The sequence below is a fragment of the Cheilinus undulatus genome, linkage group 4 (genome assembly GCF_018320785.1).
Source record: "Cheilinus undulatus linkage group 4, ASM1832078v1, whole genome shotgun sequence".
NCBI classification, from domain to species: domain Eukaryota; kingdom Metazoa; phylum Chordata; class Actinopteri; order Labriformes; family Labridae; genus Cheilinus; species Cheilinus undulatus.
Window position 1 is genome coordinate 56,404,421 of NC_054868.1, and position 121,896 is coordinate 56,526,316.

The 121,896-nt window shown below is 40.2% G+C and overlaps 3 protein-coding genes across 3 annotated transcripts; 2 read left to right on the plus strand and 1 right to left on the minus strand.

The window, feature by feature from the left end:
* Positions 1–16,241: 16,241 nt before the first annotated feature.
* LOC121507876 (homeobox protein Nkx-2.5-like) lies at positions 16,242–31,141 on the plus strand. Its single transcript, XM_041784246.1, has 2 exons — positions 16,242–16,902; positions 30,151–31,141. The coding sequence occupies exons 1-2, from the start codon at positions 16,476–16,478 to the stop codon at positions 30,792–30,794; spliced, it is 1,071 nt and encodes a 356-aa protein (XP_041640180.1). The 5' UTR covers positions 16,242–16,475; the 3' UTR covers positions 30,795–31,141.
* A 22,569-nt stretch (positions 31,142–53,710) lies between these two features.
* Positions 53,711–76,044, minus strand: LOC121508025 (mitoferrin-2-like). Its single transcript, XM_041784489.1, has 4 exons — positions 75,595–76,044; positions 59,555–59,783; positions 57,707–57,763; positions 53,711–57,221 (listed from the first exon to the last, which is right to left on the minus strand). The coding sequence occupies exons 1-4, from the start codon at positions 75,922–75,924 to the stop codon at positions 56,650–56,652; spliced, it is 1,188 nt and encodes a 395-aa protein (XP_041640423.1). The 5' UTR covers positions 75,925–76,044; the 3' UTR covers positions 53,711–56,649.
* A 7,578-nt stretch (positions 76,045–83,622) lies between these two features.
* LOC121508280 (ectonucleoside triphosphate diphosphohydrolase 7-like) lies at positions 83,623–116,695 on the plus strand. Its single transcript, XM_041785022.1, has 14 exons — positions 83,623–83,761; positions 90,025–90,125; positions 91,841–92,023; positions 95,748–95,953; positions 98,207–98,357; positions 100,583–100,686; positions 100,837–100,896; positions 101,038–101,186; positions 101,419–101,585; positions 107,901–108,102; positions 108,447–108,566; positions 108,661–108,746; positions 109,061–109,222; positions 109,682–116,695. Exons 2-14 carry the CDS (start codon positions 90,118–90,120, stop codon positions 109,896–109,898), a joined length of 1,815 nt encoding a protein of 604 aa, XP_041640956.1. The 5' UTR covers positions 83,623–83,761; positions 90,025–90,117; the 3' UTR covers positions 109,899–116,695.
* The last annotated feature ends 5,201 nt before the right edge of the window (positions 116,696–121,896 follow it).

The window sequence follows — 121,896 nt, forward strand, 5'->3', positions numbered from 1 at the left end:
TTATCATTATTAGTATAGTTATCATCAGGAGTGTTTATGATAATTATCATTATTAGTATAGTTATCATCAGGAGTGTTTATGATAATTATCATTATTAGTATAGTTATCATCAGGAGTGTTTATGATAATTATCATTATTAGTATAGTTATCATCAGGAGTGTTTATGATAATTATCATTATTAGTATAGTTATCATCAGGAGCATTTATGATAATTATCATTATTAGTATAGTTATCATCAGGAGCATTTATGATAATTATCATTATTAGTATAGTTATCATCAGGAGCATTTATGATAATTATCATTATTAGTATAGTTATCATCAGGAGCATTTATGATAATTATCATTATTAGTATAGTTATCATCAGGAGTGTTTATGATAATTATCATTATTAGTATAGTTATCATCAGGAGTGTTTATGATAATTATCATTATTAGTATAGTTATCATCAGGAGCATTTATGATAATTATCATTATTAGTATAGTTATCATCAGGAGTGTTTATGATAATTATCATTATTAGTATAGTTATCATCAGGAGTGTTTATGATAATTATCATTATTAGTATAGTTATCATCAGGAGCATTTATGATAATTATCATTATTAGTATAGTTATCATCAGGAGTGTTTATGATAATTATCATTATTAGTATAGTTATCATCAGGAGTGTTTATGATAATTATCATTATTAGTATAGTTATCATCAGGAGCATTTATGATAATTATCATTATTAGTATAGTTATCATCAGGAGTATTTAGAAGGTCGGGTCAAAGGTCAGACTCTGAGGATGACAGCTCTGGGTGTGTTTCTGCTCTTCCAGACTTTTTCCTTGACAGGTGCTGTCTACTCTCTTCTTTGCGTCTTCTGGAGCTGCAGCCTGATTGGTCAAACCTTAGTGACGTTTTCTCTATCTGATCAGAACCTGAATTATTGGACCCCAGGGACACAACGGTGACACGATTTAAACACAACATTATTGTTAAACATCCCAAAATACCCACCGTTCATTTCTGAGATCCTCTAACATCCTCAGAAAGTTCCTGTTGAGTCCCATCATGCATCACAACTTTTAAACATGGACTAAACTTTCCTCGTGAACGCGCATGTACGTGCACAAGCGCACAGGCCGGCGCGCTAGGCTGAGATTATCTCCATCCATCCAGAGCCTCCTGGCGCCTCCATGGGCTGAAAATGACAGCAGAGGAGAGGTGTAGCGTTTCCTATTGTTCCCTGGAACACAGAGACGTTTCCAGAAAGAGACAGGGAGAAAAACCACAGCTGAACCCGTCCTAACCTGCGCTGTCCTCAGCAATGGAACTGGAAAATCATCAACTCTAGATTTAAGCTGCAGACGCTCTCACACATGCCTGTGGAACCTGAAAGACCTGAAACATGTTCTATTGTGGAGAAAAGGCTCAAAAGCTCCAACAAAGAGAGAGAGCTAGGTCATCATTTTATCTGATGAACACTAAAACATCTCAGACCAGAGCCAGAACAGAGGAGGACTTCTGTCCTATTAAAGGACCTTTGTTCAGGTTCTAGTTTTCGCACATTTTTTTTTTGAGCTTTAAAATGATGAAAATCTTCACTGAACACTGTTTTGCAGGCACACGCTTTTATTAGACCATTATTAGAAGGAGAATCACAGACTCACGTGTAACTAACCATGCATCATTATTAAGATGCCACTCAGAGGTTACATTTAAAAAAATGTTTTTATTTGACAACTAAAAAGCTCCATTAGACAGACCATAAGGGGGGGGTCTGATTACCCAGGCCCACAGTGGGAGGCTCATACGTTTGTGTCATTATTGAATCAAAAGAGACTGGATGAATCAGTCAGCAGATCAAAACGAGTTAAATACACTAGTGGGCCCTGCTCCTCCCTTAAAAATGTCCTAATGGTGTCCATCCATCCATCTTCTATACCGCTTATCCCTTTGGGGTCACCGCAGTGCTGGAGCCTATCCCAGCTGTCATTGGGCGAGAGGCGGGGTTCACCCTGGACTGGTTGCCAGCCAATCACATACAGAGACAGACAACCAGGCGCGCTCACACTCACACCTACAGGCGATTTAGAGTCACCAATTAACCTAATGAGCATGTTTTTGGTGGTGGGAGGAGTTTTCAGAGAGAACCCACGCGTGCATGGGGAGACCATGAAGACTCTGCACAGAAAGGGAACCTTCTTGCTGTGAGGCAACAGCGCCAACCCCTGCACCACCGTGCAGCCCGTCCAAATGGTGTAGTAGAGCAAAGTTTAACTTAACCATAGCAAAAATATGCTCATAAATGGGGACATTAAGCTTGGAAAAACATTCAAATGCAGAGATATTTAGTGCCTGGCTAGCGGGCTAAGGGGGGCCCTGTGCAGTATCCTCTCCTTAGCTCCGCCCCTGTATGTCAGCAGGTTCTCTAAAGTCACGTGATCCTGATGAGGCACTGGGGGACAGGAAGTGGAGGTCAGTCATGAGGAAGGGATGAGAACAGAGGAGAGTTAGTACTCTAAATCGGTGGTTCCCAAAGTGGGGGTCAGGACCCCCAGGGGGGGCGTGAGACAGTGAAGGGGGGTCAGGGATGCTTTCCGAAAAATAAAGAGAACTTTAATATGATTTATAATCATACATTTGATATATATTTTTGTAAAAAGAATTCCATTTAAAATAAAAACATAGTTTTTAAGAAATATTTGTGCTAAATGTAAGTAAACGTTAAAAAAAACTAGCTAAAATGTAAGTTTTACACATGATGCTTCATGCAGCATGGTGCCCTCTATCCCCCTCCAGGGAAAGTGGGGGTCCTCTATCTCTGATGCTGTTATTTGGGGGTCACAGGCTGAAGAGTTTGGGAACCCCTGCTCTAAATGGATCTACACTGCAGTTATTGTTGAGACAATCTAGGGACATTCTGATTTTATGTTTATGTCATGGTTAATTTATTTGGCAGTCATTTATGTCTTTCCTGCTAAAGAGTGGCTGCAGGATCAAACCAGACTCCTGTGCAGGTATAGAGGGGGAGGGGTAGAGCTGAGGTGATAAGAAGGCTCAGAATCAGGTGTGTCACCCTTTTGCCACACAGACACAGAGTGTGTTGGAATCACTGCATGGAGACCTCAGAGACGCCAGTGGTGAGGAAAACTTTAATTTAATCACACTAAACACTATAATAACTTTAATTTAGTGACTGAAAGGCTAACATGATTTGTGTACTGGTAATTTAAGCCCTGCTATTTCAAATGTAGAGTTAAACACTGGCATAGTGACACTGGTGATTTGAGGTCTGATTTATCTTAGGATTTATCTTTAATTCTATTTCGTTGTTTAAACTTATAAAGGCAATCTGATTGAGATTGAGATCATTTGATCTGATTTGATTTGATTTGGTTTAAGTATTGACCATTTATTGATTGATTGATTTGAAAATAGACCACTAAAACATTAACATCAAGTCAATATATTTTAATCATTAAAGTAGTTACAATAGTTCACATGTATAATTTTGAGTTAAATTTATGAAGTAATTTAAATATTGAAGCATAAAGAATGAACTTGAATGAATTGGTCAAATAATTTAAGTTTAAAAACTGTTCAAGACTTATCGGGGCTAGGTTAAAGTGATTGAAATAATTTAAAGAATTTAAAGAATTAAGAAAGTCAATTGATATATTTGCAGTTGATCCTTTGTTTAAAATGTATTTAAAATGGACATTAATAAGGCCATTGCTTTGAATCCTTTTAATGACAGCCTGATTCTTTATCTATTTTTTTGAGGTTATCAACCTGCTGCTGCCACTGCTACTTCAGCTGTTGTGACCAATAAATGGAGAAACATGAAGCAAGCTGAGTTGTGTCCAGCGTTCTCTGTTGATCTCCAGGCTTCAAGCGAGTAGGGGCAGGCAATGATACCAGGAAAAAGGGAAAATTAACTCGACAGTTATCACCAGAACATTTCTACAGACAATAAATAAGATCCCTAAACTTCACACAGTCAGTATCACAGGTGACTGAGTCCTGCAGACCTGCTAGTGTCGTCAGATGGAGGCAGAGAAGATCTAGGACTAACTCTTCCTCCATAAACCTGGACGTTCATGTTTTTGCTGTTGTTTCAGCTCCGTTTGTTCAGTAGCAGCATTTTTCTGCATATCTACGACATATATGTCACTTCCTGTAAAACATTAAATTCATTCACAAATGACCTAAAAGCTCCTCTTTGAAGGATGAAGACCACACAGGCAGAGAAGGAAACTGCTCCCTCAGGAAAGCTTCAGAGCTTCTGTTCTTCAGGAGAATAAAGACAGCGTGACAGCAGCCGCTGCCACAGAGGGACAGGAGCCTCACTAACACGATGACTCAGCACATCATCAGTCATTTCATACTCTCTGCTGGCATCTAGCTCCTTTAACCATGCACCAACCTCATGACTGAATCCTCTCCATCCCACCTTTTCTACATCATGTGTTTCATATTTGATCTTTAATTGCTATTATTTATTTCACCGTGCTGGCAGAGAGCAGGAATGCTTTTAAAAACCAGAGTCCTCATGTGTGTAGACCTGGTTGATGATGCTGAAGGTAAACCTATCCCAACACCAACAGCCGCATGATAAAATACACTGAATGGTGTTTTATCATCAAAATGCATCATTATGATGTATTCCCAGAGACAAAGTATGTGGACAAAAGTATTTGGTCACACCTGTTAATGATCAAATCTAGGTGTTTTGATCCACAGGTGTATAAAATCATCACTATCCATGCAGCCTCAAACATCTGTGATCCTGAAGAGCTCAGACCTCCAGCGTGGTTCTGAGATGATGACACCTCTGCAATACGACAGTTGGTGAAATTTCATCCCTGCTGGATATTCCAGGGTCAACTGTAGGTGATAGTGGAAGAGTTTAGGAACAACAGCAGCTCAGCCAGGAAGCAGAGGACCAGGTCAATCACAGAGCGGGGTCAAGGTCTGCTGAGGAGCATAACAGTCTCCATCTCTGCTGATTCCAGAGCTGAAGAGTTCTGGCATTAATGTAGGCACTAAACCTGCAGCAGGAGCTTTATGAACGGTTTCCATGGCAACAGCTGCATGCAAACCTCACATCACCGAGTCCAAAGCCAAGCATCAGATGGAGTGGAGTAAAACACACCAACACTGGACTGTGGAGCAGTGGAAATGTGCCATGTGGAGTGACCAATCATCTTCTCTGTTTACAGTCAGATGGTGAGTCTGGGTCTGGAGGATGCTGGGAGAACGTTACCTGTCTGACTGTGAAGTTTGGTGGAGGAGGGATCATGGTATGGGGCTGGTTTTAATGGTCTGGTCTAGACCCCTTATCTCCAGTGAAGGCCGATCTTAATGCTCCAGCAGACCAAGACATTCTGGACAATGCTATGCTTCCAACAGTCTGGGGAAGGCCCTTTTCTATTCCAGCGGGACTGTAGCCCAGAGACCAGAGAAGGACTAGAAAGACCTGGTCTGATGGGTCCAGAGTCCTGACCTCAACCCCATCCAGCACCTTTGGGATGAACTGGAACAGAGATTGTGGTCCAGGCCTTCTGGTCCAACATCAGAGCCTGACCTCAGAAATGTTCATCAGGTGTAAGCACCTGTTATGGTCCAGTATTTTAATTCATTTATGCAGCACATTAACAGGGTTTCTCTCAGTTGTCATTTATGCAGCACATTAACAGGGTTTCTCTCTGTTTTGGGTGTTTAGATACCAGGAGGTAATCCTCAATGCTTTGTGTAGATGACCATCAATACATCTGGGATGGATTCATCTGGACTGGAATGGTTGTGGCAGGCACTGAAGACCCAGCCAGCTGATGTGATCTGCTAAAGCATGGCTGTATTTATGTCTGTTTCTAGTTTTATCAAAGTCAGTCTATAACACATCACTGATGGGCATTTAGAGCCTCCTTTAGTAGCCAAAAGGCTGACATCACTCAGACTTCATCCTCTACTACCTTTTATGACCTTTCACCTTCTGCCCAGTGAGCTATGATTGGTTCACTTTCTCTGCTGGTCCTCGTCCTCACCATAAAAGGAGAAGATGTGACACATTTCTGTCCATTTCATTGGGGAAACTTCTGGAAATCTCTCCAAAGTCTTTCCTCTCCTGAAAACGTCTCATGAATGTCACCAGGAGTTCTGTACACCTGTGAAAGCACCAAACCACTCCCGGAGATCCAGAACCTCTAGTTGGAGCCCATCTTGACCCAGAAGAACCAGTCGACCCAAACCTAACATCTGGTCGCTGACTCTTAGACTACAACAGCTTTCATTCCTGCTGCAGACAGTGGCTGAAGCTCAGCGCTCATCCTGGCGTCTTTGGATTTAATGTTATTTAAAGTAAACGGAGGCGTCGGCGTGCCAGTCTAAACACTATCCCGCCTTGTTTGGCACATTTTTACGAGGAAGTGCTGATGATGATATAATGTGAATAAGAGAGAGTCGCCGGGGAGTCTGCAGGAACGCCCAGGCATACATCTGTCTGTGAGGAGCTTCAGTAGAGAGAGATGCATGCTGGGATATTAACCATCAGCCGGACCCGGTCTCACACAGGAGGGTTCTATAAGTTTACAGCAGAAACTTCCATGGAACTGTGACTTCATGGTACTGCAGGCGGGTGAGCCTATGAGCAACAAAACTGCAAAAAAACAAAAAAACTATACTGCAAAATGAAAATAAACTATACTGCAATATCATAAACTATACTGCAATATCATAAGAAACTATACTGCAATATCATAAACTATACTGCAATATCATAATAAACTATACTGCAATATCATAATAAACTATACTGCAATATCATAAACTATACTGCAATATCATAATAAACTATACTGCAATATCATAAACTATACTGCAATATCATAATAAACTATACTGCAATATCATAAACTATACTGCAATATCATAAACTATACTGCAATATCATAAACTATACTGCAATATCATAATAAACTATACTGCAATATCATAAACTATACTGCAATATCATAAGAAACTATACTGCAATATCAAAATAAACTATACTGCAATATCATAAACTATACTGCAATATCATAAACTATACTGCAATATCATAAACTATACTGCAATATCATAAGAAACTATACTGCAATATCATAAACTATACTGCAATATCATAAACTATACTGCAATATCATAAACTATACTGCAATATCATAATAAACTATACTGCAATATCATAAACTATACTGCAATATCATAATAAACTATACTGCAATATCATAAACTATACTGCAATATCATAATAAACTATACTGCAATATCATAAGAAACTATACTGCAATATCATAAACTATACTGCAATATCATAAACTATACTGCAATATCATAAACTATACTGCAATATCATAAACTATACTGCAATATCATAAGAAACTATACTGCAATATCATAAACTATACTGCAATATCATAATAAACTATACTGCAATATCATAAACTATACTGCAATATCATAAACTATACTGCAATATCATAAACTATACTGCAATATCATAAGAAACTATACTGCAATATCAAAATAAACTATACTGCAATATCATAAACTATACTGCAATATCATAATAAACTATACTGCAATATCATAATAAACTATACTGCAATATCATAAACTATACTGCAATATCATAATAAACTATACTGCAATATCATAAACTATACTGCAATATCATAATAAACTATACTGCAATATCATAATAAACTATACTGCAATATCATAAGAAACTATACTGCAATATCATAAACTATACTGCAATATCATAAACTATACTGCAATATCATAAACTATACTGCAATATCATAAGAAACTATACTGCAATATCATAAACTATACTGCAATATCATAATAAACTATACTGCAATATCATAAACTATACTGCAATATCATAAACTATACTGCAATATCATAATAAACTATACTGCAATATCATAAACTATACTGCAATATCATAAACTATACTGCAATATCATAATAAACTATACTGCAATATCATAATAAACTATACTGCAATATCATAATAAACTATACTGCAATATCATAAACTATACTGCAATATCATAATAAACTATACTGCAATATCATAAACTATACTGCAATATCATAAACTATACTGCAATATCATAATAAACTATACTGCAATATCATAATAAACTATACTGCAATATCATAATAAACTATACTGCAATATCATAAACTATACTGCAATATCATAATAAACTATACTGCAATATCATAATAAACTATACTGCAATATCATAAACTATACTGCAATATCATAATAAACTATACTGCAATATCATAAACTATACTGCAATATCATAATAAACTATACTGCAATATCATAAACTATTCTGCAATATCATAAACTATACTGCAATATCATAATAAACTATACTGCAATATCATAATAAACTATACTGCAATATCATAAACTATACTGCAATATCATAATAAACTATACTGCAATATCAGAAATAAACTATACTGCAATATCATAATAAACTATACTGCAATATCATAAACTATACTGCAATATCATAAACTATACTGCAATATCATAATAAACTATACTGCAATATCATAAACTATACTGCAATATCATAAACTATACTGCAATATCATAATAAACTATACTGCAATATCATAATAAACTATACTGCAATATCATAAACTATACTGCAATATCATAATAAACTATACTGGAATATCATAATAAACTATACTGCAATATCATAAACTATACTGCAATATCATAAACTATACTGCAATATCATAATAAACTATACTGGAATATCATAATAAACTATACTGCAATATCATAAACTATACTGCAATATCATAAACTATACTGCAATATCATAATAAACTATACTGGAATATCATAATAAACTATACTGCAATATCATAAACTATACTGCAATATCATAATAAACTATACTGCAATATCATAAACTATACTGCAATATCATAAACTATATTGCAATATCATAATAAACTATACTGCAATATCATAAACTATACTGCAAAATGAAAATAAACTATACTGCAATATCATAATAAACTATACTGCAATATCATAATAAACTATACTGCAATATCATAATAAACTATACTGCAATATCATAATAAACTATACTGCAATATCATAAACTATACTGCAATATCATAAACTATACTGCAATATCATAATAAACTATACTGCAATATCATAAACTATACTGCAATATCATAAACTATATTGCAATATCATAATAAACTATACTGCAATATCATAAACTATACTGCAATATCATAAACTATACTGCAATATCATAAACTATACTGCAATATCATAAACTATACTGCAATATCATAATAAACTATACTGCAATATCATAAACTATACTGCAATATCATAATAAACTATACTGCAATATCATAAACTATACTGCAATATCATAAACTATATTGCAATATCATAATAAACTATACTGCAATATCATAAACTATACTGCAATATCATAAACTATATTGCAATATCATAAACTATACTGCAATATCATAAACTATACTGCAATATCATAAACTATACTGCAATATCATAATAAACTATACTGCAATATCACAAACTATACTGCAATATCATAATAAACTATACTGCAATATCATAAACTATACTGCAATATCATAAACTATACTGCAATATCATAATAAACTATACTGCAATATCATAATAAACTATACTGCAATATCATAAACTATACTGCAATATCATAATAAACTATACTGCAATATCATAAACTATACTGCAATATCATAATAAACTATACTGCAATATCATAATAAACTATACTGCAATATCATAATAAACTATACTGCAATATCATAATAAACTATACTGCAATATCATAAACTATACTGCAATATCATAAACTATACTGCAATATCATAATAAACTGTACAGCAAAATGAAAAAGAAACTAATTATTTATTTTGCCCCCTTTCATACCTGACCTTCCATAGTTTTGTATTTGGGTTTCTAGTTTTAAAAAATGAGCTAAGCCAGACAAAGAGGACCAAAAATGGGTGAGAAAAAAAGGGAAAAGCGGTTAAAAAGGGGCAATGATGGGCAAAAGTAGCAACAAATACAAGTCAGTAGTTGATAAAAACCCAAGAGCCAATCAGTAAACTAACTAGAAAGACATTACAGTGATTTCTTCTTTGCTCCCTCTGGCTATTTCATAATGCTGGAGCCAAAACCTTGTATCTCCAAAGTCACAGCATTTCAGGGAATGGAAAAAAAAGTTGTATTTTTCAGAGATTTTAACACGGAAAGTCATCTTTTACTGATTTAAATTTTGTTAAATCCCACTGACAGACGTGAAGGGTGACCAGTACAACTGATTTATTAAAAAAAAATATATATATATTAAAATAGTGAAAAATGGAGACACGAGGTTTTGGCCCAATGCCAAGAATATGCAGCTTAAATGCAACGTCTGGTCGTTACACCGGGGCCAGCTTGACTATTGTTAATATGAGGTAAACAGATGGAGACTTGTACTTCATTACTGGTGCTGACAACGCTCACTTTTTCATTTTTATATTTTTGAAGCTCTTTAGACTCAAAAGACTTTAAGACTTTATCTCTTTGTACAGCCCTTTGACTGAAAGCGCTTTAGAAATACATTTATTATTATTATTATTTTTATCATTATTATTATTATTATTATTATTATTAAACACATTTTTGGAGAATTTCTTTGAATAACTTAGTGAATTTGCTTGAGAACTTTTGTGTATTTTCGAGGAAATTTTGGGGCTATGTCTGTATATTTTTAGAGATTCACTGGGAGTTTGGGGGAAAAATTGAGTTGGAATTTCTTTTGGCATTTTCATGAGACTTTGGGAGTTTTTTTTTTTTTTTTTTGCAAATTTTCAGGCATTTTCATCAAATCTGGGAAATAAATTTGTAATTTTCTAAATTTTATCTGGATTTTTGAGGGAATTAACTTTAAAATTGTAGTTTTTTTAATGGATTTTTTTTCCAATTAAATTCTCTGATGAAATTTTGAAGGATTTTCATGAAAAATTCAGGCAGTTTTCTTGGATGTTTGGGTCATTTTCATGAAATGTTAGGAAATGTATTTATACATGTGCAGGAATGTTATGGGGGAATTTGCTTGTAAATTTTCAGGTATTCCCATAGAAATCTGGGAAATGTATTTGTATATTTTTTTACATTTTCATCTAAATTTTCTGGGGAATTAGCTTTGAAATGTTGAGTATTTTAATGGGCATTTTAGAAATCTCTTAGTTCTTCTTGGAAAGGGTGGGATCTTTGATATTCTGAAGGATTTTCATGGAAATTTCAGAACATTTGTGGATGTTTGGGGTATTTTTCATGAAATGAGTGTGAATGTATTTGTAAATGGGTAGGAATGTGAAACTACATTTTCTGGGGAATTTGCTTGAACATTTTCAGAAACGTGCATGGAATTCTGGGGAAATTTTAAATAGAATTTTTATGCTTCATGACGAAATGTTTCTTTAAAATTTTAGGGAATATTTTTAGAGTTTGGAACAGAAAATTTCCATGAAAGTCATAAATGTTGGAGTAAATGTTGTTGAGGTGACTGCCCCATCCCTCCCTCAGTGACTGACACCACTTCTCTCTGAAGATCCCAACGACTGACCAAGACTCACCCCAAACATCTGCTCTAGACCTGATCCAGGTCTGGATTTCTGCAGAAACAGGACCTTCAGGAGATGTGAGGACACTGTTTTCGGTCATGGCTACTTCCTGTACAAATAAAAGGCTGAGCTTCCAAACTTATCAGGTCTTCCTGATCCAGAATAGAGGGGAGAAACTAAAACTGCATTCAGAACTAAAGCCCAGGTCTCAGAGGTCTAAAACCAGACCATCACTCTTTAGATTGCAGGTATAAAATAATAAATGTGTTCTTTAATCCACCTGTACAGAGGGAATGTAGTGTGTTTGTGTTGTGTGAGTGTGTGAATAAAAATCTTACCTTTCCTGATGACACTGCGGGCTGGTGGTTGTCAGAATGACCCTCAGGAGGAGCCCAGGCTGCAGGGCCACAGAGGCCACGGGTCCCGCTGGAAAACGGAAAGCTGAGCTGATAGGAGCAGATTAGATGGAGCTAAAAACGTCAGCCAGTTTTCCTGGAGGAATCTTAATTACCCCGGGGGGCCCTGCTTATCGGCCCGGGGCGGTTATTAATACAACACCCCAGATAAAGAGGACGAGGAGGCCAGCCGGTTACCTCTGCTGAGGGAGAGAAGAGAGAGAGGCTAGACCTGAGCTTAGACTGATGGAGGTTCAGCAGAGAGGAGTTAAACCTGAGCTTAGACTGATGGAGGTTCAGCAGAGAGGAGTTAAACCTGAGCTTAGACTGATGGAGGTTCAGCAGAGAGGAGTTAAACCTGAGCTTAGACTGATGGAGGTTCAGCAGAGAGGAGTTAAACCTGAGCTTAGACTGATGGAGTTTCTATAGAGAGGAGTTAAACCTGAGCTTAGACTGATGGAGTTTCTATAGAGAGGAGTTAAACCTGAGCTTAGACTGATGGAGTTTCAGCAGAGAGGAGTTAAACCTGAGCTTAGACTGATGGAGTTTCTATAAAGAGGAGTTAAACCTGAGCTTAGACTGATGGAGTTTCTATAAAGAGGAGTTAAACCTGAGCTTAGACTGATGGAGGTTCTATAAAGAGGAGCTAAACCTGAGCTTAGACTGATGGAGGTTCTATAAAGAGGAGTTAAACCTGAGCTTAGACTGATGGAGTTTCAGCAGAGAGGAGTTAAACCTGAGCTTAGACTGATGGAGTTTCTATAAAGAGGAGTTAAACCTGAGCTTAGACTGATGGAGTTTCAGCAGAGAGGAGTTAAACCTGAGCTTAGACTGATGGAGTTTCTATAAAGAGGAGTTAAACCTGAGCTTAGACTGATGGAGTTTCTATAAAGAGGAGTTAAACCTGAGCTTAGACTGATGGAGGTTCTATAAAGAGGAGTTAAACCTGAGCTTAGACTGATGGAGTTTCAGCAGAGAGGAGTTAAACCTGAGCTTAGACTGATGGAGTTTCTATAAAGAGGAGTTAAACCTGAGCTTAGACTGATGGAGTTTCAGCAGAGAGGAGTTAAACCTGAGCTTAGACTGATGGAGTTTCTATAAAGAGGAGTTAAACCTGAGCTTAGACTGATGGAGTTTCTATAAAGAGGAGTTAAACCTGAGCTTAGACTGATGGAGTTTCTATAAAGAGGAGTTAAACCTGAGCTTAGACTGATGGAGTTTCAGCAGAGAGGAGTTAAACCTGAGCTTAGACTGATGGAGTTTCTATAAAGAGGAGTTGAACCTGAGCTTAGACTGATGGAGTTTCAGCAGAGAGGAGTTAAACCTGAGCTTAGACTGATGGAGTTTCAGCAGAGAGGAGTTAAACCTGAGCTTAGACTGATGGAGTTTCTATAAAGAGGAGTTAAACCTGAGCTTAGACTGATGGAGTTTCTATAAAGAGGAGTTAAACCTGAGCTTAGACTGATGGAGTTTCTATAAAGAGGAGTTAAACCTGAGCTTAGACTGATGGAGTTTCTATAGAGAGGAGTTAAACCTGAGCTTAGACTGATGGAGGTTCTATAAAGAGGAGCTAAACCTGAGCTTAGACTGATGGAGTTTCTATAGAGAGGAGTTAAACCTGAGCTTAGACTGATGGAGTTTCTATAAAGAGGAGTTAAACCTGAGCTTAGACTGATGGAGTTTCAGCAGTTTATGGGAATGAACAGAAGGATGTCCTCGACGCTCTTTAACCCTGTCTTAAAACTGTCAGTACTGATTTTAATGATCAGCTGATTTTCATTTTTTCTGCCTGTCAACAATCCCAGAGTCAACCATGAAAACATCCCTCTAAAACTGGTTTTAACTGGTTTAACTACTGGGTAAAGAGGACAGAATCAGGCACTACTGAGAAAGTAAACCTGCCTTTTTTAACACAGGGGTACCTCAGGGATCCGTCCTGGGGCCACTTCTGTTTTCATTGTATATTAATGCCATCAGTGACATGATGACAAACATGTACCATTCATGTCTGTGCTGATGATGTCTGACTGGAATATAAAGATATTCAGATTGTCCTCCAGGATTTTCCTCTATTTTGCAGAAACAGTCTCCTTCTCGCCCTCTCAGTTAGTGAGGACGGTCTGATCCAGGCAGATTTACACATGTGACATATCTGGATTTAACTGAACTCTGGGGATGTTCAGAGACTTGGAGATGATTCTGTCTCCATCCTCTGACTTAGACTTTCAATAACCTTTATTCTGAGTTGTTCTTTTGTCTTTATGGTGTAATGGTAGCCAGGAATACTGGCTAACCAGTGCCTGGAGCTTCCAGACTCTGGTGTGTTTATTCTACAGTCACTGACAGACTAGCACCAGCTGGCTGGACCTCTGCTGAATCAGGTCAGTCCCTGTAAAGAGGCTGAATATTTATGCAGTGGATTATTTTACATCACAGATTTTTACTTCATTGAAAATATTTTGTAGAATTCTATTTTCACTTTGATATCTAAGAGGGGTTTTTGTATTTTTTTGGTCTAAAAAGTGAAATTGTATTGGCCATGATTCATTTTTGAAATGGACAAAAAAGTTAAAAATCCAAGGACCGAGCCGATCCAGGACCAGAGGGTGTATCGGTCCTTTCACTGTCGTAGGACAGAAAAGGAGAATCCACCTCGTCTGTAGATAAAATGATCCTGTTTGAACAGCGTTCCAGTTCAGCTCTCAGCAGTTTTAGAGTTTCAGTGAGACGTTTCCTGAAGCAGCAACCCTCTCAGAGCAGCGTGTTTGATACAGCATTAAACAGGACTCACCACTTTCTCTGGGAATATTTTTGAGTCCACCAGAGGAAGAACCCTGAACTGTTCACCTAAGAATCTTCTAGATGAACCAGATGTAGGGCGTGTTTCAGGTGTAAGCTCCTGTTTAAATTCAGTTTTTCTCCCCTCTTGATGAAGAGCTTCTTTTTCGGTGAGTCTACATCAAACAGAAGTTTTTCCTGCAGCTCTCTGACAGAAGCGCCTCGTCCTCATTAGAGAATTATCAATATCTCTTTGTTGTTTCTGTCCTCTGATATTTTTATTCATCGATTCCACAATCAGACCATTTCACAGTTTTGCTGGACTAGTACTAGTTCTTCTTTTTCACCAGGGTTTCTAGTCCCTTATGAAGAGCCCAGACCCCTCAGGTCCTCTGGTCTGGGTTTACTCTCTGGTCCAAGAACCAGAGGGTTGAATTCCATTAATATTCATTATTTAAATGATCGAATATTTCAATCGACTTCTCAAATGAGACGTTTTTGCTCTCTTAACAAATTTTGACAAAGAATTTCTGCAAAATTGGAGGATGTGTTGATATATTTTGTGATTTTGATCTTTAATGTAAATATTTGATCGTATCTGTGCTCATGGTTTTATCCAGGAGCGTTTTTGGAGCACTCTGAATTTTGTGTTTGGGTTTTACCTCTAAACAAAGTTCTCTTTGCGACCAACGTGTTTGATTTTTCTGTTTAAACGTGGTGGGCCCCGCTGAGGTGAAAACAAACGCAGAGTTCAGGTGTCAGAGCAGCAGGGTGTGTTGGTCCTGGAGAGAAAAAGGAGCAAAAATCAGGATTTTTGTTTGGCGTAAAGATAAAATTTGTTGCAGTAAACCTGTAAAAGAAGGAGACTCCCCACCCTGCTACCCTCACTAACCTCCTTCTCTCTCTATCATCCCTGACCTGACCTTTGACCTTGACGTGCCACTGTTAATGGAGGAAGTGTGCCGCTTGGTGCTCATCGTTCAAAGCTTTACGCACAAAATTACGCACGGATAAAACGCCATAGAATTCCAAGAGTGGAGCCAGGAAAACCTGAAGTAGCATGTTCAGAAGCATACCTGAATCACGGAGATGGGGAGGCAGAAATCTGCGGCCACGACGCAGCGCTTTAGCGCCACTTTGTGCGTAAAAGATTCAAACTGACGTGAATTCAGCACCGAGGGATCAACACTGGCCACTGGAGGAGCAGCGTGTCAGGGAAACTGTGTGTCCTCCATTTCCACAAAAGTCCACAAACAAAACCAGAACGGGAACCCACGTCACGCACGCCCCACCTTCCCTCGCTCTCCCTTCAGGCCCGCACGGACTTTTCATTTCACACCCCTCCCCCCGAGAGCAGAGGAGGCTCAGGCGCGTCTTTGCCCCGGTCCAAACTCCACTCACAAAGCCTGACATTACATCTGTCAGGAGGAGACCTGCATGGACAAAAACAGGACTACTGCTCACGTTTTCCTGCGATTTATGGCGATGAGGGATTCCAGCGGCTTAACGCACCTCCACTTACCAAAGAAGGGGCTTTAAGCTCAATTATTTGTTAGGAAAACAGTGGAGAGGGAAAGGGGGAGTGCATGTTACTCGGCGGGATTCACTTCCTCGGTGCTGCAGAGCAGGAGCTGGATGACATGATGCTGCAGAGCCCGCTCACCTCCACGCCGTTTTCTGTCAAGGATATCCTGAAGCTGGAGCAGCAGCAGCAGCAGGCCGGCTCCCTGGAGCTCCAGCACCGAGTTCACAGCACCCAGCAGCACCTGGCCGGCTCTCCTCCTCCTCCACAGCAGCAGCAGCATTTCCAAACCCCGCCGTCCTGCATGCTCGCCGGCGCTCGGGACAGTCCCTCCTTCTCGGACGGGGAGGACAACCTGGCGTACCTCAGCGCGCTGGCTGTGCGGGGGGAGGAGGACCGCGGGGAGACGAGCCTGTCCCCGGACATGTACGTCCATCCCGGGCTGCAGGGAGCCAAGCTGGAGGCTGCCGAGCTGGACGAGCAGGAGAACAGTGAGTTTACGCGCAGGCTGCAGCTGTTCAGGGCGAACAGGAGACAACAAAAGGACCCTAACCCTAACCCACGTAGCAAAGAATAAAAGAGGGAAATTAACCAGAGTACCAACAGGAATCATGGTTTAAAAACCCGCTAAAACGAGGAGGCGTTTAGGCTGAAGTCTCAAATTTCAGTGGCTGGAAAATCATTTGCGTGATGCCTAACAGAAAGCAATAATCCGGCTACCTGACGCAGAATCCCCGGACTTCTCTCTCCGTTACGCACAAACCAGTTCCGCTTTGTACATTTAAAACAAAAGACAACTATTTTTAAAACCTCAGTCCTCATGTCCCTGACAATTTAGTCCCTTTAGGAAACAAGCTGGTCCAGGTGGAAAAGGCGGACTTACTCTGGTACATGTCCAACAGTTTTTCTACCAAATGATTTCACTAAATTTAATTATTTTCCCGCGTTTTTGTCAATTTTTTTGGTTCAAGTTTAAAAAATCCAGAGCCTAGAAAACTGTGCTCAACTAAACCAGAGCGTCCTTTAAATTTATCCAGTATCTTTGGCGCCAAACGTCCTTAAGAGTAGATTCTTTGTTGTTCTTCATACTCCCCAAAAACAGGCCTCTGGTTAGCACTCCTGCTATAAATAAATCATTTTAATGAGTACAGAGCTTCACAGATGTATCAGCCCACCCTAACCCTGACCACAGTCAGGTTTCTGCCCTGCTGCCCTAAATTAACAGCATTGGTAATTACCTAAACCATTTTGATGTTTCTGCAATGGTTAATACACCAATATGTAGAAACTCTTTAACCCAAATGAGATTTTAATGCTGAAATAGAATTATTATTGTTATCCATGAATTTTCACATTGACTGATTTACAAAAAACTGAAAAAATAGTAAAGCACATGAATATTTCTGATATGTCAGATTATAGTTATTTACTGTCATTCCTGAACAGAAAAATGAGTTTTAGTGCTTGAATGTTATGCTTGATTCATTTCTGACTTCTCAGAGAAGCCCAGTGAGCCGGCTCACATTTGGGTGAATTCAGTTTGAAATTCCTCATTCCTGTTCAAAATGGTAAAACGTGGAGAGCTGACTGAAAATGAAAGAGTCTGCATTAAAGCATTTCATGATGCTGGATGGTCTCTGAGACAGAGATGACAGCTGGTCTCATACATTTGTTAGGGACTGTATATTACTAGGTAAGCTCATTAAACGCGCTGTAGTGGAGTATTTATCCAGAATATATTCATTTAAATTCATTTAAAGTTCCATTTAGTTCAATCTTATACGTGTATAACCTTCATTTTCACTGTCATTAACTTCTTCATATTTTTAATAGACAGCTATTATAAACGAGGGTCTTTTTGGAAAAGAATCCAATCACGATACTGACGGCACTCTTGGAGTATAATCGGCACACTAATGCGCTGACACCCATCGGAGGGATGCAGAAAACATTTAAGGACTCGAGAAAAGTCCTGAAGCCATCTGCAAACGTGCATTTAAATGTTATTTAGCATTAGTATCATAAATATGATTGTAAATATGACAGCAGGACGCTCAGAGTGAACTTGGTACAGTCAAAGTTGATTTTTCATTTAAAGTTAGGAACCAGATTAAAACCAGTATAAAACCATTTAGCTAGAAATTCATCCTAAAGAGAGAAAAATCATCTCTTTCCTGCTGACATACCCACAGTCCTTCATCCTCATCCTCATCCTCATACCTGGACATGACTCTGGTCCAGGTGGAACTAAGAAAATCAAAATAGATGCTCTATCAGCGGTCTATCCATTCTCCTGACACTAATCTGACATTGGTACACAGTCCTCCACCAGTCCAGAGTCTCAGTGTCTGAGGTCTGAGGTCTGCCCTTCCATCATCAGCTCCTTAGAGACTTTTTAGGAGCTTGGACCTCACTGCTGGGGCCAGGGGTCCTCTTTGGGTCTATTTTGGATAATCTAACTCTATTTTGATGCAGTTTCACTGACTCTTACCCCTAATTAACGCTGAAATCCATACCTCGTTAGTCAGAGTCCTAGTATGAGGATATTTTAGAGGCTTCTAGGAGGTCCCGGCTGATTGCCCACTGTGGCCCCTAGGAGCCCCTGAGTGCAGGTCTACTTCTCTGTGACCAGAGGAGGGAGCAGAATAAAGAAAAGACCGCTAAAGATTCAAACCTCAGTCTGTCAGAGCTCTCTGGACAACATCCAATAAAGAGCCATCAAATGGTCAGGGTCGGTACGGAGGCCCGAGACGGCTCCGGGGAAGTCTGTAAATGTCAAACACTTTCTAGTGGCTGAGCGCCGCCGCCACGTCTGTTATGATGTGTGGACCATAAACCCACAATTAGTCTAAAGAGGCCTGAGAAGGAGCGCCAGTAAGCACGCCGTCAGAGCCAAACAGAGACATCCAAATACTCAGAGTTCAGGGAGTCTCCAGAGTCCAGCCTAAAACCAAACCAGGACCATGTTCATCTGAATCAGAGGGGTCTGGATTATTCTAGGGCTGGGCAGAGGAACAGAGTGTTGAACAGATAGCAGGCCTAAAGCTCAGAGAAGATCCACCACAGCACAGGTTAGAGCTTTTAGAAATGTTAGAGGGCCGCCATGACCCTGGAGGGGGACAGGGATTAGTCTGATATTAGCTCTAAATACCCAGTAATCAGCTGGCATTTTACCAACTGAGGTATATACAGGCAGTATTTACTCAGATAATTATAATAGTAATTATCAGATAATTATCAGAGTAATAACCTCATAATTATCAGAGTAATAACCTCATAATTATCAGAGTAATAACCTCATAATTATCAGTAATAATAACCTCATAATTATCAGAGTAATAACCTCATAATTATCAGAGTAATAACCTCATAATTATCAGTAATAATAACCTCATAATTATCAGAGTAATAACCTCATAATTATCAGAGTAATAACCTCATAATTATCAGTAAGAATAACCTCATAATTATCAGAGTAATAACCTCATAATTATCAGTAATAATAACCTCATAATTATCAGAGTAATAACCTCATAATTATCAGAGTAATAACCTCATAATTATCAGAGTAATAACCTCATAATTATCAGAGTAATAACCTCATAATTATCAGTAATAATAACCTCATAATTATCAGTAATAATAACCTCATAATTATCAGTAATAATAACCTCATAATTATCAGAGTAATAACCTCATAATTATCAGTAATAATAACCTCATAATTATCAGAGTAATAACCTCATAATTATCAGTAATAATAACCTCATAATTATCAGAGTAATAACCTCATAATTATCAGAGTAATAACCTCATAATTATCAGTAATAATAACCTCATAATTATCAGTAATAATAACCTCGTAATTATCAGAGTAAGAACCTCATAATTATCAGTAATAATAACCTCATAATTATCAGTAATTATAACCTCGTATTTATCAGAGTAATAACCTCATAATTATCAGAGTAAGAACCTCATAATTATCAGTAATAATAACCTCATAATTATCAGTAATTATAACCTCATAATTATCAGTAATTATAACCTCGTAATTATCAGAGTAATAACCTCATAATTATCAGTTATAATAACCTCATAATTATCAGTTATAATAACCTCATAATTATCAGTAATAATAACCTCATAATTATCAGTTATAATAACCTCATAATTATCAGTTATAATAACCTCATAATTATCAGAGTAAGAACCTCATAATTATCAGTTATAATAACCTCATAATTATCAGTAATAATAACCTCATAATTATCAGTTATAATAACCTCATAATTATCAGTAATAATAACCTCATAATTATCAGTTATAATAACCTCATAATTATCAGAGTAATAACCTCGTAATTATCAGTAATTATAACCTCGTAATTATCAGAGTAATAACCTCATAATTATCAGAGTAAGAACCTCATAATTATCAGTAATAATAACCTCATAATTATCAGTTATAATAATCTCATAATTATCAGTAATAATAACCTCATAATTATCAGTAATAATAACCTCATAATTATCGGTTATAATAACCTCATAATTATCAGAGTAATAACCTCGTAATTATCAGAGTAAGAACCTCATAATTATCAGTAATAATAACCTCATAATTATCAGTAATAATAACCTCATAATTATCAGTTATAATAACCTCGTAATTATCAGTAATAATAACCTCATAATTATCAGAGTAATAACCTCATAATTATCAGAGTAATAACCTCATAATTATCAGAGTAATAATAATCTCATAATTATCAGTAATAATAACCTCATAATTATCAGAGTAAGAACCTCATAATTATCAGTAATAATAACCTCATAATTATCAGTTATAATAACCTCATAATTATCAGTAATAATAACCTCATAATTATCAGTAATAATAACCTCATAATTATCGGTTATAATAACCTCATAATTATCAGAGTAATAACCTCGTAATTATCAGAGTAAGAACCTCATAATTATCAGTAATAATAACCTCATAATTATCAGTAATAATAACCTCATAATTATCAGTTATAATAACCTCGTAATTATCAGTAATAATAACCTCATAATTATCAGAGTAATAACCTCATAATTATCAGAGTAATAACCTCATAATTATCAGAGTAATAATAATCTCATAATTATCAGTAATAATAACCTCATAATTATCAGTAATAGTAACCTCATAATTATCAGAGTAATAACCTCATAATTATCAGAGTAATAATAATCTCATAATTATCAGTAATAATAACCTCATAATTATCAGTAATAATAACCTCATAATTATCAGTAATAATAACCTCGTAATTATCAGAGTAAGAACCTCATAATTATCAGTAATAATAACCTCATAATTATCAGTTATAATAACCTCATAATTATCAGTAATAATAACCTCATAATTATCAGTAATAATAACCTCGTAATTATCAGAGTAATAACCTCATAATTATCAGTAATAATAACCTCATAATTATCAGAGTAATAACCTCATAATTATCAGAGTAATAATAATCTCATAATTATCAGTAATAATAACCTCATAATTATCAGAGTAATAACCTCATAATTATCAGTAATAATAACCTCATAATTATCAGTAATAATAACCTCATAATTATCAGAGTAATAATCTCATAATTATCAGAGTAATAATCTCATAATTATCAGAGTAATAATAACCTCATAATTATCAGTTATAATAACCTCATAATTATCAGTAATAATAACCTCGTAATTATCAGAGTAATAACCTCATAATTATCAGTAATAATAACCTCATAATTATCAGAGTAATAACCTCATAATTATCAGAGTAATAACCTCATAATTATCAGTAATAATAACCTCATAATTATCAGTAATAAAACCTCATAATTATAAGAGTAATAACCTCATAATTATCAGAGTAATAACCTCATAATTATCAGTAATAATAACCTCATAATTATCAGAGTAATAACCTCATAATTATCAGTAATAATAACCTCATAATTATCAGAGTTATAACCTCATAATTATCAGTAATAATAACCTCATAATTATCAGAGTAATAACCTCATAATTATCAGAGTAATAACCTCATAATTATCAGAGTAATAACCTCATAATTATCAGAGTAATAACCTCATAATTATCAGTAATAATAACCTCATAATTATCAGTAATAATAACCTCATAATTATCAGAGTAATAACCTCATAATTATCAGTAATAATAACCTCATAATTATCAGAGTAATAACCTCATAATTATCAGTAATAATAACCTCATAATTATCAGAGTAATAACCTCATAATTATCAGAGTAATAACCTCATAATTATCAGAGTAAAAACCTCATAATTATCAGTAATAATAACCTCATGATTATCAGAGTAAAAACCTCATAATTATCAGAGAAATAACCTCATAATTATCAGAGAAATAACCTCATAATTATCAGAGAAATAACCTCATAATTATCAGTAATAATAATCTCATAATTATCAGAGTAATAACCTCATAATTATCAGAGTAATAACCTCATAATTATCAGAGTAAAAACCTCATAATTATCAGTAATAATAACCTCATAATTATCAGAGTAAAAACCTCATAATTATCAGAGTAATAATCTCATAATTATCAGAGTAATAACCTCATAATTATCAGAGTAATAACCTCATAATTATCAGAGTAAAAACCTCATAATTATCAGTAATAATAACCTCATAATTATCAGAGTAATAACCTCATAATTATCAGAGTAAAAACCTCATAATTATCAGTAATAATAACCTCATAATTATCAGTAATAATAACCTACTAACAATATTAATAATTATCAAGTTTTCCTAACAACACTGTGGCAGTTCTCTGGTAATTATCTGGTATTCTTATTCTTATTATCATCATCATCATCATCATTATTATTATTATTATTATTATTATTATTATTATCATTGTTATTCTTCTTCTTCTTATAATTTTTTAGAAATCAGACAACCATTTTCTATTGAATTAATTTTTCTATTGAAGTTTCTGGAATATTCCAGCTGTTTTCTTTAGTTTGTCTCTTAAATTAAGGCGAGTCCTGCCTGACTCATCTTCAGGTTCGGGTAAAAAAGCCCCTAATCACCAGAGAACTGCTTTGTTGTTAGAAGGCTTCCTCAATGATTAAACCTTTAAAGTCACTGTTTTGTGAGACCTCTGTCTAAACAACATGATTAATATTCGCTTTAAACCCTTGAGGATCAAAACTCCCTCCAGTGGATTGTCAAGAAAAGCCTAATGCATCATGGGAAATTCTAAGGAATACTTTCTTTTATTTAGATTTCAGTAGGAGGTTAAAATAAATGTCTCAGTTCCAAATAAACCGAATTTTCTGTCTTTTATTTGAGTATCAGGCTTTAAAGGGTTAATGCACCATTATAATGTAAATACTTCCTTCATTTTACCGCGCAAGTTCTCGCTAAACGCCATCTTACTGCAGATGCAGCCAGCCCTAGATTCAGCCAGCCTAAGATTCCTCCAGCCCTAGATTCACCCAGCCCTAGATTCCTCCGGACTTGATTCAGCAAGCCCTAGATTCCTCCGGCCCTAGATTCAGCCAGCCCTAGATTCCTCGAGCCCTAGAATCAGCCAGCTCTTGATTCACCCAGCCCGAGATTCACCCAGCCCTAGATTCACCAAGCCTTAGATTCCTCCAGCCTTGGATTCAGCCGGCTCTAGATTCGGCCAACCCTAGATTCAGGCAGTCCTAGATTCATCCGGCCCTAGATTCAGCCAGCTCTGGATTAAGCCAACCCTAGATTCAGCCAGCCCTAGATTCAGCCAGCCCTAGATTCCTCCGGCCCTAGATTCAGCCAGCCCTAGATTCCTCCGGCCCTAGATTCAGCCAGCCCTAGATTCAGCCAGCCCTAGATTCCTCCGGCCCTAGATTCCTCCAATCCTAGATTCCTCCGGCCCTAGATTCAGCCAGCCCTAGATTCCTCCAGACCTAGATTCAGCCGGCTCTAGATTCGGCCAACCCTAGATTCAGGCAGTCCTAGATTCATCCGGCCCTAGATTCAGCCAGCTCTGGATTAAGCCAACCCTAGATTCGGCCAGCCCTAGATTCAGCCAGCCCTAAAATGACCCAGCCCGAGATTCACCCAGTCTGAGATTCACCCAGCCCTAGATCCAGCCTGCCCTAGATTCAGCCAGCCCTTAAATCACCTAGCCCTAGATTCAGTCATCCTGGGATCCAGCCAGCCCTAGATTCACCTAGTCTGAGATTCACCCAGCCCTAGATTCACCCAGTACGAGATTCAGCTAGCCACAGATTCACCCTGCCGTAGATTTAGCCAGCCCTAGTTTCACCGGGCCCTAGATTCAGCCGGCTCTAGATTCAACCAGCCCTAGATTCACCCGACCCTAGATTCACCCAGCTCCAGATTCAGCCAAAACGAGATTCGGCCAACCCTAGATTCACCCGGCCCTAGATTCAGCCGGCTCTAGATTCAGCCAACCCTAGATTCAGGCAGTCCTAGATTCATCCGGCCCTAGATTCAGCCGGCTCTGGATTTAGCCAACCCTAGATTCGGCCAGCCCTAGATTCAGCCAGCCCTACATTCACCCGACCCTAGATTCCTCCAGTTCGAGATTCAGCCAAAACGAGATTCGGCCAACCCTAGATTCATCCGGCCCTAGATTCACCCAGCCCTAGATTCAGCCAGCCCTAGATTCCTCCAGCCCTAGATTCAGCCAGCCCTAGATTCCTCCGGCCCTAGATTCAGCCAGCCCTAGATTCCTCGAGCCCTAGAATCAGCCAGCTCTTGATTCACCCAGCCCGAGATTCACCCAGCTCTAGATTCACCAAGCCTTAGATTCCTCCAGCCTTGGATTCAGCCGGCTCTAGATTCGGCCAACCCTAGATTCAGGCAGTCCTAGATTCATCCGGCCCTAGATTCAGCCAGCTCTGGATTAAGCCAACCCTAGATTCGGCCAGCCCTAGATTCAGCCAGCCCTACATTCACCCGACCCTAGATTCCTCCAGTTCGAGATTCAGCCAAAACGAGATTCGGCCAACCCTAGATTCATCCGGCCCTAGATTCACCCAGCCCTAGATTCAGCCGGCTCTAGATTCGGCCAACCCTAGATTCAGGCAGTCCTAGATTCATCCGGCCCTAGATTCAGCCAGCTCTGGATTAAGCCAACCCTAGATTCGGCCAGCCCTAGATTCAGCCAGCCCTACTTTCACCCGACCCTAGATTCCTCCAATTCGAGATTCAGCCAAAACGAGATTCGGCCAACCCTAGATTCATCCGGCCCTGGATCCAGCCAGCCCTAGATTAAGCCGGCCCTAGATTCCTCGAGCCCTAGATTCAGCCTGCCCGAGATTCACCCAGCCCTATATTCACCAAGCCTTAGATTCCTCCAGCCTTGGATTCACCCAGCCCTAGATTCAGCCATCCCTAGAATCACCCAGCCCTAGATTCGGCCAGCCCGAGATTCAGCCAGCCCTAGATTCAGCCAGCCCTAGATCCAGCCATCCCCTAGATCCAGCCAGCGCTAGATTCACCCAGCCCGAGATTCACCCAGCCCTAGATTCACCTAGCCTTAGATTCCTCTAGCCTTGGATTCACCCAGCCCTATATTCACCAAGCCTTAGATTCCTCCAGCCTTGGATTCACCCAGCCCTAGATTCAGCCATCCCTAGAATCACCCAGCCCTAGATTCGGCCAGCCCGAGATTCAGCCAGCCCTAGATTCAGCCAGCCCTAGATCCAGCCATCCCCTAGATCCAGCCAGCGCTAGATTCACCCAGCCCGAGATTCACCCAGCCCTAGATTCACCTAGCCTTAGATTCCTCTAGCCTTGGATTCACCCAGCCCTAGATTCAGCCATCCCTAAATTCACCCAACCCTAGATTCACCCAGCCCTTAAATAACCCAGCCCGAGATTCACCCAGTCTGAGATTCAGCCATCCCTAGAATCACCCAGCCCTAGATTCAGCCAGCCCTAAAATAACCCAGCCTGAGATTCAGCCAGCCCTAGATTCTTCCTGCCCTAGATTCACCCAGCCTGAGTTTGAGCCAGCCCTAGATCCAGCCAGCCCCCAATTCATCCAGCCCTAGATTCAGCCAGCCCTAGATTCCTCGAGCCCTAGTGTCAGCCAGCACGAGATTCACCCAGTCTGAGATTCAGCCAGCCCTAGATTCCTCCAACCCTAGATTTACCCAGCCCTAGATGGAGCCATCCCAAGATTCACCCAGCCCTAGATAAATTCAGCCCTGGATTCATCCAGCCCAGGATTCAGCCAGCCTGAGATTCCTCCAGCCCTAGATTCCTCCAGGCCTAGATCCAGCAAGCCCTAGAATCACACAGCCCTAGATTCAGCCAGCCCAAGAATCTGTCAGCATGAGATTCCTCCAGCCCTAGATTCAGCCGGCCCTAGATTCAGCCGGCCCTAGATTCACCCAGCCCTAGATTCACCAAGCCCTAGATTCACCGAGCCCTAGTTTCAGTCTGCACGAGATTCAGCCAGCCCTAGATTCATCTATGCCAAGATTCACCCAGCCTGAGATTCCTCCAGCCCGAATTCCTCCAGCCCTAGATTCACCCAGCCCTAGATTCACCCAGCCCGAGATTCTGCCAGCCCGAGATTCCTCCAGCCCTAGATTCACGCAGCCCTAGATTCAGTCAGCCCTAGATTCCTCCGGCCTTAAATTCCTCCAGCCCTAGATTCACACAGCCCTAGATTCAGCCAGCCCTAGATTCCTCCGGCCCTAGATTCAGCCAGCCCTGGATTCCTCGAGCCCTAGAGTCAGCCAGCCCTAGATTCACCCAGCCCTAGATTCACCCAGCCCTAGATAAATTCAGCCCTGGATTCATCCAGCCCAGGATTCAGCCAGCCTGAGATTCCTCCAGCCCTAGATTCAGCCAGCCCTAGAATCACCCAGCCCTAGATTCCTCCAGCCTTAGATTCCTCCAGCCCTAGATTCAGCCAGCCCAAGAATCAGTCAGCCCTAGATTCCTCCAGCCCTAGATTCACCTATGCCAAGATTCACCCAGCCCGAGATTCAGCCAGCCCTAGATTCCTCCAGCCTTAGATTCAGGCAGCCCGAGATTCAGCCAGCCCTAGATTCCTCTGGCCCTAGATTAAGCCAGCCCTAGATTCCTCCAACCCTAGATTCACCCAGCACTAGATGAAGCTAGCCCTAGATTCACCCAGCCCTAGATTCAGTCAGCCCTAGATTCACCCAGCCCAAGATACAGCCAGCCTGAGATTCCTCCAGCCCTAGATTTCTCCAGCCCTAGATTCAGCCAGCCCTAGAATCACCCAGCCCTAGATTCACCCAGCCCTGGATTCAGCCAGCCCTGGATTCCTCCGGCCCTAGATTCAGCCAGCCCTAGATTCCTCGAACCCTAGTGTCAGCCAGCACGAGATTCACCCAGTCTGAGATTCAGCCAGCCCAGATTCCTCCAACCCTAGATTTATCCAGCCCTAGATGGAGCTATCCAAAGATTCACCCAGCCCTAGATTCAGTCATCCCTAGATACACCCAGCCCAAGATTCAGCCTGCCTGAGATTCCTCCAGCCCTAGATTCAGCCAGCCCTAGATTCCTCCGGCCCTAGATTCAGCCAGCCCAAGACTCACCCGGCCCTTGATTCAGCCAGCATTAGATTCCTCCAGCCCTAGATTCACCCAGCCCTAGATTCAGCCAGCCCTAGATTCAGCCAGCCCTAGATTCCTCCAGCCTTAGATTCAGCCAGCCCTAGATTCACCGAGCCCTAGTTTCAGTCTGCACGAGATTCAGCCAGCCCTAGATTCATCTATGCCAAGATTCACCCAGCCCGAGATTCCTCCAGCCCGAATTCCTCCAGCCCTAGATTCACCCAGCCCGAGATTCACCCAGCCCTTAAATTCTCCAGCCCTAGATTCACCCAGCCCTAGATTCACCCAGCCCGAGATTCCGCCAGCCCTTAAAGTCTCCAGCCTTAGATTCCTCCAGCCCTAGATTCACCCAGCCCTAGAATCAGCCAGCCCGAGATTCCTCCAGCCCTAGATTCACCCAGCCCTAGATTCACCCAGCCCGAGATTCTGCCAGCCCTTAAATTCTCCAGCCTTAGATTCCTCCAGCCCTAGTTTCACCCAGCCCTAGAATCAGCCAGCCCTAGATTCACAAAGCCCTAGATTCAGCCAGCCCTAGATTCCTCTGGCCTTAGATTCCTCCAGCCCTAGATTCACCCAGCCCGAGATTCACCCAGCCCTAGATTCACCAAGCCTTAGATTCCTCCAGCCTTAGATTCACCCAGCCATAGATTCAGCCATCCCTAGAATCACCCAGCCCTAGATTCAGGCAGTCTAAGATTCAGCCAGCCTTAGATTCAGCCAGCCTTAGATTCAGCCAGCCTTAGATCCAGCCAGCCCGAGATTCACCCAGCCCTAGATTCACCCAGCCCGAGATTCCTTCAGCCCGAATTCCTCCAGCCCTAGATTCACCCAGCCCCAGATTCACCCAGCCCAAGATACCTCCAGCCCGAGATTCCTCCAGCCCTAGATTCCTCCAGGCCTAGATTCAGCCAACCCTTGAATCACCCAGCCCTAAATTCAGTCAGCCCTAGTTTCAGCCAGCCCTAGATTCACGTCTGTTTCTGACTGTGTGTCTCACTTTTAAAGAAGAACTTTTTAATTTTCTGGTCTTTATTTAAAATAAACTCCCTCAGCAGTTGTGTTTTCATGTAGAGAATTAAAGACTAAAATCTCATTTCACTGACGTTCACGGACGGAGGCGTGTCGGGGTCAGGCGTGTAAAAACTAAAAATGAGAGGATGAAGAAACTTCTGGATTTTTCATGTTGTGAAAAAAACTTTCTTTTTTGTGGGGAAAGAAAATAATTTGTGTTTTGTTTCATATTTTCAATTTTGCATCTGAAGATGAGGACTCAAACTTATGATTTTTTGTTTTTATTCACCAATAAATGTGAACAAATAAATGTGAACAGGCGGATAAACGGGTAGCAAGATGTGGGGCTGATTTACAAAATCATACACATTTAATAAAAATTAATGAGACAAAAAAAGAAAGAAAGAAAGAAAGAAAGAAAACATAAACAAGAGAGAGCTCAAAGAGCCCAAACACTGGCACGGAGTCAGAAAAGAAAACTTCAACTGATAAAATTTATGTCCACATTATTATCGACTTTTCAACGTTTCCTCTACAGATTTATTTTTTTATTTCCCTTTTCAAACTTTTGGTGTTTTTATCTTTACATTCTGACTTTTCAAATTAACGTTTATTATTGTAGTCACAATATCAGACTGTTTTTATGGCCTTACCGACTATTTTTAAAACATTTTTTCCTCCACGTTTGTTTTTTTTTATCATAAATTCACATTTCTTTGACTTTCTGATTTTTTTCTGATATTTTGTGTTTTTAATATCTTTTTATATGTTGACATTTTTTTCCTGTATTTCTCTTTTTGTTCGTTGATATTTCCTCTTTCTCTGACATTTCAGTGTCTAATCTTTTTAGCGTTCTTTTTGTCGTTTTTACTTCTTTTTTCCCCTCAACAGTTCGATTATTAGTTTACATTTTAACGTTCGTGCATAATAAAAATACATTAATTAATAATAATAATAATAATGAATAATCCTCTGAGTTCGCTCTTCCTCATGCCTGACCCTCGTCGTCCTCCGTACACGCTCGGACCTCGCCCCTCAGGTTTAACCCCCTCTCTCTGACTCTCCCCCCCCCCCCAGAGGGCTGTGCTTTGGTGTCCCGGGAGGAGGCCTCTGAGGCCGGCCAGGGAGACTCAGAGCGGCCGGCGCAGAAGCAGAGGAGCCGGCGGAGACCCCGGGTCCTGTTCTCCCAGGCTCAGGTCTTCGAGCTGGAGCGGCGCTTCAAGCAGCAGCGGTACCTTTCCGCCCCGGAGCGGGAGCACCTGGCCAGCACCCTCAAACTCACCTCCAACCAGGTGAAGATCTGGTTCCAAAACCGCCGCTACAAGTGCAAACGGCAGCGGCAGGACAAGTCTCTGGAGGCGGCAGGGCAGCACCACCCTCCCCCACCTCGGCGCGTGGCCGTGCCAGTGCTGGTCCGGGACGGGAAGCCTTGTCTGGGGGGGGCTCAGAGCTATGCCACCGCCGCTGCTCCGTACGGATCCAACCCGTACAGCTACAACGGATACCCGGCCTACAGCTACGGCAGCCCGGCCTACAACAGCAACTACAGCTGCACCTACAGCAGCATCCCCGCCCTGCCCCCCTCCAGCTCCTCCAACGCCTTTATGAACATGAACCTAGGCAACGTCAGCGGCCTCGGAGGATCCGCGCAGCCGCAGACACACCAAGGGACAGCGGTCACGTCGTGCCAGGGCTCCCTGCAGGGGATCCGGGCCTGGTAGCGTCCCCCCAGCAAGACTAGAGTCTTTCTGGAGATTACTGTGGCACAGACCTCGATGACAGTATTTCTTGGATTAAGGTGGACTCACCTTTCAGATCAGGACAGTTTCCGCCCAGACCTCAGGCCACTTAAACACACCACAGCTGCACTGCACGTGCGTAAAGGCCGGAGCTCTCACAGACCTTTAATGAAGCACAGTTGGGGATATGATGCCCAGGTTGTGCGCATTTCTGCTCATTTTTACCTAAAAGATGTTTTTAAGGCTTGTTTTAAACTTTTAATCTTTGCTTTTACTGAGAAATAAATGTTTGAATCTATTTCACATCTACTCCAATAAATCAGAGAAATGAGAAAAGGTGCGTTTGATTCTTCAGGAGGAGGAGCCTCAGTCCTCTTTGGGGTGATTGACAGTGAAAGTTAGGGATGTACCATCTCAGCTTTTAGCCGATAGTGGACACGGTCATGTACTCATACTGTTTATTTAGAGGGGAAACTATCCTGGGGCCTTGTCATCTCTCTCAGTGTTAAACTGCTGATGCATGAAGTCAAGGCTGAACATGGGGGTTAAGGAGGAGAGCCTTCTGGGCTCAGCTAAACCGGGAACCCATGGACGTCAGGAGAGTCATGGAGGTCAGGGGAATCATGGAGGTCAGGGGAGTCATGGAGGTCAGGAGAGTCATGGAGGTCAGGAGAGTCATGGAGGTCAGGAGACTCATGGAGGTCAGGGGAATCATGGAGGTCAGGAGAGTCATGGAGGTCAGGAGAGTCATGGAGGTCAGGAGAGTCATGGAGGTCAGGGGAATCATGGAGGTCAGGAGACTCATGGAGGTCAGGAGAGTCATGGAGGTCAGGGGAGTCATGGAGGTCAGGGGAATCATGGAGGTCAGGAGAGTCATGGAGGTCAGGAGAGTCATGGAGGTCAGGAGACTCATGGAGGTCAGGGGAATCATGGAGGTCAGGGGAATCATGGAGGTCAGGAGAGTCATGGAGGTCAGGGGAATCATGGAGGTCAGGAGAGTCATGGAGGTCAGGAGAGTCATGGAGGTCAGGAGAGTCATGGAGGTCAGGGGAATCATGGAGGTCAGGAGACTCATGGAGGTCAGGAGAGTCATGGAGGTCAGGAGAGTCATGGAGGTCAGGGGAATCATGGAGGTCAGGAGAGTCATGGAGGTCAGGAGAGTCATGGAGGTCAGGAGAGTCATGGAGGTCAGGAGACTCATGGAGGTCAGGAGACTCATGGAGGTCAGGAGAGTCATGGAGGTCAGGGGAATCATGGAGGTCAGGAGGGTCATGGAAGTCAGGTTAAAAATGTGTTACCCCAGACATTAACTGAGATTATTCTGGATTAAAAATGTGAAAACCCTCGACATTAATTGAGATTAATCTTTATTAAAAATGTGTTAACCCTAACCTTTAACTGAGATTTATCTGGATTAAAAATGTACTGACCCTAGACATTAACTGAGATTAATCTGGATTAAAAACGTGTTAACCGTAGACATTCATTGAGATTAATCTTGATTAAAAATGTGTTAACCCTAACCTTTAACTGAGATTTATCTGGATTAAAAATGTGTCAACCCTAGATATTATCTGAGATTAATCTGGATTAAAAATGTGCTGACCCTAGACATTAACTGAAATTAATCTGGATTAAAAATGTGTTAACCCGAGACATTAACTGAAATTATTCTGGATTAAAAATGTGTTAACCATAGACTTTAACTGAGATTAATCTGGATGAACAATGTGTTAACCCTAGACATTAACTGAGATTAATCTGGATTAAAAATGTGTTAACCCTAGACATTAACTTAGATTAATCTGGATTAAATATGTGTTACCCCTCGACATTAACTGAGATTAATCTGGATTAAAAATGTGTTAACCCTAGACATTAACTTAGATTAATCTGGATTAAATATGTGTTACCCCTCGACATTAACTGAGATTAATCTGGATTAAAAATGTCTTAACCCTAGACATTAACTGAGATTTATCTGGATTAAAAACGTGCTGACCCTAGACATTAACTGAGATTAATCTGGATTAAAAACATGTGTTAACCCTAGACATTAACTGAGATTAATCTTAATGACAAATGTGCTAACCCTAGACATTAGCTGAGATTAATCTGGATTTAAAACGTGTTAACCCTAGACATTAACAGAGATTAATCTGGATGAAAAATGTGTTAACCATAGACTTTAACTGAGATTAATCTGGATTAACAATGTGTTAACCCTAGACATTAACTGAGATTAATCTGGATTAAAAATGTGTTAACCCTAGACATTAACTTAGATTAATCTGGATTAAATATGTGTTACCCCTCGACATTAACTGAGATTAATCTGGATTAAAAATGTGTTAACCCTAGACATTAACTGATATTAATCTTTATTAAAAACGTGCTGACCCTAGACATTAACTGAGATTAATCTGGATGAAAAATGTGTTAACCATAGACTTTAACTGAGATTAATCCAGATGAAAAATGTGTTAACCCTAGACATTAACTGAGATTAATCTGGATGAAAAATGTCTTAACCCTAGACATTAACTGAGATTAATCTGGATTAAAAATGTGTTACCCCTCGACATTAACTGAGATTAATCTGGATGAAAAATGTGTTAACCCTAGACATTAACTGAGATTAATCCAGATGAAAACTGTCTTAACCCTCGACATTAACTGAGATTAATCTGGATTTAAAACGTGTTAACCCTAGACATTAACTGAGATTAATCTAGATGAAAAATGTGTTAACCCTAGACATTAACTGACATTAATTTGGATTAAATATGTGTTACCCCTCGACATTAACTGAGATTAATCTGGATGAAAAATGTGTTAACCCTAGACATTAACTGAGATTAATCCAGATGAAAAAAGTTTTAACGCTAGACATTAACTGAGATTAATCTGGATTAAAAACGTGATAATCCTAGACATTAACTGAGATTAATCTGGATTAAAAATGTGTTAACCATAGACTTTAACTGAGATTAATCTGGATTAAAAATGTGTTAACCCTAGACATTAATTTAGATTAATCTGGATTAAATATGTGTTACCCCTCGACATTAACTGAGATGAATCTGGATTAAAAAAATGTCTTAACCCTAGACATTAACTGATATTAATCTTTATCAAAAACGTGCTGACCCTAGACATTAACTGAGATTAATCTGGATTAAAAACATGTGTTAACCCTAGACATTAACTGAGATTAATCTTAATGACAAATGTGCTAACCCTAGACATTAGCTGAGATTAATCTGGATTTAAAACGTGTTAACCCTAGACATTAACAGAGATTAATCTGGATGAAAAATGTGTCAACCCTAGACATTAACTGAGATTAATCCAGATGAAAAATGTGTTAACCCTAGACATTAACTGAGATTAATTTGGATGAAATATGTGTTACCCCTCGACATTAACTGAGATTAATCTGGATGAAAAATGTGTTAACCCTAGACATTAACTGAGATTAATCCAGATGAAAAATGTCTTAACCCTCGACATTAACTGAGATTAATCTGGATTTAAAACGTGTTAACCCTAGACATTAACTGAGATTAATCTAGATGAAAAATGTGTTAACCCTAGACATTAACTGACATTAATTTGGATTAAATATGTGTTACCCCTCGACATTAACTGAGATTAATCTGGATGAAAAATGTGTTAACCCTAGACATTAACTGAGATGAATCTGGATTAAAAAAATGTCTTAACCCTAGACATTAACTGATATTAATCTTTATCAAAAACGTGCTGACCCTAGACATTAACTGAGATTAATCTGGATTAAAAACATGTGTTAACCCTAGACATTAACTGAGATTAATCTTAATGACAAATGTGCTAACCCTAGACATTAGCTGAGATTAATCTGGATTTAAAACGTGTTAACCCTAGACATTAACAGAGATTAATCTGGATGAAAAATGTGTTAACCATAGACTTTAACTGAGATTAATCTGGATTAACAATGTGTTAACCCTAGACATTAACTGAGATTAATCTGGATTAAAAATGTGTTAACCCTAGACATTAACTGAGATTAATCTAGATGAAAAATGTGTTAACCCTAGACATTAACTGACATTAATTTGGATTAAATATGTGTTACCCCTCGACATTAACTGAGATTAATCTGGATGAAAAATGTGTTAACCCTAGACATTAACTGAGATGAATCTGGATTAAAAAAATGTCTTAACCCTAGACATTAACTGATATTAATCTTTATCAAAAACGTGCTGACCCTAGACATTAACTGAGATTAATCTGGATTAAAAACATGTGTTAACCCTAGACATTAACTGAGATTAATCTTAATGACAAATGTGCTAACCCTAGACATTAGCTGAGATTAATCTGGATTTAAAACGTGTTAACCCTAGACATTAACAGAGATTAATCTGGATGAAAAATGTGTTAACCCTAGACATTAACTGAGATTAATCCAGATGAAAAATGTGTTAACCCTAGACATTAACTGAGATTAATTTGGATGAAATATGTGTTACCCCTCGACATTAACTGAGATTAATCTGGATGAAAAATGTGTTAACCCTAGACATTAACTGAGATTAATCCAGATGAAAAATGTCTTAACCCTCGACATTAACTGAGATTAATCTGGATTTAAAACGTGTTAACCCTAGACATTAACTGAGATTAATCTAGATGAAAAATGTGTTAACCCTAGACATTAACTGACATTAATTTGGATTAAATATGTGTTACCCCTCGACATTAACTGAGATTAATCTGGATGAAAAATGTGTTAACCCTAGACATTAACTGAGATTAATCCAGATGAAAAATGTGTTAACCCTAGACATTAACTGAGATTAATCTGGATTAAAAACATGATAATCCTAGACATTAACTGAGATTAATCTGGATTAAAAACGTGATAACCCTAGACATTAACTGAGATTAATCTAGATTTAAAATGTGCTAACCCTCGACATTAACTGAGATTAATCTGGATTAAAAATGTGCTAACCTGGCATGTAAAGGGTTAAAATCTCTTAAACATTCAAACATCATTAAATCATCTCCAGACCTCATCAAAAAGTCTGAATATTTAAATAATCTGAGGATTACAGTCTTGTGTTTCATGAGGGTAAAATCCTGTTATAATGCAGATAAAAGGGAAAATCTGGTCCATTTAGAGTCTCAGGTGTGTAGAAAATTTTAAATCTGACTCTGATTATGAATCAAATTCAGTCTTGTTGCTAATCTTTACTAAAATAAAAAACTCCCAGTCCCCTGACATTTATTTTACATAAAATCTTTTATTTTTGGTGATTGTCAGGGACAGGGTAAATATCAGGGACATAATCCAGATTTCAGGCCCTCACGTGAACACTCGTGCATGGAAAGGTCTCTGCCGGCCCACAGGGACTCTTTGTCCCAGTTTCAGGAGACGTGAAAGGAGGAAGTAGTTCTCCATTTGAGGTCCTTAAAGGACGCGATTAAGCCCCTAAAATACCGAGAAGAGCGCGCTGCAGCCGGGCTGTGGAGCGGGAAATAATGGCTCTTATTGGATTTGGGAACAAAAGGTGTGTGGTGGGCAGAGCCGGCCACTCAGCAAAGACAAAGGCGCACAGAGGCCGTGAGATTGACGTCCTAATATTCCCATTTGAGGGACAGGCAGCGGGTTATTCTGCTCCGAGGAGGGACACGGAGGAAAAATGTGCTCACTTTTGTTCCCCTTCACCGGGCTGGTTTTGTTCGCGCACAGATCCCCAGCAGAGAGGGCTTCTGGGGCCGCCGGGCTGGAGGTGATGGCAGCGGGGAGGCGGGAGTGTGAAAGAAGGGGGTATTATTGCTACAAGTTTCAGCATTTATCCCCACGGAGGAGGAGGAGAGGCTCGCCTTTATGCGCTCTGGAGCTGTTATTTCAGCTCATTCTGCCCGGTCAGAGAGGAAAGCTGCTCAGAGACATTCAGAGGAAGACTGTTCAGTATAAGATAATATAATATAATAAAATAAAACATAACAGCCAGTTTTTAAGATTTAAGAAACATGACCACAGAAACATCCAGAGGAAAACTGTTCAATATAATATAAAATAAAATAAGATAAATAAAACATAACAGCCAGTTTATAGGAGGTTTAATTCATGGAAAGCCCTCATTACGCAGCAAAAGGAAAGTTCTGACGGGAAATGTTTGAAGGAGAATTCCATGACGCACAAGGATTTAGATTTAAACTCCAGCTAGATTTCAGGTCAGCTTCATTCAGATAAACCTTCTCTAGTAATGATTCCCTCCTTCTTTAGTTATTTTAGGAGAAAATGGTGACTTTATGGCTGAGAGACTGTGGACACTGGCTGGATCCTAACACTGATAGTTTCTGTTATCTGTTGAACTGAAGATGTGTGAACATCCCTAACTTTAACCCTGGAGATGGAAGAGGCCAGAGCCCCTCTGATGATCTAGGAGTTTAATTCAAGCTCTTCATCAACCATGGAGGTTATCTCCAGGAGGGTTTCAGGCTGAACTGGTCTTTATGTTCTTCAGGTTCCTTCATGGTCACAAACATAAAAACTTCACTCCCCAAATAACCTGAAAGACATTCAACACCGTGAAAATGTGACAGAGATGGAAAAGAATGGAGTAAAACTCTTGAAATTATTATATACCTGGGGTCAAATCCTTTTTTTTTTTTAAACTTAAAGCCAACTGGACTAAATCTAAATTTACGCACGAAATTTAGGCGACAACAAAAATATGAGAGCGTTGTTATTTTCCATTGATGGGTAGATAGCCCTAACCCTAACCCGATATGAACAGTGAAATCATCATCACGGCAGGAAGTATCAGGATTATCAGGAAACTGAGGGTGTGAGAGGAACGCTGCTGTTAGAAAAATGAAACAGGTCAGAAAGTTTTTAAGGATCGAGAATTTTAACTTGAGCTTTAAATTAGCCATCAGGAACAAGACTAAGATGAAAACGAACATCCAAGGGGCCAAAGTCAGACCAAGATGATAAAAGAAAGCTCCTTTTCTGTGTCTAATTATAGAAACCAGCTAAAGGAGCTCTTATTCCGCCATTACGCACACAGGTAGGTTGAAACGAACCCTTAAGAACTCTTTTTCAGACTGAGCTCGTATCAAATCTTTATTTTCATGAATGACCAGAAACCTAGAACTCGATTTACCAAAATAATCCTTCAGAACATGAATCACCATGAACCCGGCGTGAAAACTGGAAAGGGAAGGCGTTAGTTTCTGTTTTTCTCATCCCTGCAGCCTGAGAGCAGTTGTTCCCAGAGCCATTCTTTATAATTACAGAGAACAACCATGGCGCTAATGTGAGACAGCAGAGCTACAGCGGGGGCCACTTTCACTGAATCACCTCCCACTGAAGCCCCCAGACCCCGGCTATTCAGATCCAGACGGGTTCATGGGGGGGTTCTGATGAGTGACAGAGGAGCAGGAGCTCGGCACAATGAGACATGGACCTATTTATAACCGACTTCGTCTCATTAATACTCCTTTATGACTTTAAAATCTCAGCTGAGTATTTCCTGTTAGTTTTCTCCTTTGACCACATCTGTCCTCCTCTGGAGTGAAACCAGATCAGAGTGACTGAGCAGAGAGAGAGAGTGATGATGATGCTCTTCATCAGCAGTGATCACTGAGGCTCCGCTCTGCAGACACACAGCCTGCGCACGCGCTCTGATTGAGATCTGTCAGCGTGAACCAGCTGATCTCCTGTGTGGGTCTAAACACAGTCAGAGCAGTTTCTCCTCACTAATGGGCATTCAGATGGAGAGCTGATGACATCAGAGCCCTGAGGGGGAGGAGTCACGGAGGAGTCCACAGGTAAACAAGCACACAGGTAAACAAGCACACAGGTAAACACAGGTAAACAATCAGACAGGTAAACACAGGTAAACAATCAGACAGGTAAACAAGCACACAGGTAAACACAGGTAAACAATCAGACAGGTAAACAAGCACACAGGTAAACAAGCACACAGGTAAACAATCAGACAGGTAAACACAGGTAAACAAGCAGACAGGTAAACAAGCACACAGGTAAACAAGCACACAGGTAAACACAGGTAAACAATCAGACAGGTAAACAAGCACACAGGTAAACAAGCACACAGGTAAACAATCAGACAGGTAAACACAGGTAAACAATCAGAAAGGTAAACAAGCACACAGGTAAACAAGCACACAGGTAAACACAGGTAAACAATCAGACAGGTAAACACAGGTAAACAATCAGACAGGTAAACAAGCACACAGGTAAACACAGGTAAACAATCAGACAGGTAAACAAGCACACAGGTAAACAATCAAACAGGTAAACAATCAGACAGGTAAACACAGGTAAACAAGCACACAGGTAAACACAGGTAAACAAGCACACAGGTAAACAAGCATACAGGTAAACAAGCACACAGGTAAACAAGTATACAGGTAAACAAGCAGACAGGTAAACAAGCATACAGGTAAACAAGCACACAGGTAAACAAGCACACAGGTAAACAAGTATACAGGTAGGATACCTGCTGACTGCCTCTACAGGTGAACCACCCCCAATAAAAAAGAGTAGTGATAATATCAGTGTCAAAGAATTAGTGATCAATATAATTATCATGAGCTTCACTGGGGCGTTAGACAGTTTTCAGACTTTATAATAAATGACCTTTTTCTATTCTTTTATAATAAACATAAATATTTTTTCAGTGATCGACATAAGAGTAACACATTTAGGGGGATCATCTTCAGTGATATCACTGGTCAGAGTAGTTTTTGGTCCTCGGGTTTTATTTTGAGATGAAAAAGCCACCTGACTACCATTACACCATGAGGACAAAAGAACACTTAAAGCAGCTCAGAGAAAAGGTTACTGAAAAGTCTAAGACAAGGCGCATCTCCAAGTCTCTGAACATCCCCCAGAGTTCAGTTAAATCCATCCTGAAGAAATGAAGGAATATGTCACATGTGTAAATCTGCCTAGATCAGACCGTCCTCACACACTGAGTGGGCGTGCAAGAAGGAGACTAGTGAGAGAGGACACCAAGACTCCTATGACTACTCTGAAGGAGCTCCAAGCTTCAGCAGCTGAGATGGAGAGACTCTGCAGACAACAACTGTTGGCCGGGTTCTTCACCAGTCAGAGCTTTATGGGAGAGTGGCAAAGAGAAAGACACTGTTGAAGAAAACTCAGATTCAATCTGGACTAGAGTTCACCAGAAGGACTGTGGGAGACTCCATGGTCAAGAGGAAGAAAGTTCTTTGGTCTGATGAGACCAGAATGGAGCTTTGAGACCATCAGACAAGACGCCAAACACTGACATCACCACAAACACACCATCCCCACTGTGGAGCACGCTGGTGGCAGCATCATGCTGTGGGGATGCTTCTCCCTATTCCTAATTTCTCTTCCTTATGTTACATTACAGATTTTTATTGAACTGATATTACTCTGTTAAAAATCTGTTTTCATTAAAGAGTGATTTTTTTGTTAAAAAGTCAAATTATATTGACCATGATTGATTCATAAAATCAATAAAAGGGTAAAAAAATTCAATATGTGAATATTTTTCCTGTTTTTTGTATCAGTGCTGCCTGAACATCCTGTACTCTAATGTTTAAATTCTGTAGAAACATCTGCACCTTTACACCTGTAGGGTTTGTGGTGTATCGCTGCTGTGACTTGTGCTGAGTTTTAAGACTCTAACAGGCGACAGAAACCCTTCAGACGCCTGGAGGCCACTCATTCCAGGCTTGCGTCAGAGTTTTCCTGCTCTGCTCCATCTGCTCACTGACTAATCTGTTTACTCTGAGATGAGCCAACCACAGCGGCTGCGTGAGCGTGCTCCATCAAACATTCGGCACTCATCGCTCTGTGGACAGAAGCCTTGGTGTGTTTTAATGTGTGATTACTGAACTCTGATTCGTCTAATCCCTCTGTTCAAACGCCACATTGACAGCATGTTGTTTTTAATAATGACAGCAGAGGGGGGATTTAGTGTGTGGGTGGATGGATGATGTCTATGATCACATATTAGCAAACCCAAACTGGTGCGTGACTTTATTTACAAGAACACAGGCTCTAAATCTCAGGATCTAAACATCTGCAAACATGTTTAGTTTAAAGGAATCTGGGTTTTGCATTTAGTCTCTGAGGATGATTCAAATGTTTATCAGATTATTCAGCAGTCTGTCTAATCTTATTGTGCAGGAAACATTCACTCTGCATCACTTTGGCACCAATGCCAATCAGAAAAACACCAACATATGTCAAACATTAGCCATATTTCACAGATATGTGTAAAACCAGGTTCACATTCAGCTCCTGCACCACCGGCATGTCCCTGCAGTGTTCTGATCATTCTTTTCAACATGAATCTAATGAGCAGTGAGAAAAAAAGCTAAAGCGATCGTAGAATAAAGACTGAAGTGCTTTTAGAAGTCTAACAGTTGTGAGTGAGTGTTTCTCTTGAATCATTACCACTGCTGGAGTGTTTCTTGGCTCGCTCTCTCCTTCTGTCACAACACCCTCATGTTGTTGCAGAAGCTGCTGCCTCGCTCTCTCCTCTCCTGTGATTGGTCCGTCGGCTAACTTGGCTCCTCCTATCAGAAGACGATCTGCTCGGCCTGCAGAGGAGTGACAGGCCCAGACAGGCTGTCTGCACACAGAAACAGCTCCACATACATCAGAAAGCACAACATATGTACCAGAGTCAGAGCTGCAGCCAGAACAGACACTGACCATGCAGACAACTATCCAGTCTGAACCAGTTTGATTCACTGCTGCCTCTGACTGGACTGGGTCCATGTCATGTGAATGTAAGAACCGAGTTTGGGCATAAAAAGCTGCAAATTTCATTCATCTGAGTGTTATCACCCCAGGCTTGGATTCACTGAGGGAGGTGAGCTCATTCTTTTCATGCCAAGATCAACTCGGGTGAATTTTGTTGGCTGAAATCAAGTTTCTGACGGCACAAGGGTTAGGGTTAGCCTCTGGGTCAGCATTTCTGTTTATAGCAGATCTGTAGTCTGAGCTGTATCGACCAATCATGCTTCAGCAGGCTGTGTGTATACTAGGGCTGGGCAGTTAACCTCATTTAGATTAAATCTGCAGCAATCAAATCACAGAGGATGCAATTTTCTTGTGGTAAATTTAAGGCAGAGATGTTCTGAACTACACATCATGTAAAAATTAAAGCGTGTATTTTTGACAAGAGCAGTTTACAAAAATACTCTGCTTTCCTAATTGTTAGCCGTGCATGCATGTGGTGGCTCATACATGCAGGGTTTTCCAGCAGCAAAGAAGAATGATTTCTGGTGAACGGTGCTAACATTTAGCCTGGCTAAATGAGGCAAAACATGAAGCTAAACCAAACGGCATCACAGGGGTCATCAGCTACATTTGTTATAGGCCAGGTTATGTCTATGCAGGCGCGTTAAATGAACTGACCAGAAGAAATATCTTTGTCTAAATAATTGTGTTTTCTTTTAATTGTTAGTGTATTTTTAGCCTTTGGGAGTGAACTCAGTCCCTATTCACGCAGTTAAATCCTGATACTGCAGCAGGCCACAAGGGGGCGACTGCGATATTTAAACCTTGTGGTTAGGGGGTGGTTAATGAAAAACACATGAAGGAAAAACGATCTTTTGTTTTCATTCTCAGACAGAGAAAAATAAACCCTCAACCCCCCGAACTGTTAGTTTTACACAGAAATCTGCTGCTGTAATGAAGACTAGACCTGTGTGTAAGTTTCTCATGTATTTCTTTGCTAATAATGGATAATAGTTGGGTTTTTGTAAAACTGATCCTACATTAAGCCAAACTCTGTCTGAATCGGTGCATAAACTCGTCCACTCACTGATACCAATACCTGCACCTTCAGCAGTGTCAGACGTATCTCAGAGACCGGTATCAGGACTGGAACTACTCTGATTCCTGCTGTAGGTAGAAACATCACACCTGGGAGTGATTTAACACTAACCTCTGGATCTAGTAGAACTACATCCATTCACCAGAGTCCATGAATCCTGGAAGAGATCCAGTCTTCACCATTTGTGCCCGCCCTGACGACGGGTCTGGCCAATCAGCGTGGTTTGAGCAGAACAAGGTGGGCGGGGCTGAATTGTACTGGAAGTGGTCAGTAACAGCTGCCATCAGTTAGCAGTTAGCTCAGATGTAGCAATGGTACAGCAGTGCGTAGACCTTTTAAAAGTTTAAATAATAATTCTGAGTTGTTTTAATCCTTTATGACAATCATACAAGTCTACAGAGCATGTCTTTACATTTTTACATGCTGACTTTTTTAAGTATTTGAATTGGCTATAAATCAGTAAAACCCTTAGAACTAAAAGTTTAGTGGCATGTATGTGAGAAGTCCATAGTAACAAATTAAATCATCAAAAGTGCAAAACAAAAAAACAAAAAATACACAAGAAAAATGAAAAGCGTTTCTTTTTTTACATATTTTCCAAAATACAGAGATGTCACAGCTCTGTCCCTCACAGCTGTGATAGTAAAAGTTGCATAAGATCATTTCAAACCACAAAAAACATTTGAGTATGACTTCATTTTAGAAATACACTCATCTTTATAAACTGACAAAAATGAAAATAAAATGAAATTGTGCTCAATTTGTAAAGACAGCATCTTTATAAAAACCAAACTATTCACAGCAGTGAAATCACATCTCTGAGTGTGCCAGATATTCAGAGCATGCATGTGTTTGCAGAAGACCATGATGAAACAATAACGAGTGACCTTTGACCTGCAAGAAAACTACACGATTATAACCTGGATTATTTTACATTATATTGTTTTAGATGTAGGTGCTTTAAACTAGATTTCTGCTAAAGAAGGAGGGATGTTTCTAGAAGGAATCAGAACTCTGGAACACACTGACTGTGTGATATGTTGGTGTGACTCCTCTGGTTTTATATGCAAACACAATTATTGCTCTGTCTCATTTGGTTATAAATATAATATAAATGGTTAAAAATAGATATGCTAATGGGAGAAATGACCTGCTGACCTGGGCTGTGCATCTTGTGATTGGTGCAGAGGGTCTGCTCTAAAGTTATAAAAAGAAGAATAAACAAAGAGATATAAAGATGATATGGTGGTTTATAATCAGGAGTCCCTTCATTGTGTTGAATCTGAAAATGACTGGATGCTCTGCACACTGGTGCTCCTGTTGGGTTGGTCTCCTCTGCATGGATTGGCGTAGTTTGGCAGCGGCCTCTGCAGAAAATAGACTTGGCCTGTACATTAAGCTGAGTGGCGCTCCTGGTCTGACAGACCCTGGTATGTGCAGTGGAATGGCACTGAACGCCTAGAAAGGGAGCAGTTTACTTCAGAGTCTGCTCTGTTGCAGACTGCTGCACTGATGGATTATGGGGAATTTGAGTGTCACAATTAAGCTCAATTCTAAATTTCCTACAGGATCAATGATCTATTTCATCAGTTTCCCTGCCTATCATTATTTGCAACTAAACAAAAACAGCTCATACCATTTGAAGAAGCAGGGGTTTACATTTTGGGTCTCTGATTTTTGCGGATGATGTGGTTCTGATGGCTTTATCAGACCGCGACCTCCAGCTCTCTCTGGAACGGTTCGCCACCGGTGTGAAGCGGCTGGGATGAGAATCAGCACCTCCAAACCTGAGGCCATGGTCCTCAGTCGGAAAAGGGTGGAATGCCCTCTCCAGGTTGGGAATGAGATCCTGTGGAGGAGTTCAAGTATCTCGGGGTCTTGTTCGCGAGTGAGAACGGAGCGGGAGATCGACAGGCGGATCGGTGCGGCAGTGATGCGGTCTCTGCATCGGTCTGTCGTGGTGAAGAAAGAGCTGAGTCGAAAGGTGATCTATGTTCCCACCCTCACCTATGGTCATGAGCTGTGGGTAGTACCGAAAGAACGAGATCGCAGATACAGGCAGCTGAAATGAGTTTCCTCCGCAGGGTGTCTGGGCTCTCCCTTAGAGATAGGGTGAGAAGCTCGGCCGTCTGGGAGAGACTCGGAGTAGAGCCGCTGCTCCTCCGCGTTGAGAGGAGCCAGATGAGGTGGCTCGGGCATCTGGTCCGGATGCCTCCTGGACGCCTCCCTGGTGAGGTGTTCCGGGCAAATCCCACTGGGAGGAGACCCTGGAGGACACGCTGGAGAGACTAATGTCTCCCGGCTGTCCTGGGAACGCCTTGGGATTCCCCGGGAAGAGCTGGATGAAGTGGCCTGGGAGAGGGAAGTCTGGGCTTCCCTGCTTAGGCTGCAGCCCCCGCGACCCGACCTCGGACAAACGGAAGAAGATGGATGGGTTTAAATTTTGAAAAAATGAGGTTTTGCTGCTGTGATAAGTCATGATTCCTAAAAAAAGGTTTAGTTATCACCATTCAAACGTAGGATAGACTGCATGGACTCTCTCTCACGCTGACCTTCATGGGCCCCTAATGGCAGCTGGACCCTGGAGATCCTCCCCCCATAAGCGGCCTTGGTAGTCAGCATTCACTGCAAACTGGCTGACGATGTGAGCTGTAATACATGCATGTCAGATTTCACCACAGCTGGACTCAAACAGTTGTGAACACTGAGATTTTATTGGGATAAACTAATTTGTGTCATGATTTCATTTTCCTGAGAAGAAACAGCTCAGACTGATGAAGGTGCCTAATGTGTCTCCATCCGTCTGGCCGTTTCCTACATGCTGTATGAGAACACTGATAGATGTTTCAATTTAGAACTCCTATGTCAAACTTCTGCTAAACCTCACTGTGCCTGTGGGAGTTTGACCACATGAGATATCCTCCAATTGAGAATCTGACACCTACAAGCTTCGGAGTAAAGTGCTCCTCAGAGGCTGCTCAGTGTCTTCTGAGGCAGCTCCCATGTAATGCTCCCTGACGTCAGGCTAATTCATTCTGGATGTTTGGGAAACGTCTTTTTAACTGGTTTCCCGTGTCTCTGGATGGGAGACGGGGAGGAAGGCCAGCCAAGAGAACGGCTTCGGCTCGTCCATCAGCCCCAGAAATCTAAATATTTACCCTGTGATCCACATTTATCCGTCTGCTGGTGCAGCTTTCTGGGCCGAAAACAAAATGTTTCTGGGAAGATACACGAGGATGCAGAGTTTATCCGATGCTACCCACTGAGATTTATCCTAAACTGTCAGCCTTTACAATAACAAGCATAAATTCAAGGAGTGCATCTCCCATAAAAATCATTAGAATCATTCATTTGACTTCTTCACCAGCTGGGAAAATCTGGGCAGGAGGAGAGCGTGAGTTATGTTTCAGGATCAGAACTCATGAGCAAGACATTTAAAAGTCAGCCAACAGAGCTGATTACCAAACACAACAGAGCTGTGGTTTAGGAGCTGATATACAGACTGATTTTAGTGAATAAATCACACACCCCCCCAGCTTTGACTTCCAGCAGGGTGTGGCACGCAGATCTAACTCAGGCGCTCCAGTGGGCGTTAAAAATTAGAAGGCTTTAGTAAACAAAGGCTTCTACACGCCAAACACACTCAGCAGACAGTGCATGCTAGCGCTGTGTTGCTTTAGATTTATATGTAAGCTGATTGGAGAACACCTCAGAGTTAAATACCTGGATTTAATAAACCACGCCCACCTCTAGACACACCCACTGATGTTGTTCTGGGCCTTCAAGCTGCAAATATTTTAACGCTGCTGCTAATGCATCATCTTTTCTAACTCTGACAGAGCTGAGCATACGTCCATTAATCTACAACTGCAACCTCAATTCCAAAAAAGTTGGGACGCTGCGTAAAATATAAATAAAACCAGAATGTGATGATGTTAAATCTCATAAAGATAGATAGAACAGAAACAACATACCAGATGTTGAAACATTAGCAGCATCCTCTGTAAACGTCTGGGAAGTGAGGAGACCAGCTGTAGGAGTTTTGGGAGAGGAATGTTGTCCCATTCTTGTCTGATGTAGGATTCTAGCTGCTCAACAGTCCTGGGTCTTCTTTATCGGGTTTTCTGATGCTCCAAATGTTTTCTATTGGTGAAAGGTCTGGACTGCAGGCAGACCAGTTCAGGACCTGGACTCTCCTCCTGTGCAGCCATGCTGTTGTGATGGATGTGGTCTGTGGTTTAGCATGGTCTTGCTGAAGTAGTGGCAGCCTTCCCTGACAGAGACGTTGTCCTGATGGGAGCATATGTGTCTCTAAAAGCTCTCTCTACTGTTCAGCATTGATAGTTCCTTTCCAGATGTTAGAGCTGCCCACATAGGCACTAATCAACCCCATCCCATCAGAGATGCAGGCTTTAGACCTGAGCCAGGAGAACCAGCTGGATGCTCCAGATCCTCTTTAGTCCACAGGACACAGCGTCCAAGGTTTCCTCTGACCACAGAACAGTTTTCCATGTTCCCTCTGACCACAGAACAGTTTTCCATGTTTCCTCTGACCACAGAACAGTTTTCCATGTTCCCTCTGACCACAGAACAGTTTTCCATGTTCCCTCTGACCACAGAAAAGTTTTCCATGTTCCCTCTGACCACAGAACAGTTTTCCATGTTTCCTCTGACCACAGAACAGTTTTCCATGTTTCCTCTGACCACAGAACAGTTTTCCATGTTTCCTCTGACCACAGAACAGTTTTCCATGTTCCCTCTGACCACAGAACAGTTTTCCATGTTTCCTCTGACCACAGAACAGTTTTCCATGTTTCCTCTGACCACAGAACAGTTTTCCATGTTCCCTCTGACCACAGAACAGTTTTCCATGTTTCCTCTGACCACAGAACAGTTTTCCATGTTCCCTCTGACCACAGAACAGTTTTCCATGTTTCTGACCACAGAACAGTTTTCCATGTTTCTGACCACAGAACAGTTTTCCATGTTTGCTCTGACCACAGAACAGTTTTCCATGTTTCCTCTGACCACAGAAAAGTTTTCCATGTTCCCTCTGACCACAGAACAGTTTTCCATGTTTCCTCTGACCACAGAACAGTTTTCCATGTTCCCTCTGACCACAGAACAGTTTTCCATGTTCCCTCTGACCACAGAACAGTTTTCCATGTTCCCTCTGACCACAGAACAGTTTTCCATGTTCCCTCTGACCACAGAACAGTTTTCCATGTTCCCTCTGACCACAGAACAGTTTTCCATGTTTCCTCTGACCACAGAACAGTTTTCCATGTTTCCTCTGACCACAGAAAAGTTTTCCATGTTCCCTCTGACCACAGAACAGTTTTCCATGTTTCCTCTGACCACAGAACAGTTTTCCATGTTCCCTCTGACCACAGAACAGTTTTCCATGTTCCCTCTGACCACAGAACAGTTTTCCATGTTTCTGACCACAGAACAGTTTTCCATGTTTGCTCTGACCACAGAACAGTTTTCCATGTTTCCTCTGACCACAGAACAGTTTTCCATGTTTCTGACCACAGAACAGTTTTCCATGTTTCCTCTGACCACAGAACAGTTTTCCATGTTTCCTCAGTCCATTTTAAATGAGCTTAGGCCCAGCGTTTCTGGATCTGGCTCATGTAAAGTGTCAATTTTGGCAGCTATTTTTAGTTTTAGTCTTTAAATGAAGTGCATTTTAGTTTTAGTGCTATTTTAATCATTTCTCTATTTTTTTGTTTTAGTCGACAAAAACTCTAAACATTTTAGTCTAATTTTAGTCATTTTAATAAAAACTAAATGTAGTTTTTGTCAGGTTTAGTCATCACAGATCTGTTTTTGTTAGTCTAGTTTTAGTTTTAGTCCGCTCACAGATGGCTTCTTCTTGCGTTGGTGGATGGCACGAACAACTGTTGGACAGACGATGATTTCTGGAATATTCCTGAGTCCATGCAGTGATTTCAGAACAGATTCATGCTTCAAAATCTCCCTTGTTTGTTATCTTTTTGGGCTTTTATATCGCTTTTAAGCATGTTTTCTATCGTTTAATTGCTTCAGTAAACGGCTCAGATTTATTGCACAGGCGTGCTAACCAGTGATCCAGAATAAATAGAGATTAATGGAAGCCATATATTGAGCACATGGGTCTTGTGCTTTTGTCCTGTCTTTTGTTAAATGTAAATGCACAGATGCTCTTCCACCAAGTTTCTAACGGATGATTAAAGTTTTTGTATTTCATTTGTTTTATTTTGCTTGTATGGAGTAGACACTTTAGAAAAAGCAGCATGAATCTGTTATTGGTCATTAGTTTTCATATCTAGTGGCCATTGTCTAAGCTGGAGACAGGAGCACACTCATCATTCTTCGGTGGTTTCAGGGTTTGTTCCTCTGGAGTGGTGCAGCTCTAAAACATGCTGGGGGCACTACCGCTGCCACACGCCGTACTACTAATCTGAATTATGATGAATAATGTTTACACTGTGACTTACAGTTTTATGGAGAGCAGGGCTGTCTTTATTTGTGTGCCCTGCAGGCGGAGCATCACCGATGGAGAGATTAAAAACTTGTCCCACATTTAAAGACCAAAGAGAAACCATTTATCAAACCTGGAGGATGGCGGGGAGGCGTGTTGGTCTCTCCTCTTCTTCTCCAGACTCTTTCATTGTTCGGAGGATGTGTGTTGGGTTTCTGTCAGCTCGTTTGTCTTTGTGTTTCATGTCCACACACACGCCTGGTGTTGACCTTGGCTCTGACCAGACCTGCTGCCGTGCGCCCTGCAGACGAGGGCCTGACCTCTCGTCAAGACCTTCCTGTCCGACTTAATGGATCGTCTTACGTTTCAGAGCGCCCGGGCTGGAAAAGAAACAACAGAGGGAGGGAAAAAGCTGGGGAGAAGGGGGGTAAAGATGGATGAGAGAAGACATGAAAGACAACATTTTAGCTTGTAGGCTGCGGGGAGTGACAACAAACACGGGGCCTCCAGTGAAACCGGATCTGCTGCAGAGGGACCATGGAGGCGTTGCTCTCTGTCCTGTTTTCTCTAGGTGGAGGTTTGTCTGTCAGCGATCGACCAGGAGGCACCAAGGAGTCATCACTAAAGAGAACCGCATTAGCTGGTTAATCTACGGAGAGCTGAAGAGGACAAAATACAACTACAGAAGCTTGAGTTCTTCACTGCTGAATTTAACACCATAAAATCAAAAGCAGGACTGATGCTAGAACACTGAAATATTTATAATACATTTATTGACAGCAGAATAACTCCATTAACCTAAACACACCACATCTATCTGGCTGTTTCATTTATCCACTGCATGGGATTTATTTCACATGCAACAGCATGTTTACCACAGGGGAATAAAAATGATTACCTAGAAAATCAGACCACTGAACTGTTTAAAAATGTATCCTGGTATCAGTAAATCTTCAGACGTCAAGGTGACGCCTCAGGGACGTTTGTGCAACAGATTCGCTTCACAACATTTTTTAAAAAGAAAAGTAGAAAAGTTGGAATAAGAGCTGGTTTGGTAATCTAGCGTTAATAATTAATGAACTGTTTCAACACTATGGGAGGATTACTCTTCTCATTGTGTTTACTGACTTCAGCAGAACAACTGCTTCTGCTAGTTCAGTCTGAGGACGACATCAGTAAATCTTTCAGAAACCTTCTCTACCAGCTGGGTTTTCTCTTCACTGTGTTAATAATCATTCACATCCAACTACAACCATCTCATCTGTGCAGGAGACTTAGAGGAGCAAGGCTTTGCCTCTGCAGTAGCACCCCCTGCTGGTATCAGAGTCCTACTGTAACTCTCTGACCCTGCCTCTTATCCTGTGGTGCCTACTTTACAGGTTGAATCAGAATCTGCCCAAAACATCTCGCTCCACAAAATTTACATTTCGCTCTGCTTTCTAGGAAATCATAGGCAGGAACAGAAATCTTCCTGGAAATATGATGACAAAGTCTGCCTTCGTCATCTCGTGTGTAGTCTGAGAGAGCTGTCACACTGGCAAAGTAACGAAGAGCACATGCATTTGCATTTTCACAACCCTGGAATATTGTGGACACTTTTTCAGAACAGAAGGTTTCAGCTCCTAGGGACCCTCCATTTAGAAAGGTTAGGGTAACAGTTCAGTGAGTAAACTGCAGATATCTACACATGTAGACAGGGAAGAGTGAGCTGGACAGGTAGCTCCTGATGTTATTCAGCTGGGGAATTCAACTCATGCTGAAGCTGTTCAGGAAGACAGCAAGACTCTGACATCTCTGTCAGAGACACAGATGTGACTCTTCATCTCTGCCCAGGAGAGCTGTCAGTGTTGGTCTTAGATCTCCTTTAAAAAACGTCCATTTAAGATAAAAACTGCCACAGAAGCCTCAATCCCAACCAAAATCCTGGTAACTGCTAAATCTGAGCTACACCTGAGCTACATCTGAACTGAAACTGAGCTACAATTGACCAAATCTGAGCTACATCTGAACTACAACTGAGCTACAACTGGGCTACAACTGAGCTACAACTGAGCTACATCTGAACTGTAACTGAGCTACAATTGACCAAATCTGAGCTACATCTGAGCTACATCTGAACTACAACTGAGCTACAACTGAGATACACCTGAGCTACAACTGAACTGAAACTGAGCTACAATTGACCAAATCTGAGCTACACCTGAGCTACATCTGAACTGAAACTGAGCTACAATTGACCAAATCTGAGCTACATCTGAGCTACATCTGAACTACAACTGAGCTACAACTGAGATACACCTGAGCTACAACTGGGCTACAACTGGGCTACAACTGAGCTACACCTGAGCTACATCTGAACTACAACTGAGCTACAACTGAGCTACACCTGAGCTACACCTGAGCTACATCTGAACTGAAACTGAGCTACAATTGACCAAATCTGAGCTACATCTGAACTACAACTGAGCTGCAACTGGGCTACAACTGAGCTACATCTGAACTGTAACTGAGCCACAATTGACCAAATCTGAGCTACATCTGAGCTACATCTGAACTACACCTGAGCTACAACTGGGCTACAACTGAGCTACATCTGAATTAAAACTGAGCTCTACCTGAGCTACATCTGAGCATGTGGCTTCACCAGCCACGATTGTCTACAGGCTTGTAGTTAAAGCACACCTGGAGCTACTTCCTCTTTGTTAATTTCAGACCAAGCTTGAGTGTGAGAGCTTGTGACGTTGCAAGATTGATCTGTGTGACAACAAACGTGGAATCTGACCGATCCATGGCTTTGACTTTTCACTGCAGAAAGGGGAGAAAATGGAACATCAAATATATTTTTCTTTAACTGGAAATAGAAAAAAAACGTTCTTTACTGATTTCCTAAAGAGCTTCATCAACAGATGAGACACTAACACCTGAGTTTCTTTTTAAATGTATAAAAATTAAATGTATTACAATGTAAATAATAATAAAAAAATGCTGCAGCCTGTTCTGAAAGAGTCAACCAATAGAAGCTTTTAAAACGAATCACACAAAATACTAAGGATAGATGGATTTTTGATATTGATACCTTAATCCTGTGATGTCCAACCCTGTGAGAGATCATCAGGTGTGCTGTGGAAACTTTAACAGCATGTAGCAAACTCTAAACATGTGTTACAGAACAAAAATGAAATGTTTGCCTGTGAACTGTTATTTTCCTAATAGACTGTGAGATAGGGAAATAAATCAATAAATCTGCTTTTAGGAAAGTCAAGATTTTGAAAATTGAAAATGGAGATTTTCTGTTTAACAGTCCTGCAGTAATACCAAAAGTAAAGCTTTAATTTCATGTTAATTCTGGCAGCCCAGTAAAAGGAGCAATACATTTTTTCTTTCTTTTCATGTGTAACCACAGAATTCTCCAATGCAGAAAAACGTCCTGCTCAGTTTTATGATCATATTCACTCTGAATCCTTTCAGCAGAATCCAAAGTAGTTCTGGTCTGTTTGCCAACATTTTCATCCGACTCTGGTTCTGTGGCAGAGATGGCAGCCATCACACACAGAAATAATCACTATTGCTCTGGTGGTCCTGTTTACTGTCATAGATCAGACATTAGAATTACTTTCAGTGTTTCTTAGCAGACAAAACTTTCAGAGTCTGAGCGTTCATGTGAAATAATCCTCCACAGTGAACTTTTAAGACAAGCTCACAACGCCCACTTTCACCTTTAAAGGAACATTCTGTTCAATTTTTGTTACAAATTGTTGATAAAAACAAAAGAAATCTGTTCAAGAATTTTCTTTTCAATTTGAAAAAAACAAACAAAAATTTCTCTTTGTCTAAATTTAATCTTCTTCTTTGAAAATTAAATGAAATATGAGCAGCATCTTGCCTGACTCTACTGTATGTTTTACTTTCAGCAGGTGGTGCTACCATGCTAACTCTGTAAACAAACACTTTGACATGGAGAATTTAATGATGCGTTTTTAAATTTGTGATTAAACTAAGACGACACTTGAATGATAAACATGTTGGTAACCAATATAATATTGATTTATAACTGCCTAAGTGCCGCAGCAAACAGCAGTACCAAAAGCATTCCCGGGGCGGAGCCAGTGGAAGCCAGGGCCAACCAGGGTCCCCTAAAATCCAACTGACCTTGTAGACCACCTCAGACCTACGTAGACTGGAATTAACAGTTTTAATATCCTCAAGGTACAGCATATGAAACTGGCTCATCCTGTCACTGTAAAGCATTTTTGGCTGGTCGTGTAAACCCTGGAAATTTTTGTGTGTGAAAAAGTGTCACTGCTCAAACCTTCCCTAATCCGTGTTCTTTGACCATCTGAGCACTTCCACTAGCACTATTAGTGCTGTTCACACAGAAATAGATGTATTTGCCTTTTTAAATATACAAAGATCAGCATATTATAATAAATGAGCAGGTTAAGAAAGTTTTTCATCAAAATTAACCCCTGAAACAAAGAACTTATTTACTGGGAGGAGTTTCCTGTTTCTGTGACAAACAAAAGAGGGAAGGAAAAACAAAAGACAAGCAGACGAGGTTTGATTTCTCTCAGCGCGTTGAGAGCCAGCACCAAGAGAAGACCCTGCTTCTGCGAGGTAGCTGCCTTAGCGAAAATTTATTTACAATTCACAAAATACAGGTGTCGCTCTCAGTGTTCAAGCATTTCACATTAGTGTGGTGGTCTGACGACACCACTCTCCCTCTCCTCTTCCTCAGTCTTTGGTTTCCCACTCATAACCTCTGCTTCACATCCAGGAGGAACACTCCTACAGTCATGTTAAATACCCATCCAGTCATGTCCTCTCATTCACACGCTCAGTATGTCTGAAATTAGTCAGGGTTTCCTTTTCACCACTTCTCCCATGAGTTTCATTTTTCTATAAAAACCTGAATTTACAGCTCTTTCAAGTTTTTTGTAGTTAGGTTAGCTCCAAAATTCAGCTCAGTAGAGAGTGTGGGCTTATCTTTATCCATAATTATAGTTTTAAGTATATTTATGTACAAATTCATCTTTTATGGCTTTAAAACACAATAAAACATCTGTGAGGAAATCTGGATAGTTGTGCGTTGGATGTAAGGCGGCTTCCTAAAGGCATGTGCAGAAGTAACGTAAATTTATCTTAATGCTAAAACTTAAACTAAATAGATAAGAGGTGGTGACTGTAGCCTTGTTCTAAAACTTTAACACCATGGAAGAATAAAACACAAATCTATAAATAAACAAGTTTGTATGCAGCATCTTCCATTTGAACTTGTTCAGGAACAAAAATCTTGTGTGTTTGCAGCTCGTGTGGCTCTGACCAGAAAGGATCGGCAGCATTTACATGTGCGGCATCACAAGCTCCAAATCGAGTCATTTCCAGGCAGAGGAAGAGCATTTTTTACACCTTTGAGGCTCTTATCCACATTTTCCTCCATCAAAAGACTGGAGCATTCTTCACCATAAATGTGTATTAAATCAGTGCATTTACAAAAGTTTGATTTCTTAAATATATATATATATATATTTTTTTTAGATTTGAAAAATAAAGGTTTAGACATTTGTTTTAGTTTCATAAAAATAGAGCTAAACATAAATCTATAGCTTCATATATCATAATGTAGAGTACATATATGGATGGAACTAGCAGTTAAAGATGCAGGCTTGCTTTTGTATTTCTAATTTACCATAAACTGTCAGAAGAGTTGGACAAAGTCTAAGTGATTGTATCCATTCCCTTACAGAAGCAGTCCCCTGAAGCCTACCTGTGGAGGTCACCATATCCAAACAGCAGTCTCAACCTCACTACTGATCGACCTCAAATGCTGACTGACCACGATGACGTTTGCAGCCATGTTAGCAGACTTCCATACTTTTTAGTGTGCCTGCTTGTAACCGTCTCTGGAGCAAACTTGTCTCCTTGCTCTAACAAAAAGCTATGGACTGAGAATCAGGTTCACCAGCGCCTCAATCTCCTGCACTGGTTTTGTTTACAAAGTCATGGCAGTTTGGCTCAGCCACGCGGAGATCTATGTTAAGGAGGTAGAAACTGGAGCTGACAACAAAGGAATCAAGCCCGGCCAAGTCGGTACTGCTTAAAGAAATGCATTAAAAGTGACTCGGGTGCTTCTGCAGCCAGCCTAAAGGTGAAACTCAAGGGCCTGCAGCTTTAGGCATCCCTCTACTTGCTCCAGTTTTTCAGATCGGAGGGTGCTGCTTATTTTTTTATTTCTAAACTGAGAATGAAGACGCTGTGATGCTAAATAACGTGCCACCATGAGCCCCAGGTGTTTCTGCTCGTACTTGTGTTTAAAAAAGCAGGAGGCTTCCAGGATGCACACGCTCTGTTCAGGTACGGGGTTGTTTCCTGGTGACGTGCTGTGCTGAGATCAGTTCAGGTCAGAGTCACTGCAGAGCTCTATGACGCTGTATTTCCACTCATCCAGTCATTGTAACACACAAACACTCATTCACCTGTTCTACTCAAGGACTGAACACCTGTTCGACATTAACCCAAGATCAACTCTCTAAAGAATGAATAGGATGAATAAACTGCAGGCTGTGGTGCCCACATGACGGTTTGAGTAAATTCTGTTGTTACTGCTAAATAAAACAAAATACCCTAATTATCTATTCCCTTCTCTCACTAAAACTGACTGTAAACCCGCTAGATTGTTTGATTTATTGTGAAACTAACTGTGATATTGCAGTTCCAGTAACCTCCATGTTGGTGAAGCTTAGCGCCCCCCTGTGGTCAGGATTTATTTTAAGAAGCGCAGCGTGCAGTTAGGAGAGGGGTGTTAACCCAGTTTACAGAACAGTTATTGAGGACTTGGAGGTTTTGGTTCAGAGACAGATTAAAATAATGAAGTGAAAGTGCTGACTGTGAGCTTTATGGCTGTGGAGCCCTTTGGTGTTGGACTTCTAGTGTTCTTGTATGTAGACGGTATGAATACAGCATGTAAACACCCCAGATTTAAAGCTCAAAGTCAACAGTTGTACTTCATATCCATGTAGATTTTATTTTTATTCTATCAGCTTGACTTAAGGGCAAAAACAAAAGCTATCTCTCCAATAACTGCACTGTAGGTGGCTGAGGGAGCTCTTCTGCCAGATTTAACTTCTCTGACTTCATAAATAATTTGCTTTTTGAAAGCTAATAGAAAAAGTTTCTGTAGTTGAGCACTAGAATTAAATATAGATAAGCATATTCATGTTAGCGGTAAGTTTGTGAAACCAGGACGTCCTGTTACTGATTTTAAGGTTGTAATGAAGTACTGAAGAACAGCCGTCTCCTGACTTCTCCTCATGTTTAATAAACTAGATCACGCCTGCCCAGCTGATCTCAGTAAACCTTAAGCTCTGACTTTTTGCTCCAAGAATCTAAAACTCTGGACTTTCAGCCTTTAGATTTCCATAAATCAACACTGATAACAGTGACCAGTGTGGTTCTATAACCCTTTGTTTAGCCGATACCAAAAGTTGGTTCCAGGTTTTTATTTGTCTCCGTCGCGGTCCCCCCGCAGCCGTCTCTCGTGCTGCCGCTTGGTGATGATGTATTTGAAGAACTCGTACACGGACCAGCTGATGGCGGTGGAGGGCATCTGGTATATGATCCTGGCCTGGACGCCTTTGAAGAACGCCGGCATGCCTCCCATCCTGTACACAGTCCGAAACGCCTCGCCCAGGCCCGAGATGTGGCGGCTGCCAGGAGCTGTGGCGGTGGCCGTCGCTGCTTCCGCCTGGATCATGTGAATGGCCTGAGCCTCCTGCGTGTTGAGAAGGGTCTTGCAGACGTCGAGAGGAGTGGTGGCGGCGGCGGCGACGGCTCCAGCTAATGCGCCTGATACTACGTGTGATGAGGGGTTGTACTGTCTGTGGGGGTTGAGGAGCTCCTGGAGGTATTCGTAGGTCATGAAGTGAAGCGCCTGGAAGGGCACGTTCATGGTCAGCTGGGTGGTGTAGCTTCGGTAGAAAGCCGCCGGACCTTCTTGCCTCAACAGCGATCCCATACACTCGAGCACGCCTCGATAAGGAGAGTTGAACATCTGCATTCGCTGTTTCACAACTGGAAGGGGAGACGGAGAAAATGAGAAAAACTGAGACAGACCAGCACCTCAGGAGTAAACAGCAGTGACTATCAGGCTGTCAGAGTCTCTTTGTAAATCAGCCGTCCTGCCTGTTGTGTCATTATTATGAATTTGTGGGGAAATTTAGTTTAAAAGCCTGAAATAAATAACTACAGTAGAAAAGACAACATCTGAAAACTTGATATCAAAAATCTTTCTCCAGATTATATGGATATAAAAAAATGAACTTTATTTGTAGGATAAAAACAAACATAAAAGTCACTGAGAGAGGAGAGGCTTGTTGCAGTCATGATTTGGTGTACTGAGTCTTTAGCTCCATCTAGTGTCTAAATGGTGGAATTGCATCACCAGAACGTGGCCTCATGGCCTGTAGTTGAAAGTCTTTTAAAAGATAAGAGAAAGGCTTCACTGTGCAGAGTATTTCAGGGCATGAGTGTGTGAGGGTCAGGTGATGAGGTTTTACCTTCAGCCGGGTTCATAACTGCATCATGCAGCACCGTGGCCATGCAGCCGGCCACTCCTGCAGAACAGAGAGAGCAATCAGGAGAGTTAAACCTCAACCACCAAAGCATCAAATTTCATTGAACCACAGTCTTCATTATAATGAATGTTTTATGTTGAATGTAATAATGTTTTGTATCCCAAACAGCCACAGTTAGGGTGTCACGGTTTGGTGCACATTGTCACACCACAAATAATTCGAACCATTAAAAAAAAGAAAAAGAAATGTGACAGTATTTACCCCCCTAAACTTGGTAGCAGCAGTGTTTATTTAATAGACTAAAACTAGACTAAAAATGTTCATCTACAGCCTTTTTTACATGACAAAAACTAGAAAAAGACTAACAAAACTAGATCTGTGATGACTAAAACTAGACTGAGACTAACAAAACTAGATCTGTGATGACTAAAACTAGACTGAGACTAACAAAACTAGATCTGTGATGACTAAAACTAGACTGAGACTAACAAAAACAGATCTGTGATGACTAAAACTAGACTGAGACTAACAAAACTAGATCTGTGATGACTAAAACTAGACTGAGACTAACAAAAATAGATCTGTGATGACTAAAACTAGACTGAGACTAACAAAAACAGATCTGTGATGACTAAAACTAGACTGAGACTAACAAAAATAGATCTGTGATGACTAAAACTAGACTGAGACTAACAAAAATAGATCTGTGATGACTAAAACTAGACTGAGACTAACAAAAACAGATCTGTGATGACTAAAACTAGACTGAGACTAACAAAAATAGATCTGTGATGACTAAAACTAGACTGAGACTAACAAAAACAGATCTGTGATGGCTAAAACTAGATCTGTGATGACTAAAACTAGACTGAGACTAACAAAAACAGATCTGTGATGGCTAAAACTAGATCTGTGATGACTAAAACTAGACTGAGACTAACAAAAATAGATCTGTGATGACTAAAACTAGACTGAGACTAACAAAAATAGATCTGTGATGACTAAAACTAGACTGAGACTAACAAAAATAGATCTGTGATGACTAAAACTAGACTGAGACTAACAAAAATAGATCTGTGATGACTAAAACTAGACTAGACTAACAAAAATAGATCTGTGATGACTAAAACTAGACTGAGACTAACAAAAATAGATCTGTGATGGCTAAAAGTAGACTGAGACTAACAAAACTAGATCTGTGATGGCTAAAACTAGACTAGACTAACAAAAAGTTCTGTGATGACTAAAAATAGACAGCAAAACACCCAAAGAAGAAAAGGTGGTTCCCTGATCCTGCTGTAAGAGAGGCAGACCTGCTGCACTTCTATCCCTCTCTTAATCACTGTGCTTTTCCTAAAAAGCCTGCAGAAGTGTAAACAGAGTGTTGAAGATACAACTGCCGCTAATACATTTAAAAGACTACAGATGAACCGCTGGAAGAAAAAAACCCTAGTCTGGGGTTCACAGCCCATCGTAGATCAGAAATGTTACATTGCTCTCAAAAAGACATTTTAATTTGCATATTATGTTGTAATTATTTTTCATTTTTCATGCTGTGATATTAGGCTGTTCTGTTTTTCATTTTGCTTATGTTTTTGTTTTCCTCTTTTTTTGGTTTATGGTTAATAACTCAGGCTGTACCTGTTAATAACAGAAAAAAATTAGTGAGGGACATCTGGAATTATAAATCAGAGACTCGTCCTTTCCATCAATGAACTGAACCTGTACTGAACCGTGAGCTCTGAACCGTTACACCCTGCTGTTCATCTTTGTTATGAAGGAGTTAGATCTGAGCACCATGAACGTCAAACCGGCTGGCTGACATCTTACCGTTAGCCAAGTGGCTGTTAGCTCCAGGGTGAATGGCATCACTGAGTGAAAACTTGATCTTCTCATAGCAGGCGAAGTAGAGGGCATGTGCAGGCCCCGCCCCCACCGCTAGAACATTCACACCTCTGATTGGCCGCCAAAAACCTTCAGTCCGGACAATCTGCTGCAGGGCGTCCATCACGTTCCTGTAGCGTGCTCCAGGCTCGGGGTGTAGGCTCTGCATCCGAGTCTGGGGTGAGAGGAACCAGAGGGAGACATGAATATTTACTGTAGATGGAAGGATAAAAACATTTCTGATTCAGTAACAGGGCTGTTTCTTATCAATTTTAAATGAACAGACACAGGAGTTTTTCTGTTGTAGATATCTTACGGACATTTCGAAAATACAAGTGGAAATGAAAAAACACAGTCCATGGACAAATCCCTTCAACCAGACTCAAACCAACAGTGCAATAAAACAATAACTTTATTTATCCGCGAATGGAAATTAATTTATCTGGAGTCTCATCTGTTTATGGTAGAGTTATATTGTAAATATATATAATTATATATTATATATGTAATAATAGCTTCAGTCCCCTGAAGTTTTCTGATGTGCCATTTCTTGACGTGATACAAAAAAAATGCTTTCTCTGGTCAAAACTTCATGGAATCACTTATGGCAAGGTCAGACTACATGTTAGTAGCACCATTATAGCCCAACCAGGCAGACACAGGGTTCCGAACGCATACACCGCCACAGAGGCTGTAACTGGGGAGTCAGAACGCACACCGCCACAGAGGGCTGTAACTGGGGAGTCAGAACGTACACCGTCACAGAGGCTGTAACTGGGGGAGTCAGAACGTACACCGTCACAGAGGCTGTAACTGGGGGAGTCAGAACGTACACCGTCACAGAGGCTGTAACTGGGGGAGTCAGAACGTACACCGTCACAGAGGCTGTAACTGGGGGAGTCAGAACGTACACCGTCACATAGGCTGTAACTGGGGAGTCAGAACGTACACCGACACAGAGGCTGTAAGTGTGTGAGTCAGAAAGTACTCCGTCTCCGAGGGTGTAACTGGGGGAGTCAGAACGTACACCGTCACATAGGCTGTAACTGGGGGAGTCAGAACGTACACCGTCACAGAGGCTGTAACTGGGGGAGTCAGAACGTACACCGTCACATAGGCTGTAACTGGGGGAGTCAGAACGTACACCGTCACAGAGGCTGTAACTGGGGGAGTCAGAACGTACACCGTCACAGAGGCTGTAACTGGGGGAGTCAGAACGTACACCGTCACATAGGCTGTAACTGGGGGAGTACCAGAGCAAAGATTATAAGACCATGCTGATGTTTCTGATTGTAAACTTCCTCCAGTGTTTGTATTGGTTTCTGTGGTCTGCATATTTTGTTTTGACGGCTTGGCGACTAGAAATCACACCGGTGTCTGCCTGTAGTTATTCAGAGTGTTTATGACTCTGCTTCAACCTCAGACTCAAACTGAAACTGCTGCTCTCAAGCTGCCAACCACAGACCACAAAAGTAGAGCAAGTAAACGCAGCCAGGAAGTGGTGCAGATTTAAATCACCAGAATTGTTCCTAGAAGCAGAAATCTTTGTCTTCCTGTTTGTGTGCACGGCCTGAGAAACAAATTAAACCCCAGAGCAACAAAGAATTCAGAAGCTCAGGACCAGGATGCTGAAATCCTCAAACTTTTCAGGTCATGAAATAGGTGAATTTCCCTCCCAAGGTTAAATATTTACAGCAGAGGAGGAGGGGGGAGTGCTGCTGTGTATGAGGACATTCCTGCTGGGAAATGGTCACCAGTATGGAATGTGCATGGTCATCCACCGTCTATTAATCTGGTGATGGAGATTTTAGGTTGTTTTCACAGACATGAGACTAAGAGTTAGCCAGAAAGTCACAACAAGTTTTCAGTGAGCAGAAAAGTATATTGAAAGTCATATCTTCATCTAACATTTTCCCATAATCAAACCCAGACAACTCAGACTAACTGTGCTGCTCTGATTGGAGTCAGAAAACACCAGGAAGAAAAATAAAAACAAAATGAATAGTGAAGAAAATGGACAAACTCTTGGGCTCAAATATGGAGAGTGAGGGAGCATTTAGGTAAAAGGCTGGGGGTTAATCCAGTTTCGAGTTATATCACTATATCTATATATTCACATGAGGTGTAGGGTAAGAAAATATTAATGGCCCTAACACTCTGAGGTCAAATTAAAACACTTTTCAAGCATTTGTAAGCTTCATTTTCTAGCTTTTTCATGCAGCTGTGGTTAATGACATATTCATATAAAAGCACAGCCCTAAAGGTGATTTTTCAGACGAGATGATGCATCATAACTGTAAATGTTTTTATCTAAAACACCAAAAATTAAACAGATTAAATATAATAATAGCATGAGGGGCCCCTAAGAATAAACAATGACCCCTGAAATCTCCAAAGTGTCACATTATTGGCCCCCAAAGTAATGTACACTCTACATCAGTTTATTTCATTACTCTGCATCTAAACTTTGCCAGTGCAATGTTTCTTATAAACAGGGAAATGAGATCAAAATTTCCAGCATTTTTCCTGAAACCAGGTATTTCTCAAACCCTGAAACCACAATCATTTCAGGCACCCATACAAGCCCTGAACCTTGTTTATACTGGTGTAGTGAATGATGCATTAAAATAAAAGCCTATTTTATTATAAGAAGAAGAAATCAAATCACACTGATCCCCTTTGAAACCACAACAAAAAGAAAACTCAGATGTTGAATGTTGGGTCAGTTATTTAAATGTATAATCTGTACACGTTTGTTTATAGTGTTGTATGTATTAGGGCTGTCAATAGATTAAAAATTTTAATCGCGATTACTCACACAAATTCCATAGTTAACTCGAGATTAATCGCAAATTAATCACACTTTTTTTGTCCGTTCAAAATGTACCTTACAGAACTTTTTCTCAAGATTTAAATACCCTTATCAATACAAGTGGACAAAAATGTTTTCTTTATGCAAATGTTTGTTCATGTCAACAACTCAAAACAACAACAGATAAAGTCCAGAACATTCTCTAGTCTGAGCTCAGAGATACTGAACGCTGCAAAAATATGCTGAGAGCATAACATGGTAAACTCAAGCCCAACAAGGACAACAGATGGAGATACTGACCTTAATGTGAGATTACTGAATAATACCAGAATGCAGAGTCAAACTTTAGACTTCTAGAAGTTACCTCCTCTGTTCTAGGCAGCTGAATAGAACAACAGATCTCATCATCACACATGGACATAAAGAGCAGGTCAGTGAAGTTTAAATCACTCAAAGATCATCCCTGATCCTTCACACTAAAGCAGAGAATTTCAGCCTCATGTGAGGGAAATAAAGGTTCACAGAAACATCCCTTTACATCCCTTTAATTACACCACAGATCACTGGGAGCTCAGCAGTAAGGCACAGACACATCTAATGGTGTTTCACTGTTCCGATGTGAGTAAGTTGGACACATCTAAAAAATCTCTGCTATTATTTATCATATTTTACTTTCAAATTAAAAAATGCCCAAATGTAAAATAAACGCTGACAGTAAGAAATTACCATCATCAGTCCAGTAGATTTACTGGAATCGTAATAAACACACATGTGAAGCTGCATTTCAAAACTCATGAACACACAAAGTAAAAGAAGTCTCAGTGGAGAACCTTTAAGGTGTAGTAAGAGGACTTGACTATCTTTTCATTCTTCAGATCATAGAAGAGCTACAGATTTAATCTAAGACCATTTTTTTTCTTCCTAAATAAAGGAGAGCCACAGTCTAATAATGCTTTCAGCTTCTATTCTGATACTCTACAGAGCTCATTCACTCTCAGGCTCACCTGTAACCTCTGCTCTCACACACCAGCCTCTGCTGCTCTGTCTCCTCCTCATGATGCTGCTGTAGCCTATATTCACCATACTGACTTCATCTGTGGACACACACTGCGTCACTGTGCTGACCAGCTCAGCGACGTGTTCACTAAACTTTTTCAGATGTGTGTCGATAGTGGTGAGATTCCATCTATCTGGAAAACAGCGACAATCATTCCTGTGCCGAAATCAAATAAACCGAGGGATTTGAATGATTTCAGACCAGAGGCTCTGACATCTCTGGTGATGAAAACTTTTGAAAAAATCCTAAAAGAAGAAGTCACCCCCTAACTGAGGGTAAACTTGATCCACTACAGTTTGCCTATCAAGCTGGGAGAAGTGTGGATGATGCCAAGCTCTTTGTTTTAGACAGAGTCTATAGGCACCTGGAAAAGCCAAGAGCTCATGCCAGACTTTTATTTGCTGACTTTTCATCAGCTTTTAATAAAATGCAGCCTCATATTTTAATCGAGAGACTCTTCTCTCATTTTAAATTGCCTGCTCAGATTTTATTGTTGCTTCTAAATTTTTTAACAAACAGTCCAGCAGGTTTTAGTGAATGGTCACATGTCCAAGCTTTTAACGTCCACCACTGGTTCTCCTCAGGGCTGTGTCCTTTCTCCCCTGCTTTCTATCTTGTACACAGACAGCTGTAGGGCTAACCAAGAGGGCAGCTATCTGGTCAAGTTCTCAGATGATACGGCTTTGCTGTCTCTTCTTCAGGGTTCTGAGTCAGGTCATGGGGACGCTCTATCCATGTTTGTTAAATGGTGTGATGACAGCTTCCTTGACCTCAATGTCCAAAAAACTAAAGAACTGGTCATCGATCTCAGAAAGACTGGCCAGGGGCCTTTACCTGAGGCCAGCATCATTCATGGTGAAAAGTACAAATGGTCGACTCTTACGGGTATCTTTGAACTGTGTTTGACTCTGAACTAAAGTTTGTTCTGAACAGAGTCAGTGGTCAAACGTGGTCAGCAAAGGATCCACTTGCTGTGGAAGCTGAACTCTTTTAGTGTTTCTGAGGGCATCTTATCTTGTTTTTACCATTCTTTTATTGAAGTCTTTTAACTTTTTCTTTTGTGTGTTGGTTTAATGGACTGTCTGTAAAGGACAGGAACAGTCTAAACCAGATAATCAAAGTCTGCTCCAAGATTATTGGTGTCCAGCTGGACGACCTAAGCTCCCTCTGGAAGAAACGTGTGGTCCAGAAAGCCAGAGGAATAATAAATCAGCCTGACCACATTCTCTCCTCTGACTTTTCTCTTATGCCCTCTGGGCGGCGCTATCATGCTCCCCCAAGGAAAACCCACAGATACTCAAACTCATTTATCCCTTCGGCTATCAGGCTGCTGAATGCTGAGAGGTGAACAGAATCTGATTGGTGTGTTTTGCTCGTTAATGCATCCTTGACATTGTATTAATTGTACCTATTGTATTTATTGCTGATCCTGTGGATCTGTTGGCACTGACATGTGAATGTGGTTGCTTTCTTGCTGCAGTGAATGTTTTGGATTTGTTTGTCTTTGTTCTCTGATTGTTTAGATCGTTTCAATAAGGCAGGGTAAACTGTAAACTGAATTGCCCTTCGGGGATTAATAAAGTCGTCTGAATCTACATCAGACCATCTCCTATAGGGACTGCAAAGTCTTAGACACTTTTGCAGCATCTGGATTGACTGTTTTCTAAATTTGGCGTTTATTCACAGTTCCAGTCGATCGTTTTAGTAAGTTTTGTTTTTGTCCAAATACTTTCACTTTGAAGCAGGAGCTGCGTGGAGATGGGAGAGGGAGTAAACGGAGCTTTAGGAGACATGATCGGACCAGTCAACAGTCCATATAAAGGGTCAGCGCAGCTGTAGTGTCGGTTCATAGCAGACATAAATAAATGAATAAATCATACTGGCCCAAAAGTGCGTTGGCACACCAGGAAATGCCCAGTATGCCAGATAGCGAGTCCATCCCTGTAGTGTTGTCTGAGCGTCTCCGTAGTAAACAACTCCAGTATGGTGAGGGGGGCGGCTCTCTGCATTAGCGGTTTGCTCGGCTAGAAAGTGGTACGGGCTATATAAGACTCTATAAACTCCTGATAACTTAGTTCATGTCGACAGTAGGAGAAAATAACTTCAGTTTTATCTGACACGATATGAAAGCTGAACCTGCCATTCAAAAGTCCCCGTCCTGTATCCATTTCTGCTCGCTTGTACCGCATCATGACGGCGCCACTTCCTGAGCTGACAAACTACGGGATGGGTCGACGATCAAACAGAACGCGCACGCATTAATCGTGAGACAAAAAAATAGCGGCGTTAAAAGTAATTTGAGTTCAGGCGATATTAACACGTTAACTTTGACAGCCCTAGTATGTATATATAGGTGTGCATATAAATGTCTCCCCTATCCAACCCATAATATATTCAACATGTAGCCTACATAACAGCTGTAAATAGTATTCATAGTTGTTTTGATTTGTAAGCGACATTTCTATATTTCCTATTGTATATTTATTCATTGTACTGACTGAATGCTCTTTTTACTCTTGTGTGCTTTGTTTACTCCACTCTTCTGCTGTAAATTTGGAATTTACCCTTGCAGGCCTAATGAAGGAATATCTTATCTGTTTCTAATAGTGCTGCACAATTCATCTAATTGCAGTTTGGATGCCAGGCTGTGAAACTACATTATCACATAAATACAGCAATTATTCGTGCATTAAGTAGTACTTGAAAGGTTTAGAAAAACGACTGCAGAAAGACCTTTGAGTTTATAATAGTGCCACTATTGTTCTTTGTAGAAGTACTGTGGGTTTTTTTTTTTGGTTTTGCCAAAAAAGGAAAAACTTTTTGACAGTTATTTTTAAAGCAATACCATCAAAACTTCAGGTTTTGTATTTTCTCAGTGCAGCTTTATATCTGGAGGCAGGCACATCCGGCTGCAGATATTTCCATTAACTCATGCATGTTGTCAGTTTAAGTAAATAAATAAATAAATCTTGTTTCAAATGCATTTTTTGTTCATCTTGTAGGGTCTACTGTGTATGACTGCTCTCTGTTTGACACTCTGTTAGAGGTGCTGCTGCCTGTCCTGGACAGGACATTCTTGCAAAAGAGATTTTAAATCTCCGTGAGGTTTGTTCCTGGTTAAATAAAGGTCAGATTAAAATAAAGTAAATGTGAATATTTTGAGTAGAGAAATACTTCAAAATGATCATTATTCTCTGAATTTTCCTTGATAACCAAGACAGTAGACTCATGACACTATTTATGGATTATATCATAATCACAACTACAAACTCCAATATTGTCCCGTAAAATTGCAATTGCACACTATTAACAAATCATGTGGTAATAGTTTTCTAATCAGCAAAAACTGCATACAGACTCCTGTACATTGTCTAAATTTACATTGTCAACACTTTAAACAGTGGGTGGAAAGTGCCTTTACTCGCTGTTCTAAATGAGAGATTTAGACAGCGCTCTCCTTTTCTTTGGTTAAAAATATGATTGACTGTGAAGTTCTGGAGCTTTCTGATACTATCAATCATTTAAATAATGAAGACCAGGGGTGCACCGATTGCAATTTTCTGGCTGATCACCGATCTTTAAAAAGCCTGACCTGCCAATTCCGATTTTGGCCAATACGGCCTTCAATATACCTTCAACGCTCCAATCTTATTTTATTGAATAACATTGAAAAATACCCGTGAAGCAATACAAACTTGTTGCTTTAACTGCACATGAGGTAGTTCTCTCAAATATAAATGAAAAGTTTAGAGCATTGCTGTCCAAACTACTAAATTATATCAGTCTTTCATTTTGGTAGGTAGAGGTACATATGAAACCGATCTTATCCACCAATCTTATTTACAAGGATCGGCCGATCGCCGATACTGATTTTGGCTGATCGATCGGTGCACCCCTAATGAAGACCACTGATCATTTTGAAACAGGTGGTATTTACAAGTTTGGAATATTTCTGACAGCCTCACTAAACCATAAAAACAGAGAGGATTTTCAGAGTTTAGACAGGATGTGGGAGTTTGTGCATTTGATAAGTAAAAATAAAACTGGGTGTTTTGAGCTTTAATTTCTGTTGCAGTCAAATATGGTCCATTATGATTTTTTCTTTCAGTCTAGTCATATCAAAGTTTTAAGTCTTGCATTGTTACTACTTTTTGTTTGTTTTTTCAGGAAGAAAGAAACTTGAAATATATCTCATGCTTGAAATTTGGATTAAAAGATTTGATGTTGAGATAGAAATGTTCATTAAACCCTGTACTGGTGCCTTCTTATCTGGACATGCACTTATCTGGAGTCTGGAGAGTAAAGTAGTTGAAGCTTAAATGCAAATAAGATGACTGGTGTTATTTAAAAGCTGCATCAGTCAGAAAATGGAAGATCACCAGACCTTCAATCAGATCTATAAACAGCTGCTAACCCTACCCAAAGACAGAGTCATGGACTTAACCCTGGGATGCATGAGGTTATGTACTGGTAAATGTTACGACTATTGAGTTATCTTTATGGCCTTTTCATTGCTTTTCATACCAAAGTTTAATTTTTCTTCATTTGTGCTGTATTGGAGAATAGAGCTGGGTATCGTTCCATATGTTCCCATTCATTCCTGTATCATATAAAGCTGTGACATCCCTGGAGCGATCATTTCTGCTCCCTGATGACTAACTGTGAACCCTTTAGCTGCAGCTGGCTCTGACCTTTATTTGATTGGATGACAGAGGAGTAATACTGTTGACATTTAGCCTAGCCTGGTGTATCTCTGCAGCTGAGCTGGGACAGCACTCTTAAGGATGAAAACAGAAAGAGAGAATGTCTCAGGAGCCTGAGGTTAGGGGGACTGCATCAACAGTTATTTTATGTGTATAATAAACCAGCTTATTCTCCACTGTGTCTCACCTGTGACTATGACCTGACTTAGCAGGAGTTGTTTCCTCTAATCACAAAGCACATGGAGCTCCTTTTTATTGTGCAGTATGGGAAAATATCTTTTCTGTCCTTATCCTTTCTGTGGATTCTACTATGACATAAGACTGTGAATCACAGTTACAGGAAGGACCGTCTGCATGGAAATAAATCTCTGACAAACCCATGTCTTCACAGACCTCAGTGTCAAAATAGTTTCCTTGAATTTGTTGTGCCTTAAGGCTGGGAAAGCACTCTGTTTCCTGTTAGTCTACCTTTAGTGAAGACTCATTTCCCCATGTTTCAGTGTTTGGCAGATGAGTTTTATCACCTCAACAGTTTATCAGTGACTGACACAAACACAACTGTTTGGATTTAATAACAGTTATCAGGAGTAACCAAACCACTAGAGAACTTTTATCAGTTCAAAAACTTTCTGTATGTGTTTTAGCTGTGTTGTTGGTCAGATAGGGTCCAAATCTGGACATTTGACAACTAGGTGTTTGAATTTAATGGTTCCACAGCCATTAATGTTTGTTGGCAACCTCCTCCACTTCCTCTGAAGGAAAGGAGACTTCCCCAACTTCATGTACAAACATCATTTACATGACTGATCTTAACAGGACAGGATGGTCTTACATGTTTCTCTGTCCTGGTGTATCCTGAATATCTTAGCTCTGATTGACCTCTCCTACCAAAGGCAGGTTTTCATCTCTGAGGCAGTCACAAAGAATGACACCAATCCTTGGTTTTTCTTACATAAAGAAGGTACAACCGTCTCATTTCATCAGCCATGCTCTGGTAGCCTTTTAAAAGGTATTTCTCTTCAACATTAACAATAAGCTACTTTCACTGACCCACCACTGAGCTACAAACACTTCCTTGATGATCTAGGTGGATTATCATTGGTTTGGAGGGAGGACATCATCGATAGGTGATCTAATGACACTTTAAATAAGAGAGAGTGATGCACAGAGTGGTCTCAATGAGATTTTCTCATCTATGAAGGAAAGACGGTCACACATCTAGATTTTTAACTGTGTGCTGTCCATCCTGGGCCCCGACTTTAGGGGGTGGCATGAAGTTTGACAGCAAATTCACCATTTGCTCTCGTCAATTCACATACAAAAAAAACTAAAGCCTCAGAATCGAACCGACCACTAAGGCATGGGGATAGTGGCCTTCAGCTATTTTAAACTTCATGGATTATCATTTATCAACCATTGCTGTCCCCACTGATCTCATAGACTGTAAATATGAGAGCTAAACTTTTCTACAGTAAATGTTCTTTGAAAAACAGTTGTAAATAAAACTGCCTTAGCTAAAGTTAAGCAGCACAGACTGATGTAGCTGATGGTGAAAACAGGAGGAATAAGTCAAAGTGTCTTACTGATGTAAGAAAGCATCGGTGACAAAACCAGCTCTGCTGCAGGATTCCTACTGTCATTTCTAATAGTTCTTCAGAAATGGGGCACATTGCCTTGTTTCTATTGTCTTCCTTGTTGCTTGTGTTGACATGGACAATGTAGAAGGAAAAAGAGAGAGAGTCAGCCAGGAACATTTTCTCCACTCTCTATTTCCTGTCTCATCAGAGCTTGTCAGCTTGTTTTAAGTGGAAACTGTGAAGCATGAATAAAATCCATATTTGAACTTGATGACTGCTCACTGCTGGGGAAGGCTAGTCAAAATAAAGCAGCACACTTTTGTTTCTCCACATTCAAAATACAGACACAAACTGTCATATGTCCAAGGGAAACAAATGTACAGAGCAGAGGGAGAAACACTGACTGTGCAGGGCTGCACCATGCAGCGTGATAGCTGACACGCTGAACTGTAAGGACATGGCGTTATCCCTCTCTCCTTCTTACTAGCGCTGTCCCTGACATCCATAAGACATTTTTACAGAGTAGATGCACCTCTACAGCTCAAACTCAGGGGTTAAGTTACTTTTAAAATATATATCTTGAGGTGACGTTTTTCATCCAATCTTGTCCAGTCTGTCACTGAACCATGCATTTTTTTCAGCCCTAAGGATATTAAAGTAGTAGAAATACAAGTTATTATCAGCTCAATATTAGCAGATAAAAGCTTAAAAGTTAATTATTATTATAGTGTCAGAAGACATGAACACATCTGCCAATATTGATCTATTTACCTTCTGTAAATATGGGCAGATATTTGTGATTAAATACAAGGCAGAACCAACAGACCTATAAAAGCTGAAGTCTTTGTTTTTGTTCATCTAAAGTGTGTCTGAAGGACTGAAGTCATTGTTTGTGTTTATCCGTTACAACACTAACATATAGCCGTATCGGTGCAGTATTGGCCAAAATGATTTTGGAAATATAGCTAGGTGTGTTGGATATCAGGAAAAATTCCCAATTGTGCATCCCTTAAAAAAATAGATTCAAGTATGATAATATCTCTGGTACTGCTGCCTTGATTTTGGCTCTTGCCAGTCACCTAAAAACCCCCCTTATAGACATTAAGTTGCAGAAGTTTACCTTGTACCAGTGACTCATTTACTAGCTTTTGAAATCTCCCTCACCTTTGGTCCCTGGGCAATCAGGCCTACACAGAACAAGCATTCACGTTTTAATGCTGCATTCTAGTCATTTACAAGAACTCAGAGCAATGAGGAAGTCTGAAATTAATGCAAGGAATCAACAAAACCATCACCCACACTATTAGACAGACATGTTGGTCAACCTGCTGTGTGAGGAACAGGAAACTAAGATTGAGAAAAAATGGATCATACCAGAGAGAAGAAGAGTTCTGCAAAAATTACTGGAACGAAACCAGACTCAATTCCTTAAACTGAAAGTGCATTAACCCACAGAAAGTGTTCTGCACTTTCTCCTTTTGCCTCATCTTTGTCACTCAAACAGGGTTTTAACCAGAGAGAGAAAATGGGACTTCACCACCAAAAACAAAATGTTTCCTTGAAGACGTTTTCCTCCAGCTTCGTACTAATGTGATCTGGTCTGTGGGCTTGTTCTTCCATCAAACCAAACTCAGAAATGTGGGTTTGTGGGTTTTACAGCCTGGGGTCCTGCCATGTTTGGGGCTGAGTTTGAATTTGGTCCCTAATCCTTGCCAGACCAGTTCTAGGCTGTTTCTGTTCATTAAAGGCTGATGTCAACATTTGTACTCAGAGGGTTGTTGTTCCATAACTCCGTTATCCCGATCATGCCAAACAAAGTTTACTGGGCGCAACACCGGCATGGCCAATTCAGCTGATGATTCATGGACTTTATGATATGCAGTAGGGGTGAAACGTACGGAAAAATTCAGTTCGGTATGTACCTCGGCTTTGAAGCCCAGTTCGAAGCGTTTTTCAGTACGGTAACTAAAGCGAATAATTAACAGAATTTATTATTATTATTTTTTAAATTGTATCTGATTGTATTAAAATAAACAGGCTGAATAGATTACATTTAAATGATTAATAATGCTGTAACCTCCTTTAACCTGGAGATGAAGAGTTCCTAAACAGGACACAGGTATCTGGGAATATTCAGGCTGTTGTTGTGGTTGTTAGGACAGTGTGATAGTGAGTTGTTCTCTGGTTTTCTGTGTTCGGTACACGTCTGTAACGTACCAAGAGGCTCATACCCAACAGACACGGTACAAATACACGAATTATTTAATCAATGTTACCTAACACTTCTGCCTGTTAAAACACTACCAGTGTTCTTTGTGGTATTACATGTTTTCACTGAAAACAGCACCAACACATTCCATCCTGGGGCGTTCTGGTTCTGCTGTGTTGGATGGAAAAAAGTGATATGCATAACTTGTATTTGAAAGGCTTTTTTAAAAGTTCACCGACAATAGAAGACAATCTGCTGCGTGACTCTGATGTAGAGATATACAATGAAAACAGCTCTAGTAAACGAGGAGCTGATCAGCTCTGGGGCTTTTTTTGCCCGAATACGCAGCGGACTGGAAGAGCTAATCATGGAGGAATTTGTTCTGAACAAAAGCTTTGTTTGATTTGAAAGTGCTCCGGGAAGCCACTGGGCGCTGTTTGTTCTTATCTTCTCACAGAACCAGGCTCAAGGGTGCCAGTGTCCCACAGTGACCAGTTGTGAACTTTAAAAGCTAATTTGCTTTTGGCAGTGAGGTTGTCAAACCGCTTTAGACGGGTTAATCTTTAAGAAAAGTAAAATCTTACTCATGCTCCGTTGTTCAAGGAGGGGTCTAGAGGTGATCTCTGCACTCAGTGTGGGTAATTCACTTGGGATCAAATAGCTGAGTCATGATGAGGCCAGTAAGTTTTCGTTTGAGTCAAAGAGAGTTAGTGAGAAGTTGCATGAGCTTAGATTCCAGAGCAGTAAAAACTTCCTCATTTGACACGGACACAGTGTTAATAGTCCAAACTACAGGCTCAACGCGGTGCTGTAACACTAGCCGTTTTTACAGAGATTCCTCAATAGAGGTGAAAAGGAATTCCCGTCTCTGTTCCGCAACGAGCATTTCACACAAAGGTGTAACAGAGCCGTGCACGCCTGAGCTTACACACACGCCCCAGCGTCCCGTAATCAGATGGCAGCTGCTGCCCAAGCTGCTGCTTTCAATGAAACTCAAAACTCTGGATTTCTCGGTACAAAACTTTGTATTTTCTAAATGAAATATGGGGAAAATAACATGAACTTTCATTTTGATCGAATAGATCCAACAGGCTTTTTTTCTCCATGTTTCTGAGTTGGAGGTCCGACTTTAAGCAGTGTCCCAGCGCACATATTTACGTCAGACGTGGGAAACTTCAGAGTGCCGAGCTCACTTGAACACATCATGGAAGTTTTCAGAGGCTGCTGTGAGCAGAGATGTGTCTGCTCTCTCCTCTCCTGTACAGAGTGTGATCAGCTCTCTAACCTCAGTCTCTCCAGTTAATCCACATTATTCTTTCTTTTATCCCGCTGTTGTTTTCTCCGATGAAATGCCGCTCGATTAAACCGCGCTGGTTTTTAAATCTCCCGTTTATGGAGACAGCAGCGCACACTCGCCGTTGCAGAATGCCGTGACGTCCTTTCGCACTCGTTGTGGGAAAGTCTGTTACGGCTCTGATACTACCTCTCGATCCGGATCAGAGGCGGGGTGAGATCGACCCCCCCCCATTGCAGAACGGTCGCTTTCGTTTAGAACGGCGTTGCGGAACGAAGGCGTAACAGACACGGGACAGAGAGGCAGTGTGAAAGTAGCTGATGTCCTAACAGCAGGTGTTGGGACTAACTGTCCTATTAGTAATGCACCACTATCCCCACTTTGAATGCTGCTAGAACATCTAATGCTCTTATCTATGGCTTACTGTGTTCTCAATCACAGCATGCTGAACTAAATTTAAGAAAAAAGGAAAAAGTAAACATAAACCAAAAGTTACACTCTAAATCTTTATTTTGTTTAGTCTTTGTTTGGCAGGATGTTCTCATCTTCATCACTGCCCACAGGTAGTTTTACTCTCATCTCCCTGCATGCATCTCCTCTCTCTGGTCTGACCACTGCATCATGCAAACCTAGAGATCATTCCCCCTGAGTCCCCTCATCCTTAAATCTAACGCACTGAAAGTTGGGATTTCTCATCCACCTTTAATAACCTTTGTCATTCTAGCATTTAATTTTGACAGGATAAATAATTAACCTGACTGGGTTAAAAGCTTTGGTCGTGAGAAGGTTGGCAGTTACTTAATGTGTGTTAACAGCTCTGATTCATCATAAAATTACCCAGTTAGATAATCCTTATTGCTTCATACTGCTGATGGTTCATGCACATGTGAGCGACTAGAAAGACACTGCTGTTGGTTCATTGACTGATAACCCATTTTTAGTTAATAATCTACTGCCTTAGTGATTTCTTCATAATGAACTTCAATCATGACCTCCTGTGACAGTTTTATCAATCAACATCACTGCGTATTACATCACAGCACTGAGAAATGATCAATCTAAGTCCAAAACCAAGAAAACAGCCTTAACCTACACCTGGCCTGACTGTAGTAACGTTGGACTGTTTAGATTCTGTTTCAACAATAACAGGTCTACAAGCAACTTCAGTTTTAAAATGGTTTGATACTTCCTATCATAGGCTGATCAAAAACCCTTTTATAATAACAGATGATACTGATTATGTCTGAGTAAGAACCAACTTTGTTTTATTTATCTACAAAAAGAAAAATATCCAAATAAATGTGCTGAATTTTCATTCATCATCAAATCTAAAGATCTGATTGCCCTGCCCTTCATAAACTGTCCAACCTTGGCAGCTATTTTAAATTGAGCCTAAATGCTTTATAGTCACATTTTAGTCACTTCTAACTTTTATAGACTTATTCTACATTTAGTCAACAATGACTCAAACTCATCTTAGACTATTTTAGTTAACCAAAGTCCTTATATTTCAGCCTGTACTTTCAGTCATAACTTTAATTCTCTTTGAACAAATATAATCTATAAAACTGTAATATTAATGCCAAAGAAAAACACTCCTTAATGCTGCTGGCATACCTTAGAAACACTGCCATGGTTTCTGGATGTCCAACAGTCCTGCACTAATATTTTAATGTTGTTTTAGTCTCCTTGATGAAAACTTACTATATTCAGAGTTTTATGGCCAAAGATCTATTTTTAGCTAATCTCAGTTTCACCCCCTTACTAGTCGAAGTTAACTCTGCAAGTAAAACCTGAAAACTGTGGTACTGATAACAATACAGTAACACTGACATGGTATATAGCAAAGCAAGTTATATCAGAGTATTTCAAATATGATTGTGTCCAATTATCATGATAAAAATATCATTTCCTAAGAGACAAACCCGCATTTTAGCCGAGGTGTCCGATAATTGAGGCACACTAGCAAGGAAGGGCAACTGCCGGCTAATGTATGTAGCCTGCCAGCTAAGCAGGTGAGTCCCTGTCAAAGCACAAAGTTGTCAAATATTAATGTTAACGTGTTGAACTGGAACTATTACACGACATTTCCTCGTTTGAGTTTGGATTAAAAGGCCAAAATGCGTCGTGTTATTGAACATTTAAACAATGTTAGGTTAGTTAACTGACCTCTGTTAGCAAGGTTAGCGCTGCTAGCTCGTTGCCTAACAATACTCGAGCTCAGGCTTTGGTTGGGGCCTACCTGTGTTTCTACAACCAGCGTCTATTCAAAGGGACATAAGCAGGCTCAGACCACACCAGAGCAGCCGCTAGAGTGAATGTTTGCTGGGGTACCTTGACGCAGTCGATGGGGTACATGAGGCAGTGCTCCATGATTCCAGCCACGGCTCCTGCCAGCATGTGAGTGCTGGTGGCTGCTCCCTGAGGAAGCCCTTCATAGTCTACTTCTGTCTCCGCAGAGGTCGAGAGTAACACGGGGGTAAAGTCCTGTTCCCCCGCTTTCCTCGATGAAAGAGAGCCCACAAACCTCTCCGTGACGTTGGCCTCCAGGAGCCTGCCACCCAGCCATCGGAACTCTGCCCCGGCTGCAGCGCCCGTGACCCGGCTGTCCACGCCCGGTGCCTCCATGGACGTTCGCCGGGACACGAATCCGTCCGCCTCCATTCAGTAGAAAAGGTGTTAAAGTCCGTCAAACGTGCCGAAGGATGTGAGACCGCGGCGGCCCGGCTGCTGGCGTCACGTCCCTGCCGGCTGGGGAGAGTCTTGGCGGGCAGCTGTGGAGACTCCGCGAAACTGCAATCGATGTGGGCGGGGCTTTGGTGGGTTCGTCAGTGAGGCACGATAAACATGTAATATGATTCGATAAGCGAACTGTCAATCACCCACCGTACCGCTGATTGGCCAATTCGGTTATTAAATAAGGCGGGCAAATAAGGATTTGGCTCAGTGGGCGTTTACGATTTCGTAACGTTGGGATGTCACATGTATGTTCGGGAAATGCTGCACAGGCTCCGCCCCCTCCTCCCAGGCTGGACCCTATGCCAGCGTCATGTTTCTGTTTTTCAGGTAAAATTCATGTCCTCCCGCTCCCCCTGATTAACTTCATGTGTCAAACACTGATCACAGTTCAGTCTCACTGTCCTTGGAGGTTTTTAATCAACAGGAACAAACATATAACCGTCTGGTTACATAACAGGACGGTGAGACCAGTGTCTGGTGAGAGGGTGTCTGGATCTGAACTTTTACCATCAGACGAAGACAGGCAGTTTCCTTAAACCTCGTGCACCAAGGAGATTAAGGAATTAAACATTTAAATACACTGGACAATCGTGAAAACGTTCATTTATTTCAGTAGTTCCATCCAAACGGTGAAACTCATACAGTCCTGGACAAAAGTATTGGCACCCCTGGAATTTTTCCAGAAAAAACACCATTTCTCCCACAGATTGTTGCCGTTACACATGTTGTTGGTATCCAAATGTTTATTTCCTTCATGTGCACTGGCACAACACAAAACAGAAGAAAAAAGACAAAACTGACATAATTTTACACAAAACTCAAAACTGGGCCTGGCTAAATTGTTGGCACCCTCAACTTAATATTTGGTTTCACACCCTTGGGAAATAATAACTGAAACCAATCACTACCTATAACCATCAACAAGCTTCTTACTCCTCTCAGCTGGAATTTTGGACCACTCTTCTTCTCCAAACTGCTCCAGGTCTCTCAGATTTGAAGGGTGCTTCTTCAACAGCAGTTCTGAGATCTCTCCATAGGTGTTCAATGGGATTTAGATCTGGACTCATTGCTGGCCTCTTCAGAACTCTCCAGCTTTGTCTCCAACCATTTCTTGGTGCTTTCTGAGGTATGTTTGGGGTCATTGTCCTGCTGGAACACCCATGACCTCTGACCCAGACCCAGCTTTCTGACAGTAGGCCCTACATTGTGGCCCAAGATCTTTTGATAGTCTCCAGATTTCATGATTCCTGTCACACAGTCAAGGCACTAGAGCCCTGCACTGGAGCCCTAGGCCCGAGGGGCCCGACAGCCCGAGGGCCGGGCTTCAGGCCAATGATCATATCATTACCTCGGACACGGGCCGGGCTCGGGCTCTTTTGTTTTCAACCTGCCAATTGGAGCAATGTGTCGTGTTTGTGTTTAACTAATTTAAATGGCAACACTTGAATGCAGCAGCCGCTCTTCCTGCTCCACGTGTCCCAGCCAGCGGTAGCAGCAGCGAGTGCGCTTTCAGCGCAGCTGGAAGAGCGATGGAAGAAAGGAGGACTGGACTGGCCGCTGAAACTGTGGATGCTCTTCTTTTTCTGCATGATGCCAAGTAAACAGACTGTTCTTCTTGTGGTGTTTAAAGAGCAGAGTTTGCCATGTTAAGCAGCTCACTGTTGTTGAACTGGACGTCGCCATGTTCAGAACTGATTAATAGTTCTACTATAGAATAGAATAGAAGTGTTTATTTGTTAATAGGCCTACAATTGCTGCGTTATGCAGGTCAGCTGTTGCTGTGCGCTGCTGCATCACGCACGCGTGCAAAAAATAAATAAATAAATAAAGCCGGGCTTGATACAGGTTCGGCCCTGATAATTCTGAAAACCTGTCGGGTCGGGCCGGGCTAGGGCTCCACCCCCTCGGGCCTGGGCCGGACTCGGGCCCGGATAATAGGCCCATGCAGGGCACTACAAGGCACCCAGTGCCAGAGGCAGCAAAACAACCCCAAAACATCCTTGAAGCTCCTCCATGTTTGACTGTAGGTACTGTGTTCTTTTCTTTGTAGGCCTCATTCTGTTTTCTGTAAACAGTAGAATGACGTGCTTTTCCAAAAAGCTCTACCTTAGTCTCATCTGTCCACTAAATGTTCTCCCAGAAGGATTGAGGCTTACTCAGGTCCATTTTTGCAAACTCCAGTCTGGCTTTTTTCTGTCTCTTTGTCAGCAGTGGGGTTCTCCTGGGTCTCCTGCCATAGCGCTTCATCTCATTCAGATGACCACGTATGGTCCCAGCTGACACTTTTGCACCCTGAGTCTGCAGGACAGCCTGAATCTGTGTGGAAGTTGACTGAGGATGTTTATCCACCATTCCAACTATCCTGTGTTGCATTCTTTTGTCTGTTTTTCTCTTCCGTCCACGTCCAGGGAGATTAGCCACAGCTCCATGGTTATAAACTTCTTGATTATTTTAGACACAGTGGACAAAGGAATCTCAGGATCTCTGGAGATGGTCTTTAACCTTGAGATTGTTCAGATTTTTACTCTATTTTGCTTCTTAAGTCCTCAGATGATTCTGGGCTCGTCTTTCTCTCCTCCATGTTTGGTGTGACACACACAGACACACAACACAAAGGTTGAGTCAACTTTTAGACATTCTAACTGGCTTCAGGTGTGATTTCTAGATTGCAGCACCTGTTACTGCCACAGGTGAGTTTAAATGAGCATCACATGCTGGAAATAAAATGATTCACCCACAGTTTAAAAAGGGGACAATCATTTTGTGTAAAATTATGTCAATTTTGTCTTTTTTCTTCTGCTTTTGTGTTGTTCCAATGCACATGAAGGAAATAAACATGTTTGTACCAAAAACATTTGTAATTGCAACAATTTCTGGGAGAAATGGTGAATTTTCTGGAAAAATTCCAGGGGTGCCAATACTTTCGTCCATGACTGGATGTCATATAGATCCATAATCTCAGGGTGAAACATTTAAAATCCTTATTTCTTATTAAAAAAAAACAATTTTAAACTCAGTATGGAATAAACTAGATCACAACACAAGACCAATAAAAATATTTTTAATAAAGAAATCTTGTCCTTCTGAAAGCATGCTCATTTGTTCTCAATACTTGGTCGGGGCTCCTTCTGCATGAATTCCTGCATTAATGCAGCGAGGGTTTCCTGAGGTGTTGTTGAAGCTCAGGTTGCTTTGATCGTAAACTTTATATATGAGAATTTGTGCTCATTCATTCTGATGAGGTCAGGCACTGATGCTGGACATGACAGGGATCCAGGTCAGGGATCTGTGTGGGCCAGCCGAGTTCCTCCACACTGAGCTCATCAAACCATTTCTTTATCGTCCTCTGTGCACTTGGACACCACTCATGTTTGAACAGAAAAGGGCCTTCCTCAAATTGCTGCCTCACAGCTGGAAGCATAGCATTGTCCAGAATGTCTTGGTCTGCTGAAGCATTAAGATCAGCCTTCATTGGAGATAAGGGGTCTAGACCAGACCCTGAAGAACAGCCCCACGCCATTATCCCTCCTCCACCAAACTTCACAGTTCGAACAGTGCTTTCAGAAAAGCAATGTTCTTTTCTAGCATTTTCTAAAAAAAACCTTAGTTGGCTGTGGACTGTGCAGCTGGGATTAAGGGTCTTATTGTAAGGCTGGCATCCATCACAGACGCTTGCAGTCACTGAGCTCAGAACGACCCATTTTCTGTTACGAACATTTGTGAATGGGGATTGCATGGATAGGTGATGATTTTACACACCTGGATTCAATAATTAATACAGTGCACTGAAAGTCATAATGATGGTGGGGCCGCTTAATATACCTCCTTTATGATACTGAGGTCAGAAAATCCAGTCTAATTTAGGTGAAGATGTGCTGGTTGGATATGCTTAAATGGTTATTCAGTGGCTAACAACACAAATGAACAAGAATTTTAAGGCCTATCAGATTTCGATTGAGCCCTGTTTGGCCCTGGTTATCACTGGATCTGCCCCAGTCAGAATGGGAATGGGACAACAGAGTGCCGTCTCAGTTTATGTCCTTTTACAAGCACATTAACAAAATGACCTGTCAAAATGTTGGTTTAAACAGTTATCACAGTAGCACTGCACAGTGCTGAAACTAAAGTGTACACTCATCAAATACAGTCACACTGTCTCCAAGAACTTTATATTTTTCAGTGTTTTCTGACTGGGAGGAGTACAGTTTGGTGCTACCGTCCCGGACGAGCCCCCAAGGTAAGACAAAACTAAACTGTCATTCAGTAAGAAAACAGATAAAATACAGTCAAGCATGAGCTTCAGGATCAGTGTCGGCCATTTTCACTTATGTTACAGAATTTGCTGCAGACCACGTAAAAGAGGACCAAGGGCCAAATTTGGCCCCCAGGCCATAGTTTGGATTACCGTGATATAGTGTATCTGTAATTACTCTTAATGTATAAGGCATGTATTTCAAACAACATGCATTTTTCCAAGAGTGAACCAAACATTGAAACAGAGAATGACCAACTAAAAGAAACTCAGGATCTTGGAATAATTTTAACAGACGCACAGTGGAAATCTGCCAAACACAGCCTAACACAGCTAAAAGTAATAACAGAGTTCATCTATCAAGCGATAAACTTGCTAAACTCTGCCCCAATATTAATCCGCCGTGCCCCCGATGCAGAGGCCAGCAGGTTTAATGCAAATGTTCTGGCTGTGCCCCTATTTTTAAAGCCCATGTACTAAAAAAGTGCATGCTTAGCAAAAATAACTATCTCTAAAACTAATATTGGAACAAAAAATAAAATGTAATAATATTCAAGTGTGAAAAAAAATCCTCATAGGAAAGACCCCGCAGAGCAAAAAGCCCCTCTTCATGTTCATACCAAGAAAACTGCACCAGGGCAGGTCGAGGGACAAATTTACAGTAAATGTTAAACAAGCACTGACATGCAGACAGTGATAGTGTTAGTCAGTCTCCGGTGGGTCCAGAAGAATAATGTTTAACAGAAAGGGAATGTTTAAGAATTCTTTTACACTCTCTGACTGTAGAAAAGGCTTCATGGCTTCTTACCACCAAATTACTGAGACCTCATCTGTGTACAGTATATTCTCAGAGTTCTGGTGAGTTAAAATGTGACACATACTGTATTATTACATAAGGGGGCAAAGAGACGCGTGTCCAGTCTGGTCTACAGTTTCTGCATCAGCTACACTGCAGATAGGAGACATCTACGTAGGCACAGAAATCTACATTCAATAAATAACGGCAAACTCTATTCTGTTTTCAGCACCAATCACTGGATGACAGACGTCCTGAAAACTTAAGGCCTCATTGACTTTTCATGTTGTTTAGTTTCTTCATTATTTAACCCTGGAACAAAAAACAGAGATTCCAGTCTCTGCCTTTCCATTGAGCTGATACTTTTTTGCTTTCATGTAAAAATGTCATTGAAAGAACTGACAGTAAACCTTTATTCCCTCAGACTTTAAACTCAAACTTCACACTGAAAACCATGTCCCCATGGGCCATGTGCACACATGAAAATCCCCACATGGTGGCATGACTGATTCAAAATCAAACTAATGGTACAACCCTAACTCCAAAAAAGTTGGGATAATGTGTAAAACATAAATAAAAACAAGAGTCAATGATTGTCAAATCACATAAACCCATATTTTATTCACAGGAGAACATAAAGAACATCAGATGTTGAAACTGAGACATGAACATTTTAGCTTATTTTGAATTTAAGGGGAAACAACACGCCTCAGAAAAGTAGGGACAGGACAACAAAAGGCTGGAAAAGTAAGAGGCACCAGCTGGAGGAGCATTTTACAGCTAATTAGGTTAATTTGAAACAAACGGGTAATATGGCAGGGTGTGAGAGAGGAGTTTTAGAGAGGCAGAGTCTCTCTGACGTAAAGATAGGTTCACCAATCTGTGCTGGAAAATGTGGAACAATTTCAGAAAATGTAAAATAGCAAAGACTCTGAAGCTCCTCCATCTCCAGTCCATAATATCAGAAGATTCAGAGAATTCTGGAAGAATCTCTGAGATGAAGGGACAAAGCCAAAGGTCAGTACTGATACCTGTGATCTTGGGGCCCTCAGGGGCCACTGAATTTAAAAACAGGTGTGAATCTGGACTGGAACCACTGCATGGGCTCAGGGACATTCCAGAAGTTCACACAGCTGGCTGTGCCATCCACAAATGCAAGAAGAAGCCGTATGTGAGCCACATCCATCGTTGCTGGGCCAAACTCATCGAGGTTGGACTGAGACCAAATGGAAAACTGTTCTGGGGTCAGAGGAATCAAAATGTGAAAACCTGTAGTGTCCTGTGGACTACAGAGGAGAGGGAGCATCCTTGTTCCCCTGGCTCACTTCTAAAGTCAGCGTCTCTGACGATACGGGGTTGCATGAGTGCAGGGGGGTCAAAGGTCAAGTCCTGGGGCCAAACCTGACCCATGACCTGCAAGATCATATCATATCTTTATTCTAAGGGGCCAACCTGTTTGAACTCTGCATAAAAATGTAAACCTAACTGTGATGATTTAAAATATTCTAAATAAAAAGTAAAGAGTAGGAATAATTAGATAAAAGTCAGGAATGTGGGAAATTAAATTTATTTGTGTTTTCATTTCATATTTTCAATTTTGCATCTCATAATTATGACTTAAACTTATAAATGTGACTTTTTATCTCATATTTTGACCTTTTAGTTTCACAGTTTTATATTTTGGTGATATTTTAAATATTTTTACTTATTATTCTGAATTTATCCCACCTCTTGCCCTGTTCAGTTCCTACCTTTGGCTTTTAATCCCATTGATACCTTTACCTTTACACTCACTTTTTAACTCATATTTGATATTTCAAACATCACTGTGACTTTCTATTTCATATATTTAAAAAATATACATAAAATATAAAAATCTAAATAAAATAAAACATGATTTGACATCTAATTATGGGTTTTGACCTTTTGAACTAATACATTTGACCTTTATCTCAGACTTTGACCTTTGGGCAGCTCTGACATCTGAACCGACACCATCAGTGCTGAGAGGCAGAGAGAGCTTTTAGAGACACCGATGCTCCCATCCAGACCACGTCTCTGGCAGGGAAGGCTGCCACTGTTTCAGCTAGACCACAGACCACATCCATCACAACAGCATGGCTTCACAGGAGGAGAGTCCAGGTCCTGACCTGGTCTGACTGCAGTCCAGACCTTTCACCAGCAGAAAACCTTGGAGCATTAGAAAAGGAGAAACTGAAGAATCAGACAGGAATGGGACAACATTCCTCTCCCAAAAACTCCTACAACTGGTCTCCTAATTCCCCAGACCTTTACAGACCGCTGTTAGAGAAGAGTGGCCCTGTCCCTACTTTTTTGAGAAGTGCTGCTGCCATCAATAATAAAATGAGCCAATATTTATCATGAAAAGGTAAAAAGACTCAGTTTCAACATTTTATTTGCTTTTTTTCTGAAGAAAATTTGGGTTCAGGAGATATCAAATGTTCCACTCTGCAGTCTTTCTCATTTTCCCTACAGCCCCTGAACGCAGCGTGCGTGGCCAAGACACGTCTTTGATGACGTAACACCCTGGTTCACTCCGCCGGAAGTCTTTTGGATTTTTCGGTCACTTCCTTCTCTTCGTCGTCTGTCCAAATGATCTGTGAGGACTAAAGCGAGACTAGAGAACATTTATCACATTTGCTGAGGCTCCAAGGTGTGACCGTTGAACCATGGCGTATGATAGCCGTGTTTAGGTAAGTTTCTATCGGCGTTAGCATGTTAGCATGTGGAGGACTGTCACGGTTAACCGTAGATGGACAGTTAGCCGGTTTTAACGGAACACTGGCTAACAGTACTATTGTAGTAACAGTACTATTGTAGTAACAGTACTATTATAGTAACAGTACTATTATAGTAACAGTATTATTATAGTAACAGTACTATTGTAGTAACAGTACTATTATAGTAACAGTATTATTATAGTAACAGTACTATTGTAGTAACAGTACTATTATAGTAACAGTATTATTATAGTAACAGTACTATTGTAGTAACAGTACTATTATAGTAACAGTACTATTATAGTAACAGTATTATTAAAGTAACAGTACTATTGTAGTAACAGTACTATTATAGTAACAGTATTATTATAGTAACAGTACTATTGTAGTAACAGTACTATTATAGTAACAGTACTATTATAGTAACAGTATTATTATAGTAACAGTACTATTGTAGTAACAGTACTATTATAGTAACAGTATTATTATAGTAACAGTACTATTGTAGTAACAGTACTATTATAGTAACAGTATTATTATAGTAACAGTACTATTGTAGTAACAGTACTATTATAGTAACAGTACTATTATAGTAACAGTATTATTAAAGTAACAGTACTATTGTAGTAACAGTACTATTATAGTAACAGTATTATTATAGTAACAGTACTATTGTAGTAACAGTACTATTATAGTAACAGTACTATTATAGTAACAGTATTATTATAGTAACAGTACTATTGTAGTAACAGTACTATTATAGTAACAGTACTATTATAGTAACAGTATTATTAAAGTAACAGTACTATTGTAGTAACAGTACTATTATAGTAACAGTATTATTATAGTAACAGTACTATTGTAGTAACAGTACTATTGTAGTAACAGTATTATTATAGTAACAGTACTATTATAGTAACAGTATTATTATAGTAACAGTACTATTGTAGTAACAGTACTATTGTAGTAACAGTATTATTATAGTAACAGTACTATTATAGTAACAGTATTATTATAGTAACAGTACTATTGTAGTAACAGTACTATTATAGTAACAGTACTATTATAGTAACAGTATTATTATAGTAACAGTACTATTGTAGTAACAGTACTATTGTAGTAACAGTATTATTATAGTAACAGTACTATTGTAGTAACAGTACTATTATAGTAACAGTACTATTATAGTAACAGTATTATTATAGTAACAGTACTATTGTAGTAACAGTACTATTATAGTAACAGTACTATTATAGTAACAGTATTATTATAGTAACAGTACTATTATAGTAACAGTATTATTAAAGTAACAGTACTATTGTAGTAACAGTACTATTATAGTAACAGTACTATTATAGTAACAGTATTATTATAGTAACAGTACTATTGTAGTAACAGTACTATTGTAGTAACAGTACTATTATAGTAACAGTACTATTATAGTAACAGTATTATTAAAGTAACAGTACTATTGTAGTAACAGTACTATTATAGTAACAGTATTATTATAGTAACAGTACTATTGTAGTAACAGTACTATTGTAGTAACAGTACTATTATAGTAACAGTACTATTATAGTTACAGTATTATTATAGTAACAGTACTATTGTAGTAACAGTACTATTGTAGTAACAGTACTATTATAGTAACAGTATTATTAAAGTAACAGTACTATTGTAGTAACAGTACTATTGTAGTAACAGTACTATTATAGTAACAGTACTATTATAGTTACAGTATTATTATAGTAACAGTACTATTGTAGTAACAGTACTATTATAGTAACAGTACTATTATAGTAACAGTATTATTAAAGTAACAGTACTATTGTAGTAACAGTACTATTATAGTAACAGTATTATTATAGTAACAGTACTATTGTAGTAACAGTACTATTATAGTAACAGTACTATTATAGTAACAGTATTATTATAGTAACAGTACTATTGTAGTAACAGTACTATTATAGTAACAGTACTATTATAGTAACAGTATTATTATAGTAACAGTACTATTATAGTAACAGTATTATTAAAGTAACAGTACTATTGTAGTAACAGTACTATTATAGTAACAGTACTATTATAGTAACAGTATTATTATAGTAACAGTACTATTGTAGTAACAGTACTATTATAGTAACAGTACTATTATAGTAACAGTATTATTATAGTAACAGTACTATTGTAGTAACAGTACTATTATAGTAACAGTACTATTATAGTAACAGTACTATTATAGTAACAGTATTATTATAGTAACAGTACTATTGTAGTAACAGTACTATTATAGTAACAGTACTATTATAGTAACAGTATTATTATAGTAACAGTACTATTATAGTAACAGTATTATTATAGTAACAGTACTATTGTAGTAACAGTACTATTATAGTAACAGTACTATTATAGTAACAGTATTATTATAGTAACAGTACTATTGTAGTAACAGTACTATTATAGTAACAGTACTATTATAGTAACAGTATTATTATAGTAACAGTACTATTGTAGTAACAGTACTATTATAGTAACAGTACTATTATAGTAACAGTACTATTGTAGTAACAGTACTATTATAGTAACAGTATTATTAAAGTAACAGTACTATTGTAGTAACAGTACTATTGTAGTAACAGTACTATTGTAGTAACAGTACTATTATAGTAACAGTATTATTAAAGTAACAGTACTATTGTAGTAACAGTACTATTGTAGTAACAGTACTATTGTAGTAACAGTACTATTATAGTAAAAGTACTATTAAAGTAACAGTACTATTGTAGTAACAGTACTATTGTAGTAACAGTACTATTGTAGTAACAGTACTATTATAGTAACAGTACTATTGTAGTAACAGTACTATTGTAGTAACAGTACTGTTATAGTAACAGTATTGTTATAATAACAGTACTATTATAGTAACAGTACTATTATAGTAACAGTACTATTGTAGTAACAGTACTATTGTAGTAACAGTACTATTATAGTAACAGTATTATTATAGTAACAGTATTATTATAGTAACAGTACTATTATAGTAACAGTACTATTGTAGTAACAGTACTATTATAGTAACAGTATTGTTATAGTAACAGTATTATTATAGTAACAGTACTATTGTAGTAACAGTACTATTATAGTAACAGTATTATTATAGTAACAGTACTATTGTAGTAACAGTACTATTATAGTAACAGTATTGTTATAGTAACAGTACTATTATAGCAACAGTATTATTAAAGTAACAGTACTATTGTAGTAACAGTACTATTATAGTAACAGTATTATTATAGTAACAGTATTGTTATAGTAACAGTATTATTATAGTAACAGTACTATTGTAGTAACAGTACTATTATAGTAACAGTACTATTGTAGTAACAGTACTATTGTAGTAACAGTATTATTATAGTAACAGTATTGTTATAGTAACAGTATTATTATAGTAACAGTACTATTATAGTAACAGTACTATTGTAGTAACAGTACTATTATAGTAACAGTATTGTTATAGTAACAGTATTATTATAGTAACAGTACTATTGTAGTAACAGTACTATTATAGTAACAGTATTATTATAGTAACAGTACTATTGTAGTAACAGTACTATTATAGTAACAGTATTGTTATAGTAACAGTACTATTATAGCAACAGTATTATTAAAGTAACAGTACTATTGTAGTAACAGTACTATTGTAGTAACAGTACTATTATAGTAACAGTACTATTATAGTAACAGTACTATTATAGTAACAGTATTATTATAGTAACAGTACTATTGTAGTAACAGTACTATTATAGTAACAGTACTATTGTAGTAACAGTACTATTGTAGTAACAGTACTATTATAGTAACAGTATTGTTATAGAAACAGTATTATTATAGTAACAGTACTATTATAGTAACAGTACTATTGTAGTAACAGTACTATTATAGTAACAGTATTGTTATAGTAACAGTATTATTATAGTAACAGTACTATTGTAGTAACAGTAATATTATAGTAACAGTATTATTATAGTAACAGTACTATTGTAGTAACAGTACTATTATAGTAACAGTATTGTTATAGTAACAGTATTGTTATAGTAACAGTACTATTATAGTAACAGTACTATTGTAGTAACAGTACTATTATAGTAACAGTATTGTTATAGTAACAGTATTATTAAAGTAACAGTACTATTCTAGTAACAGTACTATTGTAGTAACAGTACTATTGTAGTAACAGTATTATTACAGTGACAGTATTATAATAGTAACAGAACTATTACAGTAACAGTATTATCACAGTAACAGTTTTATAATAGTAACAGTACTATTATAGTAACAGTATTATTATAGTAACAGTATTATCACAGTAACAGTTTTATAATAGTAACAGTACTATTATAGTAACAGTATTATTATTGTAACTGTATTATCACAGTAACAGTATTATAATAGTAACAGTATTATTTCAGTAACAGTACTATTATAGTAACAGTATTATCACAGTAACAGCATTATTACAGTTACAGTACTATTATAGTAACAGTATTATTACAGTAACAGTACTATAACAGTTACAGTACTTCTACAGTAACAGTACTACTAGAGTAACAGTACTACTACAGTAACAGTACTTTAACCGTTACAGTAACAGTCCTATCACAGTAACAGTGCTATAACAGTAACAGTGCTACTACAGTAACAGTACTACTACAGTAACAGTACTTTAACCGTTACAGTAACAGCCCTATCACAGTAACAGTGCTATAACAGTAACAGTGCTACTACAGTAACAGTACTACTACAGTAACAGTACTTTAACCGTTACAGTAACCGTCCTATCACAGTAACAGTGCTATAACAGTAACAGTGCTACTACAGTAACAGTACTACTACAGTAACAGTACTTTAACCGTTACAGTAACAGCCCTATCACAGTAACAGTGCTACTACAGTAACAGTACTATAACAGTAACAGTACTACTACAGTAACAGTACTTTAACCGTTACAGTAACAGCCCTATCACAGTAACAGTGCTACTACAGTAACAGTACTATAACAGTAACAGTACTACTACAGTAACAGTACTTTAACCGTTACAGTAACCGCCCTATCACAGTAACAGTGCTACTACAGTAACAGTACTATAACAGTAACAGTACTACTACAGTAACAGTACTTTAACCGTTACAGTAACCGTCCTATCACAGTAACAGTGCTACTACAGTAACAGTACTATAACAGCGTTATTTCCCGGAGGATGGAGCAGATCTAAACTGTATTTCTGTGCTAGTTTAACCGTGGATGAGGACGCAGTAGTTTTATCTTATATAACCTGAACATTAGCCTTCTTCTCCTCTGATATCATTTAAATGGATCCTCTAATAAACGCTGTTCTGGTTCTTAACGGCATTTATTCAGGATTTCACACAGAGAGACGGGAACAACTTAAACATTAAATAGACTAAAACCTTAAAGAGCAGACAGATGTAGGGCTATCAGGCATGGGTGACCAGAAGCAGCTGTAGTACTCGGTGTACTAGTGAAACACTGTAATATTATTGATGTTATTAATGTTAATAATGTTAATAATGTAATTAATGTTATTCAGTTATATAGTTATGGTAATGAGCTGTATTGTGCTGTCTATTTAAATGAAATAAAGGGAAGAGATCTCGTTTATATGGATCTAGCTTCTGTTAACGATTCTGACAGCTGATCAACATAATAATAATAATAATAATGATAATAACAATAATAATAACGATAATAACAATAATAATGATAATAGTAATAATAGTAATAAGTAACATGCTGATGCGTGACATTTGGCTTTAAATCAGAACTGACTTTGTTTTTGGTTTATTTCTGTACAGAAATAAAAACCCAGATATATCTCATGTATCACCATTTAAAATAGAAGAAGATCAGATTTGTGGCCCTGATCAGGTTAAATATAAGACATGAGAAAAGCAGGGTGAACCTAGGGCTGGGTGTCATGGACCAAAAATCCTGCACTGGGATTTTTTAATTGATTTCAGTTATGTAAAACATTTCCAAATGTTTTTTCTCTGTAAAATAGTTTTCACAATACCAGAATTATAAACTTTATAAGTTACAGTTAGATAAAATTTGACTGCCAGGAGAGCTAGAACAGTTGAGAGTAAAGGCTTATGTTTCATTTTACTCCTGACATGTTTAAACTGTGGAATAAATACTGAAAACATTTGTTTTTCAGAGGATATTTACAGGCCTGGACAGGAGCCTAACCAGAGCTACGGCACCATGAGGTGACGACTGTGACATCAGGTTTTTATTCTGACGTGGACATATGGCAAGGTCAGTCTGTCATGATGCTAGAATGATAAACTTTCATATGATTATTGGACATATTAGACCAGATAGATAGCTGTTTCTAGGATGTGATAGTGGCTAAACTGTACTGACTTATTTGACTGATACTGAGGTTACAAACTAATATATATTCAGGGGTAGAAAGTAGATTTATACAGAGCTTAACAAATGTATTAGAGCACCCTAACCCTAACCAAAGTCAGGTTTCTGCCACAGCTGCCCTAAATTAACAGCATTGGTTATTATCGAAATCATTTTGATGTTTCTGCAATGGTTAATACACCAATATGTAGAAGCTCTTTAACCCAAATGATATTTTTAATGCTAAAATAGAATTATTATTGTTATCCATGAATTTTACAGTTTACTGATTTACAAAAAAACTGAAAAAATAGTAAAGCACATGAATATTTCTGATTAATATGTCAAATTATAGTTATTTACTGTCATTCCTGAACAGAAAAATGAGTTTTAGTGGTTGAATGTTATGCTTGATTAATTTCTGACTTCTCAGAGAAGCCCAGTGAGCCGGCTCAGATTTGGGTGAATTCAGTTTGAAATTCCTCATTCCTGTTCAAAATGGTAAAATGTGGAGAGCTGACTGAAAATGAAAGAGTCCGCATTAAAGCACTTCATGATGCTGGATGGTCTCTGAGACATAAAGTGTTCTCACAGTGTGGTCAAGTCTGCTTTGGAGTCAGTCGCCCAGACTGGTACTTAGAAAATGAACCAAGGAAGAGGCAGGAAACCAAAGTTAACTGAAGCAGATGTCAGACACCTGAAGATCTGAAGTACTAGAGACAGAAGGAAGAGCACTGCTGATCTTCAGGCAGAGATGAATCTTCTAGATCAGAGTCTGAGAAAGTCTCCAGAATGACCATAAGCAGACAACTGAGGGAACAAGGCTTAGAGGGAAGAACAGCTGCTAAGAAGCCATTATTGAGGCCTGCAAACATCCAGAAAGGCCTCAGATTTGCCAGGGAGCACAAACACTGGACTGTTGATGACTGGAAGAAGGTCCTCTGGACAGACCAGTCCAAGTTTGACCTCTTGGGTCAGCATGGTCATGTTTATGTCAGCAGAAAAGCTGGAGAAGGTTCTGATGCCAGATGCACCCACAGTGAAACACGGTGGAGAGTCCAGTATGGTATGGGGTTCCATCTGTGGATACGGCGTGGGCAAATGAGTGAAAATCCACGGTATCATGAACAAGAACGTCTACTGAAACTTGATTAATTCCCCACTACTACCTGTTTCTACACCACAACAATGACGAAACAGTTGTCGTCACCCAATAACGGATCATGTGATGTTCTCAGTTATCAACAATAGTAAAAGCCCTGCACACTGAACTGCACAAATGCTCCCGCAGTGTTTCAGTACTGCAGCTCATGTATGCTCATCTACCCTGACACTAAAAGAGTTTGCTGGCAATATTTGAATTAGTTTCTCATCTATGACCCTGTCTTATGAAATAGACAGTGTTTACAGCTTTGTTACTGTTTTCTACAGTTCTTCACTAGAATAACAGAGATTTTATCCTATTAAAACATCTGTATTAAAAAGGGTCACCACATTTCACATCCTTAGAGGATTCCCTGGTTTTATCTTTACCTCAGTGATTTTTGTATTTAAACCTTTATTAGCAGGTTAAACAGACACAAACAACAGTGACAGGGTGGTGTGTTCCTCCTCCACAGGATCAGTTTCTCCTGCCTGCCGGCCTCCTGGTACTGCAGCGTATCTCTGCTGTCTCTGAGCTGTATCCCCAGGCAGAAACTTCTGCTGCTGCTGGTCTTCATCATGTCTGCCCTCATCCTCATGGTCACCTACCAGAAGCAGCTGTGGGGCCCGCAGCGAAGGCCGGGCTCCCGATTCAACAAGTAAGTGAACAAATCCTATTTAAGGTGAAACATGTCTGAAAAACATGCAAAGTATAGAAATCATATTCAATCTACTTTAGACTGACTTCTGTCCAACTTTCTTCAAACTAGTTTCTGCTTATTTTGATTTATTGCTATGCAGCTGACCTGAGGCAGCTGTTTCAGTGAATTTTGTAAAGTCTTTGAATCAGTCTTTTCTCTACCACCTGAATGGGCTTTTTGTACTCATGAATCAGCTTCTGTTGAGTCAAACTCCTACGTCTTTTCTAGAATCTTCATCATTTTCTGAATAAGTCAGTGTTGATCAGATTTGTTTGAAGGTTAAAGAGAGCTAAGAGGAGCTGGAGAATCATATTTTCTCCTAAAATATTTGACTGCCAGCCTTTGCTGCAGAACTATCTAATTGCAGTTGCTTTGCCAGGATGTGCAGTAACATAATCAAATAGAAGTCTGCACCTAGGTTAATATGAAGTAGTACCTAAAAGGTTTACAGAAAGCCTTCAGAGATGACTGTAACTGTATAACAGTGCCACTATTGCACAGTTATTTTGAAAGCAGTAAAAATTTGCATTTTTTTATGCTACTTCATGTTTGTGTGTTTTGAGTTGAGAAATAACAATTCAGAACTATCTTTATTCTCTGCATTTTTCTTGGTAACCAAGCTAGTAGACTTCTAATTCCAGTAATATGTTACATTATAGTTGCAGTTTTGTCCAGTATAATCTAGCAGTATTTCCCACAGGACTGGAATCGATTGGTGGTGGTGGGTTGGGGGGTGTTGATATTTTTTTTATTGCAATATTTTGAAATGTCTTCTAAGCAGCTGTAATTAATTAATTTGTGGCGGTCCGCCACAAATTAATGAATGTATGGAGAAAACTGTCTAGGGCTGGGTAATTCTTGGCAAATTAGATTCACAGTATGGCCTGTAGCAGTTTTCAAATTGCAGACAGTGCAATATTTCCTCAACCTGAAATGTGTCAAAATACCAGTTTGATACAATTTCTTTGCAGAAGAATTTTTGGTAACACTTTCTACTAGCCGACCTATTATAATGCATTATTAGAACATTTATGATGCATTATATCAGCTGTTATAAGCCATTATAAGCAGCCATAACAATTTCTAACAGTGTTTATAAGCAGTGATTATAAGCTTATATGGAGGAATAATTTATAATGCATTATAACTTCATGTGTAAAAAGGAGAGTGTTTTATAAATTCTGGTTTTATAATGCTCTATAACTCCCCCAGCCTTGTCCAGTTATAGATGTTCACAGAAAACTGAATCAATACATCATAAGAAGTTATGATTTCTGTGATTCTCATATTTAATAAGGAGTTATTAACATGCTATAGCATGACTGTAAGTAAAGTGACAGCGCTGTATGAGGTTATTACTCATTATAAGATCTTATGACACAGTTATATCAACCTTTAACAGTATTTGGTGTCTGTAAGTAAAGTGTAAAATTAAAATTCTTCACGATACTTATCCAATCAATTGCTTTATAGATAGATAGTTTATTGTCATTGCTTAGTAAAACACAACAGAATTTTATTTGGCAGTCTCCTCTGTAGCAGCAAATAATATCAATAAATAGATAAACAGCTAAAAGTTAGGAACACAGAGTGCAGTCCCACGAGTCCTACGAGTCAGGTGTCTGGTCCTCTTTCTATATGGTACAGCATACTAGCTCCAGCTAGGTCCTGAATGTTTTTTCATGCAGCCAGTTCCTGTTATCATCAAGACACAGTCTTTGAAGCGGTGGTTAAAAGTCTGCATCCTCATGTCGTGCATCTTGTTGGTGAGAGAGCGGGCATTTGTGAGAAAGATGTTTGGTACGGCAGGTTTGTGTGGGGCTGCTCGTAGCCTAACCTGCTGCCTGGCTCCTTTGCCCCACTTTCTCTACCGTTAGGCAAACATTCAAGTGTCTTTTTTAAGAAATAGCTAACAAAAATTCTCCTTTTCCTGTTCATGTATATGCTTTACTTAATAAGAATCACATAAAAGATTATCATCCCCTCAAGTAAAGCAAATTTGACCTTAGAGCTGAAATCGAAATCAGATATTTTTCAGTTCTATCATCCCCAGTTTAATTTCTCTAGTAATCTGCTGGTTGTAATATAGAATGATTTATTTCTTGTGTTTTTAAACAATACATAACATGAGGAATCTAAAAAAAATCTCATATTAAATCACAATTGCAATATTGAGGGGAAAAAAAATCAGAATTAGATTATCATTAGTATAATCACAGTTTCACATCATTACCAAACTGTGCATCAGTACCACTGACCCCATCTTCACCACTGTTCAAGAAAAGCTCTACATGTTTTTTATATAAAAGTGAAAGTATATCAGAAAATGTCCTATAATGACACCCATTATAAGTATATAAATCTAAGAATATTCACCATAAATGAAAACATGCTCTTTTCAAGCTTACACCTTAACATCCAGGTGGAAGTCACAGTCTTTCCATGCTCTGGGCTGCTTTTACCACCCTTATGTGAAAATGAAAATCTGTTTCAACACTGGAAAGTTCTGGATAAACACAGCTGGCTGATAGTAACCTGATCTTTCTAGTTACTGGGACCAGATGGTTCACAGTAAGTCTAACTGACTGTGTGAGAGCGACTGCAGCTGATGTGGTTGGTGTCCAAGGACAGGCAGAGGCTCACAGGTGGCTCAGTTAAAGTTCCTCTACAGCTCTACGAGAACACCCTCTGAGCATTTAAGCTTTGCTTTATGTGTGTATATAGGTGTAATTCAGTTAGATATGTTAACCAAGGGAGGAAAATGCCTTCAGTAGTTCATTCTGCATATAAAATGATGATTTTCTCTAAACCCTCCTCAGAAATGAGAATATTTTGAGTTGGTGTAGTCAGTGGGAGGCGAGCCTGAACGCCCACAGTGTTTTACTCGTGAGGATAAATTTTGACAACAGATGAAAATTAGGCTGAAAGTCCTAACATTTAAAAAACAGATGGTTTATGGGGTAAAAACAAACTAAGGCAACGGCAGTTAAAATTCTGTGTGTTTAAAAAGAACAGAGGGGTTTGAAACCATGGTGGTGCTTTGTAGAGGGCTTATAAAGAGGAAGAACAGCATTTCCTATAGTAATGCAGTACAAATGTAGATCCAGTAGGGCAGGGTGTTATTGGGATAAAATATAGTGAGATGTACTCTGATATTTCCTGTGATTTGTACACCACAATGTGAAAAAGCACTGGAGGCTCTCTCAATGAAGGCAGAGTTTCCACAGGATTAGATATGAGCAATAACATTTGAATCCTCCAGTCATAATGTAATGATTCTGTACTGAATGCCTCTTTTTATTTTGTATGAGAGGAAATGTGATGGCTAATACCATGACCCAAAGCTGTGATAGTGATATAATGTGTGATAATTAAACTTGAGTATCTGTTTTAGCCTAAGGTATATCTGCTTTCAGCACATTTCTCTTAAATCTTAGATAAATCAAGCCTCTTTTTACCCCTACATTATCAGCCGTTACTCTGAGGCTAGCCTGAGTTTCCTCTGAAAGCAGGGAGAAGGTGTTAAAGGGTGCACAGTCTTCACATGCTGAGTGAGAAGGCACTGCTTGTTTGCCTGGTATTTTTCTGGTGTATTTATTGTGGTGTGTTCAAACTGTGAAAGCTCAAAAAGGCAGTACACTAGTGTTGATCTCATAATGCTCCTTTGTTTGTCCTCCTGCAGGTACCTCTCCATCGCAGAGTCCATGGAGGCCACTGACGTCCTCAACCCCGCTCTGAATTATGGGATTGTGGTGGACTGTGGCAGCAGCGGTTCTCGGGTCTTTGTGTACTACTGGCCCCCCCACAACGGGAACCCCCACACCCTGCTGGACATCAGACAGATGAAGGACAAAGACCGCAAACCTGTGGTGAAGAAGATCAAACCTGGTGAGGATTAGTTGAGTCTGTCAGACCTCCGTCCCTTTCTCCTTACTGCAGACCTTTATGAAACCATCATGCCTTGTGTGAGTATCTGCTATTTGGTCTCTTACTGTGGGGTTTTGCTGCACAGTAAGATCTGAAACCAGGGAATGTTATGTGGGAAGTTTTAAAATTTCCATCAATCTTCATCCCATGTGCATCGCTGGAAAGATTCTCAGTGCTTTTCATTATCAGTCGTTTAGTATCATATCTTGAATTTCTTGTTTTTCTCTTTGCTTTGACACAGAAAGTTAAACACATTTCAGCGTCAAGATCAGTCTTTATTAAACATGGACAGTGTCTGAGTGTGCTGTTAGGATAGTTTGTTAGTTTGTTGATGACTCAGTCACAGAATCAGTAAGGACAGTTCAATCTTTGTGATTTTTTTATCTCAGTGAGAACGGACTGATTAGATTAGAGACACCTGGTTTGTTCAGTGAGCAGTTTAACACCACGTGGCCCTTTGAACCCTGTGACATAACAGGAACCTCCACAGAAGAGCAGACTGTCGATGTTGTCAGGATCCCCGCTGGACTACAGAAATATAACCGTAACACTCACATGTTCATAAAACTGGTCTGGGAAAACTGCTTTCTGTATTTTTAATGAGAAGCAGAGCTTCAGTTGGCCTAGCTGGAGGTGTTATCAGATATTACTGTTATTACAGATGAGTCTGAGTATGTACAGGTTTATGCTGGCTGATAATCAGCTAGCTGATATGTCTGGTAAAGTCTGCACATGTAAGCAGGATTTGACTGTTATCGCAATATGAACATTCATGACAAACACATCACAAAAGTCTGAGATCATATCAGTAAATCAGAGAATGTTTTATGATGCTTTGTAACAGAGCATGTTCATGTTTTAGATGGAGGGTTGGGTCTCTGTTTGCTCTCTGACACTAGTTTGATGCAGACAAATGAAGCTGAAGCTAGCCATCAGCTACTCGCAGATTAACTGGTTATATCCATCCCATTCATGGTTGTGAGGGGGTGGAGCCAGGCCCAGCTGTGATTGGTCGAGAGCTGAGGAACATTCAGACTGAAGGCTGACATATAGAGACAAACATCCAGCCAATCACACACAGTCAGAGTGACCAGTTAACCTGAAAGTATGTTTTTTTACTATGGGAGGAAGCCAGGAGTCTTCTGGCTGTGAGGCAACAGCTCAAACCACTGCACCACTGTGCATCCCAGCTGGTGTCACCTAAAGCAGTGGTTCTCAAACTGGGGTCCCCGGACCCCCCACAGGTTGGGGGTCCATGAAATAATTCATGATAAAGTCTTAAAGTAATGCCATGTAATTAAAAATCAATTAAATACATAAAGGGACCACAGCAGCATAAAACAACCACAGTAAACCAGTCACTCCAACATAATTCAGCTTTGGACCAATAAAAACTCTGATATGATAGTATCACCTAAAGCTATCAGTCGTCATTTATAAAAAGAGCACAGAGGGATTCTTATTCATCTGCTCAAAGGATCACAAAACAGAAGAAGCCACACTCGACTGGACAAGAGCTTTTATTTAGGCAGAAGAGTTTAAAATATCACGTAAATCTAGGAGTACAGGTGGCAGTTAACGAATGTTTCATCAGTGTGGGGGTCCCTGGAACATTGTCTGCCCTTTCAGGGGTCCCTAGCCCTAAAAAGGTTGGGAACCCTGCCCTGAAGGAATATCTTTGTTTTTCAATAATCATTTTGATCCATGCTGCACAAATGTTTCCTAGTTTGACCAAGTTCAGACCGAACAAAGAAGCACGAAACCATTCTCTGTTATCAGAAACACAATATTTGGTATCAAACTAGGGCTGATCAGTAACTAAATATATAACAGGGATTATTTTGGCTCATTACAAATTTGATATGAATTATATCAAAGCCAGTGATGATTTCGTGATGATTTTTCTCATTTTTCATAAAACAAATATATGCACAGTTTTTTCCAAAATATTATAGAAAAAAACGCCACATGATGTAAAGAGCATAAAACCTCTGCTGCAAAAACGTACTGGTCGTTTGAAACACAGGTCAAAGAAATATTACAGCCTCTGTGATTTGGAGATTGTAGTAGGACAGATTATGACTGAAACTAAATTTAGTTTAACGCTCAGCCCTAGTGTGGACATGAATACGAGCTTTCAGTGGGTGTTGACTTGTCGTTTTCCTTTTCTCTGTATCTGGATCTGCCTGACTGTGTGGTATTTCTCTCTCTCAGGTATCTCCACTCTGGCTAAAACGCCCACTCAAGCCAGCGACTACCTCTATCCTCTGCTCAGCTTTGCTGCTGCTCACGTCCCGAAGGACAAACACAAAGAGACGCCGCTCTACATCCTCTGCACTGCTGGCATGAGGCTGCTGCCTGAGAGGTGGGCGCTACATCCTGTTATACCAGTCAGTGATTGGAAGAGATCACTTGAGTCCAGCTGGACTTTTTAACCACATGTGAACATGTTAGTCTGTCTTAAACAGAACTATGATGAATATCTGAAGTCAGACTAACATCTTAACCCTATTCACACTTACACAAACCCCTGAAAACTTTCTGAGGTTTTGGGGCACAGGTCTGGAGTCTGGCTCCTTTCCTGTTCATAATTCCCCCCATCTCTGTTTCAGACTCTGTCTACTGCCCTCCTTTACAATGAAAGCATGAAAAGCTAAAAAGACTGTGAATCTATTTTAAAAATTCCAGGGTTTTGTAGTTGAGCTGTGTGTGTGACAGACAGCAGAAATGTAGTCTTTACCCAGAACTCCTCCTGCCTGCTCCCTGGTATTTTCTGGTCTAGATGACTCTGAAATTCACAGGTTCACATGTGAAATGGGCCCTAGATTACACACCTGTATATCTATTCACTTTTGCATGCTAACACCTTCATGCAGTGGTTCCCAAACTTTTCCTGTTGGGCCCCTATTTGGCTGATGAAAATATTCTCAGACCCCCCCCCCCCCCCCCACCCCTACCCCTACCCCTCAGCGTACATGTTAACTAGAGCCCGACCGATATGGGATTTTTACTCTGCTGCAGTCGAACTGCGCGAGGACGAGGCTGCCTGTGAGTGCTTAGGGGCGGGGAGAGGCCAACGGCAGCAGCTACACAGTGAGAAGGACAACAACAATACGTGCTTTTACGTCAAAGTCTCCAAAACTCTCCAGTAACACCAGAAAAAGTCACTAGATTTGTCGCTAGTTGCTTTTTTTTTTGTAAAAGGGTCACTAGAGGGGTCTGAAAACTCGCTAAATATAGCGACACAGTGGCTAAGTTGGCAATGCTGAGTGAGGGAGAGCTGCTGCTGCACTTTGCGTCTGAGGGGGAGGGGCCAGGCACTCGGGCTGAGTCCAGCATGGAGACACAACACAGAGCGACAGGAGCCAATCACCGCAAAAAAGTTAATTTATCGGCTAGATTTTGGCCGATGCTTAGTAATCTGTGAAACGCTATAATCGGCCCGATAAATCGGCCGGGCTCTAATGTTAACATGTAAAATTATCTAAGCGTACGACTCTCAGTCATGATATTTCCTAACAAATTCCTTTTTTTCTCAGAATTTACAACCACATTAATCTTCTTTAAGTCTTTGTTGTGATTGTTTTTTCTCTTGATTGAGGCAACAGCAGGAAAAACCTGAAAACCAGAATCTCACACAGGTAGGATGTTAAAAATGAAGGAGTGTTGTCGGGGCTCTCCTGCTGAGCCGTGGGTCGTCCTTTTCCACTCCAGTCCAGAATGTGGACATCTTGGACTTAAACTGCCACTGCATTAAGCAGTTCTGGTTCTGAGGTGGTGCTGATTAGCCTTGCTGCGCCTCCCTGGGGGGGACCAATGCATTAATGTGACCCGAAATGGACAAGTCGCACTGAGCATGCTCCACAGCCTCAGCTCTAGACTTTGACCTGAAAGTAGACCAGAATAAATGTGAATCAAAGCAGAAGTCACGCTGCTTTCTACTGCTTTCTACCTTCAGATATCACCGTAAGGTAGAGGGATGGGATTCATTGTATTTGTACTAGAGTAAAGTGTTGATCGTGTCAGAAATGTACATTTTTTCATGTGTTTGCTGCTTGATATCCAGGTAGCTGCTTGCTAACTTGTTAGCATGGTCAGTTGGAACTATGTCCATAGTAAATACCAGAAAGAGGGCATATTGCCACCTAGCATAGTCGACATCGACATACTTCCCTTGTATTCTGGGACATTGTTGAGTTTCACAGATCCTTGTTGGTCATGCATCCACATTCACTTTCATCCTGTTGGTTGATAACAGATGTTTGAGTGAAAATCTTTGCTGTTTTATTCTCTGTTTTTTTATATAAATTACAGCAGAGTACGTTTTTCCCTCTGACAGCCCTCTTCTCCTCATCTTTAACTTTAGAAGAAGCTGACACATGAAGTTTAATCCAGCTGCTGTATACTGATGAAGGGCTTCTCCTTTTGTTATTTTGTGGTTAAAAAGCAGCAGGAACACCTCAAACAGAAGACTGTTGTTAACTTAATTTCTCAAGTTTCTTTCCCAGTTAAAAACCAGTCCATAAGTTTGTTTTTATCTGGCCATATCCCATGTTTTCTGTATTTAAGTTGTGTTTTTTGTGTCTGCAGCCAGCAGGCGGACATCTTGGAGGACCTGATCACTGACGTTCCCTTGGAATTTGACTTCCTGTTTTCACGCTCCCACGCCGAGGTCATCTCTGGGAAACAAGAAGGTGAGGAGGAAGCTGCTCTCCTGTTGGAGCAACATGCTAACATTTGTGGGCATATCTGTCAAAGTTATCTAACGTGTTATTTCTTACTGCTGCCTCTTCCTGTTTCCCCTCATCCTCATCATGGTCATACGTCGCTTCTCCCCCCTGAAGGAGTCTACGCATGGATTGGCATTAACTTTGTATTAGGACGCTTCGAGCACGCTGATGAGGGTGAGTCTGAAAGCCCAGTGCTTATTAAAGATGCAGAATTTTGCCCTTGTTTTGGTGAGAACTAGGATACCGCAGATATTTCCAAAGCTTATAAACACAGAGAACGCCTCATTTCTCTGCCCGTGCATGTTTCCTTCTCAGAGGATGCCACAGTCGAGGTGACAACAGGCTCTCAGAATCAGCGACCAATCAGCAGGCGGCGCACAGTCGGCATCATGGATATGGGCGGAGCCTCACTGCAGATTGCCTATGAGGTGCCGAGCGCCATCTCTTTCAGTTCACCTCAAGAAGTAAGGAAGGTCACCTTTACTCTGTGATTAATGTTTCTGATTCTGACTGCAGCTGCTATAATGTTTGTTAGAATTATAGTTTGGTCTGAATGCCCATCAGTGAATGTTTGATTAGTTTACCGGTATCTCTGATGCTCTGAGCCTGCTTTAAAAAAATCCCTCTGTCCCCGTGGATTATACCTGAGCCGACACATCTGGTTGTTTCTGCAGCGATGTAATATCTCTGTTTCAGGAGGAGGCGGGGAAGAGCGTCATGGCAGAGTTTAATCTGGGCTGTGATGTTGAGCACACACAACATGTTTACAGAGTCTACGTCACCACGTTCCTCGGCTTTGGAGGAAACATGGCGAGGCAGCGTTACGAGGACCAGCTGGTCAACAACACACTGGCAAAGAACAGGTAACAATCCCACAGACAATGTGTTTTTCTTTTAGATTTGCAGAAGAATCTAAACACAGCTTTACTAATGCTTTTTTAGGGATTTAGCTTCTTTATCTGTGGATTTTAAGATGCATACAATTTAGATAGAATTCTGCAAAAAATACTCATAATTGACCAACACCAAGTCAGGAAGAAATGGTAAAAATGAAGTCTAGAAGTATTAAAGAGTGGGGACTTTCAAAGGAACTTGGGGCCTGTTGACATCTGGTTATAACTGTGGTGGTGGCCCACCAGTCCAACATGACCCCTTGCCTCTCCTGATAGGAGACATAAAATACTTAATTCATTTAATGTATGCATTTACTCATTTCACTGCAACAGAAATGAACAACTTTTTGTTTCTTGTGCTGTCTGGAGCTCTGTCTCTTCTCTGCCTGCACGTTTCTGCCACAGGAGCATTATCTGAAATGATCAAACTGACTGTCACACATCCTTTATAATTTACAGCTGATCTAATGGGAAGATATTATAGTCTTTTGTTTAGCCTTCTACGTAAAGAAGCTACGATTTTTACCTTATACCAGCTGAATCCACCTCCACTGGCTCCCTATCAAGTCCCGTATCAACTACAAAGTCCTCCTCCTCACATACAAATCTCTCCATGCTCTGGCTCCCCAGTACCTTTCTGATCTCCTCCATCCATACACACCATCCCGCAACCTTCCATCTTCAGACACCGGCCTACTTTCCATGCCCAAAACCAAACTCCGAACCTATGGAGACAGAGCCTTCAGTGCTGCAGCTCCCACCCTCTGAAACACTCTTCCTGCAGACATCCGTAGCGCTCCATCTCTGGACATTTTCAAAAAATGTCTAAAGCACCACCTGTTCACCACAGCCTACAGTCTTCACTAAACCAGCCCTCACACTCATCCTACCCCTCACATAGTTTGTCCATTTCTATGTGTTCCTGTAAAGCGTCCTTGGGTTTCTTGGAAGGTGCTATATAAATTCAAGATATTATTATTATTATTATTATTAATCAACTCTGCTCCACCAAAGAGCAACAATCTAAGTTAAAGGTGGCAAACATGGGTAAAAGTCACCATATCAGTAAGTTAAAGGTGGCAAACATGGGTAAAAGTCACCATATCAGTAAGTTAAAGGTGGCAAACATGGGTAAAAGTCACCATATCAGTAAGTTAAAGGTGGCAAACATGGGTAAAAGTGACAATATAAATAAGTTAAAGGTGGCAAACATGGGTAAAAGTGACAATATCAATAAGTTAAAGGTGACAAACATGGGTAAAAGTGACAATATCAATAAGTTAAAGGTGGCAAACATGGGTAAAAGTAGCAATAAAATAAGTTAAAGGTGGCAAACATGGGTAAAAGTGGCAATATAAATAAGTTAAAGGTGGCACACATGAATAAAAGTGACAATATAAATAAGTTAAAGGTGGCAAACATGGGTAAAAGTGGCAATAAAATAACTTAAAGGTGGCAAACATGGGTAAAAGTGACAATAAAATAAGTTAAAGGTGGCAAACATGGGTAAAAGTGACAATATAAATAAGTTAAAGGTGGCAAACATGGGTAAAAGTGACAATATAAATAAGTTAAAGGTGGCAAACATGGGTAAAAGTGGCAATAAAATAACTTAAAGGTGGCAAACATGGGTAAAAGTGGCAATAAAATAACTTAAAGGTGGCAGACATGGGTAAAAGTGACAATAAAATAACTTAAAGGTGGCAAACATGGGTAAAAGTGACAATATAAATAAGTTAAAGGTGGCAAACACTAATAAAAGTGACAATATAAATAAGTTAAAGGTGACAAACATGGGTAAAAGTGACAATAAAATAACTTAAAGGTGGCAAACATGGGTAAAAGTGACAATATAAATAAGTTAAAGGTGGCAAACATGGGTAAAAGTGGCAATAAAATAAGTTAAAGGTGGCAAACATGGGTAAAAGTGGCAATAAAATAACTTAAAGGTGGCAAACATGGGTAAAAGTGGCAATAAAATAACTTAAAGGTGGCAAACATGGGTAAAAGTGACAATAAAATAACTTAAAGGTGGCAAACATGGGTAAAAGTGACAATATAAATAAGTTAAAGGTGGCAAACACTAATAAAAGTGACAATATAAATAAGTTAAAGGTGACAAACATGGGTAAAAGTGACAATAAAATAACTTAAAGGTGGCAAACATGGGTAAAAGTGACAATATAAATAAGTTAAAGGTGGCAAACATGGGTAAAAGTGGCAATAAAATAAGTTAAAGGTGGCAAACATGGGTAAAAGTGGCAATAAAATAAGTTAAAGGTGGCAAACATGGGTAAAAGTGACAATATAAATAAGTTAAAGGTGGCAAACATGGGTGAAAGTGACAATATAAATAAGTTAAAGGTGGCAGACATGGGTAAAAGTAGCAATAAAATAAGTTAAAGGTGGCAAACATGGGTAAAAGTGGCAATATAAATAAGTTAAAGGTGGCACACATGAATAAAAGTGACAATATAAATAAGTTAAAGGTGGCAAACATGGGTAAAAGTGACAATATAAATAAGTTAAAGGTGGCAAACATGGGTAAAAGTGGCAATAAAATAACTTAAAGGTGGCAAACATGGGTAAAAGTGACAATAAAATAACTTAAAGGTGGCAAACATGGGTAAAAGTGACAATATAAATAAGTTAAAGGTGGCAAACATGGGTAAAAGTGACAATATAAATAAGTTAAAGGTGGCAAACATGGGTAAAAGTGGCAATAAAATAAGTTAAAGGTGGCAAACATGGGTAAAAGTGACAATATAAATAAGTTAAAGGTGGCAAACATGGGTAAAAGTGACAATATAAATAAGTTAAAGGTGGCAAACATGAATAAAAGTGACAATATAAATAAGTTAAAGGTGGCGAACATGGGTAAAAGTGACAATATAAATAAGTTAAAGGTGGCAAACATGGGTAAAAGTGGCAATGAAATAAGTTAAAGGTGGCAAACATGGGTAAAAGTGACAATATAAATAAGTTAAAGGTGGCAAACATGGGTAAAAGTGACAATATCAATAAGTTAAAGGTGACAAACATGGGTAAAAGTGACAATATCAATAAGTTAAAGGTGGCAAACATGGGTAAAAGTAGCAATAAAATAAGTTAAAGGTGGCAAACATGGGTAAAAGTGGCAATATAAATAAGTTAAAGGTGGCACACATGAATAAAAGTGACAATATAAATAAGTTAAAGGTGGCAAACATGGGTAAAAGTGGCAATATAAATAAGTTAAAGGTGGCACACATGAATAAAAGTGACAATATAAATAAGTTAAAGGTGGCAAACATGGGTAAAAGTGGCAATAAAATAACTTAAAGGTGGCAAACATGGGTAAAAGTGACAATAAAATAACTTAAAGGTGGCAAACATGGGTAAAAGTGACAATATAAATAAGTTAAAGGTGGCAAACATGGGTAAAAGTGACAATATAAATAAGTTAAAGGTGGCAAACATGGGTAAAAGTGGCAATAAAATAACTTAAAGGTGGCAAACATGGGTAAAAGTGACAATAAAATAACTTAAAGGTGGCAAACATGGGTAAAAGTGACAATATAAATAAGTTAAAGGTGGCACACATGGGTAAAAGTGACAATATAAATAAGTTAAAGGTGGCAAACACTAATAAAAGTGACAATATAAATAAGTTAAAGGTGACAAACATGGGTAAAAGTGACAATAAAATAACTTAAAGGTGGCAAACATGGGTAAAAGTGACAATATAAATAAGTTAAAGGTGGCAAACATGGGTAAAAGTGGCAATAAAATAAGTTAAAGGTGGCAAACATGGGTAAAAGTGACAATATAAATAAGTTAAAGGTGGCAAACATGGGTAAAAGTGACAATATAAATAAGTTAAAGGTGGCAAACATGAATAAAAGTGACAATATAAATAAGTTAAAGGTGGCGAACATGGGTAAAAGTGACAATATAAATAAGTTAAAGGTGACAAACATGGGTAAAAGTGGCAATGAAATAAGTTAAAGGTGGCAAACATGGGTAAAAGTAGCAATAAAATAAGTTAAAGGTGGCAAACATAAATAAAAGTGGCAATATAAATAAGTTAAAGGTGGCAAACATGAATAAAAGTGACAATATAAATAAGTTAAAGGTGGCAAACATGGGTAAAAGTGACAATATAAATAACTTAAAGGTGGCAAACATGGGTAAAAGTGACAATATAAATAAGTTAAAGGTGGCAAACATGGGTAAAAGTGGCAATAAAATAACTTAAAGGTGGCAAACATGGGTAAAAGTGACAATAAAATAACTTAAAGGTGGCAAACATGGGTAAAAGTGACAATATAAATAAGTTAAAGGTGGCACACATGGGTAAAAGTGACAATATAAATAAGTTAAAGGTGGCAAACACTAATAAAAGTGACAATATAAATAAGTTAAAGGTGGCAAACATGGGTAAAAGTGGCAATATAAATAAGTTAAAGGTGACAAACATGGGTAAAAGTGACAATATAAATAAGTTAAAGGTGGCACACATGGGTAAAAGTGACAATATAAATAAGTTAAAGGTGGCAAACACTAATAAAAGTGACAATATAAATAAGTTAAAGGTGACAAACATGGGTAAAAGTGACAATAAAATAACTTAAAGGTGGCAAACATGGGTAAAAGTGACAATATAAATAAGTTAAAGGTGGCAAACATGGGTAAAAGTGGCAATAAAATAAGTTAAAGGTGGCAAACATGGGTAAAAGTGGCAATAAAATAAGTTAAAGGTGGCAAACATGGGTAAAAGTGACAATATAAATAAGTTAAAGGTGGCAAACATGGGTGAAAGTGACAATATAAATAAGTTAAAGGTGGCAAACATGGGTAAAAGTGACAATATAAATAAGTTAAAGGTGGCAAACATGGGTAAAAGTGGCAATAAAATAAGTTAAAGGTGGCAAACATGGGTAAAAGTGACAATATAAATAAGTTAATAAATAAGCTAAAGGTGGCAAACATGGGTAAAAGTGGCAATGAAATAAGTTAAAGGTGGCAAACATGGGTAAAAGTGGCAATGAAATAAGTTAAAGGTGGCAAACATGGGTAAAAGTGACAATAAAATAAGTTAAAGGTGGCAAACATGGGTAAAAGTGACAATATAAATAAGTTAAAGGTGGCAAACATGGGTAAAAGTGACAATATAAATAAGTTAAAGGTGACAAACATGGGTAAAAGTGACAATAAAATAAGTTAAAGGTGGCAAACATGGGTAAAAGTGACAATGAAATAAGTTAAAGGTGGCAAACATGGGTAAAAGTGGCAATATAAATAAGTTAAAGGTGGCAAACATGGGTAAAAGTGACAATATAAATAAGTTAAAAGTGGCAAACATGGGTAAAAGTGACAATATAAATAAGTTAAAGGTGGCAAACATGGGTAAGAAGTGACAAAAAATGAGAGAAAGATGGCAAAAATGATGAAAAAGCAGCACTAAAGGTGGGAAAAACTGGTGTTAAGTGGCAAAAAATTGGAGAGAAAGGGGTATTTAAAGGCAACAGGCAGCTTAAAATGAGTGAAAAGTGGAAAATGAGTGCAAAAAAGAGACAACAATTGCACTGTTGATTAAAGGGCAAAGTGGGCTTGAATCAGTAAAAATGGATTACAAGTGTCAAAAAATGGAAAAGATAAAAAAATTGGTTGACAATTAAAGCCCACTGTTCAATTGTGGGAAACAAACTGATTAATGTGACTTTCAGTGGTTAATTTCTGAAGTCACAGTTTCCCTTTTTTTATGGTTTTCTGGGTGAATAATATTTCAGATTGAGACACACAGAGCCACACGTTGAGAGTCACTGCCTTAGACCGTATGGATGGATGGATGGATGATCCCTCTCTCCAGTTTCTGGCTTTATCTGCAGAAAAATCCCCCAAATCAAAAGTACAAACCTACAGCTCCTGGTTAAGTCTTTTCTCTCAGGCTTTCATGTCTCTTTTTTCCTTCCAACACTTGTGAATGTACAACTCTTTAAGCTGTTATTTCCTTTGTAAACAGCTCTGTCTTTTACGTTATGGCATAAACAAACACGTATTTCCTGTAAATCCCTCCAGATGGTGCACAGAAACAAAATAACGTTTACAAGCTGCTGTGAGCTGGCAATCTGTTGTTTTTGTTGTTTCATATTTCCAAATGAATGTGGGAATAACTCTGAAAACAAGAGGCTTTGAGAACTGTACGAGATAGATCTGTTTCTATTAATATGAGTATCTGAATAAACACATGTCCGTACCTCTCTGTCCCAGGTGAACTTAGCTCTGACTGATGTTTTTCTCCAGGTTTTTGACCACACAGACGGGCCTGAGCGAGAACAAACCGTACCTGGACCCGTGTCTGCCGGTCGGTCTGTCAGACACGGTTGTCAGGGACAACCGCACGCTGTACCTGAGGGGTCAAGGTAACTGGACAGGCTGTCAGGAGGCTGTGAGACCTTTCCTGGGCCTCCACAACGGCACCATGTCACCAGGAGGCGTCTACCAGGTATGATGACATGACGACATGAGAAGAGATGAAGATTTTTGAGGTTTCTGCGGTTAACATGAGTACAGACAAAATCCTGATTGTGCTTTTAATGTTGGAGTGATGATATCAGCATGTAGGGTTGACACAGTACCTGAATTTAAATTTTGTTATGGTACCATTAAAAAGATGCTGATTCCACTTTTAATCAGGATATTTGCATCAGAGTACCTGACTGGAGAGTGTACATTACAGCTTTAGGACTGACCACACTGGTTTAAATCAGATTCAGGCTCTCAAGACAATCTCTGCTGATTTCTTTTTTAACACAAACACCAGAGGATAACGGTGTTTCCATCTTTCAGGCCCCTATAAACTTCAGCAACAGCGAGTTCTACGGTTTCTCTGAGTTCTTCTACTGTACGGAGGACGTGCTGAGGCTGGGAGGGCACTACAACAGTGAGAAGTACTCCCAGGCTGCAATGGTAAACAGGCGCTCACCGATGAGACTTTCTGGGCAGGAAACTAGTTCTCTGTTTGTTTTCAGACTAAGTGTGTTTTTACAATGTTTTCTTGCAGGAGTACTGCTCCACCAAATGGTCGACTCTAAAGCAGCGTCTAGAGAACAAGCTTTTCTCTCAGCAGGCCGACATGGGCAGACTGAAGTGGGTTGATCTTCATTCTTCAGAGACTCTGTTGATCACATACGCCTTTATTTATGAATGAAGCATCAGTTTAAGTGTAGTTAGTTTGAAGTGCAAACTAACTCCCAGTTTAAAATCGAGTAAAATGTACTGCCTTAACTCTCGTGTAGCAAACATGAACAGATTCTTATTCTGCTTTCTGCCAGTAGATGGCGCCTGTGTAGATCTGAACAGCTGCTGCTCTCCTCTCCTCCTGATGGCCCATATTAGACATGGATCATGTGCCTGTGCAGAAAATACCAGAATAACACCTGTGTGTTGATTTACTCTGTCAGGTATCAGTGCTTCAAGTCGGCGTGGATGTACGAGGTGTTACACTCCGGTTTTCGTTTCCCCACCGACTACACGAGTCTGAAAACGGTTCAGCTGGTTTATGACAAGGAGGTCCAGTGGACTCTGGGAGCGATTCTGTTCAAAACCCGCTTCCTGCCTCTCAGGTGACTTTATCATCACCACAAACCAGGCCGGTTTACCTTGCTGATGGGATTTCAAGCAGATGAGTGGCTGAAGTTTAAATGTTTGATGTATGAAGGATTGTTGGCTGCACTTTAATGAGGATATCCATCTAGAGAGAGAAATAATTATCAGAAAGATACCAGTGATAGATGTTCTGTCATCAGTATATCCCTGATTCTAATAAGCTACAACTGAAAACCAGACCACTAAGCATGCTAAAAACCACAACTCCTGTCCACAGATCCTACATTTTTATGTGGAATATATAAAATATATATAGAATCTGTATTTATTTTGATTTTTATGTAAGAATAGGGCAGTTCTCCTGTGAGCAGAAGACATTATTAGTTGACTAAAGATGGATTATTTAAGTTTGAAGGCTGTCCCAATATTTTTATGTATGGAACTCATGCCAGCGTGTCTCCTCCTGTCATCTTCAGGGACCTACAGCAGGAAACGTTGCGGCAGAACCACCCCAGCTGGCTGCGCTCCTCCTTCGTCTACAACCACCACCTGTTCTCGCTCTGCATCCTGGTGGTGGTGCTGGCCATCCTGCTCTACATCCTGCGTCTGCGGAGGATCCACCAGAGGGAGCAGCGGCAAGCTGAGGCTCTTGACCTCCTCTGGGTGGAAGAGGGCAAGGCCCTCATTGCCTGAGAAACTCGTCAGCAATGGATGGCTCTCAGCGGATAACCTGCAGGCTCTTTTGTCCTGGAAAATACTGACCTGCCCAGGACAGACACACGCAAAGACCCCGGAGAAGCATCCAGGAGACGAGATAAGAGTCTGGAAACCAGACTCCTCTGATCCCCCTTTGATCGGCAGCTTTAAACACAGAGCAGACTGGAATCATGTTCTCTGTGCTTTCTGAAAGAAAAGAATCAAGTTGAGACAACAGGACTGAACAGGAACCATTCCCATTTGCTGCTCATTTCTACGAGATCCAACGCCGTTTTTCTGTGTAGGCACTCAGTTTAAAGTCAGTTAACTCAGACTCAGTGGGTAGAAATGTCTCAGCTGCTGAGGAGAGTAGATAGACCTGGTTTACCGCCAAGCAAGCAGTATTTAACAAAGGAAAGTGGATTTGAAGACAATTACATCATTGATAAAAGATAAACGCACCTCTCTAAGGATTCAGGTTATTTCCCATGACAACAGCAAAGAAAATCATGAAGAACATCAGTACTTCCTCTGCAGACAGCCTGGTTCATCATACCGAGAGCTGTGAGGATTTTTTTAGATTTTTTCTGGGGCTTTTTGCCTTTACTTGGAGAGGACAGGACAGTGGATGGAGCAAATAACCAGGGGGATGACATGTGGAGGAGCTGCAGGTCAGATTCAAACCCAGGCAGCCCGCTCCAAATATCACCTTCCTCACATGAAGCACAACCTAACAGCTTGGCCATCTGTGCCCCTAAAGCTGTGATGATAAGCTGTGATAACAGTTAAAGCTAACGTAAAGACACTTGGACAGATGATGGAGATGGAAAACAGCCACCGTGTACAGTAAAAATGTCTCTTCTCTCCCCAGTTTGATGTGGCATGAAGCTGTTAGCTCGTCTCTGAAGCTGGACTCGTGTTTATGCCGAATACAACCTGACATAATCTGTACGCTGACATACAGCTAAAACCAGTTCAGAGGAAACAAGGGGTCAAAGTGTGTGCATGAGGGAGAGTTACATCGTTGTCTTGACTGCAAAGAGGAGATGTAGCCGTTGATAGCTGAAGGATTAGTAAGGAGACTGTTACATCACATCCTCTCATGTCTGCTTTCTGCTCGCTGCAGAAGACATACACATTTTGCCCATTTTAGTCACTTTTCAAAAATGTTTTTGATACATTTTTTCCTGTTTTTTGACCTTCTTTGCCACCCACCCGTAACTCATTTTTTCACTTCTCACCCATTTATGCCACTTTCTGCCAGTTTTTCTACCATTGTTTTTCTTATTGCCACTTTAACCCTTTCTGACATTTTTCACCTCTTACATTGTGGCTCTAGCTGGGGTATTTTTCAACAGTTTGGCTCTTTGGTTGAGCGGGGTGGAGGAACGCTGACCTAGATCATCAGTGTGGTCCATGGATCTGCAGAGTACGAGGCTGAGATCAACCACAGACTTGGATTCACACATGGGGCGATGGGTTCACTGGTCAAGACAGTGAAGCATTCCCAGTATCTGAGTCTTTCAGTCTTACTATATTCTTGTGATGATGGCTCGAGGACCAGCTGGATGACTTCTCTTTGGTGCATCTTTGGGGTCGTTGTTAGACCGTGTGTCTGATGCTAATGTGTTCAGGAGAGCGAGGATGGGGAGGGTCATGCCTGTTCTCCTATCCCATTCTCCCCACCAAAGACTTGCTCGTTGGGTTGATTGGTGCTTCTAAATTGCCCGTGAGTGTGAATGTGCCTGGCTGTGTCTCTGACTGAGTGGTGACCAGTCCAGGGTGTACCTCTCCTCTTCTCTATGACAGCTGGGACAGGCTCCAGCTCCCCGCGCCCCCTAATGGGATAAGCGGTGTAGAAAATGAACTGTTAGTCCTTTACTGTTTTCTTCTTCAGGTAATAGATGTTAACGTGAAATTCCCACCTGCAGACAGATAGAGAAGGTAAAGAAAGGACCACCCTCTGAGAGTCTGTCTTTAACCCCCAGAGACACTCAGCTCTGTGCATGCTGGGATATCAAAGCCGACTATCGTCATCATCATCATCATCATGAGAGCAGCAGCGTTTTCCTCCCATCAAACACAGAAAGTGCTTCATCTCACCGATTTCCTCGACAGCAATCCTGCACATTGATGATGTCAGCAGCAGGGCTCAGCATCAGATCGTGCTTTGATACTTAAACGCCACTGTTGTCCTGCCAAGACCCCCGTCTGTCCAGAGCTGATTACTATCAAAAGACCAAGCCCAGCCAAGTGGTGTTTTCGCTGAAATAAGCAGAGATCTGCTCAGTGTTGGGATGATGGCGCTGAAAGCAGACAAAGACTTCAAAGGCCAGATTTAAGAGCATACCGTCTGATTTCTGAGCACAAAGGAACGAGTCTGTATACGTGGAGAGCCTCTGAGGTTTTCAATATGGACCGTTTAGAGAGAGGGCCCTTCGCTGTAAATCAGTCCACCGGTTTGTCTTTATTAGTGTCATCTTATTCACACAGACTCCATGTTCATTTTACGGTTTCTTTACCCATCAGTAACTGAGAAACCATGAGAGATAAACTCTAAAGAGGCTTTTAGTCATAGAGCCATTAATGCAGGACAAAAACAAAGGCTAGCATTCAACCACACCCTCGCTAATATCCCTGTCTGATGGTGTTAGATGGAACTAAATCATCCCTGCTAACAGGGATGCTCACTAACTTATCTGCATGCAGCTCTTCAGACAGCATGTTTGGAAAACAACTGAAGGTCTCATTTGTGGCAGAGGACACCTTTTCCACCTAAAGAGCAAACGAGAGGGCACTCAGTCGTGTTAATCTCCCGTAAAGGCATCTCAGAGGGCACTCATGAAGCATTTTTTCAAACATGAGAGCACCGGGGGTGGTTGCTGTCCCTGCCCTCCTCTGAGTCGGCTGGTGTCTCAGGGCTTTGTCTGCTCAGAGGTTAGGGTTAGGTTAAACACTTGTTTAGGGATGCATATTATCAGCATCAGCAGGAATTAGCTTGAAAAGTTGATTATCAGTTCGGCACATATGAAAACTTCCACCAATATTTACAACTACTACACTGGGCTGCACGGTGGTGCAAGGGTTAGCGCTGCTGCCCCACAGCAAGAAGGTTCCTGGTTCACTTCAGGGTCAGGGTCTTTCTGTGTGAAGTTTGCATGTTCTCTCCGTGCACGCATGCGTTCTCTGCAGGTACTCCGGCTTCCTCTCACCACCAAAAACACGCTCGTTAGGTTAATTGGTGACTCTAAATTGGCTGTAGATGTGAGTGTCTGTCTCTGTATGTCAGCCTTGTGATTGGCTGGTGACCAGTCCTCTGCCTCTCGCCCAGTGACAGCTGGGATAGGCTCCAGCCCCCCGTGACCCCAGGGGATAAGCGGTGTAGGAAATGGATCGTCATTCCTGTAGCTTTGATGATGTTTTTAAGACTAGACATTTTTATTCATCCTGAAACTTTAAAGTGTGTGTTAAGGACTCAAGTTTTAGGTGTGAATGACATCGGCCCAGTTGTGCTCTGATGGCCCACATTAGCCCCATTCCTTATCTCTCCAGGTATCCTCCCAGCTGACTCCTCCAGACCCAGGCTGGGTCCGACCACGGGGTCCTGGGCATCCAGTTATATCCATGACACATGGATGATGTCTGGATCAGCAAAAATTAATCTGTAAATCTGTGCATCCTGGATATCAGGCATCCCTGCACTAATGAAGTAGTTTAAATAAAGCCTCTGTAAGAACTGTGGCAGGGTTTTGTGCTGAATTACATCAGCATGGGTTATACAAAAGTTCAAATGTTCCTCAGTTTGAATGTAAGTTCTCATGACTGAGTTTCTGCCCTGCTAGCATTTAAGGTGTTGCACCAGCTGAGATAGTCGCAGTGTTGGCTCCATTTATAACTCAGATTTTAAACCTAGCTCCTCGTAGGGTAGAGCCCTCTGTCAAACATGGCTAATTTGCAATATCCAACAATAATGTACCGTCAAATTTAAGGATGCATGATTTTACATTTTTTGCCAGTATCTGATATGTATATTTTCTAAAGCTATTTTAGCCCTATACAGATATATGCACACGTTTTTACTGTAAAAACACCAGATGTCTCCTGTGCAAAGATGGGCTAAGAGAGAGGAAGTAGACAGTCTGTTTTATGTCTGGAGCTTCTCCCAGAATGTTCAGGACTCACGGTGGAGCTCCTCAGGTGTGTGGCGCTCTAGTGAAGCTTCTATGATCGATGGTACAGTTGCACATTTTGACAGTATTTCAAGCTGATTTAAGATGTCTACAGCTGATATGTACGGCCCGTACATCAGCAGAAGTTCTCCTATCTGTCAGTACCAACATCAGGCTGATAAAATCCTGCATCTCCAGGTAATAATCTATTATTGACGGTTTGTTCTCACTCTTGTTGTCTATCACTGGCTCTCTGTTTAGGGTGAAGGCTTTGGTAATCCAAATGCTCTGTCATATTTTGCACCCACTTCTGATGCACTTTGAGGACTAGCAGAAGTTAGGGTAAGTCAAACGTCAGATCTGATCCATCTGCGTACTTCTAGATGAGATGAACCCTAAATCTCTGCTGCAGCCACACAGTGGCACAACTGAGGTTTTAACTAAACTCTTTCCATCGTAGGGTTTAGCAGACTTTACACCAAAACCTCAGACATTACTGCCCATAGCTGGCAGCAGGCTGCAGGAATGGAGGCCTGTCCACCGTTGCTCTGTGCTCTGTCAGGGCTCTTTACAATTAAAAACACACTGTTCCAGTGTTTCTGCTTAGCTCAAATATCCCTCAGCTTCAGCCGTTTGTAGTTGAACTCATGGCTGAAAAAGTGTAACTTTGGATCAGCGCTGCATCAACACCACTTCCTCCTCTCTGACCAATCAAGTTAGGTCAACGTTTATTTAAATATAATGTCATAATTTCACACATTTGAAGCAACCTCAGCTCACCAAAGGGCGTTACAGGTTAAACTACTGTTAGAAATATAACTTATCAAAATGTGAAGCTTGACTTGTATTAAGAGCCTGGGGGGGCAGGATTAATTCACTTTGTTTTCATGTTTTCTTAGAGATGATTCCTCAGATGAAGTGAATTATATTTCACATAGAGCTATTTAACAGCCTTAGAAATATTATTAAGTGGAGGGAAATCTCATTTTTAAGCGTTGGTGAGCGGAGCTCTGAAACTGTAAGTGCAGAAAGTGCTTTTCTCAGACGCTGCATCTTCATCAGTTTGAGAAAAAACCCTCCAAACCTCAGCGGGGTGTGGTTGAACAAACATTAGCTTCTGTGATTTTTTAAAATCAAATATATTTTTATTTCACGATCCCCGTCGTCTTTGCTGCTGATCATTAGATAAGTAATCAAACATCGTGAGATTTCATTACTTCTGTTGACAAACCGTGACCATGGCGTTGTGACGTTTCACCACATCTGAAGCAGGGAAAAATGGCCGCCGTGTTAATGTGCCGAGTTGTGTGCGACTAAAATGACAACGCGAACGTGTCTGAGCAGCACGCCTGAACTTCCTGAGGAGTTGAATGTTTGATCCCACAGTGGGAGGCTTTTATTATGTAATTAAGGACGGCGGTAGTTAATGAGGCGTGGAGTAAGATTCATCTGAACCAGGAGGACTCTGGCTGTTATAAAGATGTCTTTGTTACCTGTAGAGGATTCATCTGAACCAGGAGGACTCTGGCTGTTGTAAAGATGTCTTTGTTACCTGTAGAGGATTCATCTGAACCAGGAGGACTCTGGCTGTTATAAAGCTGTCTTTGTTACCTGTAGAGGATTCATCTGAACCAGGAGGACTCTGGCTGTTGTAAAGATGTCTTTGTTACCTGTAGAGGATTCATCTGAACCAGGAGGACTCTGGCTGTTATAAAGATGTCTTTGTTACCTGTAGAGGATTCATCTGAACCAGGAGGACTCTGGCTGTTATAAAGCTGTCTTTGTTACCTGTAGAGGATTCATCTGAACCAGGAGGACTCTGGCTGTTGTAAAGATGTCTTTGTTACCTGTAGAGGATTCATCTGAACCAGGAGGACTCTGGCTGTTATAAAGATGTCTTTGTTACCTGTAGAGGATTCATCTGAACCAGGAGGACTCTGGCTGTTATAAAGATGTCTTTGTTACCTGTAGAGGATTCATCTGAACCAGGAGGACTGTCTGTTATAAAGCTGCCTGTGAAATAGATGTAGTTCTTTAAAGCCTTTTCCATACTCTGTTCTTTTAAATAACGTTTGATAACGTGGTATCAGTGAGTTTAGACATCTGAGAAACTTCCTAATTCCTGTCACAAACGTGTTTTCTTCTCCATTTGTTCTTCAAAAATGATTTTTCCTGGTGTGAGTCCTGATAAAGCAGCAGGATTTTCTGAAGCCCTCTGGACCTTTACCTGATCCACCCTAAAGTCTTCAGGATCTCTGCCGCTCCTCCGATAAAGGGACCAACCTGTGAGCGTCTCTCACAGCTGGGCGTTGTGCAATGTTGACCTGTGGTTCATGTGGACCATGAAGGGACTGGTGACTGTTTTTAATGACGGTACCTTTCTTATCAATGTGAACAGAATAATTAATCCAATAAAACAATCTTTTATAATAAAACCTTGCTGCTCTCTTTCAGACAGAATCTCTGCTCACAGCCTTCTTTGTTTCAAACAACTGAAATTACTCTTCATTAAGACCAATTCAAACGTTCCGTGAATTCAGTCAGTATTCACTTTCTTCAGTTTAGTTCTGTTGCATCCTGATGCTTCAGTCGATTAAGTTCATTTTTATTCTAATTAATCTACACTCAGTCCCCCATCATGACAATGTGAAAACACAAATTTAGACTTTTTTGCAAACCAATTAAAAATAAAAACCTGAGATATCACACTGACATAAGTATTCAGACCCTCTGAATGTAGCTCAGGCTCCTCCCATTTCTCTGGAGATGTTTCTACACCTGGACTAGTCCACCTGTGCTGATTGAACCTGATTGGACAGGATTCTAAAGGCTCACACCTCTCTACAGAAGGCCCCACAGCTGAGAATGATAACGCAGAAACCAAGGGTCAAAGGTCAGAGGAGCTGCAGAGACAAGATTCCATCTTACTAGGGCAGTAAAATGTTTGACAGCATCATTGTTCTGGTGATTTTCTTATAAACAGATAAAAGTCAGAAACTTTTTTGTTAAGGTTTTATTTTGGGAGGAAGGTTGGTGAGAGAGTTGGAGAAAGATGTAAACCCAGACCGCCTGTGTACATGAGTCCCCTTAAACCACTAGGCCAGTGTAAATGTCGTCCACTAAAACTACGAGTATGACTTTAGTTTAGTCAAGACGACTACAACTAGACTGAAATGTAATGTAGTTTTATCAGACATCCTAAATCTGTGATATTTGTCCTCTGTGGGTTAATCTGTCTAAAACAACACATCTGTATCTATCCTTCCTCTCAGCTGTAGAAAGCAGGGACCCCAGGTTAGACAGAGAACACACTACCATGATCTGGTACCAGATTTAGACTAGAGAATAAATGCTTGGACTAAAAGTAAAGACTGAAATGTGAGGACTTTTATGGACTAAAACTGGACTAAAACTTAAAAGGATAGAAACGACTAACTAAAATGCCTTTTATTTAAAGACTAAAATTAAAAATAGCTGTCCACATTTACTCTGGAGGCCATCTGCAGCCTGATAGTCAGGAACATGTCGGATCTAGCTCATAGAAAATCTCATGCAGAAGTGACCATGGCCTTCAGGTTTTGGAAATCAACCTGAAATGAGAAATGAAGTCAAACATTTATGATGCTGACATATGAAACAAATCTCAGTTTCCGTCCTAAACCCTGCCTGTTCATATGAGGACGCCACATTTGGGCTTTTCTGCAGCAGAGCAGCATTTCTGCCATGAACACCTGAGATAACCGTCTGTGATGAAGTTGAAGTAATTTGATTGAAATATTGGGACAATTTTCAGAAATTTTCATGAACGTTTTAGGGATATGTTCGAGAGTTTCATCGAAGGTTTTGGGGGAAAATTTAATTTTCATTTTTGGGATATTTTCTATTTTTCTATTTCATATTTATAGTTTTTAGATAGAACAAAATTTCAGGTAGAGTAAAGTGAAAAAGGAAAGCAAAAGACAAAATAAATTACAAAAAAAATAACTAACATAATCAAGAGCTCTTGGATCGGTCCAAACTTAAGGGCAACAAAGTTTCCTCATTATTATGAGATGTACAAAAACACGTATTTACCACACACAGGTATCTATGTTTGAATACACATACAGCCGTACACACACTCACACTGACACACACACACGACAGAGATCAGAACACCAGCAGACCTTAGTCAGCCAAACAAACGCTCCATTTTTACCTCCATTTCTCTCCAAATCTGTAGAAGTCGTACTGAAGAAGTCGTCTGTTCCAAAAGATGAAACTGTTCTGTGATACCAACAAGAGGCCAGATGTTGGGCGGTTTTTCTGCAACCAGCACTTCACAACGGCTTTTTGCTCACCGCCAGCACGATTTTAAAAGACAGGTATGATTGTTATTGAGTCATCAGGGAAATGTCTGAGACAGAGGGACGTAAATGTTGATCTGATGGTGAAAGCAAAGATTTTAAAGGATAGCTGCCAGAAAGGCTGAAAGAGGAGAGTGCCAAAACATCTTCAGGATATTTTCAGGGGAATTTTGTTTAAATTTTGGGGAACTTCCAAACAGAAAGTGTTTGTAATTTTGAGGGAATTTACTTAGAAAATGTTTGATGTTTTTATGGAGATTTGAAAAATTTATTTCTACATTTTTGGGAGTTTAACTGAGCAGTTGTCTTTAGAAATGTTCATGGAATTTTAAATAAGGGTGAATTATTGTTTAGGGGGCTGATGTCATGACATTGTTGGGAGTGTTTTAGTAAATATAGGGGGACTTTTAGGGGCCAGACCTGAGTCCAGACCTGATTCTGTGGAAAGACCTGAAGAGAGCGTTTCACAGCAGACAGCCTAAGAATCTGGCTGAGCTGAAGCAGCTCTGTGAGGATGAACGGCATAAAATTCCTCCTGAATGTAGAGGTTTTCTTCAGCGAGTCATTAAATCAAGGATTCTGACTTTGTCCAGCAGCACTGTGAGTCTTTAAAGAGGACATAATAAGTTAGCCCCGCCCCCAGGTTTGGTCAGCCCTCAACCTTGGATAAAAGTGTCTGTAATATTGGAGTGCCACAGAGGGGCGTGGTCAGGGGTGGAGTCAGTCAACTCATTACCATTTAAAGCCACAGAAACAGCTGGTTCTGAGCAGGGCTGAAACAGAGGAGTGTTTTTCTCTGGGACCGATATGAACATGTCTTAAAGGGTAAAATACGTCCTCTCTAATGGCTGTTCATGGCCGTAGCACAGGGGGTAAGGGTCCTGGTTACCCGGGCCCACAATAGAGAGACACCCCTGAGAAAGTCATCTATGTGTGCCATTACTGAATCAAGAGCAACAAAATGAATTAGTCACAATTGACATTAAAATGCAGAGATATTTGTCACTGAAGGGGTCCTGTGTGATCTTCTTTCTGGGGTCCTGTGTGATCTTCTTTCTGGGGTCCTGTGTGATCTTTCTGGGGTCCTGTGTGATCTTCTTTCTGGGGTCCCGTGTGATCTTCTTTCTGGGGTCCCGTGTGATCTTTCTGGGGTCCCGTGTGATCTTCTTTCTGGGGTCCCGTGTGATCTTCTTTCTGGGGTCCTGTGTGATCTTTCTGGGGTCCCGTGTGATCTTCTTTCTGGGGTCCTGTGTGATCTTTCTGGGGTCCTGTGTGATCTTCTTTCTGGGGTCCTGTGTGATCTTCTTTCTGGGGTCCTGTGTGATCTTCTTTTTGGGGCCCTGTGTGATCTTCTTTCTGGGGTCCTGTGTGATCTTTCTGGGGTCCTGTGTGATCTTCTTTCTGGGGTCCTGTGTGATCTTTCTGGGGTCCTGTGTGATCTTCTTTCTGGGGTCCTGTGTGATCTTTCTGGGGTCCTGTGTGATCTTCTTTCTGGGGTCCTGTGTGATCTTTCTGGGGTCCTGTGTGATCTTCTTTCTGGGGTCCTGTGTGATCTTCTTTCTGGGGTCCTGTGTTATCTTCTTTCTGGGGTCCTGTGTGATCTTCTTTCTGGGGTCCTGTGTGATCTTTCTAGGGTCCTGTGTGATCTTCTTTCTGGGGTCCTGTGTTATCTTCTTTCTGGGGTCCTGTGTGATCTTCTTTCTGGGGTCCTGTGTGATCTTCTTTCTGGGGTCCCGTGTGATCTTCTTTCTGGGGTCCTGTGTGATCTTTCTAGGGTCCTGTGTGATCTTCTTTCTGGGGTCCTGTGTTATCTTCTTTCTGGGGTCCTGTGTGATCTTTCTGGGGTCCTGTGTGATCTTCTTTCTGGGGTCCTGTGTTATCTTCTTTCTGGGGTCCTGTGTGATCTTTCTAGGGTCCTGTGTGATCTTCTTTCTGGGGTCCTGTGTTATCTTCTTTCTGGGGTCCTGTGTGATCTTCTTTCTGGGGTCCTGTGTGATCTTCTTTCTGGGGTCCTGTGTGATCTTCTTTCTGGGGTCCTGTGTGATCTTTCTGGGGTCCTGTGTGATCTTCTTTCTGGGGTCCTGTGTGATCTTCTTTCTGGGGTCCTGTGTGATCTTTCTAGGGTCCTGTGTGATCTTCTTTCTGGGGTCCTGTGTTATCTTCTTTCTGGGGTCCTGTGTGATCTTCTTTCTGGGGTCCTGTGTGATCTTCTTTCTGGGGTCCTGTGTGATCTTCTTTCTGGGGTCCCGTGTGATCTTCTTTCTGGGGTCCTGTGTGATCTTTCTAGGGTCCTGTGTGATCTTCTTTCTGGGGTCCTGTGTTATCTTCTTTCTGGGGTCCTGTGTGATCTTTCTGGGGTCCTGTGTGATCTTCTTTCTGGGGTCCTGTGTGATCTTTCTGGGGTCCTGTGTGATCTTCTTTCTGGGGTCCTGTGTGATCTTCTTTCTGGGGTCCTGTGTGATCTTCTTTCTGGGGTCCTGTGTGATCTTTCTGGGGTCCTGTGTGATCTTCTTTCTGGGGTCCTGTGTGATCTTTCTGGGGTCCTGTGTGATCTTCTTTCTGGGGTCCTGTGTTATCTTCTTTCTGGGGTCCTGTGTGATCTTCTTTCTGGGGTCCTGTGTGATCTTTCTGGGGTCCTGTGTGATCTTCTTTCTGGGGTCCTGTGTGATCTTTCTGGGGTCCTGTGTGATCTTTCTGGGGTCCTGTGTGATCTTCTTTCTGGGGTCCTGTGTGATCTTCTTTCTGGGGCCCTGTGTGATCTTCTTTCTGGGGTCCTGTGTGATCTTCTTTCTGGGGCCCTGTGTGATCTTCTTTCTGGGGTCCTGTGTGATCTTCTTTCTAGTGTCCTGTGTGATCTTCTTTCTGGGGTCCTGTGTGATCTTCTTTCTGGGGTCCTGTGTGATCTTCTTTCTGGGGCCCTGTGTGATCTTCTTTCTGGGGTCCTGTGTGATCTTCTTTCTGGGGTCCTGTGTGATCTTCTTTCTGGGGTCCTGTGTGATCTTCTTTCTGGGGTCCTGTGTGATCTTCTTTCTGGGGTCCTGTGTGATCTTCTTTCTGGGGTCCTGTGTTATCTTCTTTCTGGGGTCCTGTGTGATCTTCTTTCTGGGGTCCTGTGTGATCTTCTTTCTGGGGTCCTGTGTGATCTTTCTGGGGTCCTGTGTGATCTTCTTTCTGGGGTCCTGTGTGATCTTTCTGGGGTCCTGTGTGATCTTCTTTCTGGGGTCCTGTGTGATCTTCTTTCTGGGGTCCTGTGTGATCTTCTTTCTGGGGTCCTGTGTGATCTTTCTGGGGTCCTGTGTGATCTTCTTTCTGGGGTCCTGTGTGATCTTTCTGGGGTCCTGTGTGATCTTCTTTCTGGGGTCCTGTGTGATCTTCTTTCTGGGGTCCTGTGTGATCTTCTTTCTGGGGTCCTGTGTGATCTTTCTGGGGTCCTGTGTGATCTTCTTTCTGGGGTCCTGTGTGATCTTCTTTCTGGGGCCC

Bases quoted from the DNA above. Each gene is read 5' to 3' on its own strand.
- LOC121508280 (XM_041785022.1), top strand. The intron at 101,187-101,418 runs GTAAGGAAGGTC...TCTCTGTTTCAG, and splicing joins CTTTCAGTTCACCTCAAGAA to GAGGAGGCGGGGAAGAGCGT. The intron at 108,747-109,060 runs GTGGGTTGATCT...TTACTCTGTCAG, and splicing joins GCCGACATGGGCAGACTGAA to GTATCAGTGCTTCAAGTCGG.
- LOC121508025 (XM_041784489.1), bottom strand. From the start codon at position 75,924: ATGGAGGCGGACGGATTCGTGTCCCGGCGAACGTCCATGGAGGCACCG. The intron at 59,784-75,594 runs GTACCCCAGCAA...CTCTCACCCCAG, and splicing joins ACCCCATCGACTGCGTCAAG to ACTCGGATGCAGAGCCTACA. The intron at 57,222-57,706 runs GTAAAACCTCAT...CTCCCCTTCCAG, and splicing joins AGTTATGAACCCGGCTGAAG to TTGTGAAACAGCGAATGCAG.
- LOC121507876 (XM_041784246.1), top strand. From the start codon at position 16,476: ATGTTACTCGGCGGGATTCACTTCCTCGGTGCTGCAGAGCAGGAGCTG. The intron at 16,903-30,150 runs GTGAGTTTACGC...CCCCCCCCCCAG, and splicing joins GCTGGACGAGCAGGAGAACA to AGGGCTGTGCTTTGGTGTCC.